The 121,896-nt window shown below is 50.6% G+C and overlaps 10 protein-coding genes, 1 long non-coding RNA gene and 1 pseudogene across 29 annotated transcripts; 5 read left to right on the forward strand and 7 right to left on the reverse strand.

Annotated features, from left to right (window-relative positions):
- Positions 1-8,944: 8,944 nt before the first annotated feature.
- Positions 8,945-41,583, reverse strand: Dctn1 (dynactin subunit 1). Of its 8 annotated transcripts, none has more exons than XM_032906261.1 (32): positions 41,518-41,583; positions 25,733-25,978; positions 25,374-25,452; positions 25,181-25,215; positions 24,594-24,614; positions 22,046-22,063; positions 20,780-20,800; positions 19,320-19,511; positions 18,825-19,022; positions 18,478-18,682; positions 18,326-18,404; positions 18,042-18,201; positions 17,835-17,939; positions 17,530-17,721; positions 17,333-17,449; positions 16,969-17,121; positions 16,054-16,214; positions 15,796-15,964; positions 15,013-15,081; positions 14,789-14,851; positions 14,549-14,698; positions 14,257-14,418; positions 14,033-14,164; positions 13,727-13,852; positions 13,183-13,325; positions 12,792-12,958; positions 11,430-11,444; positions 11,152-11,285; positions 10,846-11,038; positions 10,281-10,360; positions 9,714-9,803; positions 8,945-9,392 (listed from the first exon to the last, which is right to left on the reverse strand). In XM_032906261.1, the coding sequence occupies exons 2-32, from the start codon at positions 25,958-25,960 to the stop codon at positions 9,255-9,257; spliced, it is 3,795 nt and encodes a 1,264-aa protein (XP_032762152.1). In that variant the 5' UTR covers positions 25,961-25,978; positions 41,518-41,583; the 3' UTR covers positions 8,945-9,254. The 8 variants fall into 8 exon arrangements, with proteins under 8 accessions (XP_032762152.1, XP_032762154.1, XP_032762150.1 ...); XM_032906263.1 differs by lacking the exon at positions 41,518-41,583 and adding an exon at positions 41,444-41,508; XM_032906259.1 differs by lacking the exon at positions 41,518-41,583 and adding an exon at positions 28,339-28,628.
- Positions 34,582-54,290, forward strand: Wdr54 (WD repeat domain 54). Of its 4 annotated transcripts, none has more exons than XM_032906272.1 (10): positions 34,582-34,830; positions 51,253-51,475; positions 51,584-51,646; positions 51,971-52,037; positions 52,128-52,181; positions 52,480-52,607; positions 53,414-53,514; positions 53,615-53,777; positions 53,952-54,026; positions 54,104-54,290. In XM_032906272.1, exons 2-10 carry the CDS (start codon positions 51,254-51,256, stop codon positions 54,233-54,235), a joined length of 1,005 nt encoding a protein of 334 aa, XP_032762163.1. In that variant the 5' UTR covers positions 34,582-34,830; position 51,253; the 3' UTR covers positions 54,236-54,290. The 4 variants fall into 4 exon arrangements, with proteins under 4 accessions (XP_032762163.1, XP_032762161.1, XP_032762164.1 ...); XM_032906270.1 differs by lacking the exon at positions 34,582-34,830 and adding an exon at positions 50,672-51,160; XM_032906273.1 differs by lacking the exon at positions 34,582-34,830 and adding an exon at positions 50,790-50,891.
- On the reverse strand, positions 44,453-50,665 carry C6H2orf81 (chromosome 6 C2orf81 homolog). Of its 2 annotated transcripts, XM_032906268.1 has the most exons (4): positions 50,582-50,656; positions 46,269-46,490; positions 45,965-46,186; positions 44,453-45,845 (listed from the first exon to the last, which is right to left on the reverse strand). In XM_032906268.1, the coding sequence occupies exons 1-4, from the start codon at positions 50,597-50,599 to the stop codon at positions 44,514-44,516; spliced, it is 1,794 nt and encodes a 597-aa protein (XP_032762159.1). In that variant the 5' UTR covers positions 50,600-50,656; the 3' UTR covers positions 44,453-44,513. The 2 variants fall into 2 exon arrangements, with proteins under 2 accessions (XP_032762159.1, XP_032762160.1); XM_032906269.1 differs by lacking the exon at positions 45,965-46,186 and having other exon boundaries at positions 44,456-45,845; positions 50,582-50,665.
- A 117-nt stretch (positions 54,291-54,407) lies between the features above and the next one.
- Positions 54,408-71,227, reverse strand: Rtkn (rhotekin). Of its 6 annotated transcripts, XM_032906276.1 has the most exons (13): positions 69,641-70,068; positions 68,854-69,139; positions 61,103-61,302; positions 59,610-59,671; positions 59,441-59,494; positions 59,202-59,319; positions 58,786-58,995; positions 57,145-57,239; positions 56,914-57,020; positions 56,605-56,733; positions 55,850-56,018; positions 55,618-55,722; positions 54,408-55,083 (listed from the first exon to the last, which is right to left on the reverse strand). In XM_032906276.1, the coding sequence occupies exons 2-13, from the start codon at positions 68,923-68,925 to the stop codon at positions 54,758-54,760; spliced, it is 1,647 nt and encodes a 548-aa protein (XP_032762167.1). In that variant the 5' UTR covers positions 68,926-69,139; positions 69,641-70,068; the 3' UTR covers positions 54,408-54,757. The 6 variants fall into 6 exon arrangements, with proteins under 6 accessions (XP_032762167.1, XP_032762165.1, XP_032762166.1 ...); XM_032906274.1 differs by lacking the exons at positions 68,854-69,139; positions 69,641-70,068 and adding an exon at positions 70,976-71,227; XM_032906275.1 differs by lacking the exon at positions 69,641-70,068 and having other exon boundaries at positions 68,854-69,298.
- LOC116903622 lies at positions 69,345-72,422 on the forward strand. The gene is made up of 3 exons (XR_004388288.1): positions 69,345-69,552; positions 71,595-71,731; positions 72,335-72,422. It is a non-coding gene; the product is annotated as an uncharacterized LOC116903622 (long non-coding RNA).
- Positions 72,423-80,341: 7,919 nt separating this feature from the next.
- Ino80b (INO80 complex subunit B) lies at positions 80,342-86,595 on the forward strand. The gene is made up of 8 exons (XM_032906282.1): positions 80,342-80,788; positions 81,012-81,204; positions 81,398-81,516; positions 81,654-81,823; positions 83,253-84,419; positions 84,746-85,442; positions 85,584-85,760; positions 85,924-86,595. Exons 1-5 carry the CDS (start codon positions 80,680-80,682, stop codon positions 83,787-83,789), a joined length of 1,128 nt encoding a protein of 375 aa, XP_032762173.1. The 5' UTR covers positions 80,342-80,679; the 3' UTR covers positions 83,790-84,419; positions 84,746-85,442; positions 85,584-85,760; positions 85,924-86,595.
- Positions 84,205-86,597, forward strand: Wbp1 (WW domain binding protein 1). Of its 3 annotated transcripts, none has more exons than XM_032906283.1 (5): positions 84,245-84,419; positions 84,746-84,850; positions 85,340-85,442; positions 85,584-85,760; positions 85,924-86,597. In XM_032906283.1, exons 1-5 carry the CDS (start codon positions 84,351-84,353, stop codon positions 86,382-86,384), a joined length of 915 nt encoding a protein of 304 aa, XP_032762174.1. In that variant the 5' UTR covers positions 84,245-84,350; the 3' UTR covers positions 86,385-86,597. The 3 variants fall into 3 exon arrangements, with proteins under 3 accessions (XP_032762177.1, XP_032762174.1, XP_032762176.1); XM_032906285.1 differs by having other exon boundaries at positions 84,319-84,419; positions 84,749-84,850; XM_032906286.1 differs by lacking the exon at positions 84,746-84,850 and having other exon boundaries at positions 84,205-84,419.
- A 137-nt stretch (positions 86,598-86,734) lies between these two features.
- Positions 86,735-90,096, reverse strand: Mogs (mannosyl-oligosaccharide glucosidase). The gene is given in 5 exon segments (XM_032906281.1): positions 86,735-88,654; positions 88,801-88,997; positions 89,359-89,588; positions 89,681-89,909; positions 89,912-90,096. Coding segments are annotated over 5 exon segments (2,505 nt in total). The 5' UTR covers positions 90,029-90,096; the 3' UTR covers positions 86,735-86,922.
- A 2,975-nt stretch (positions 90,097-93,071) lies between these two features.
- Positions 93,072-93,677, forward strand: LOC116902752 (annotated as a pseudogene).
- Positions 93,678-95,177: 1,500 nt separating this feature from the next.
- On the reverse strand, positions 95,178-96,705 carry Mrpl53 (mitochondrial ribosomal protein L53). The gene is made up of 3 exons (XM_032906288.1): positions 95,972-96,705; positions 95,680-95,792; positions 95,178-95,589 (listed from the first exon to the last, which is right to left on the reverse strand). The coding sequence occupies exons 1-3, from the start codon at positions 96,061-96,063 to the stop codon at positions 95,435-95,437; spliced, it is 360 nt and encodes a 119-aa protein (XP_032762179.1). The 5' UTR covers positions 96,064-96,705; the 3' UTR covers positions 95,178-95,434.
- A 107-nt stretch (positions 96,706-96,812) lies between these two features.
- Ccdc142 (coiled-coil domain containing 142) lies at positions 96,813-103,008 on the reverse strand. The gene is made up of 9 exons (XM_032906287.1): positions 101,872-103,008; positions 101,416-101,502; positions 101,194-101,340; positions 100,945-101,075; positions 100,759-100,872; positions 98,045-98,159; positions 97,562-97,739; positions 97,238-97,437; positions 96,813-97,101 (listed from the first exon to the last, which is right to left on the reverse strand). The coding sequence occupies exons 1-9, from the start codon at positions 102,824-102,826 to the stop codon at positions 96,824-96,826; spliced, it is 2,205 nt and encodes a 734-aa protein (XP_032762178.1). The 5' UTR covers positions 102,827-103,008; the 3' UTR covers positions 96,813-96,823.
- Positions 103,009-117,209: 14,201 nt separating this feature from the next.
- On the reverse strand, positions 117,210-119,052 carry Lbx2 (ladybird homeobox 2). Its single transcript, XM_032905123.1, has 2 exons — positions 118,803-119,052; positions 117,210-117,768 (listed from the first exon to the last, which is right to left on the reverse strand). The coding sequence occupies exons 1-2, from the start codon at positions 118,996-118,998 to the stop codon at positions 117,374-117,376; spliced, it is 591 nt and encodes a 196-aa protein (XP_032761014.1). The 5' UTR covers positions 118,999-119,052; the 3' UTR covers positions 117,210-117,373.
- Between the last annotated feature and the right edge of the window lie 2,844 nt (positions 119,053-121,896).

Here is a 121,896-nt window from a genome sequence, read left to right on the forward strand (position 1 = left end):
AATTCCAGGGCTGGGGATGTAGTTCAGACCTAGTGTGCTTGTCTAGCAAAACCTTGAGTGCCAGCACCATACACACTCCAGGGTGAATGCAGGCTTGCACATGTACACGCACACGCACATACTGGATGGAAGATACTGGAGACAGAAAGAAAAATAACTATGCCCCTTTTCTTCCACAGCCTCTACTATGGCGTGAGTGTAGACAGTCTCTACGCCAGGGTTTCCCTCCTCCTTCAGGTAAGAAACTTACCTTCTGGTTTAAAGGCCTCGCTTTAGAGTTATCCTCTGACCTCCATATCATGCCACAGCACACATACTCCTATATTCACATACAGATAGACAAACAAACAAGACAGAAAAAGTCCTTATGGAGAGTTTTCTTCTCAATGGAAAAGCCACACCCCTGGGGCCAGTGACAGTTGCAATAACTGTTTGGAAGCAAACATTGGGAGGCCATGGCTGCACACAATCCCAACATCAGGGGTCTCAATACTCTATGGAATCAAAATGGAAATCAACACATCAAGGGTTGTCTAAGACTTTCTTAGGGTGAAGCCCATACCCCAGGAAACCCATTAGTCCTGGACTTATGAAGACAGTCTCAGGACTTAGAGGATTTCTAGCTAGTTGAAGACGGGACAAATTTAAAAGCAGCATCTTGGGAGAGGTGCAGAGAAATCAAAACCACGAGTGTTTACTGCAGTCTTCTAAGGGCCTGGCCCTGATCTATCCTAGGTTATAAAATGGCTTGGAAGATACAGGGGGGAGGGTTGTCATGAGAACAACAGAGCTACCAAGAGCGCCTGAGGCCGAGAGAGGAAACCGTTCAAATAACGGCCTGAGAGACGAGGATGCAGGCAGAGGTGGGAAAACATGACCTGATTCCCTTCAACTAGAGAGCTGTCCTACAACAGAGCAGTTTCGGGGAAGTAAGGATCCTGGCTGCTACAGCCACTCTGGAATAGTAGTTTGCAATGTGTGGGTCGAGAGACCCACACAGGGTCACATATTAGATACTTCACATTACGATTCATAACAGTAGACAGATTAGGTTATGAAGTAGCAGTAAAATAATTGGATGGTTGTGGTCACTACAAGATGAGGAACTGTATTAAAGGGTCTCAGGGTTGGGAAGGTTGAGAACCACTGTGCTAGAACACGGCTGGCTGGCCGTGGCTTAGAAGTCTCAGGTTCAAAGGATTGGGACTTTGTACCCAAACAATAAACTACCCTCGTGGCAGATTATAGCAAAGAGCTGTTAGCCTGTTATCACCCAGAGTAATATCGATATTTATTGACTTCAGATAGTTTCTTTTTCTTTGTTTTCTCTCCTCACCCACTGGATTAGAGGGGACAGGAGGATATGAGGTGACAGCTTTCTTTCTAGGGTGCACAAAAGATCCAGTCTGGGGTCCAAGGCTTGCCAGGGGGCACTGTGGCCAGAGTGGGTGTTGAATCCAGTATTCACTGTGAGTTGGCTCGCACAGTCCCCGTCCCTCACACAAACCTAGGCCACCTCAGTGGTTAACCAAGCCGACCACCCAAGAGCCTTCTACCTTGTTATGCTGTGACAGCCATGAGAGAGTTCCATGTGAGGAGAGAGAAAGAGGCGGGTGACAGGCAGCCAAGACAGGTGAAGCCTCCAGGCCATTACAACCACCACCCTGTCCCACAGCTACAGAATCCTGGCTCTGCAGACTCTGAGCTGAGGCTCCTCACTCTGCCCACTTCCCGGGTAATCCCTTCTTCCTTCTGCAGACCGGCTGTCAGAGAAGCGTTTATCTAACGGGTGGGACCCAATTCGCACACACGCCTGTACACTTTAAATTTTTAAATTGTGTCTACGTTGTTTATATCTAATCTAATGTAAATTCACTGCAAATAGTTCCATTCCAATACCCAGCCTATGAAACAATGATGTGTGGATGTGTGCACGCCATGTTTTCTGAATGTTTTCTCCACAGAGTTCTCTCCGTCCCATTTGAGACTGTTGGCATTGCTCCCAGTTTGTATGTGTGTGTGTGTGTGTGTGTGTGTGTGTGTGTGTGTGTGTGTGTGTGTGTGTGACTTTTCTCCTTGTTTATTTTCAGGACTTCAGGACGACTGGGCATGCTCATCTTTCCTGATACCTTTAGGCACCCTGTTTCCCAGGTGTCCCTGATGTCTGAGCCTAACTAGATCATATTAAGATAAGACTGGGTAGATCTGTAATTCTTGGGTTCTGTAGGCCCTGACATCTGCCCTGACATCAGGGCCCCTCTCCACGCACTTCCTCCTCTCTCCTGTGAGCTGAATCCCACTTGGGGACCCAAGCCACCCCACCATCATCACCATCTTGCCCAGTACAAGCCAACGAAGACCTTTACAGACTCACCTTTCTGAAAACCACCGCTGATTTCTGTGTCTTGTTCCCAGGTGGCCAGTGGCTTCCCAGGGCCGTCAAGCCAAGTCAGGACCACTTGAACTGGCTTCCTCATTCTTCCTGGACTTATCACCCCATCTCCTTGCCCACTCTTGAAAGGGGCAGACTGAAGCCAAGGGTATTGATACTGCTGGAGAGGGTGTAACTGTAGAGCCACTCATCAAAGACAATGTGGCAATATTTAATAAAGGTGCACCAATAAGCAACTAGCTTTGCTCTTTAGAGAAACTTGAACATAAAGTACCAGGGTCTGTGAACAAGGAAGTTCATTTATGCACACAGCATTTTTTGGTAGATTTTTTCCCTTATTTTTATCATGTGTGCTTTTCTTTCTTTTTTTTTTTTTTTCTTTTTTTTTTCAGAGGTGGGGACCGAACCCAGGGCCTTGCGCTTGGTAGGCAAGTGCTCTATCACTGAGCTAAATCCCCAACCCTGTGTGCTTTTCATTTTAAAAGGAGTGTAACTTCCTACTTCCCAAAATAAAGTTAAAAACATTTTCCACTAAAAATCTGATTTCTAATATCACCTAATATGTGGAGAGATGGCTCAGCAGTTAAAAGCACTTGGTGCTCTCCCAGAGGACCTGGGTGCAGTTCCCAGCACCCGAATGGTGGCTCACGGCTATCTGTAATTCCCGTTCTAGGGATCCAAGGCCTGCTTCTGTCCTCCCTGGGCATCAGGCATGTGGTGTAGACATACATTCAGAAAACACTCACTGCTGTCAACATCTCTTCCCAGTGGACAATAGTAACTTTGTCTACATCCTCTAAGGTCCCAACGACAAACCAAGGCAGGATTCTGCCACAGTTCCCTCTGGAAAACTGAGTTTATAGGGTTTCTTTACAGATAGGTGAGGGGTTATTTACAGGGTCATGGGTGTTCCTCCCTGAAACAGGCCATGTCTACAAAGCCTTTGCCCAGCAGGGATAAGGGGTCCCCATAGTTGCAGAGATGAGCCCCCTTCACTAGTCATCCCTGGCCTGTATACTTTAGCTCTATGTAGAATTAAAGCAGAGTTATATGCAACAGGAGGTAGGGAACCATTGGATTCTCAGCTATGGGTCTTGTGAGCTTTTGGGGTGGGGGTGGGGGTGATCAGTGGACCAGCCGAGGTAGGATAATCCTTTTGCAAGGGAGACAGCTGAACTCCCCAAGAGAGCAGTTGCTTGGTCTGGAGGACAATCATTCATGCACATAAAACAAATTAAAATTAAAAATTAAAAACAAATTACATAAGCCGGGTATGGTAGTTGGTGCCTATAATCGTAGCACCCGGGAGACTTGAGGCAGAAAGACTGAAAATCTGAGCCCAGCCACAGCTGCATACCAAGGTCTTTCTTTCCCTCTGCCAAACTGTGTGAGATGAGTCCCATCCACACACACATGGTGAGAGGACTGACTCCTGAAGGCTGTCTCTGGCCTATACATGTGTGCACACACACGATAAATAAATGTGACAACAACAAGACTGGGTCATACATTTAATCCCTGCACTGGGAGGCACAGGTGAGGGCAGATTTGTGATTTTGAGAACAGCCTGGTTTACATAGAGAGTTCTAGGCTAACCAAAGCTACCTAATAAAACCCTACAGAGAGAGAGAGAGGGAGGGAGAGAGAGAGAGAGAGAGAGAGAGAGAGAGAGAGAGAGAGAGAGAGAGGAGAGAGAGGAGAGAGAGAAGAGAAGAGAAGAGAAGAGAAGAGAAGAGAAGAGAAGAGAAGAGAAGAGAAGAGAAGAGAAGGGGAGGGAAGGAGAAGGGAAGGGAGGGGAAAGGAGGCGAGGGGAGGAGACAGAGAACAATTAAGCCTGCGGATCCAGCAGTTCAGTATAGGAGTGCTTGCCTAACACACTTACTGCCCCAGGTTCCATCCACATCACCAAATAAACCCAATGTCCTGGCACATTCAGGCAGGAGGGTCATATCCTTGATTATGTAGTAAGTTTGAGGCTGGCTTGGACTTCAGAAACACATGCTCCTCCTCCTCCTCTTCCTCCTCCCTCTCTTCCTCCTCTTCCTCCTCCTCCTCCTCCTCCTCCTCCTCCTCTTCCTCCTTCTCCTTCTCCTCTCCATCATCATTATCACCATCATCATCGTCGTCATCATCATCAGTTGATGTGCAGAAACCTTACTTTTTGTTTCCACGAATGTGAACAAAGAGTACACATCACTCCCCTGTTTTTGGTGAAGGACTGTGAAGATGAGTGAATTAAAGCAGCTTAGATTTGTGTCTGACTTCACAATGCACAGGGAAGCCTTGCTCACTCCTTGAGTGCATAAAGGCTCTGTTCACACCTTGCTCAGCTGCTTGTGCGTGCCCTGACGAGCTGCCAGAATGCCAGTCCTGGCCTGAGCCCAGGTCAGGAGGGTCTCTTCGGGAGGAGAAACCAGCTGACGTGTGTAGTCTACAGGGCCCTGACAGGCCAGTGCTGCAGCTGAGGGGCCCAGCCAGGAATCCTGGGAAAGACTTAGACTGTAAGAGGGTCTGCTGAGGCTCATGGCAGCCTTGGCGGTGATGGAAATGAACAGTCAGCAGGGATCGTGAAGGGCAGGGAACACAGGATGGTGAATAACAATATGGTTTTCAAGGAGCAGTAAACCAGCTAAGAGTTGACTGTAAGTCCACCACTCCATTAAACATTTTTCATTACATTCTTAAGTAATAAAAGTGAGTCCCTGTGAGTTCAAGGCCAGCCTGCTCGACATAGCAAGCTCCAGGCTAGCCAGTGCTATGTAGTGAGACACTGTCTCAAAAACCATAACAAACAAATACAAACAAATGCATATGTTTAAACTTTAAAAAGATCATCTAAGGTAATAGCACTCAGGGTAAGCGCCTCTGGCCTCCTGTGACAGACAGAAAAACTGACTGTACTGTACTGGTTACACAGCAAACCCCACCTCCCATGCTCCACAAAGCTGCTTTCATGTTGGGCACGTGACATTGGACCCAGGAATCTGCTCAAGAAACCTAAAAAGAGAAGGCTCTTACGGGACAGAGTTAAGAGTCTTCACACGCTGCCTCTGCCCACTGCCAGCCCATCTGTTTGGTTCTAGCACGTGGGAGTCTGGAACATGACTAATTACTATGCTGTCTGCTCCATCCCTGGTGCAAAGAAGCCAGCAGGCTTCTCCATCGTCTCATCTCAGTTCCCACGAATCACCCCCACTGACATCTGTCTGGCCATCCACTCACCCCTAAGACCATCAGCTCCATGACTCTCTCCAGTGAGCCAACGGATAGGGAAACTGGGAAGCCACAGTACAGGTGAGGGCCTCTGTCGCTTCTCTTGCCAGCACAACCCGCTTCTGCTTCCTGTTCCAGGGACCCCGTCCCCCAGGGCATCAGGCAACTACCAGGCTTACCGCCAGAGCTTACTTGTCTCTGAGCTCTTATTTGACAGAGGACAGGAGGGAGCAATAGGGACACTGTCACAGCAGAATCGACACATACATGTTCTTGCTGTCTCCGCCTGAACTTACACCGGTAAGGCTTTTCTGTGTTATTCCTCCTGCCCAAACGTACTCGGTGGGGTACAAGGCCGACACCAGCCGAGCTCACGTATCAGTTGCCTCTGGGAGAGAACAAAGGGTGACAAAGGGACACCCAGACATCCCCGGTCCCAGATATGTGGCTGAGCACCTGAGCAGAGGGGAGCAATGAGATCCAGAATGACTGGCTCTGGTGATGAGCTGGAAGACAGTCTTCAGGGAGATGATGCCCTCTTCTCTGAGTAAAGCTCTACTCTAAGATCGACCAGGCCCTGTTCAGTTGCCCTCAGATCACACTTCTGCCCAGACACTTCCTAAGGGCCCTGGCGGCTGCTTCCCCAGCTGTACTCGGGGGTGGAGGTGGGGTGCTTAGTTCTCGGCCCAGGTCTCTGTCCTCACTGCTCTCTGCACCCTCTGAGAGTCTTGCTGCTGCTGTAGTTTCCAGCTCTGTTCTGTGACTCCTGCGGTCCAGTGCCTCCTGTTTCCCTCATCCTACGGGACACGGATGATACGCCATATTGTGTGAAACCACAGCAAGAGGGAAGAGAGCTAACACCCTCCAGTGAGAGTAGGGGAGCTCCCTCTCCATCCAGGCAGGCGTGGTGCTTGTATGTGGTCTATCCAGGGAGGGCTTGTGAGGGGTGGTGGGGGTAGGGCTGCTAAGACAGTAAACTCACTCCAATTTGAACTTCCCCGCTGAGCTCCGCACCAATGATGGGCCCAAGCAGAACAGGTATGTATCCACCCACACAACATCCTCACTAGTACCTCAAACCCACGTCCAGAACTCGCACTCTCCTTAACATGGGCCCTTCTCCTGTGACTGGGGATGCAGGGGGATGCCTCCAAAGTGGGAGGCAGAAGAATTAAGTGACAGTGACAATAGAAATAGATGTGCCACAGGAGGAACCCATACACACCAAACAGGCCTCAAAGGGCCATACCCAAGCAGCCACTGGAATGGCAATTCTGAGAGAATGTTCTCAGTGAGGGGGGTTGGGGTAGAGGGAAGGAGTGGAGACTAGGAAGGGAGTCAAATGGCTTCTTTCCTCCATAGGGAGAGGGCTCATAGCACAGGTGAGTATGAGAACGCCAGTGATTCACTAAAGCTGGGACACTGGGCACACTTGGAGGGCAGACCCACAAGAGACTGGAGAAATGGGCAGAATCTAATAGTTCATGGCCTTGTGAATCTCAGAAAACTTATCTTTTAAGTTCTAGGCACTTAGAGGGGTCATTTTATTTCAGGATGAAGCTCCACTAGCTTGCCTTTTAGATGCACTCACCCAGCAGTGGTGGGCAGAACTGGGTGAGGAGAGGCAGTGAACAGCAGGTGGAAAGTCAGAGACAGCACTTAAAGATGGACAGCCGGGGCTGGAGAGCTGGCTCAGTTGAAGGGCTTGCTGCTGTTTGAGCATGAAGACCTGAATTGGAGTTCTAGGAAGAGTCGGGTGTGGTGGTCGGAGCCTGTAATGCATCAGGGCTTTCTGGCCAGCCACCTTCATCAACAAGCCCAAAGTTCCCGTGAAGCAGTGAAGCTATGCTTGCCTGCACGCCCACACACACACACACACACACACACACACACACACACACACACACACCTAGGACACTGGACACGTTGAACTTTGAGATCCTGTAGGGCATTCACAGGGAGGGAGCCCGTATGTCACAGAATGGAAGAACCCAGGATTCCAGAGTGTAGTCCTACTTTGAGAACCTGCCACCAAAGTGAAAGCATGGGGGAATCCAAACATGCGTAACTTCAAAGTATCACACAGGTTGTTCAATAATTATTATTCGGTTTTAGGACTTTTTTGAGATAGGGTCTCACTGTGTAGCCCATCCTAGCCCTGAACTCACACACCTGCCTGCCCTGCCTCCTGAGTGCTGGGACTGAAGGTGTGTGCCACCACACCGGGAAGTCACTGAGTCCTGCCCCTGAGTATCCTGACCACCAGTCAGAGGCAGGTCAGTCATTTGGGAGAAAGGACAGGAACGTGACACAATGTTGGGGATAGATGTGTGGCCTGTGGTTTTCTTAGCACCAGAGAAGCCAACGTTGGAGAGATGAAGTAGAGACTCTCATCTACCAAGACAGTGACAGAGCAATTACCTACCATTCCTAAGTACCTGGGTTCAAATCCTAGAACACTCACACACAAAGCAACCTTGTCATTAGTTCTGTGGCAGCCAAGCCCTCCATCCCAGGCTTCCCTGGTACACATAGCATCTAACATGGCATTAGCCATGTACGATCCCTGAGAGTGCTGAGGAATGTTGCCTAAAGTTCTTTCCCAGACCCCAACAAGGCAGGCTGGAGACGGCGTCTCCAAACCCCACACAGCACTGTCCTTCCAGAGGGCGCTGTGACTGCACGAGGCCCCTGGATCTTCCCACAGCTGCTGCTCTCCAGCCAGGCCCACTCCCGGGTCCTAGCCCCGCTGGACCAGATCCTTGCACGTCTTTCCCCACGTGGGTAATGAGGGAGCACCTTGAAGAGCTGGTCAGTGAGCGCCTAGACTAACTCTGAAATTCTACAATGCTGCTCACAGGCCCCCAAGTCTCACTCCTGTAAGGATTTTAACAGCTCTAAATCAAGACCAGAAATCCCAAGAATTCACAATAGCAGCTTCCTATATCAGTGATTTGGAGTGAGTTTTAGTGCAGTTTTTTTTTTTTTTTTTCACTTCTTACTGCTCTGCTGCCTGAGTTTCCCTGCTTTAGTAAATGTTAATCTGAGCCCCAAGTCTGATGGAAAGAGATGGTCAATGCATGAAAACCAGCTCTAGAAACTGAAGCTGCAGGGAGTGGAACAGAGCTGGATGGGCTATGGGTTCCTGCCCTCCAAGCTTCCTACATGGACTCCTGAGTCCCACCAGGCTCCATTCCCCTCAGCTTAGTGCACACAGAGGGTGCAGCACCGCCCCCATCCCCAGAGCAGGCCATCCAGCCTCGCCGGGCACATGGTTTCTACAGCAGCCCTCCTCCACCTGTCCCAAAGCCAGTCCCACTCTCAGAGCCACACGGAAAGCAGTGAAGCAGAAGTTGCTTTAATCCCGGGGTGAAGTCCTCAGTCAGGGAGACCTCACTCAATCTGTGGTGGAGGGGTGTCAGCCCCCTCCAGTGCCCTGAGGCCCCTCAGGAAAGAGGGAGCAGATGAACAGCAAATATGGAAGAGGCCAGGGGTAAACAGGCAAACCCAGGTTACGGAAGTAGCAGAACCCTGACCAGACCAGGCGAAGGTGAACCACTCAAGAGGTTAGCATGTGGTTCAACCCGGGAGTGGCTGAGGTGGCCGTGCACTGGGCAGTGGGACCAAAGGGAAGGCAGGGAAGGAGTGCTTAGGAGATGAGGCGACCGTGAAGCTGGTGCAGCTGCTCCTGGGTCAGCACCAGGCGGTGTCGCTGTCCCAGGCCTGCCGCACACGAGAAGGTCACTTTGCCCATGTACACTGTGTCGTCTTGCTGCTCTTCCTTGGCCTTGTGTTGGGAAGAGAAAGAGGGCCTCAGGTTAATGGTTCTCTTGATTGTAGGCACCGAGGGTTCTTGAGTACTAGACTGTGGCAACCCCTGGGAAGCAGGCTTCTGGGTTCTGACACCACAGTAACGCTTCAAATGAGAGCAAGGGTTGTCTAGCAAGGTAACCTGAGTCTGCTCGCTACAATATTCCAATCTCTACGTGCTGGAAGCACCTATGGTCCTGTGCAAACCAGACTTGGCCCTGCCAGGTAAAGCAGGCTCTGAGGCTGGGCCTCTTCCACCCCACGGGAGCACCGTCTCCCGCCCCATGCTCCCCCTTACCCTCAGGAAGGCAGATGAAGGGAAGGTGGCAAAGTCAGTGGGAACAGTAGCTCCAGGACGCTGAGTTACTGTCTCCTTGAGGACCTCATCCTGGGGAGGAGGAGGGAGGCAGGGTTCATGTAGGGGCTCCAGTCAATAGCTCCAGACCTCCTGCGCTTCACAGCAACGCTAGCTCCAGGGGAAGGTGGCTTCCTATCACTGCTCTTCTGTTCTTGTCTCTAGTCTAGGCCCATCCAGCATCCCTCCTTCCTGTACACGCCTCCATTCTTTAAGGCCTAACTCTGTCTATTGCGTCTAGGAAGTCGCTGCAAACATGCTGCCCCTCCAGTGATTTCAGATGACAAACTGCAGCCACACATCCCAGAGTCACCCGGTCAGCACTGGCGGCTCACCAGCCTAAAGATGGCACTAGTCACCCACTTTGTTGACTGAATTTATCGATCAGCTCCTCCCACCTGCACTGCAGTGTGCCACAGAGCACAGAGCAAGCACAGAGCACCCACGAGAGCCTGGCTACCCCAGGATAATCCGAGGGAGCTCAGTGTGGGAAGGTAGGATGTGACTGACCTTGAGCTTCTCGATGGTGTCGCTCAGAGACTTGAGCTGGGCCACTTGTTCCATAAGCTGAGCGGATGGGCTCTTGGCAGCTGTGAGGAGGGAGAAATGTCAGGACACTAAGTCCATCCAAGCCGCCGGACTGCACGGTCGGACACATGGGGACTGAACCCACATACAACAAGCACTTCAGAGAGAAAGAGTAAACTGGCTCTGGTGGGAAGGCCTAGAAGGCCACTGACAGATTGGGAGAGGAGGGTCTGAAGTTCAAGGTCCGCCTGGGCAACGTACCGAGCAGGTGTGGAGGCGCACCTTTAATTCCAGCACTCAGGGAGGCCGAGGCTGGTGCGGCTCTGATTCTGAGGTGGCCTGGGCCACAGAGCACCAGTGTAGCAGGCTTGAGGCCCTCAGCTGGACCCCAGTATCAGAGAAGAAAGGGGAGAGAGACGGGGGAGATAGAGTAGGGAGAGACTATGCACAAGAATCAGAGAAACAATCCTGAAGCCACTGAAGACTGCTGGGAAGAGCTCGGGGTCAGGGTGGCTGCAGCCATCTTCTAGGAGCAGAGAGTACATACCCGGGCTGCTTCGGGTGATGTCTACTACGTGGGTGTGAGTGCTCAGTTGGTTTAGTTTCTCCAACAGCTGGCTGGTCTTGCGATACAGTGCCCCAGACAGGAGGTTACCACCAGGGCCCTCATGGGGTGGGAGGGAAAACTTTGCAACATGCAGAGGGGGCAGAGCTGCCAAGGACGCCTTCATCTGGGCTCCCTGTCAGGAGGTGAAGGAACAGAGTAAGTGGGTCAGAGGCACCAGTGGCCTCGGCTGACCATCGATGGGCAGGCATGCTCCGAGCTCAGGGCCCACATTCCCGAGTGCCTTACTCTGAGGATGCTGTTCTCATGCTGGAGCTGAGAGATGTGTAACCTCATGGCAGAGATCTGCTGAAGCAGCAGTGGTGAGTCCTTCACCGGCCCCGGGCCTGGCAAGGCGCCTGGAGCCTGCCCAGGAGTGCCCCCTGTGAACAGCATGCAGAATATCATCAGTCCTGGGTGCACAGGATTGAAAACTGGGCTCTTTACCTTCCCCATCCCCACCTCCACTTCTGATGCTGTCTCCAGTCCCAGTGCCTTGGTAAACCCCAGCCCGGGTAGGTCTCTACCTCGCTGTTGTTCCTCTGGAGAGCCCATGGGGGAGCAGAAAAGAGAGAGAGCGATTAGATAATATGGGGACATTGGACAAAGCAGAGGAACTCTGGGCACAACATGCAGAAGACCCTTTTCCTCACCACCAACACTTCTAAGACCCTGCCTCTGCCTTTGGGGTGTAAAGGAGATAAAGGCGGACAAGGCCGTGAGTCAGGGCACCTCTGAGAGAATGGTAAACTGAGTGACTGCAGGAAGCATGTGGTGAGGCTGCTCCCACCTCCCTGACCCCTGCTCCATCCAGGAAAGGCACAGGACACCTCAGAGGCTGCATGCACCTCTGCACCCTGAGTGCTCCAGCTGCAAAGTCTGGGAAGGAGGTGAAGGCCCTGCTCTGCTCCTCAGGCTTCCCCTTGCTCTGAGGTAAGTGCCTCCCTTGTCTGATGGGGTGTTTCATTAATCCAGAAGTGGAATTTGTTTAAGAGCTGTACTGAAACACAAAATGGTGAATCAAAAGGTTCCCTCTCTCTAGGGGTTGGGGATTTAGCTCAGTGGTAGAGCGCTTGCCTAAGAAGCGCAAGGCCCTGGGTTCGGTCCCCAGCTCCGAAAAAAAGAACCAAAAAAAAAAAAAAAAAAAGGTTCCCTCTCAAAGCACCTGGGGCTGCCTATACTGTGGGAGCACGCTGTCACAAAGGCACTTGGTCACCGTCCTGAGTCACATCATATCTATGACTAGGCCTTTGATAAGGGCAAGACCTCAGGTAAGATGAGCAGTGAGGAAAGGCCAGAGATCCTGGTGGTTTAACCATGGGGCTAGATTGTTCTCTTGAGTGAAAATGTTTAAGCACATACTGAAAGCGGGGTAGAAACAAACCAGGGCAATGGGATCGGAGAGGGACAGGGACAGGGAAACAGCCTGGAGGGCACAAACTCCACACAAGGCTCCCCAACCTCATTAAGAACCTAAGAATAGGTCAGGACGGAAGCCATGGAATGAAGTAGGCACACTGCAGGCCATCAGATACTGGCTTCACACAGGGCTGGACACTCCAGCAGTGTGGCCTGGCCTCTCTGGTGTCTTGGCTGAGACAGAAAGGCCAGATGGCAGGTCCAGAGGGACAGCTCCCAGGCCTAACTCAGTCGCCATCCACCTTTACTGACAGTCTTGGTAGCACGCATGCTACTTTATACAGAGGTCTGTGAGCGTATCTTCAAGGAAAATAAAACCCCAATGAAATAGGCAGCGTGAAACTGGGGCAGGCATGTTCTTGGCTGAACACCTAGGGTCTAGGCAAGCACCTGGAGTCAAACTGAGGTCAGAAGGGAGGACAGTCAAGTCAGCCTCCTTTGGGCCCAGGCCACCTAGCCACCATACTTACCACCAGCAATGCCAGAGACCAGGGTAGCAATGCCTGATGGAGGGGGGCCCCGGAGTCCCTCGATGGTGCGCTTGGACTGGCTGTTCAGGCGCTGCTTGAGCTCTGTCTTCTCTGCCTCCAGCTGGTCTATGTCAGCCTGGAGTGCATCCATTGTCTCCTCAAACTCTCTGTGGGAGAGAACATGGGTTCAGACACCTCCCTCCTCACAGCCCACGACTTTCGAGTCCTGAGGGCAGGCCCTCAGAGGCAACCTGAGGCATGGCTGGAGGGAGACAGGAGAGTAGGAAAGGAAAAGTGGGGTAGTCACACTACAAGGCAAAAGGAGTCATTATCGACAGAAAACTGCAGAGCAGGACGGGGAGAGGACTCGGGGCCCCAGGACGGCGCTCACTTCTCCTTCTTCCGTAGCAGGGTCTGCGTCTCCTCCAGCCGAGTCTGAACTTTCTCAATTCGCTCATCGGCATCCTTGGCAGCGCTGTCCAGCTTCTTCTCCAGGAGGCTCAGCCGCACGTTGGCCTCACTCAGCTCCTCTCCCTAGATAAGGCAACACTTCAGTTCCTCAGCATCCTCCCAGAGCCACAGGACCACGTCAGGCTGTGGGACGTGGAGCTCCTTCCCAGATGACCCCTAGTTGCAGGTCCCACCTCTTTCCTCAGCTCCCACCCAGCACCCGACATTGCCAAGTCCCACCACACTTCCCAGCCTTTAGCTTAATTGTTTCAATTAATTAATTTACATTATATGTTCTTTTGTCTGCATGTATGTCTGAGTACCATGTGTGTACCTGGTGCCCTCAAAGGCCAGAAGAGGGCATTGGGTCCCCTAGGACTAGAGTTACAGATAGTCATGAGCCACCATGTGAGTGCTGAGAATCAAACCAGGGTCCTCTGAAGAGCAGCGCTTAACCACTGATCCATCTCTCCAGTCCTCCATACCTTAATCTTGAGTGACTTCTTTAACTCCTTGATGACTGTCTCTCGATCCTCAAGCTTCAAACCCAGACCTTCAGCATCTGTGATCTCTGCACGCAGTGCTGCAGCCCGAAGTTCAACTGGAGGAGGCTAAAAGACAGTGGGCCAGATGGTGGAGGCAGGGGAAGGATAGAGTGGGTCAGATGGTGGAAGCGGGGGAAAGAAACCACTCCAGTCACAGGAAAATCACCTGACTTTTAGGCAGGGCGCCCCTCCCTCCAGTCTCCCCACTCTCCACAAGGTGCTAAGTCCCCAGAAACCTCCACCTACCTTGCTCGGGGGCCGCTCTGCATCATACTCGCCTTCCTGCATGGCTGTGGCCAACTTGTTCATCGTGCTGATGAGGATGGAGCATGACTGGCGCAGACATTCGTAGGGGCTGCTGGAGGGGCTTCCGTAGATCTGCACAGCCAAGAGCAGGTATGAGAAGCTGGCAACAGCTAGAGCCTCCGCAGACCCCACGGCCTCCGCAGACCCCACGGTTCCCGGCCAACCTGCTCGCTTGCTTTGAAAGCCAGCTCCTCCAGTGCAGCCACGGGCAGCCCCTCGTTCTCTGCCAAGGGGGCGATGAGCTGGGCGGCTGCAGCTGCCACCTCCTGCAGAACAGCTACCACCCACGTCAGGTGCTTCCTGCAGTCCAGGAGTGTGTCAGACACCTGTGTGACAGGCCAGAGTCAGGAGCCCATCCTGGTCCACCATCACACTTCCTGGCTTCCCAATTCAACCCCCTGACCAGACCCGGATCTTAACGTGCTCGGCCCCTCCTGTTTCTGCTCAGCCCTAAACCTGTGAGCCGAAGGCCAGCGCTGCTGGGATCCCAGGAGCATCCGTCCCTGGCATTCGCCGTCGGATCTTCTTGCAGAACTGACGGATGTCACTGCAGGATGTTTCCAGGTCTCGCAGAAGAAGAGCAATATCTGTTGCCTCCTGCCCACCCTACTCGGGAGAAGGAAAGCCGCCATCAGCACTGGGGGAGGGGAGGGGAAAGGATAGGGAAGAACTCCTCAGATCCAGGTGAGCCCTCACCTGCAGGAAGGCACGCAGCCGCCCCACCTCCACGCTCATACAGTCCAGGGCACTCTGGGTGAACTGTACAGAAAGAAACATGAGTCTCGGCCCCTCACGGGAGCTCCATCACCATCCTCATCCCTTCTGTCCCGTGTGCACGGGTCCTCTGCTTTCACAGACCTCTCGGTCCCATTTCCCTCCCTCATCTCTACAGAAGCTTAGTCACGATGCAGACACGTCACCTTGATGTGGTCAGCCAGCTGCATGGTGGACTCCTCGGGCTGCTCAGCGAGGTGGATGCTGTACAGATGCTGGGGAGGACAACAGAGGCAGCCTTCAGTCCTGGGAAGGGCAAGAGCTGGGGGATGCCCTACTCCCAAACTGGAGACACTGTGGTCTTCAGAGGTTCAAAGCTTTCTAAAACCTCTAGGCAGTGACATCACAAGACAAGTTCGCATCAGATAAACAAGATGTGGGACTGGTGGCCCATAATCCTGGCACTGGGGAGGCTAAGCCAAGAGCATCAGGAGTTGGAGGCCAGCCTGAGCTACAGGGAGATGCCGTCTTATAAAAGCAGCTAGTAATGGCTAAGTGATAAAGACACTTGCTCCCAAGTTCAAACCTCAAGACCCATATGATGGAAAGAGTCAACTGCTTCATGTTGTCGTATGACCTCTACATGTACACTGTACCACACAGTACACATGTACATACATGCATCTCAACATTTGGGATGGATGCAGGAAGATCAGGAGTTCAAGGTTATCTTCCGCTACACAGCAAGTTAAAGGTCAGCCTGGGTTACATGAGACCCAGTCTCAAAGGAACAAAACAAAAAAATTATACTGTTCCCCTTCAACAGCAACAAACCAACCCCAAACAACAATAAAAAGAAAAGCAGAGCAAACTGGTCCCAAGAAGCCAACCACGGCCATAAAACCTTGTACACCCTGGCAAGAGCTCTCAGTAGGTATGAATCCCTTCCTGCCCTGCCACTTCCCCCGACCTGAACTCCGGCCCCAGACCTGGTAGTACTTGATGGCCTTGGTGAGGGGCTCCACGTTGACAGTCTCGTCCAGCTGATCCTTGTGCAGCAGCTCGATGAGGAAATCTAAGGAGCGCTCGTGGGCACTCATCTCCGGGTACAGGCTGCCTACCTTCTTGTACACGTCCACGCTGCACTGAGAGAGGGCACTGAGGACCAGAAAGGGGCTCCATGAGGGCACGGTCTCCAGGCAGTTACATGGCCCAGGGTACAAGGGAGGGGCCGAGGAGTCTCTTACTGCTCGTAGCGGTGCAGTGTGGCCTGCAGCAGACTCAGTGAGTACACCAGCCCCGCGGCAAAGCTTAGCTGCTCCCCAGCAGCCCCTCGCAGCCCAGGCCGCTCAGAACAGTTCTCACTCAGGTCAAACTTCTCCTGGGCCTGCTTCCGGATGAGCTCTGCCTGTGGGAAGAAGACCAGGGCACTGGAGCTGGGAGTTGAGGACAAAGAACACAGGTCCAAGAGTCATGACACAGCTAAGTGACTATGTGCAGGGGATGAACACGAGAGGAGGAGCAGACACGGCTCTTAACAGGCAGGAGGCTCAGGGCAGAGCAGGGTCGTAATCTGCCTAGAGTCCCTGCCACATATCCTCCAGCACCCAGGGCTACCTCTACTCCAGTTTAAATGTCATTCCTTTAGTAACCTCTACCCTCGGCTAAAGAAATCACCAACTGCCTCACCAGGAGGCTCCTTCTCCTCCTTGGACACTTTCTCCTATCTGGAGGGGACCGGTTTCAGACCCCTCCTGTAAACACTAACACATGATGTTTGACTGCCTCATGTAAAATGCTCAGGATCTGCATGTAACCTATGTGCACACACCTGTACATGTTAAACCACCTCTAGGTTACTGATGGTACCTAACACAAGCTAAGTGATACCAAGGATATACTGGACTGTTCAGAGAACAGTGAGAGAAAAATTGTGCATGCACAAGGCTTTTCTCCAAACACTCTGATGTGCAGCTGGTGGAATGCAGACACAGGGCTCCTGAATGTGGCAGCTGGCTGTGTTCACTGAGCCCCTGCTGAGCAGGAGTACCCGCCCTACCTCAGAGGCTATGTGGACAGCTGGTGCCTGCCCCCTTCCCCTCACACCCTCAGTGCCTTGGCTCACAGCACACTGAATGGTTTTCTTGACTCACTGGCCATACCTTGCAGATGAGTCGGGGCATGAGCAGCAGCACCAGGACACAGTCATGGTCTCCCCCTGGCCGAAGGAAGCTGTCAGGCATAAAGGCTGTCAGCAGGGACATGTGCCGGTTGGCCTGGGCAACTTCCATCTGCCTCAACTCCATCTCGATCGCCTGTAAGGACAGAGAGAAGGGATCTCAGGCTGGAGGCAAAGCTGCAGAAACACCAGGCCCTTTGTTTCTAGGTTAAGTCCAGGCCAGGATTCTTCCACAATTGCCACCCTAAGCACCGAGCCCAGAACCCCACCCCAAGTCAGCCCACAGCTACCCCTCCTCTGCCCGGGCTCTCCAACACCCCTGACTTTAAGGTGCCCACTTTCCTGACCTTGGCATGAGCCTTGGTCTCAGCAAACTTGATTTTGAAATCAAAAGTCTCTGGCGGTGGCTGCTGCTGTCTCTCCACAGACGCTTCCTGCTGGTTTGTCAGCTCCCGATTGACATCCTGAGAGCAGACAGTGACGCACAGTGGGTCCTGGGAACCCTAGGGTTACCTTGATCAGAGACCAGGGGCGAGGCAGGCACCTGTAGGTGGGCAGTCAACTGGCGGTACTTCTTGATGGTCTGCTGGTAGTCGGCGACCGTCTCCTGGGCGGCTTCCACTCGCTTCTGGGCCTCCCTTACTCGGGCACCTGCCATGTCCAGCTGCTCACGCAGCTCCAGTTCTGTCTCGCGTGCGTTCTCCTGCAGCTCGTCGTTCATCTCATTCATCGCTTCCTAGACGGCAGAGCAGGGAAGAGCATACAGGCAGGGTCAAGATGGCAGGGCGGAACGGTCCCTCCAAATATTCTCCATCAGGGTCAGAAGTCAGGGATCTGCTCTCTTCTTACCAAGTCCCCCACAGTCTCCCGTAATTCTCGCACTTTCTCCTCCAGATTCAGGTTCCGGTCAGTCAGCATCTCCACCATCTCCTCAGCTCCCAGAGCAGCGTCCACCTGTGTCAAGGGGAAGGGACAGGGAAAAGTGCCATCTTAAGGGTCCAGCTGCAGGAGGGGCAGTGGGAGCTGCAGGGGTGGGTGAGGGCTGTGTTCTCAGACCTGCTCTTTGAGCTCATCGATGGTGCTCTCTGCCTGGCTCAGTTCCTCCTGAAGACGCTCACGCTGCTGCCTCACAACCTCCAGCTCCTGGTTCTTCTTTTCCATGAGCTTCTGGAGCTTCACATGCTCCTGCTTCTCTGAGGAAGAGAGATCTCGCATCCTGTGCAGAAGTGGAAGCAGCAAAGGAAAGAGTCAAAGGGAAGACAGAGATGGCAGAAAGCATGGTCCGTCACAAGGTGACGAGTGCTGACACCTGAGGCAGGAGGGGACAGAGAAAGGCCTACCTCACCAGGGCGTCCTTCAGGCGGGCATTCTGCTCCTCCAGCTGTTTGAGCTGGTAGCTGGACGCAGCCCCATCAGAGCCTGTAAGAGCGACGGGGTGTTCATGCCAGTCCTGCTGCACCAGCTGGCCCCACTCCTGCTCCTGGTCCCCTACCTTTCTCTTCGATTTCAGCCTTGAGGATCTCCAAGTCTGTGGTGAGTTCGTCTACTCGTTCCTTCAGTGCCTCCACCTCCTGCTGCAGGGACTCGGCCCGCTCCTCGGCCATCTCCTTGTCCAGAGTGGCCATCTCGATGGCGTCGGCTGTGTCTGCCATCTCCTCCATGTAGCGCTCCTTTGCCTCCAGCGCCTCCTTGGCTTCCTGGAGGTTAGAAGTCAGTGGAGCAGCCAGAGCGACTCCCACACTGCCCTTTCTTCCGGGGCACCCTATAGCCCAGCCTAGTTCCCAGTTCCCTTGTTTGGGTCCTTCCACCTGCCCCGCACCAGCTCCATCCGAGGTGCACCTTCCGCGCCTCCTTGAGGCGCCGCTGCAGGTCCGCCTGCTGCTCCTGCATTTTGCTCTTCCATTCCTGCACCTGCTCTAGCTGGATCTTGTGCTTCTCCAGCTCCTTCAGCTTTGCTTTGTCTTCTGAGCGTTTCAGTCGCAAGGTCTCCAGCTTCTCCTCCAGGTCCCGTACCTGGGCCCTCAGCCCTTCCTCTTCCTGCCAAGAGGAAGCCCATGGTTTGTGCACAGCTCCTGCCCCACCCTAACAAAACTGAGCTGAAGCAAAGATAAGAATGTATAAAAGCCTTTCCCTAGACTGAGAACCAGGAGCAGGTGGCCTACGAACAGCTAAGAGGAAACCGCGGCACGAGAGACGCAGAGGGAATATAGAAGGGCAGGAAGGATGGGGACACTTCGGCCAGGAGCACGCTATGTCCCCACTCTTTCTGACTCCGGTCCTAGGTCTTCCCCAACCCTGGTCAGGGTTGCAGAGGTGCCTTGACTCCGTCCTTACCTTAGAGGGAGAAGGAAGTGGGGGTGCTGCTCCAGGAGAGGTGAGGGCCGGTGTGGGGATGATGGGTGCAGCCAGCGGAGTCTGAGCTGGGGTGCTGGGCTCACTGCTGCTCAGTTCACCGGCTGATGCTGATCCAGAGGGGCCCAAGGAGCTACTGGGCCCAGCCACCCCAGTACTGGCTGGGCGAGTAGGCTGTGAGAGGACAAGAGTAGACCACGAAGAAAACAGAGTACAGGAGTGTGGAAGGAAGAGGGGGAACAAGGAAAGGAGGCAGAGGAGAGAAAGAGAGTGTATATGAAAGCACAATGGGACCAAAGGCGGGGCAAGGGAGGACAATGACAGAGTTGAAAGTAGCAGTGACAATGGACAGTGGAGAAAAAGAAGAGAGGACGAGAGACATGAGATTATAAGGTTCCTCCCTTGGCACTGTGTCCACATTCCTCCCCACTCTGCCCTAACCTTCAAAACAGGATCTCACCCCCAGAACTCCCCTTTGACCCACTTGATCATTCTAGCAACTTCTTAATACTCCATTCTAGCTTGCTGGGCTCATGTCCAACTCCCCCAGCAGAAAAAAGTGCCTCAATGTCATTCCCAGAAGCAAAGAACAGATTAGAGACTTCTCAACTGTCCTGTTCACAGAGGGCGGGGCCGAAAGGGTGGAGTGAGGCTTGCTCTCCTGGTAAGCCTCTCTAGTCTTCTCTGCTTTGGTATACATCAACAGATCCTATAGGTTACTGGGCTGAGATGGAAACTGTACAGACTACCCTCCAAGCAAGGTAAGTAGAGCCGACCCTTACCTCCTCACCCAGGACAAAGCTCTAACTAAGTCACAGAATCCAGGCTCCTGCTGAGGCTGGAGGGGGGTGGGGGGGCTGGCCAGCTTTCAGGAAGCCACAAGCCCTGGGGTAGACAGTGCTGCCCCGGTAATGTTGAACACCAGACTACCCACAAATGCTCCACAAATGCTCCCACCCTCACCCAGGCACCCAGAGCACTCCCTTCTTTTCATTGCACCCTTCCAAGCTGATCAAAGCCTGTCTTGATTAGCTATAACCCTTCTTACTGCTCCCACACCCAATCTATTGGCTAAGATGGCCTCTCAAATATTACAAGTTGTAGGGCCTGGAAAGATGCCTCAGGAGAGTAACTGGCCACTCTTCCAAAGAACCCAGGTTTGAGTCCCAGCACTCACATATCCCAAAATATCTGACACCTTCTCTTGGCCTCTGAGGGCACACATATGACATACATACATGCAGGCAACACTCATATACATAAAAACAAAAAAGAACTAGAAATCACTTTCCCAGGGAGTCCAATTACCAGCCTCAAGCTCCTCTTCTCCCTTGGTATACTGCAACCAACATTTACTTGCTAGCATGCATGCCCACATACATGCACATGCCTGAAATATATGTGCACTGAGCAGTGGCTTACAGAGACCTGCTTGTTCTCACCTTGGGCCGTCGGGTTGTGGTCTGGACAGGCGACAGGAGCCAGAAGAGGAGGAGCCAGGAAAGAGAGTCGTGGCAGGAGGACAGAGGTAGCAATGAGAGGAGAAGCAGCAATGGACAAGGCTAGCCCACCAACCCTGCCCCACTACCTCCCATGGGGAATCAGGGTCCCTGCTCCAGGCTCACACCTCCTGCTGCCTGAAGAACCCTCATTTTTACCCAACCCTTGTAGGCCTCACCCCTTCAGACCTCTGTAGGTCCCACAAGTCTGGTCTCTAGGCTGAGCCACAGGAGACCAAAGGCAGCAGCTGGCAAGAAGGCCTCCAGAGACCAGCCTAGGGGCCCCACCCAGCCACCTCTCCCAAGGACTTCCCCAAGTCAGCCTCTTCCTTCAAGTGCTAGACTCTAGAGAGGACACCCTAGGACCCGGCCCCATGGCAGGAGTGCAGACACCCAGAAATGAGAGCTTAGATCACTAAGACAGAAAAGGGCTGATCCCCTCCCAGCCTTGCAGCAGGTCCCTCCCTAGGGCAGAGGGCTCAGGTGTCACTACTGTGAATACTGCATTAGTAAAAGCCCACAGCTCAGCAAAGTAACCCTTCCAGCTGGAGGAAGTGGGGGTGGGCAGCAACCCTCAGAAATCACTCTTCCCAAAGCAACCCAGGAGGCCTCTGGGTTACTCTGAAGTGGCTAAGGGGCAATTAGCGCCAACTCCCAGAGGCTTGCTGCCTGTGCCTGGGGCTCTAGCAAGTCAAGATTCAGCTTGAGCAGACACTGAGTCCAAGATGGCCAACCTCCACCCTCTGCTCAGGGCTAATTCACTTCAGCTGTGGATCAAAAACTATTCTAGGGTCCACAACCTGCCTTGGTAAACTCCCTAGCCCAAGCTCCGGGGAGGCAGGATGCTGGGAGAACAAGCTGTAAGTCATTCCAGCAAAGGTTGGTAAGTAGGCCTGCTTCGTGCACTGACCCCAGGAAACCCTCCCAGCCCCTACTGCAGTGGGGTCTGCCTGAAGCCCAAGCCTGTGAGGCCACTGGGTAAAAGGCCTGGTACAGACTCAGTCCAAAGCAGGTAGATCAAGGAACATATACATGTCCAGGGTGGGGCACAGTAGTGACACACACCTCTCCCTACCTGCACCCCTTCTTCCTTACCCTCCTCCCCCAGCCAGGTAGACTGATGAAGTCAATCAGCCCCCACCCCCACCCCAGCAGCCTGCTTCCATCGCCCTGGCAACCCAGCAGCAGGACCAGAGCAAGCAAGAGTACCTTTCGGGCTGTCGGTGCCTGTCTCATCATTGCAGAAAACCACAGAAAGCAAGGAGAGGAAAGAGACGGAGGGACAGAGGAGGGCAGACAAACACAGGGAGGAAAGACAGACGAAGGGAGGGAGGGAGGGAGGGAGGGAGGGAGGGAAAGGCGGCGGAGACAGAGATTAGTGCATCAAATCCCAACAATGCAGCCTTAGCTTCCAGGCCGGCAAAAGGCGGCTGCGGCGACACAGGCCCTGGCAGGTGCACAGCAGGACGGCAGCCGACTGTGAGCTCCAGCAGGCTCCGGAGCCTTGCCTGGCCCGGGTCGTCAGCTTAAGCTGATGGCAGTCTCAGTGGCCGCAGCAGCAGCAGCAGCAGCTCCACCTGACGTCATGCACCCACCCTCCTCAGCTCCATGGGGGTGGAGCTATCAGTCCTAGGTCACCTAGCAACCACCCAGAACCGGATGGCTCCTCCTCCTCCTGATGGTACTAAGTCCTGCGCAAAGCCGCCCTTCCTCCCAGTCCCTTCACCACGTTCTGGCATGGCGCTCCTCTTCTCCTCTACCTCTAAGACCTTGCTCCAAAAAGCTGTGCCAGGGGCCATTGCAGAAACAGCACCTCATGGAGCCAGGGGATTTGTGGACAGGAACAGAGGGCCTGCCGGCTCCATCGATCTATGTCACAGTTATACTCCCCCTGAAAAGCCCATCCATGTCCACTTCTCTTGCACACACTGGCGAAACCCTTAGGCTTCTTATTCGGAACACAGTCAGAGCACCCCTCCAGCACCCAGCCCCAGCTCTGAAGGGCACACAGTGATTAAGGAATCTTGGGACATGACAGTGGCATAGCAACAGCTCTAACGATAATGTTGGGTTCTTCCCTCACCTCTCCAAGCTGGAGAGATCAAAGCCTATGTCTAAAGGGCTTTCTAGAAAGGGTAGGTATTTTTTGTGACACCTACATTCTTTCCTGACTCCCTCTCAAAACACTGGTTTGGGGGGGGGGCTAATGGCTCAGAGGTTAAGAGCCTTGGCTGCTTTTGTGTAGGACTGTTTCAATTCCAAGCACCAACTTGGTGACTCGCAATCACTTTGTAACTCAGTCCCAGAGTGATCCGTCACCCTCCTGTGGCCTCCATTGGCACAGTTCAGATATATTATATACATGCAAGCAAAACACTCATCCGCATAGACACACACACACACACACACACACACACTGGCTTCTGCTCTGGACCTCGCTGTTCTGTGTGGGATGATAGGGAATCCTGGCTAAATGCTCTGCTTGGACTGAACCATCAGGGTGTAAGCCTGGAGAGAGCAGGGAACATGCTGTAGCATAAGGCCAGGCTGTCACATTTCACCAGGACATGGACATTGCTCAGGCCCCTACCAGGGTCATGTCAGCCTGCAGCCAGGACTTACACTGCAGTTTCATGCTCTTCTCTATTTAGCGACAGGAGGAGAAACTGGAGCAGCAACCACAACACAACACTCCAGGGATGAAGCAAGTCCTCGTGTGTCTGGAACGTGCCCAGCTTCTCTGCAGCATTATCTGCCTTACACTCCCATTCCTACCCGGACCCAGGACCCAGGATCAAAAACAAGCCCTAGTCTGTGGCTTCTACCATGGTAAGACTTCCAAGTGTTTTCCACGCCCACAAGGAGCTTCCTTTCCCCCTCCTATGGTCCCAATCCAAAAGTTTCCCATGCGACATCAGGAAGGCCTGAGACAGGCTGGCAACAAAGGGCTCCCAGTACTGCACACACAGCTCACACAGGTACATGCAGGGCAGGACGAACTAGTGCAGAGCCCCAAGGCAACGGCTGGTGTAAGGAAGTGGTCATGGCAGCAATTTAAGTGTTTAAAAGTCCATGGAGAGGAGGTGGGCATGATGGGCCCACCTGTAATCCCAGCACTAAGGCTGAAGCAGGAGGACTGCCACAGATTCTAGGCTAGCCTGGTCTACATAGTGAATTCTGGACTAGCCTGAGCTACAATGTAAGACCCTCTCAAAAGACCTAAAGAAAAGTCTGTGGAAGAGACGGGGTGGAACAGACAAGATCCTGGGGAAGGAGGAATGAGTCTCCTTGGGCAAATACTAGTCGAGGGGGACAGTGAAAGCCATTGGGCAGGGTAAGCTGGGCGTTTACGGCAGCATTGATTCAACGGCAGGCAGGCAACATCCTGACCCCCTCCTTACACAACCATTGTACCACACTTTCCTCAGCTCCAGTGCTGTAGGATGCCCTCCCTCTACCGCCAAGCCTGGCTAAGTGGGAAGGCCCTGTAAAGCAACTGAGCTGTGACTTGCTATCGAGCACCTGGAGTCTCTAACTGGGGGTCTTGAGCATGGAAGAACTGTCTGTCTCTAAGGAGCGGAGTGCTGATTTGGCCTGGTCCCCCAACCTGATAGAAGACAAACTGCCATTTCCTCTGGCCAGCCCAGCCCCATGGTTACACACACATGCATGCAGCAGTTGGGGTGAGGAGCATGCAAGAGAGTGGGAGGGGCTCACAGCCCACCCACCCAGCCAGACACAACAGTAAACACACCACCTTCTTAGGCTTCAGTCCCCGCTGCGTGAGGAGCAGGAAAGGTCAGAGTTAGAGAACAGACTGGCCTGACAGACATCCTGTGCATAAGTGTTAACATCAACTCAGGTGAACACACGAGAGGGAGGTTAGGTAAGCATCGAGCCCTGGGCATAGAAGGGGTCCCTCAAGGGTCCGTCTGCAGAAGAGGCAAAGGGAGCTGGAAAGGGCCTCTGCATGCATCTTACAACACTTGTGAACAAAAGATCTGCTTCTCCCTCCACACCGCACCTTATCTGCCCTTACACCATCTTGTCTTGGCATCTTTGGATACCAGAAGGTAGAAAGCTGGCTACACTCTTGGGTTTAGGCCTGTCCTTCCAATCCCCCCTCAGCTCAATCCTATTTGACCCAAAATGTCTAGATTCTAACAGTTTCCCTACTACCTTTATTCTAGTCCTAATGTAGCAATTCATACCCAGAATGTGTCCTTCTAGGGGAAGTTAGTCGACTACAAGTCTAACTCAACCAGACCATCTACGGCCTCCACCTACTCAGCCCTGGGCTTCCTCCCTCCCTGTGTTCCTCCCTTACACTGTCAAACCACTCACCAGTTTGCTGGTCTTTGCAGCTGCATCAGCTCCCTCTGTAGAAAGCAAACAACAACAAAATATATTTATACAAAGGGGAAGGGGTAAGAACCGTCTGAATGGGATGGGAAGGATAGAAGGAAAGAGAGCAGACGCCCTGTTATTAGAAGGGTGGGAGACTTGGATGTGAAGACGCAACGTCAGTAACTAGTACCTCTCTTGAGGGTCTTTGAAGCAGAAGAATCAGGAGTCTCTGGGGAAGTAGTATCTGCTCCATCTTCAAATACTTGGATCTGAGACCAAAGAACATACTCAAAGCAGTCAGACTGAGAATGCCTATAACACGGGTCCCTCCTGAGCTCCTGAGCAGGCTGGGATACAGAGTACTTCCCCTAGACTTGATCTTGCCTTTCTCCCATCCACAGCCTCTCATTCCACTTAGGGAAAAGGACACACTAGCAGCACAAGCGACAGATGTTCGTGTGAGTGCGCTCGCACACACACACACACAGGCACTGTGCACACACAAGCACCACATGTGTACAACGTGCACAGGTTCACATGGTGAATTACCTGGGATTGGCGTACAAAGATGCCGTGGCCTTCATCGCATGTGAAATACTTCCTTCCCTGAACGGTACCATCATTCTTGCCTTTTGCTTCATCCAGGATCACGCCCACCCACTTGCCAGTGGCAAAGAGTGTGGCTCCAACATAGGCCACAGTACCACGGTGGCCCTTCCCAATCACCTCCACACGGGAGCCGACCCGCAGGGGCCGGGCGCTTGCCTCTGTACTCATCCTGCTGCCACTGGGCGTCTGCAAATAAGCCATACACCAGCATGGTCAGTCAGAGGCTCTAGATGGGACCCTGGACTGAGAAACTACCACAAGTCATGTCTTTAAACTCCATTCTCAGGGCAAAGTGAGCCCACAAACTCTCCTCTGAAAACATCAGTGACATGTCCAAAACTTTGCCAAAGCCAGGCAGAATGGCATACACCTAGGATTTCAACACCTGGGTGGCAGAATCAGGAGGCTAGCCATGAGTTTGAGGCCAATCCGGGCTATATATAAGCTAAAAGCCAGCCTAGGCAATATAATGAGACCTTGTTTCAAGAAATCTTTAAAAAGCTTGTTTTGATAGAGCACATATGGGATTCCAGCACTTGGGCATCTTAGACTTACCAAGATTACCAAGGAGGATTACCAAGAGCTTGAGGCCAGCCTGGGCTACATGATGAGCTCCAGGTCAGCCTACAGTAAGACAAACCTCTAGGGAAAAATAGTAACAAAAATGAACAATAAAAACAATCCTTTTATTGTTGTTGTTTGTTTTTTAGAGACAGGATTTCACTGTGTAGTCCTGGCTGTCTTGGAATTCACTCTGTAGACTAGGCTGACCTCAAATTTGGAGATCTGCCTGTCTCTGTCTCCTAAGTGCTGGGATAAAAGTGTGTGCCACCAGCAATAACAACAATCTTAAAAATCAAAACTCTAAAATTCTCTAGAATCTACTGGAATTTTTAAAAGAATTTATATTTAAATTGTATAACAAATTTTTGAACATCTTTGAACATCACCATCTGGCTGCTTCTAGGGTGTACTGTCCCCAAGGAAAGGACAAGAACAAGCAAACAACTCAATTCCGACCAGGATCCCCACAACCCTGCCCCAGGAACCAGACCTAAGAAAGCTAGCAGCTCAGGGGTGGCCCTCTCCACTGGCCACCCCACTCCACCCTTCTTCCTCCTCTTCCTCCTCCTCTTCCTCCTCTTCGCATGTGTGCCTTTTACAATTTGTGTTACTGTTCATTGTAGACAGACTGTCAGTACTATCTAGGCTGGTCTGGAACTTGCAGTCCTCCTGCCTCAGCCCCCTGAATGCTGGGCTCACAGGCATGCATCAATCGGCACATCTGCTTAGACTTCTCAGAAGAATAGAACTGCACCTCTTTCCAGGCCCACAACCGCCACTGTGCCGTGATGATGTCAGTCCATCTACATATCCACCTGGCATTGCTGGGCTATTGACTACAGCCCATTCACCAGCTCCTTCCTCCTGGCCCATGTCCTACTCTGTCTGCTCTCCCCCAAGCTCTGGAGGCCATGGTGTCACAAAAAAAAAAAAAAAAAAGAGTACAAACAAACAAAGTACCTCAAATTAGCCCCTCACTGTCCTCAAGCCCTGACCAGTAGTTCATCTGGGCAAGCAAAGGTACAAAGACACTGTCCTTGGGTTGTACCCAGCTTCTTACATATCCGTGATGACAGAACACATAAAATTAGGTCCCAAATCAGACCATGATTTGGAAGAAAATCACACCTAAGCCATTTTTAGCAATAGCTGCTCCATGAACCAGAGAGATTACAGCAAATAAATAAGGCAAGAAAATGTGACCCCCCCCCCAATGGGCCTAAAGACTCCAGGGGCTCCTTCCCATTACTCCCCCAAACACAACACACACACACACACACACACACACACACACACACACACACACACACACACACACACACACACACGGCACAGTTAGCTTCAGAAAGGAGTCCTGCCCAAGCCTGGGAAGTCAAACCCTTGCGAGCTGTCACCCTCTAGCCCCTTTCCTCATCGAGCCCCACCAGTAAGGTAAGGCAGAGCTCCTAGGGATATGGGGACCTCAAACCATACCAGGGACAATGAAAATCTCATGGGCCTGACAATAAAGGAAGCTGCCAGTGATAGGAAGGCTGGACACAAACTCAGAAAGACCCTCCCACACCTCCCAACACGCCTCTCAGAATCAGGTGGCTCTAACTGTAGACGCAAATCTAATCTTACATAGGAGAGAGCAGAGGCAGACCAGGGCATCTGAAAAGGGCCTCACAGCAAGGCCTTCAGACCCACAGGCCAGTCAAAGACAGACTGGACCCCTCAGCAATCCCAAGCCTCAGAGCCAGTTGTAGTCAGAGGTCAAGTCTGGTTGGGTCCCAGTTAGGACCCAACTGGGTGGGTGGGTGGGGTAGCCTGTCCAGCCTGCCACTGTCAGGGCCCTGAAGGCTCCTCAGAAGCCCAGTGTGTGAGTACCTCAGCTGAGAGCCAGCCTGCCTCCCCAGCCCCCACACAAGTGATGTCCACAGGCACCAGGCCTGTTCCAGCAGCCCTCCCAGGGCCATCCCATATTGACTGGGGCCACTTACCCGATTGTACATGTGCCTCTTGCTCTGGGCCATGTTGCTCACCCGGACTCTACCCCCTCCCCCAGCCAGCCAAAGACAGAGAAAGGCAGAAACCTAGGCAGGAGGGGTCAGGGTGATGGGCCTGCATGGACCGGCTCAGAAGCCGTCAACCACGGACCTCCCTCCATCCATGGGCCTCCCTCGGGAGGGGCAGGGGCAGTGATGGGGCTGAAGAGTAAGTCCCTTCTACTGCCCAAGGATTCCTGAACCCAGAGACACTGAGCCCCGCTTGCCAGCTGATGAGTCTCACTCTGCGCTAGTGCTGCTCTAGACTGTCAGGAAGCGTGCTGGCCTCTGGGTCCTAGTGCTCCCCTCCTTCACCCGAACCCAAGGATGGGTCGTCAAAAAATCCTCAGCACTGGAGCGCAGGGCTCTGGAGCCCTGACACTTCTTTCCCACCTGTACCCTTCACTATCACTGTCCCCAGCCCCAGAAAGTGAGGCTTCAGCAGGTCCCCAAGCATCAAGGGCCACTTCAAAATGATCAGCTGCTTACAGCCTTCACAAGGACTCCCAGCCCCTTCTGTTGTTCTGTGTCACCCTACCAAAGAGAGATCTGGACCCAGGTTCCAATCCTCCATGACTAGGGTCTGAACTTCTACAGTACAGAAGGGCAGAAATGGAAGCATGCTCACACAGAGAAAGCCAGGAAGTGTCCCAGCTCCTCACCCCTGCAACATCAGAGGTCCCCATAGTCACTCTGTCTCTCCTCTGCTTGTTGTGTCAGGCCAGGCTCGGATCCCAAGATGTCCCAAGATGTCACATTCAACGGATTATTGAAGACAGTTTTCTAAAGCTAAGGCCTCACTGTTCCCTTGGACCAAGTCCTCATCTCTTATATCCTTGACCTTGTCTTCTAACATCGGACCCAACAAGCTAACTTATTTTTTATAGTTCTATACCTCACAAAATTCCTTAGCTATGTTATAGTGCCTTCATAATTTAAAAACAAATGGTGTTAATTTAATGAAACTACTTATTCTAGTGAGAGATTTTCACATGCTACCTCATTTATTATTCACAGATCAAAGACTAGGGTCTGATTCCTTAGCAAAGTTGGCCTGGGGACTAACCACTGGGCCCCCTGGCTGTGATGTGGACCTAGATCCCTGAACATACTTGTCTTCCTTCACTGACAAGACTGCAGTTCTGCAGGAAGATGGTAACCACCTGTAAAAACGCCATAATGAAGCCAGTCACTTTATATGCTAGGTTAACTCTTAACCAAAACATTCTCTGTATCTTCACATCTGCCCAGAACCATCAGGACCTACCTCTCTGCTTCCCTGCAGTCTCCAGGTTGCTCTCCCTTCCTTATCCACCCCTGCCCAGACAACCATACTAAACCCACTCAGAGCATCTACAATCTACAGAACACATTTCAAAGCATCACTCAGGGCTCAGCGGATTGCTCAGTGGGGAGAACGGAAGTTGGAGCTAGAGAGATGGCTCAGCAATTAAGAGCACTGGCTGCTTTTGCAGAAAACATAGGTTCATTCCAGCACCCACACAGAGGTCCACAACTGTCCTTAAATTCCAGCCCTAGGGGATCTAATACCCTTTTCTGACCTCCAAGGGCTTGGTACATACATGATACAAATATATGTAAGATAAAACTTTAAAAATTAAAATATTTAGGACAGGGGTTGAAGAGATGGCTCAGTGGCTAAAGGATCTTGTTCTTCTTGCTGAGGACCTGAGTTTACCCTGGTACCATGGTTACCATGGTTACCATCAGCCATGCTGTGCTACTCACAACCACATGTAACTCCAGCTCAAGATGTGATGCCTCTGGCTGCTGTAAGAACCTCTATTTATGTACACACACACCACACACTTTAAAATAAAATAAATCCTTTTTAAAAATAAAAATAAGGACTAGAGAGATGGCTACGCTGTTAAGAGTATGTCCTGTTAAGAGTAGGTCCTGAGGACCTATCTGGGTTTGGTTCCTAGCACCCACATCAGGTGGCTCTGGGGAATCTGACTCCTCTGACTTCCCCATGCACACTGTGTATGGTCCACACTCAGTTAGTCACACAGCCATACACATAATGAAAAACAAATCCTTAAATTTGCCAATAAATGAATACACAAACGCACACGTCTGCTTAAATAAAAACATTTAGGACAGTTATCTGTATTGTAAATATAAGTGCTCAAATAAAAACTAGCAATGAACACCACATCACCATACTGGGTTACATCGAAATAACCCAGAGGCAGGCCAGGGATGATCCCGACAAGGAAACTGAGGCTTAGAGACCCATTTTCCCTGAAGCTACACAGAAAAGCACAAACCTGCTCCTGGACTCTCGGTACGTCCCATTGCCCCTCACTGCCCCTCACTGTCCCTCGCTGTCCCTCGCTTATCTCCAGGCTTCCAAGGTCAGGCTCCGAACTGCACTACTGCAAAACACCCAAAGAGCATCAACCTGCAGTCCCAGCACTCAGGAGGCAGGAGGACTGGGAGTCCTAGGCCTGCCAGGGTAACACAATGAGAACCCGGCTGTAAGAGCAGCCTCACTGCTCTGGGCACATGGCGCGTGAATGTGCGTTCCTCCTTGAGAGCTGTTTATTCTACCAAATGGGAGTATCTGACACATCTACTTAGTGTTAGAAGACTCAAGGAGAGAAAGCACATTCAGGAGCAGGAAAACTATAGAATTCCAAAGAAGTGCTACCTGGCATGATACTAGACATACATAAACTGTATAGACAATAAATATTACACAGGAGAAAGGTGAAGTGGGGTGGGGGGTGCACCTGACTGTGCCTTGAGTTCTGGAGCGTTCTGTTTGGGTTGGGGCTACACAGAAGCCCTGTAAGTTATGACACATGATGGACAGGGGTATAAGGTATCTGCTTGGGTTCTTGGGTCAAATTCTAAAGTCTTCTGCCGGAAAGTCCACAACCTCTCAGTGCAGGGAGTCAGGTACTCAATAAACAGACATGCTGGGGTGCACAAGGAAGTGAGAAGGGTAGGCAGGGAGTTTAACATCAGGCAGGGACAGATGGACTGAGCTGTGGGATGGCATAGTGAGACTGCTTTAGGAAGAGCAGACATGCAGGGTAGAGAGGACACAGGAGTGACATGCAAGGACAGGCAGCATCACAGCAAAGAGCGTGCTGCAGGGTGAGCATGGGTGAGAAGGGAGCCAGAGCGAGAGCCAGAGCAAAGGAGTCTGAGGAGGCCCTGTGCGGGATGCAACACTAGGGGACAGCAGGCTGGCATGGGCTTCACATACGGCCCTGGACACAGCTCTGTTCTCATATTTCCTCACCTGCAGGACTCTGGGCAAGATGTTTAACTTACTGAGCCACGGTAACACAATCCACACAAAAAGGCATTCTCTATCTCGCATGGATGTTACAAAGAATAAGGAAAACCAGCCAGGAGCTGGAGAGCAAGCCATACTAGACACTGGAGTACACAGAGAGACTAGCTCATAGCATCAACGCCCCAACCCCTAAAAGGTGTTACGATTTAAGCAAAGGCTCTGTAGCAATGCCTGGCACAAACTGTGCCCAGTCAGGTGTAGGAGCCTCAGTGGCAGTGTACCCACACATCAGTGATGACCGGCTCACAGCAGAAACTCCAAAGCTGCAATAAATGAATGTAAGGTTAGCATATGAGGGGCCAGGCAGGATGTTTGCTGCTATCAATGAGGACCTGAGTTGGTTCCAGAATCTACACTGGAAGGCTCATAACCACCTATAACTCCAGCTCCAGATCTGACTCTTCTGGCCTCCTCAGACACCCCCCCCATGTACACACACACACACACACACACACACACACACACACACACACACACACACACACACACACTGTGTATACATAAAAGCATTTTTTAAAACACAGAAAAAAGAATGAGGACCTAAACATTAAAGGGAAACTAGGGGTGTTCTTTGGGCCTTTCTAGAGCAAATTTAACCACGCACACTAAAATGTGTTTGTCATCTGTTCCCACGTGGACCTGCGTGAGGTGAGTACTTGCCAGCAGTTAAGGATGAGGGGAAAGGAGGCAGGACTATAAAGACAACACGAGGGATCTGTGATGGAACCACTCAGTCACTGCAACAGTGCCCGTGTCCTTCTGAGACACGGCCACAGCTTTACAGTCATTAACAAGGGGTTTGGGAAGGGATGTGTCATCTCTATTATTCTGGGCATGAGTGTGAATATGTGTGTGTGTGCCTGTGTGCATGTGTCTGCGTGCATGAGTGTGTGTGTGTGTGTGTGTGTGTGTGTGTGTGTGTGTGTGCGTGCGCATGCGCGTGCGTGTGTTTTGCTGCAAACTGAACTGTCAATCTCATGTGCACATTAGGTAAGCACTGTACATATTTAGCGCTTTTTAAAACTTTTTATTTCTTTATTTGTGGGTATTTTTGGAGGAATATGGAGGCAAGAAGTCAATATCAGGCTTCTTCCTCAGTTACCCTCCAAACTCTCACTGAACCTGGAGGCTGCCAATTCTAGGTAGAAGAACTAGCCAGTAAGCTCCGGAATCCTCCTGTCTCCCTCTCCATCACTGGATTACATGGGTCCTGGGGAATCACACCCAGGTTGCTATTCTTGCATGACGAGCATTTTGCCAACAGATCCATCTTCCAGGTCTTGTGCTATTCATTTGGAGACCAGGCAGGCCTTGAAGTTCTAATCTGCCTACCTCAATCTCTCAAGTGGCTAGGACTACAGAGCTGAGCCTCGGGCCAGCTTTTCATTGTTTTCCTTACACTTATATTTAAATATACTCGTTACTCCAAAATAAAGTATCTTAAGCAGTATAGGGTCACTGGAACACTTGCTTAGCATGTGATAGCCCCAAGTCCCATGCCCAATCCTGTCAAGAAAAGTTTAAAATATTGCCAACAAAAACCAGAAAGGGGGGCTGGGAGATGGCTCAGTAATTAGTGCTTGCTGTGCAAGCATGATGGGCTGAGCTCAGATCCCCAGAACCCACACAAGACCTGGGCATGGCTGTGCACATCTGTAAAGTAGTGTTGGAGGTGAAGGCAGACAGACTGGAGCTTGCTGGGCACCCAGCCTAACTGAGGGTGGAGGGCATTCTGATTAAGGAGACATTCTGATGTTGGCCTCTGGAGTATGCACACACCCACCCACGCACGCATGCATGCACACTATGATTAGTGTATTACTTCCACCCATAAGTGATGCTGAGCCCGAGTCTGACACAAGCCTAGCTATAGAGCTATACAGAAGCATGCTCTTGCCACAGGATTACTGGGCTCCTGACAGCATCCCATTGGACTCTTCACGTTCCCTAAGCAGAAAGACAGTCCCTGATTTCTAATCCATTTTCCTCCTCAGCAATATTGAATACTGCTAAGCTATCTACAATAGCGGACGGAGTACTCAGTATCTGGTAACTAAGGAAGTCTTGGAGAATTTTCTGAACAGGGACATACACAGACTGGAGGTAAGGTAAGGAGAGCAGGTGAGGATGAGAAGCACTTTGCTGGATCCTTCTGTCATTTCTACACTGTCTCTACCAGCACCTCAGTATCCTTCAATATTCAAATACTTTCCAGTCTCATGTTTCCAAACTTTGATCCTGGGCTAACCCTCTCTTCTACTCTCCCTGATCCTACCCAAGCAGGGGCTGGTTTGAAACTTAGGCAGTCTGGCGACAGAGCCAAAGTGACTCTGAAAGCACCAGCCATGAAGAACAAATGTGCACACGGCCTCCCAGAGTCCAACAGGGAAAGGTCTGCTCCCTCGTGGGGGATGCTGACTAGAAGCTCAAATGAACACAGCAATATGTCATGCACGGAGCTTTTGGTCCTGGTCCTACTCCAATACGTGCCTTACAGAGATGGGAGAGCATCCTAAATAGGCTTTCTTCACCTGTCCAGCTCCTTATCCCCAGAAATGTCTGCGGTATACTCCCAATCTGACTGGAGCTCTCTCCACTCCCAAAGTCGCCCTCACTCCAGCAAGTACCCAGGGATTTCCAGGTCCACCTCTAAGATCCAGAAAAGGAGGCTGCAGTTACACCGTCTCCCTCTTATCCAGTCGTGAAGAGCAGCAACCCTCTCACTGACAGAGTACCACTTGTTTAGTTTCCAAGCAGCTTCCAGCTTAGCTCTGTCCCATAAATCAACCAGCAAGATCCTGGCACTAGGACCCAGCGGGCCGGGAGCACTGAGACTGCGCTCTACTGAGGTAGATGCACCATTTCACAACTTCAGCAAAAGCCAAGGCAGCCAACAAAGGCTCAGCCACCTCGGCTGAGCCTCTGCCTCTTGCCGCTCGGGCAGCTCACCAGCCACTCCTCTGAAACAGATCCTGCCATCCTTTCTTTTTAAAACCCACGTCATCACTGGATCATAATGGAAATCAATCTCCTCAAACACCATGCAAAGGCGTATCCATAGCAACCCCAAAAGGAAGGACACAGAGATGCTCCAGTGGCTGCAGCAAAAAAAGGTGAGTTTATTTCCCTATCCATGCATCTCCCTCTGCTCACCACGGGCAGGCTCTGCCTGCAGAGCTCACCCACAACACCAAGTGGGAAAACTCAGGTGAGCTAAGAACCATCCTGTAACACAGGGTACAGGATGGAGATGAGAACAAGGTGTCGCCTCTTGGTCACAGTCTCAGGTGACTGTCTTACCCTGTGATATCTGACAAGCAGCCACCAGTCATCTTTCTAGTCACGATGCTGGGAATCACTCTAGCATTTCAGAGTTCCTCTGTGGCAGCAACAGACCCCACCTCCCTGCCCATTAATCTCCCTTCTCTGATGCCTTGGGAGAACGACTCCCATTTCTGCAATAGATACTCATCAAACATGAATGCTAAGCCTAACAACCCTGTATGCTTCAACTTTCCTTCCAATAAAGCAGCAATGTGCTGACAGGATTCTTGTGGAAACCACAGGAGGGTTTAGCAGTTCAAAGCTGGAGTGGACATCTAGTGAGTTCCATGCTGCAGTGACACCTGTCCTCCTCTCTCTCTCTCTCTCTCTCTCTCTCTCTCTCTCTCTCTCTCTCTCTCTCTCTGTGTGTGTGTGTGTGACACACACACACACGTCCTCCACCAGCTGCCACCCCAGCATATCTACCTACCCTTCCGTTGTCTGCCAACACACACGCATGCACGCACAGTCTGAAAGCACTTAGAACTGAGTGAAGCACTCATTAAGAGCCAGCCACTATCATTACTGTGAGGTGAGGAGGCCTGCAAACATAGGACTCCAGCTCAGACAGGTTCCTCCACACTCCCCAGGATTATCTAAGGCTCTTTCTCTTTACTCTGATCAACTGCTTCTAGCTTCTCTTACCATACCCAAGCATCTTTCCTGATGGAGCTCGCACTGGCCACCCACCCTCAGTAAACAGCCTTGCAGAGAAAGGAAACTGGGCCTGTCAGCTAAGAATTCCCTCGCATCCACTGTTGCCTCTTTCTTCCTAAATTCATTCCCCCTCCCTTCTTCTGACCTCTGTCTCCTCCTCTGAAGACCTTCATTTCAGCTGCACCCCCTGCTGGTTCTTACAAATCACCACAAGAACCTGCCCTGGCGTCTTCAATTCTAGGAACAACTACTTCTAGTCCTTACCATGTCCTCCCCAGGCTGCCACCCCAGCATATCTACCTACCCTTCCATTGTCTGCCATACTGAGTTTGCAGCCCTCAGTGCCATCGAGCCCACACTACTCCTCTGGAGCTGTTCACATTCTCAAAGTGAAAGTGCCCTGGTAACCATGATATCTTGACCCCCAACCTCCAGATGCACTTGTCAAGCTCATGCGGTGTGGCTATCCTGAAGCAAATGAAGACGGAGGCTCCTTCCCTGGAAATGCTCTCCCTCCTGACTTCCCAAGCGGCCTTGCTCACATGCACACCAATCCCTGACTCCTCTGTCTGCCCCTGCCTTCTGTAAGTGTGGCTGGAAGAACCCACTCTCCCCTCCCAACCACCTTCTTCCGCCAACCCTCAGCAGGGACGCTGAAACTCAGACCCACATTTGTACCCTGCTGGTAGGCATCACAAACCACTCAAGTTCACCAGCCCCAACACATCTGCAGCTGCCCCCTCAGAGACTTCCACATTTCCTCTATGGTACTGACACCAGAGTCTACCCACGTTAAATACCTTCTTACTTGAAGCAATTAGTCATTACTTGCGTTAATTCTGTTGCCAGAGTCTCTCTCCGATTCATCTGTCCTCTCCATCCATGTTGCCTAATTTCAGTTCAGCCTTAGAACATTTCTGCTATGGTAAGTCTCCCCATTACATCCATTTTTAGCCTCCCAGTATCCTGAACTCAGATTCTACCCCTTCAGTTTCCTTCTGTGGTCAGCTTCCCAAAATACAGTCACGCCATCCTCATTTAAAGACTTGTGGTGGGGGCAGTGAAGTGCTTCAGTAGGTAAGTCTGCCACCAGATCTAACAACTTGAGTTTGATTCCCAGGACCAACATGGTAGAAAGAACCAGCTCGAACAAGTTGTCACACACACACACACACACACACACACACACACACACACACACACACACACACACACAAAAACATATAATAATTTTTTTTTATTAACTTCACTGTGAACAACAATAACCTCTCCTCTGATGCCAAAGTTCCCCCATTCTGGCTGCTTGGATCTACTTCAAGCCCTTTGCCCTGCAAATATAAAAGAGAATCACCAGGAACTCACATCATCCATTATTACTGAGCTCAACAGTCGCCTCTTTCCTGAATTCCCCAACTTCTCCCTGAAGAGCCTGCTGCTTCCTTTCTGCCCTTGTACAGACACCTTGGACAAAGTTTTGTTACAGTACCACACTTTATTGAAAATACTGCCTGCCATCTCCTGTCCAACCTTCCCCTAGGACAGAGGGCTTTACCCCAAAGTGTCTAAGCACTGAGCACAGTGCCTTGCCCACAGTTATTGTGCCAGCCAGGCTCTAGGCACAAGGCCAGGGACAGATCAGAGGAATGACTCCACCCTTAATAGCCCATGAGAGTGACTGAGTGATTAAGACAGCGCTTGCTGTGCAGCCACAAAGGCCTGTGTTCAGGTCTAGCGTCCACAGTGAAGACAGCATTACAGGCGTCTGCTGGGTGCCTCAAAAGGCCTATAGTGAGACTCTGTCTCAAAGAAAGAAAGAAACAAGCAAACAAAAAAAACCCAAACAAAACAAAACAAAAAAAGGAGTAAATCAGAGCATTAGAGAATAATACCTTCTTTGACCTCCAGGACATGCACAGAGACACACGCCAGACACAGATGTGCAGACATCACACCAAGTTCAAACATACCAAAAAACAAAAACACAAACAGGGGCTGAAGAGATAGATAGCTTGGTGGTTAAGAGCACTGACTGGGGGTTGGGGATTTAGCTCAGCGGTAGAGCGCTTGCCTAGGGAGCACAAGGCCCTGGGTTCTGTCCCCAGCTCCAGGAAAAAAAAAGAAAAGAAAAGAAAAAAAAAAAGAGCACTGATTGCTCTTCCAGAAATTATGAGTTCAATTCCCAGCAACCACATGGTGGCTCACAACCATCTGTGATAGGATCTGATGCCCTCTCTGGTGTGTCTGAAGACAGCTACAGTATACTCACATAATGAAATAAATAAACAAATCTTTTTTTTTTTTTCTTTTTTTTCAGAGCTGGGGACTGAACCCAGGGCCTTGCGCTTGCTAGGCAAGCACTCTACCACTGAGCTAAATCCCCAACCCCAACAAATCTTTAAAAAACAAAAAAAACACAAGGTGGGGGAAGTAGATACATACCACACACACGCGCACACAAACACACACACACACACCACACACACACACACCACACACACCACACACACACATACACACTCATACACCACATACACACATGTACACACAAACATACACACACACGCACACACCACACACATGCGCACACACACAGAGCCAGTGCATGATCCTTCAGACAGGCACCTCAGCTCATGTGCTTCCATGGTAAAGAAACCACAGGCACAGAAGGCTCTAAATAAAATGCAGACCTCAGAGAAGGAATGTTCTCCAAAAGGTTCTGAGGGCACCAAGGCCCCACTCTCTCCTGCAGTAAAGCCCCTGTGAGATAAGAAAGGGCAGGAAAAGGGTAGGATGCAAACCTCAACTAATACTACTGAACACCAAGAAAAATATCAATAATCCAAAGCCAGAATCCCAAGATGGCAAAGTTCCTAAGGCGCGTTTGCATCAGACAGTCTCTTACCTGGTTCTGGTCCATGGACACACACTCCGATTAGCAAAGATATAGATCACTGGATTGATACACCGGCTTCCAGAACTAGCTGCTGCCCTGGGTGGTGGGGGACACTGAGAACCCAGTTTTCCTCTCCCTTCACACACAGACATCTGACAGCCCCCCATTACTACCTAGCCTCTAAGCAGGCCACAGCAACTCTGATCTTTTCTGGTGGGCTGCACAGAGCCAAAGGGCGGCTGATGCTCTTGCCCGTCTCCCAGTTCCTTGGACTCCTTTGGGTCAGTGTCTTCTCCTCTGTACCCCCATATCCAGCCAGGCTTCCCACAGCACCCACACCCTTCCTGTCTCCACTCTTCCCGTGTCCATCCACCATTGTCTAATGGTTCCAGGTTTGGTGCGCGCATCTCGTCTGTCCTACTGCGGCTGCTCCCAGTGCTTTCGGTAGTCTTGCACACCATGCCCACCCTTCAAAGTTCATCTATGTACAGACAGAGGCAGATTTAAGAATGGATTTTCTTAAATGAGATGAAAGAATTAAGCACCGATTTAGTCTGAAGAAAATGCTGGGAGTATCTGTCACCTGATGCTATAAGAGTCAATGGTTTACCTCAGCTTCCTTTAGTTTTTGTTGTTGTTGGTTTTTTTTTTTTTGTTTTTTTTGTTTTTTTTTTTTTTGAGGCAGGACCTCTGTAGCTGGGGCTGGCTTGAAACTCACTATGTAGCCCAGACTGTCCCCAAACTCAGGAAATATTCCTGTATTTGCCTCTGGGGCTGGGATTATAAACAGGTATCACAAGCATGACTTAGAAGCCAACTTTCTTTTTTATCTTTTAAGTAGCCATGGCTGTCCTGGAGTTCAATATGTAGAGTAAGCTAACCTCAAACTCATGGGGATCTGCCTGCTCCTGCCTCCTGAGTGCTGGGATTAAAGAGTTAACTTTGTTTGTTTGTGTTTTTGAGACAGTCTCTCTATATAGCCCTAGCTGTCCTGGAACTCACTCTGTAGATCAAGATGTACTCGAACTCACAGAGATTCACTTACCTCTGCCTCCCAAGTGTTGGGGTTAAAGTTGAATACTAAAAAACCAGGCTTAGTCCTGGTAGCTCCCACCTTTAATACTTGGGAGGCAGAGGCAGTCAGATCTCTGAATTCAAGGCCTGGTCTACAGAGTGGGTTCCAGGACAGCCAGGGATACACGGAAAAATCTTGTCTCAAAAAACAAAGACAACAACCAAGTTGAGTGTCACCACACCTGGAAAGAGGTTGCTTTTCTTTGGTTTAAGAGACAGCCTAGACAAGGACGGACACTGCAGGGTGATTTATGCCAAGAATCCTAGCAACTGGGATGCTCGGGGAGAAGCGGGCACTGGAGGCCAGCTGTGGTTACACAGGGAGTCTGAAGCCAGCCTGTATCGCATGAGACTCTATTTCAAAGGAGGGGGTGCAGGTAGGGAGAGAGAGAGACATATCTAGTTATTTCCCCATCATTAGAAATGTTCAAGCCAAACTGTCAAATCTGCCAAGCGGAGTATCATGCATGGAAGTCAACTACAACAAAGGCGACTGGGATTAGAAGCCCAGCATTGAGACAGAGGAGGCTGAGAGGTCTCCAAATCCTGACTCCTGTTTTTAGAGCTGGATAAAGTGACTGACCCAGGACAATAGTTTGTTCTACATAGTACGTAGCAAAAATGTGTCTGTCAACTAAGATCTTGTCCCTGAACCAGCATCACCTGGGAATCTGATGCAAAAGATTGTTACAAATGCAGACTAGATGAGAGCTGTATTTCACCAGATTCTATTAAACACATACCTTCATTAAAGTAAAAACCATTGGCGTACACTGCCCCTTTACAAATGGTGGGTTTCTACTTCTGGAACTGCATTTCCAAAACTGCACCAGATGTTAAGCAGACACAACCAAAACCAAAGCAAACAAGCAAGCGAACAAACAAAAATCCAGTATCTCCCTGTCTACTTGGAGAAATTATGCATATATAACCTAGTTGGAGACTCTTGAGAAATAAATACCTTGAATGGAAAGTTCTGTAATAGTCTGCTGAGAAAAACCTGAACCACAAACTTTCAAACATATATGTATACAAAGCACCTTTTACATAATAAAATTACGGCGCTGAATAGCTAGTTCAGTGGTTAAGAGCACCTACTATTCTTACAGAGGACCTGAGTTCAACCGGCCATAGCTCCAGCTGCAGGGGCCTGACATCTCTGGCCTCTGTAGGGACCTACACTCATACATACTTTTCATACATAGTTTCTTTTTTTTTTTTAGGTTATCTTTATCTGTTTAAACACAGTGCAAGTCAGGCTTTGGTAGCACAGTAGGCTAAGAACGCCAATTTCTGGCACAGTTCTTCCATTCTCAGTACCTTAAACATACCAGGGTACCAAAGGGCCAACAGTCGCTTGCAGCTCTCTGCGCTGCTGTAAATGAGTTTCGGTCCAAAGATCTGCCTCTTTGAAAACAGCAGTTTCGCATCTGTGTGCTTTAGCCGTTGTCCAGCCCACAGTGACCAGGGATGTGTGTACAAGACGACTACACAAGGATCATTTTGCAAGCCTAGTCGGACCCCAGGACAGGGCGTACTCACATCAAACGCATTTCCAGACCCCCATGTCTTAATCCTTTAGGATTAATTTTTGTCTTCGTTTAACACAAATTCCTAACCACGTGTCCACAGAAAGCCTATGCTCACTTCGATGTCACGGCTAGCAGGGGTCCCTCGCAAATCTGGAGTGGACAAGCCTGGGAGAAACGCTCAGTGGGGCCCCAGGCCCGCCCGCCAACCGGGGTGCCGCCCACCCTCCGAGCCCACCAAACCCGAACCCCGGATCCCCGCCAGCTCCGCGCGAGCTCCGGGGCTGCTCAGCAGACAGTTGGCGGGGTCGCCGCCCGCGTACCTGCTGTCAGGGCTCCGCGCCCGGCTCGGCCCCGCCGCCGCCCGCTGCCCCAGACTTGCCGCCCCGCCCCGCTCCGCCCCGCCCCGCCCCACGGACTGCCCTGCGCGCCGCCCGCTCCCGCATCGATCCCCAAAGCTCTCAGGTCCCAGTAATCTCTAGAGTTCTGTGAGCAGTCTCCTCATTCTTGCAGCCCCGCCCTAGCTGACAATGTCTCGCCAAGCATGGCAGAGAAGACATCGATAAGGCACTGAGCTAGACACCTGCGGCGGGGTGCGTGACGTAACATGCGCATGCGCACTACGCCTGGGAAGTCGATTAGGACCACGGTCGTGAGGCGGGGCAGGGTGAACGCCCTCTGCTGGCGGAGGATCTTGGGGACGGATTGAGAATTTTTGTTTTGATCTCAAAACGTGACAATTATTGACAGGAAGTAGGGAGAGATAAATTAAAATGCCCCTTTCTTTTCTCTTTCCTCTTCAGCATTCCTCAGCCCCCACCCCAGGAACTGAACTGGCTAGAACCGAGAGGTCAGCAGCATTGAAGTGGTGTAGAAAGTTTCAAGAGTTCTTTTGTTTTGAGTGTCTCATCGCTAGCCCTTGAGATAAAACTAGCGACAACCCAGTGCTAGTCAGCATGAGGCAGAAGATCGCCCCATGTTCTAGAGAAGCCTGAGGGTAGTAGGTACCAAGTGTTACAATGAGTTAGGAAAAGCAAATGTGCAACTCTGCAGGAGAGGGAGTTAGGATTTCACAGACCGGTTCCATTCCACCTTCAGTTTACGAGCTGTGTGACATCTTGTGCTGGTAACGACCTCTCAGTACCATCCCTTATTTGTAAAATAACTATCAGTGACAAGATCTGGAAAGAATGGACACCTCCGCTATTTCATCTCCTAAATATTTCTAATTATTCTGAACATACAATGCATTCCTACCATTCGAAAATCAAACTCGAGCCTGCTGGAAACGGGTCAGCAGCTAAAGGTATCCACCATACAAGCCTGACAACTTGAGTTTGATTCCTGGAATCCACATGAAGATAGGAGAGAACTGACCAAACGCACACACACACACCACATATCGTACACACACCTCACCATATACACATAGTGTACACCACACACACAAGCTACTAAATGAAATATAAAATTAATACTTTAAAGTATTTACTGAGCCAAACATGAAGGCACATGCCTTTAATTCCAGTATTCTAAAGGCAGGGACAGGTGGTTCTAAGTTGAAGACCAACCTGTTGTATGCAGCAAGTTCCAGGCCAGCAGGATTGTATAGTAAAAGCCTGTCTCAATTTAAAAAGAAGGGGGAAGGGGGAGTTCCAGCATGGTGGCACACATCTCTCACCCCAGAACAGACAGATAGATCTTGGGGTTCAAGACCAGCCTGATCTGCAGAGCTAGTTCCAGGACAGCCAGGTGTATACAGAGAAAGCTGACAGAAAATACATCTCAAACCCCCTGAAAACATATGCCCTGAGAAGGCTCCCTTTAGCCCTTGTTCCACCCTACTCTACCCTCCTTGCCTGCTACAGGTGATTAGTTTCTTGGTCATCTGGTGAAAGTTTTACTTAAACACAAACTCTAATGAACGGAGTTCCACTCCTTTCATCTCTTATGCAATGGCAGTATAGTATATAGACTTACATTCTGCCTTTTATTTTTCTCTATAGAATCTCTAAGATTTATCCATTTTATGTGTATGAGTGTTTTGCCTACATGTATGTTATGTCTGTGCACGAGGCACATGGGGAAGACAGAAAAGGGCTTAGTTCCCCTGGAGCCGGAGTTGGTGGAGATGGTTATGAGCTGAGCCATGCGGGTGCTGGGAATTGAGCTCAGGTCTTTTGGAAGAGCAGACAGTAACTACTCTTAACTAACACTGAGCCATCACATTCAAACGAAGTGGGTAAATCTTTTCTGGTTGAACAAGCCTGTATCTGAAATCCCAGCACCTGGAAGGTTTAGGGATCAGAAGTTCAAGACCATGATCCATGGCCTGCTAGCAGTCCTGGGCTCCAAGATAACATAGCTTGAAAAACAGAGGTCCTCGTTTGTGGCTGTACATACTTATTGACTGGACTCCTCTAGTTCCTTTGTTTTAGTTGTGTGCATGTGTGTTGGTGTCTTGGGTGCACATACCCATGTGTGTACATTTGGAAGCTGGAAGTTGACCTGAAGTCTCTTCCTCCATCACTCTCCACATTATTTTTTGGAGACAGGGTCTCTCACCAATTCTGGCTAGACTGGCTGGCCAGCAAACCCTAGGGCTTGTCCCTTCTCAACTTCCCCAGAATAGGGAGTGTAGGCTGGGGGCTTGTACGCAGGTCCTCAATGCTTTGCTTTACATAGCAAGTGCTCTACTGGCTGAGCCATCTTCTGGACCCTGTTTCTAGTTTTTTACTGTTCACTGTTGTGCAACCACGGGGGTACATAGGACGTTTCACATGTGAGCATATTTATGTGTGTGTCTTAATTGCTTAAGATTTATTGGCTATGTATATGTGTTTTACCTGTAAGTCTGTATGATACAATGCTTTTTCTGTCATATGCAAAATTCTAGGTTCATTTTCCTGAACACAGGAGTAAAACTCAAACAGAAAAAAAATTAGGTTTTTCCATTCAAGATGAACTAAGTAAGCTCCGGGAGCTGGAAAAGGAGAGCGAATCCATGTGTGGAATCACTCTATACTTATAATCACCGTTGTGCACTTCCTCCCATAATGAAAGGACAAAGTTCTCCCTGGGAGCCAGATCTGCCTTACAGTCCTCAGATCTTCTCTTTTAACGAGTGTTTTGGGGGCGGGGGCAGAGAACTCTAGGGAGCCGCCTTATCCCTTGGCCTTATCTCCTAAACCGTGACAACGGCGCCCCCAGAGTCCTGTTAAGGGAATAGACAGCTTTGGAAGAAATGGCACCATCTCGTCAGTCAGTTCCTGCCGCAACGCGTTTATTTTGAGCAAGGTTCTGTTCCCAGTGTGGAGGCTCAGGACCCAGAGTGGGGCACAGGCTTGGTGGGGAGCAGCCAGGCTTTGGGGGTCTCGTTCCTTAGCTGTTTCATAATCACCTGAGGCTTGGACACACCTGTCTGGATGGGTTGCTGCTCAGGCGCCTGAGGGGTGCCTTCTTCAGCCTCCTCCTGGATGGCAGCAGGGTTGAGCAGCTCCTGGGTGCCCCGGTTCCACATACTCACACCAGGAACCAGCTTCATGTTTTCTGAAATAACCATGGGCTTCCACAGCACCTGGGACGTAGCCTCGAGGACCTGGGGCACCGCTAGGGGCCATCCAGAGTCCTCTGAGACAGAGTCTTCCACAGGTTCCTGGCCCTGTGGAGGCACTCGAGTCCGTCCCGCCCACAGCTCTCCCAGCTGCTCCGCCTCCCGCTCCCAACCGCTTGGCCACTTAGCTCGGGGCCATAGTTTGGGGCTCGGAGCACTGGCGACGTCGGGAGGGACTAGGTTTCTAGCGAGGAAGCGGAACCCGGGGCTGAGGAATGGCAGGTTTGACCCGAAGGATGGTGAGGATTGGGCCAAGTTTAAAGTGGGATCCGGGCCGGAAGAACGGAATGTAGCGCAACGCTTGAGAGGGAAACTTGGGAAAGAGACCTGGAGTTTGGAGTGCGTACGTGAGCCGAGGGCTTGGGACTCGCTTGCTGAGGCCCCAAGTTGGCTCTTCCGCGGACGCACGCGATATATTTCCAAAGGGCGCGCTTCTTGGTCTGGGATCAGGACCTCGGCCACGGGGCGCACCCAGTGGCGGGGCAGCCGTGAGGGATCCAGGCGCATCGTGGGCGTCTTGTGGCTTGGCCGCCGTTCCATTCCTCCAGGCTGCAGAAACGGGGAGGGCCCATCCGGCGTGGGCACATCGAGAAGGGACCTATCTGCCGACCCTATCGAGGAGCGGCCGAGCTGGCCCTTGTTCTTCAAGTTCAGCCGGTCCCCCGCGGCGTCTGGCTGGGGCACGCAGTGGTAAAGATCCTGCAGCGACAGGTGTGAACCGAAGGATGAGCCCGTCCTCTCACAGGTCTGCAGACTGACTACTTGGGACAGCTTCGGAGAAAGCTGGGGGCTGTGGACGGTCTGGACTTCCAGAGTAGGTCGTAAAGACTCCTTCGAGGGCACAGTCAAGATACTCTCCCGGCTGTGGGGTACTTCCAACGCATCCCGAGGCTCAGCTTCCTCAAACACCTCCATGGCGGGCGTGGGTGTCGGGGTGACTCTAGGCTCGGCAGAAGGTTCTGAAGATTGTGTCGGCTCCTGGGTCTCTCCGCCCAACCACGATGAACCTATAAGGAACTGGTCCGGGTTCCCAGGTTCCTGGGGAAACACACAAGGGTAATGAGATGTTGGAAATGGAGGGAAAGGGCCTCACTTCATGATCCTGAGCGGCTCCAGAGGAGACTTCTGTCGGAAAGAGGCTCAGGGCTTGGGCTTACTTCGTTGTGGAAGTGCTCCTCTACACCAACGGGCGCCGGTGCGTGCAGTACAGGCACGGAGCCCTGGGCCCAGGCATCCGTGGTGCATGCCAGGGGCTCCTCATCCTCGCCCCACGTGGGGTCCTCAGCCACTGCAGATTCTCCCTCATCTCGGGCCAGGAAGCGCCACTCAGTGATCTGCAGCATGGCCTCTCGAGCCTGGCTAATGGTGAATGGAACGCACTGTGGAAGTGAGGGAGGGTCTCAGCCTTGCCAGGAGAGGCAGGGTAGAAGATAGGTCTGGAAGACCCAGATCTAGGCCCACCTGCTGGGTCAGATAGACTTTGAAGGCACACTCCATAACTCGAGTCACAAGGTCGGCCAAGATGTCACCCACTATGTCCTCGCCCTCCTCCAGTGACATAAACGCAATCCATTCTGCCTCATTGAGCCGCCCAGGCACGATGTCCACCTGCGGCACCGGCTGGGTGGGTGGCCGGGCTTTTTCTGCCTTGGATCGGGTCACCCCACGGTCTCGCGCCTGCCTCTGTAGGAACGAAATGGGTACTCAGGACAGGAAACCAAGGGGGTGGGACTGATGGGCTAAGGGCTGGAAAGACCCTTTTGCAAGATGTTTTCTAAGAAAGGAAAGGGCCTGGGACAAGGAACCTTCAAGTCCGTGATGCGGCGGATAGACACTCTGTAGGTATAGCACTCAATTTAATACTCGTAACAGCCACCAAGCCTGCTTTAATGACAAGGAAACTGACAGTTGACACTAATCATGCTCAACTCACAGCTCTGTTATTTGCCTTGCAGCAGTGTCAAGTTCTTGAGAGTTCAAAGAAGTCTCCTCTGCTCGTGTTTCATTTTGCTTTGAACAATCTTGTTATGTAGTTCTGGCTGGCCCAGAATTTGCTATGTCGACTAGGCTTACCTCAGGTTTGCAGTAATTCTCCTGCCTCTGACTCTTAGGTTCTAGGATTACAGGAATGGGGCAGCACATTAAGTTCTCTCTTTGTTGCCTTTTGTGCCTGTGGATATTGTGGTCCTGGAGAGGGAACCCAGGACACTGCATACTCTATCACTGAGTTAAATCCCTCACCCTCTCCCCGCCCCCACTCCTTCCAGACAGGGTTTCTATTTGTAGACTTGGCTGTCCTGAAACTCACTGTGTAGACCAGGCTAGCCTTGAACTTGATTCCACCTGCCCCTACTTCCCAAGTGCTGAGATTTAAAGGCCTGTATTCCTACCACTCAGCCTTTCTACTTTTTGTTTGTTTGAAACAGAGTCTCTCTGTGTAGTCTTGGTTGTCTTGGAACTCACTCTGTAAACCAGGCTGGCCTTGAACTCAGAGATCTGCCTGCCTCTGCCTCCCAAGTGCTGGGATTAAAGGTGTGCGCTGCTATCCCTGGCTCCCCTTTTACCTCTTATTTTGAAATCTTACAGAGTTGCCAAGGCTGGTCTTGAAATTAACTTGATCTCTCTCTCTCTCTCTCTCTCTCTCTCTCTCTCTCTCTCTCTCTCTCTCTCTCTCTCTCTCTCTCTCTAATTTATTATGTATACAGTGTTTTGCCTGCATGTATGCTCACAGGCCAGAAGAGGGCACCAGATTCCATTACAGATGGTTGTGAGCCACCATGTGGTTGCTGGGAATTAAACTTAGGACCTCTGGAAGAGCAGTCAGTGCTCTTAACCTCTGAGCCATCTCTTCAGCCCTTCCACCAACCCCCCTTTTTAATTGAAAATTTATAGAATATATTCTGATCACAGTTTCCCTTTCCCCATCCCTCAGATCCTCTCCACCTCCCCACTTGTCCAACTCCAGGCCTTCTATCTCTCTTCCTCTTTAGAAAACAAACGGGCAAATTAAAAAAAGGCAAACAAACCAGATTTTAACAAACAAAAAACAGTGAAAAGCACAAGAAACACACACAAAACAAACAAAAACCCCCATAAAACACAAAATAAGAAACTATAATATGCAAGCAAAAGATAGAGAAAAATTTTTAAATGCACAAATGAAATAATATGAGTTAGAAGAGAAAAAGTCTATGAAAGCGCCACTGAGTTCATTTTGTGGTGGCCATCTACTTCTGGCTCAGGGGCCTACCCTTAAGTGCAGTCTCCCGGGGTTGGGGATTTAGCTCAGTGGCAGAGCGCTTGCCTAGCAAGCGCAAGACCCTGGGTTTGGTCCCCAGCTCCAGAAAAAAGAGGAAAAAAAAGTGTAGTCTCCCTAGTAGAATCCACTGGGAAAACTGATGTTTCCTTTGCCAAGTGGTTGTCAATTGGAAATAGCTTTTTGGTTAGGGATGGGAGCCCATGTCCACTTCTCACTCACAGCACAGGACCCAATCTGGCTTGGCCCTGTGAGTTTCTATGTAGGTCCTGCTGAGTTGGAAAAACAGCTGTCTTGATGCCATCCGTCTGTCCCTCTGCCTTTTGCCTCAGCCTCCCGAGTAGAGTAAGCCTTCACTACTGCACCATCTTTACCCACTTTTTCTATTCACATCTTATGGAATTCACCTAAGGTCACATCTGAGATAAGTAACTAAGTATAGTCAGATTTCATATCTACATTTGTCTAACTCCAAAACTTAATTCTTGCTTCCCAAACAAAGGTATTTCTAAAATATATAAAAGAAAAACATGTCAGGATATTTTTAAAAACTCATCCAAAAAGAAAGGTAAATAAGAAAATAAATGAGGGTTGGTGAGGTGACTCACTGAATAAAGGTGCTCACAGCTCAGCCTAATGACCAAAGTTTGGTTTTCAGCACAACAAAGTAGGAGGAGAGACCCATCTCCCACAAGTCACCCTCTAACCTCCATTTGTGCACTATGGCATACACCACACACACACACACACACACACACACACACACACACACACACACACACACACACACAAATAAATGTAACAAGAGATTGAATTCATTAAGAGACTCCTGTGATGGCTTGAAAAAGAATGGCCACATAAGTTCAATTTGAACTGTTTGGGAAGGATTAGGAGGTGTGGCCTTGTTGGAAGTGAATCTCGAGGGACCAGTTTTGAGGCTTCAAAAGTCCATCGTTTGCAGTTAGCTCTCTCTGCCTCGTGGGCTCTCAGCTACTCCTCCAGCTGTGCCTGTCTGCCTGCTGCCTTGCTCCCCATCATGGGGCTCATGGACTCCTAACCATTTGGAACTGTGAATCCCAAATTAAACACTTTCTTCTATAAGTTGCTTTGGTCATGATGTTTTACCACAGCAAGAGATAAGTAACTAAGAAAAGCCCAAGAGTAACTTAAAGACACAATGTTTCACAAAAGAGGTGTAGTAAGTAAAAAAAACAAACAAAAAAAAAAAAAAAAAAACATTGTAGAGAGAGCCAGAACTAGGCGTGATGGCTCACAGCAATAAACTCAGTGCCCAGGAGCCTGAAGCAGTTGCTGTGGGTTCAAGGCCAGACTGGACTGTGAAATGAGACCATGAAGGAAGATGGTTCCTTCCAAAATTTACCTCCAAATATAAGCTTTTATCTATCTACATTATTGCTTCATATTCTATATTCTCCAATATTCATTCTCTCAGGAAATCTGTTGTCTTCTGTTCTCTACACTCCCAATTTCTGGCCTTGAATTCCCAGAGACTAAGCAGCCTTAGTTCTGGGACTAAAGCTGTGCTTCCTTAAGCCCAGGCTAAATCTTTAAAGCCAAAACAAAATCAAAGAACTGATCCCTTAGGTCTCTCCCCCCAGCTGGGACAGACATGTGGAGTGCACCTAACACAAGAGAACTGAGATATTTTTACTCCTTCATTTTTCCCAAGGGTCTACCAATCTTTTTTATCTTTTTAAATGTCTTGACTTTGGGAGTAAGAAAGTTGACTCAGCAGTTAAAGAGCATTAGCCACTCTTCCAGAGGACCTGGCTTTGATTCCTAGCACCCACATGATGGCTCCAAACTGTAATTCCAGTTCCAGATCTGATTTCCTCTCCTGGCCTCTGCAGGCATCAGACATGGACATGGTGCACAACACACATGCAGACAAAACACCCATATATATAATTTTTTTCTTGACTTAACCTATTTGGCTTTTGACAGCAGCATGGGAGGGTGTCGGTATGGAAGAGGCTATGAGTTCAAGGGCAACCCGGTCTATATAGTGAGTTCTAGACCATCCAGGGCTACATACACAGTGAGACCTCACCTCAAAATAAAAGGCAAGCCATGGTAGCACATGTCTTTAATCACAGCACTCTGGAGGCAGAGTCGGAGGCCAACCTGGTCTACATAATCAAACTTTCTGGGGTTAAAAACAGTAATAATGATAATAAAGTCAGTTTTAAGGTCACCCTTTGAGTTGTTTGATCCATTTCATAGTCCTGAAATTGTCAAGGTAGTGATTTATCCACCAGGTCCTCTTCCTAGTGCCTGATTCTGGTTTACCCACCAAAATGGTATCCTAGGCATAAAGGAATTACTACTTGCACTCGCAGTTCAGCTGTTCAGAATTTGATTGTTCTTGGCCTGGTGCAGCGGTCAACCCTTGGGGACAGAGGTGCACCATCTCCATCTCGAACCTAGAGCTAGTTCATTGCCCCTATACCAGCCAACCCCAGTTCTTGAGCACTCCTCAAGTCGAGCTGAAACTCACCGAGCCTTCGTGTGACATTGTCACGACAGTCACTCCAAGACGGTGTTTCAGCTGCCCTCAGGACCCTCCATCGCTGTAGCTGCAGCGGCGGCGACCCAACGGTCGCCTCGGCAACCAGACCGGCTGAGGGTCCGTGGCGCGGTCCACGGTTGCTTAGCAACCGCGTAGCCGCGCGTAGCCAGTTCCAGTCACAGGCCACGCCTAGAGGCCGTGCGTCCGTGCGTCGTCTCTATGGTGGCGGCGGATTCGGAGGGACTTGAGGATCGCGGCGCCAGGCAAGGCGCACTTGAGGGTTGGGGGTGGGTTGCAGGTGTGACCCCTGACCTTGGCGTGGGCCTTCAGGTAGCCAAGCTGTGGGAGGAAGGGTTGGAGACCACATTCTGCCTTTTTAGCTGAGACGTTCGGTGCTACCAGGTCTTTACATCATCATTCTTCCTGTGGGATTCCCTGGTGGCCTCAACACTCAACCCTGAGGCTCTCCTGCTCCGTGGGATCCTGTCCTCCACTTGTGACTATTATCCATCCTTGTGACTTTCCTCGGGGACTCTATCTGTCAAGGCTCTCTCTCAGTGTCTCCCGGTTGCATCTCATCGTCCTTCTCCCCTGTCCAAGTGTCCTCTGTGGCCTTCTTCCCGTTTGTCGTGCGGTAACTCTAGTAATTTCTCTCCCAGGATGTTCCGCCGCGAGCGCTCCATCCCACTTCGTGGCTCTGCCGCCGCCCTGTCTAACAACCTCAGTGTACTGCAGCTTCCAGCCCGTGATCTCACGCATTTTGGGGTGGTTCATGGACCGAGCGCCCAGCTTCTCAGCGCTGCCCTTGAGGGTGTGCCCTTGGCCCAGCGCCAGCTCCACGTTAAAGAGGGCGCTGGAGTGAGTCCCCCACTTATCACTCAGGTGAGGCAAGGAGTGAAAGAGGAGTTGCTTAAATCAGTGTGATCCTTGTTCTTTAACCCCATCCTCTTGATGCCTTAATGTCCCGTACTGTGATGCGCGTCTCTCCAGGTCCACTGGTGTGTCCTCCCCTTCAGAGTACTGCTGGTCCTCACCTCACACCGAGGAATACAGGTGAGGAGAGAACCCCCCAGCCCTTTCTCCAGCGCCCCACCCCCACCCCCATAACACTTTCAAACTTCTCCCGTGAGCAGCCCACTCTCGCTCTGTTTTTCATCTTCATGCCTTCCATTTTCTTCACTCTTCAATTCCGTTTCCTGTGACCCTTGGGCACATGTAGCCTCAGTGTTCTCCTCTGAAAACTGGGGATAAGAATAGTACCTGCCTCCTAAAACAGAGTTTGAGGATTACATGGACTCCTGCTAACCTGGCTGGGTTAGTACCCGGCCAAGGAGGGTCAGCTGAATCATGCTCTCATTTTTGCCCCCTGTCTTCCAGATGTACGAGTCTGACGGCTCCGTCATGGTTTACTGGCATGCCTTGGACTCAGGAGATGCTTCTTCAGGTACCTTCAGGGCCGAGTGGAGCAGGGGTGGAGGCTGGATTCGCTGGGGCTGGAGGAAGTGCTGTTTCTGAGAGCTGCTTTTGTCTTCAGTACAGGCTATGTTTGCCCGAGGAATTGCTGCCAGCGTCCACTTCATCTGTGTGGGTGAGAGGACTAGAGGCAGGGCTAGGGCCTGTATATGAGGTACACATCCTTGTGGGGGTCTCAGCCAGGAGGTTGCTGAGGGGTTGACGAGCTTAGGAAGAGTTAGAGGGAAGCTGGGAAGGAGGGGTATCAGGGACTCTGAAAAACATTTAGAGAGGGACAGTGAATGGAAAGTCAGGCCTATGAGCGCAATGAGTTCATTACTAAGACTTCTGGGATAAAGGGGGGTGCTGGCTGTTGTGACTGGAGACACAGAGGGCTCAGGAAGCCATCAGTGGGACACTGGTTGTGGCTGCAGGAACGTGGTCTGGTCGGATACTGGTCTTTGATATCCCCGCTAAGGGTCCCAATATTGTACTCAACGAGGAACTAGCTGGGCACCAGACACCAATCACAGATATCGCCACTGAGCGTGCCCAGGGACAGGTGAGTCCACTCCTTCTACCAGTTCTAGTAGCCTGGGAGGCCCATGTGTGGGTATTAGCTATGCCACTAAGAGGTGTGGCTTTGGAACCATCTGTACTTTCTTAGATGCAATGGGACATACTTTCCACCAAGTAGTGTTTTATAAAAAAAATCACTAGCACTCTCCATCGCTGGTGTGAATCCAGAAGTTGGAGCCTACCATCTCCCAGATGCTGCCAACACTGTAACTTCCATCCCTGGACTTAAGCTAGTGCCCCTATTCTGACCCAGGGCCAGCCTTTCCATAAAGCTGTCTCCCAATTTCAACCCCCTGTGACCCCTCCCCCTTTAGCTTCACTCTGAATAGGCTCTACCCTCACCAAAAACTTTTCTCCCCACTTGGATTGAAAACCTCTTGGGAACAGGATTTTATCATTCGTATTTTTCACAGCAGCTAGTGTGTCTGCCTGACACCAGGTCAGGAGGTCTAGGGACTAGTTATGACTGTGGCCCATTGCAAAACCTCCAAAAAGTTGGGACATGATGGTTTTAGTTTTTCCACCTGTCCGGAAGGGACATTTATACATCCTCTTCTATTCCATGATGGGGGTGGGGAGGTGGTGGTTGTGAGTGCATATAAGGAGCTACAAGGAGCCTATGCTTTAGAGACTCCTGGAGAAGTGTCCATGGTGTGAGCTGTTGTCAGAGCCACTCTCACCCTTTCCCTGTAGAAGTAAAGAGGCAAGCATGGCTTCACCCCGCTCCTGCTCTGTACTCTGGATCACACAGACTGTAAAGGGAAGAGCTGACCCTGATTTCCTCCTCAGGATGGTGTTGCTGACATGGTGACAGCAGATGACTCAGGTGTCCTGTGTGTCTGGAGGTCAGGACCTGAGTTCACCTTACTGACCCGAATAGCAGGATTCGGGTAGGAGAGGCAGACAAGGGTTACGGCCTTTGTGAGGTGACTTCAGGGTAGGGAGTATGTTGGGGTCTGGAGAAACCAAAACTGAACATTGCCCTTGCAGGGTCCCGTGCCCCTCTGTGCAGCTGTGGCAGGGGATCGTAGCAGCAGGCTATGGAAATGGGCAAGTGCGTCTGTATGACGCTGGCACAGGAGCCCTCCACATCCAGATCAGTGCCCACGCCCGGACCATCTCTGCCCTGGACCTAGCTCCAGAGGTGGGCAAGGTCAGTCTCCTGCATCCCTACGTACCTTTCCTGGTGCTTGGATACACAGCATAGGCTTGTCCCTGTACTCAGTGTAACTCCATCCCCAGGGGCCTGGACTGGCACTCCGGCTCATGCCCATCCTGTCAGGGCATCTGACCCCCTGCCCATCCCTCACGGGGTTCTCTCTTTTAGCTGCTGTCTGCAGCTGAGGATACCTTTGTACACATCTGGAAGCTGAACAGAAACCCAGAGAGTGGCTCCATTGAGGTACGTTTGCAGAAAGGTGGGCATAGGGACCCAAGGGCACGTGAGCAGCAGGACTGACCAGCCCTCTTTCCCCACAGGTGGAACACTGCCACGGCGAATGCATTTCTGACACGCAGGTGTGCGGTGCTCGGTTCTGTGACCCAGGGGGCAGCTCCTTTGCTGTGACAGGCTATGACCTTGCTGAGATCCTGAGATTTGGCAGTGTCTGAGAGTGGAGCAGCGGTCCCTTCTCCCTTGGTATTTATAAAGTATTCCCTCCACCAAGCCCTTGTCTGATCACTCAGCATCACAGCCACACCTCTAAACATCAAGGGGACAGGTTCAGAGCACGCAGAAGCCACTGGTCCTCAGAGACCATGTCCTCAAAGACCAAGTGAAGGCTTCGAGCTGTTAAATAACTTTTAATGGTTGATGTAGGGGTCACAAGGGAGGTGCTTTCCTCTCCGCTCTCCAGTGCAGCCCTGGAGGCTGGTTAGTGTAGGGAGGTAGGGCAGAGTTGTTCCAGTTTTCTCCCAGGAAGCGCTTGGGGTGGGGGTGGGGGTCCTAGCCAGCTCCGGAAATGGTCCCCTCAGTACCATCGTAACCACAACTTAAGAAGGGTTTGTGTCACCCCTCCCCAGCCTTCCGTCCTTGTCCAGTGGAGGAAGAGGAGCCCAAGCTGGCCAGCTGGCCCTAGAGCCCAGTTGTCCTTGGGTCATTTTCTCTCTTGGCCATGCTCTTGCTGGTGCCTCTCACACTGGGGACTGGAGCCATGTGCTGAGCTGACTTTTGCTGTAGAAACCTCTGGATTGTGGGGATCGCTGTGGGGGAAGGGGTGCAACCGAGCGAGAAGGCCCAAGGGAGTGGTCTGCAGGGGCAGCATCCAGGGAAAAGGTGCGGGGTCTTCCCCAGGGCAGGGGTTGCGTCCAGGTTGGGACTGAGGCAGGCGAGCAGGAGCTACGCAAGGCAGGCTGGTCGGTAAACATTGCTAGCCAGGGTGGGGGCGGCTCCAGCCTTGTGCCCTCCCGCTGGGCCAGGATGTCTGTCACTGCTGCGATGTCGTCTAGTGGCTCAATGGCTGTGGCAGCAGGGAGGGGGGGAAGGGGGGCTAGTCAGAGCTCAAGCCCTGCCTGCTCAGCCCTGCCTGTCACCTGTCACTGTAATAGGAAGAAAGCAAGGCCCGGATCTCAGCCGAGATGGCATTATTCTGCAGGAGCAGCCCCTCACAGGGACCTCCTGAGGCCACGGGCTCTGATAAGACTGCGACGATATGGGGGGGGAGGTAGCAGAAGTGGGTAAAGAAACCAAGAAGAAAGGAGAGAAAGCAGTGCCGGGCAAGTGAGGTCAGAAGAGGAGACAGGAGTCCACATGCATGGAGGGAAACAGAAAGGAAGGATTAGGATAGATGGCAGAAAATGACTCCGGCTCTTTGGGGTTTGTTCTGAACTTGGGTGGAAATGGTTTTAAGAATTGGAGAGGAAGGGGGAATACAGTAGGGCTGAGTGGGCCCTGGCCCCCATGGTGTGCTTTCTCTCTGGTTCTATTACCCAGGATCCCGTGAGGTCCCCACCCTACTTTCCATCAGCCTCCCTCCGACCCTCCTCTCACTCACCCATCTCGTGGTATAAGGACCCCTGCTTGGCCAGTGCTTGGGGTGGTTTCCGGGGAGCAGGAGTTTCGATCTTCATAACTTCATCACAACAGTGTTTCCACTGGCCTGCGAGGAGGGGAGAGTAGGAGGAGAAGAGAGGAGAGGACCAGACCCATGCAGGAGCTGCCTGCTTCCCGTTGCATTGCCTGCCCTCCCACAGCACTCCCAGAAGTCCTGCCCGGCTCTTTCTTACTCATGTCAAGGAACAGCTGCCACAGCGCCTCCATCCAGCTCTGCAGGGCGTCCCTGCTCTGCACCTGGAGCGTGTTTGTCACCTCATCATCTCCGTACCGGTTGCTGATACTGAGAGTGAAAGGCCACTCCGGGGCCTGCTCCAACTCCCCTGCCCGGACCCTAGTCTCCTGCAGGGGGAAAGCAAGGGGCTGCCTTCACCTCTACCCATCAGCCCTGCCTAGAAGTACCTGTGGGACTTCTGTAGGCCCTTCATTTTCCTCCTGCTATCTCTAGTATGGCGGTGGGGCAGACAGAGTGGTGGGGATAAAGGGCCTGTGCTGAGACAAGTAAGGAGGAGCAGGCAGAGACAGGAAGGGGGAAAGGGGAGGTCCAGAGGTGGGCAAGAAACCCAGGTCCAGGTTCAAGCTGCCTGCTCAGTACATCCAAAACACAGGCAGGGGTCTGAGGTGCGGTGCTGTGGTAGGGCACTTGCCCAAAGCACTGGAGGAGAAACTGCCTGACCCAACACAAAGGCCTCTGGGGTTCGGAAGGGGCTGGGGATGCTGAGTGAACAGGATGACTTTCTTAGTGTTATTTGGGGTAGGAAGATGTGGGGAGGAGGTCCCCAGGCCCTGTCCTGTGCTGGAGCTTAGTGATCTGAGGAACAGAGTCCACCTTTCTTGTCTCTGAGGACTGGGCCCAACCCTCCAGAGCCTTGAGAAAGAGGTGACTGGGCCAGGCACCAGGTAGCCTCACTTCCAAGGGTGTGGTCACCTTGTTGATGAGGATAGTGAACAGCGGCTCCTGCCCAGAATCTGCATCCTCAGATCTCCAGTAGCAGAAGAGGTTTGTGCCTTTCAGGACTCCGTGCACAAGTGTCCCACTCTGGAGCTCCCCGGCTTGCTGCATAAACAACTTGGTGTTTTCTGGGGAGTCGCGCCTCGCCACCCGGGCACCTTCCTCCCAGTCCCCACTGACCCCACACCCCCAATACTCACCCTGCTGTCTTCCCATCCCACTTTGTCCCCCCAGGTCCAGATTTTTAGATTGTCCATCTATTTCCATGCCATTAGGACCCCTCACCTGCACCCTGAGGGTACCACTTGCAGTAGGCTGAGTCATGCAGAGAGGCTGAGCCACCAGGCGGCAACACACGCTACCATAAAGGGGCAGCCAGGCAGGGTTCTCCTCTGGGGAGGAGAAAGTACCGGGTGAGGATTGGACATGAGAAGGGGACTACCCTACGACCCCTCCTATCGGTGCCAGTGTCCTGGACAGACAGACAGACACGAACACACACACACGTGTTCATACCATGACTGGTGAGAGTGAGGTCATGTGTACGGAATCCATCTTGCACTGCCGCTAGAGTGAGAGTGGTGTGGGCCAAGAGGTGGTATCGAGGACCTCTGGAGGGAGAAGGGACATCAGTGGGGTGGCGTGTGTGGCAGGAAGGCACTGCAAGGCTGGCTCAGGCTGTGCCATTGCTGGGCTACCATGGAAACTAGCTTGCCTCCTGTTTCCTGACTTCCTGTCAGGCATCTAGACCTTATACATTACCGTCTACAATATCCCGATGAAATTCTGCCGGCTCCATGGGGGTAGGCGTTCTTCAGTCAATAGATGAGGCAGCTTCCTCTAGGCTCTAGGTGACTGACTGTAGGCTCTGCCACAGAGCATGTCCCAACTCAGAGCACAGCTGTCTATACATCCATGTCTGGTTTTGGCATGACTATACATGGGTGGCACACGTGCATATATATGTGGAGGCCAGAATAACATTGTTGTCCTCTTTAATTGCTCTCTACATTACTGATGAAGGCAGGGGCTCACTAACTCAGAGCTTGATGACTCAACTAGTCTAGCTAGCCAGCTTACCCAGAGCTTGATGACTCAACTAGTCTAGCTAGCCAGCTTACCCAGAGCTTGGTGACTCAACTAGTCTAGCTAGCCAGCTTTCTCAGAGCTTGGTGACTCAACTAGTCTAGCTAGCCAGCTTTCTCAGAGCTTGGTGACTCAACTAGTCTAGCTAGCCAGCTTACCCAGAGCTTGGTGACTCAACTAGTCTAGCTAGCCAGCTTACTCAGAGCTTGGTGACAACTAGTCTAGCTAGCCAGCTTACCCAGAGCTTGGTGACTCAACTAGTCTAGCTAGCCAGCTTACCCAGAGCTTGATGACTCAACTAGTCTAGCTAGCCAGCTTACCCAGAGCTTGATGACTCAACTAGTCTAGCTAGCCAGCTTTCTCAGAGCTTGATGACTCAACTAGTCTAGCTAGCCAGCTTACCCAGAGCTTGATGACTCAACTAGTCTAGCTAGCCAGCTTACCCAGAGCTTGATGACTCAACTAGTCTAGCTAGCCAGCTTACCCAGAGCTTGATGATTCAACTAGTCTAGCTAGCCAGCTTACCCAGAGCTTGATGACTCAACTAGTCTAGCTAGCCAGCTTACCCTAGAGGTCACCTGTCTCTTCTCCCGAGTGAGCCCTGGGATTGGGGTCTGTGGGATCAGAATTCCAGTCCCCATGTTTGCACAGTACTTTATCCATTGAGCCCTTTTCCCCACCCCTGTTTTTGGTGGTCTGAGACAGTGTTTTATGTACACCAGGCTGGCCATAACCTCACCATGCAGCCGTGGATGTCTTTGATCATATGATCCTCCTGCCTCCACCTCCCAAGGGATGGAATAACAGGTGTGCACCACCCCACCCAAGGCTTCATGTATGCTAGACAAGCACTTTACCAACTGAGCTACATCCCCTATAAACGTCCTATAGGATGTTTTTCTGGCTGCTAAACAGGTAAGACCCCAAAACCTGGCTCTCCCTGCCTCCCCACTGTCAGGCTTGTAGACTAACTTAGGCCTAACTCTAGGGTTAGCCAGAATGCCTGCTCATAGTGTGAAGTGGTCACCAGTGGGGAGTTGAAGGAAGGCAGCGGGTGGTAGAGGGTCTTACCCCACAGCTGGGGTAGGGAGCAGGATGGGACTGTTCCCGGAGCCTCCAGCACTGTCCAGTGATGCTCTGACACGCTTCCCTGAGGACCGGCCCAGGGAGCTACTGAGTTTGGTGGCAAGCCTCTTGGGGGCACCAGCTAGGGCTCCCTCCTCTTCCACACAGGCCCCATACAGCTCCAGCCGCAGTTCAAAGTCAGGCCCTGCCTCAGCACTGCAGTGTGGGATGGGATGGGGGGACAGTAGTCAGTAGAAAGCTCAGGAAAACGTGGGGTGAAGAAGGGCATAAGTACTGGACAACTCCACAGGGAAGCCCATGGGCCATCGGCCTCTCCCTCTCCACCTTCACCCCTGCCCCAGAACAAACCCCTCCCCTGGTGGGGGGGGCTGGAAAAGAAGGGAGCCAGGGGAGGCACTCACAAAATCGCGTTGTTCTGAAAGGAGATGTCTGTGAGGGTCCTGTCCACCAGGACCATCTCAGTGTCCTGAATCTGTTCCCCAAGCTGCAGCAGCAGAAACACAGCCCAGCGGTGCAGATCTGAGAGTAAAGAGAGAGAGAGAAGAAAAAAAGAAGGAAAAGAAAAAGATCTTAAGATTTCCCACACGGGCCTCCACCTCGGGGAACACTTCTTAGATTTGTCCCAGTTTGTGCCGCTCACCGCCTTTGTTCTTGAAATACTCCGTGTCCTTCCACATGAGTGGGATCCGGAGGTCTAAAGAGCAGAGGGGAAGGAAGAGGGGTTAGAAGCAGGCAGGAGGGGTGGGGTGTGGTGGGGTAGGGTGTGGTGGGATGAGTGATGCCAGCAGCTAGGGCAGCTGTGTGCTTACCAGAGATGCAGACCCGGCCTCGGCAAGGAGAGCGCTCGGGGGGCTGCGCACTGTCGGAAGGTCTGTGGGTAGATCACAGAGTCCTGGCCTGGTCTCCACGTACTCCTCCCCTTGTTCTGACTCCCAAGGCTCTAAGAGCCCCCTGATCCCTAGCATGGCTGGCACGTCAGGGCCAACGACCAGAGGAGAGCTATTGACAAAGCTCAGGAGTTCCTAGTCTTAGAAGCTTGTGAACAATGTTAACACACAGGCATATCACACAAGCTTGGGCTCCTCCCCCTCCCAACATTGTTCCTGACCATCCAGACCCCTGCCAAGGACATGTGGGCTTTGAGGGTCAGGCATCACCAGAGATTCCAAGTCCTCACTGCCACCATTAAACTGTGGGCTTGGAGATGTTGGCAGGTCACTTGTTCCCACCCAGGGACTCACTGTGCATCTCAGACTGGCCTCAAACACAGCAATCCTCTCGCCTCAGCCTCCCACATGCTGGGATTACAGGCATAGGCCACCACGCCCAGCTTTCATCCTCTCTTTGATAGACTACACAACCTAGCATGCATAGCGTTGGGTTTTGTTGCCGCGGACGTAGATGGGCTTCACATCACCACTGAGAGGGCTGTGTGGCCTGTGTGCCCATGTCTCCCTGAGAGAGCTGCCTCCCGTCTGCTTGGCCTCTTGCTAAATGGAGCAGCAGTGGAATGAGTTTTCGCCTGTGAATGAGTTTTCAGGCTTCCTGGTGAGGCCCTGGCAACCTCTCCCTCTGCTCTGCCATGCCACTGAGGGTCTGGGACCCTCTTTTTTCCTACAGCCTCGAAGAGGCAAGCAGCAGGTAAATGATGACTCATTCACCACGACTGGCCAGTCTTCAGAGTGGTCAGCTTCCCAAGTATTTTCTCTCTAACATTTTTACTTGGCTCCAGTGGTCTCACTGGTGACCTGTCAGACTGGCAGGGTGCAGGGCAGCATGGGTCACACACCGACGCTGAGCTCTTTTGGAATGCACCATCTAATCTCTATAAATGGGAAGCCTTTAAGTGATTTTTTTTAATTATGCACTTTCCCAACTCCTGCCTATAATGGTGAACCCCAGGTACAATAAACTTATCAATTTGTGGTAAATTGGCCATTCAACAAATTGGCCATTTGGTGAACTAGCCCTGAGAAAATTAGTTTTCCAGAAATCAACCAGCCAGACATAGGAGATCAAGGGCCGGCCTAGCAAAATTAGCAGTTCTGCATTACTTGTGGTTCAGACTGCCATCTTCCATTACATATACTGGCTTTCCCAAGTCCAGTCCCAATCACTCTAGATGACCCACCACCACAGTAAAACACCAAGGTGTCTTTCATGGCCAGGACAGGAGTTTGTGAGGAGGTCCCCTTCAGCTTGGTCTGAGCTGCAAACTCTCCACACAGACACACATGCTTTTTATCATTTTTTACCACAAATAAAGCCTCCCTCACTCAGACACCTCGCCACCCATGCTCACCGCCGGCCTGTCTTTCCCAGCACCTGGGCCTCCTTGCGCCGCTGCAGCTCGCCCATGTAGCTGAGAATCCTGCTATTGCACACCAGCAGGCTCTTGGTGGCTTCCAGAGCCTGCTCTCGCTGGGAGCAGGCCGCCAACAGCTTGCAGGCCCCTTCCCTCATCCGGATCTCATGATCTAGTTTCCTCTGCAACTCTGTGTCCTAACCAGAATCATGGGAGAGAACAGAGGAAATGGCAGTCAGGGGACATGCTCAGGCATCTCCCCCCACCCCCAACCCGGTCCCAAGCTGGGGGGGGGGTGGCGTGACGGGGCACAACACAGAACACTAATGTTTCAGCAAAATGAAAAGCAAGCCTGTTGTCTCAGCCACAGTTGCCCAAGACAGCCAGAAAAGCTTTGCAAAATAAGATATTCCGTGTATTTGATGGTGAAGAGTATAAATTCTGTTTGTCTCTCCCATCACAACTTGGAGAAATCTAAAAGAGATACGAATTCATATATCCTTTGACCTAACTATCCAATACTCAAGTGTTTAGCCTACAGATACAATCACACACACAACTGCCGAGCCATATGCACAAACACCTTCACTTAGCACTGTGTGGTATGTGTGTCACATGTGAGAGCAGTGCCCACAGAGGCTAGACGAAGGGATCAGATGCCCTGGGGTTGGAGCTACAAACCATCTCGCCTCAGTGCCGGGAACCGAACACGGATTCCCTGGAAGAGCAGTAATTGTTTCTTTTCACTGAGTCATCTCTCCAGCCCCAGGCATTGTTTAAACACCCAAACTAGAAGCCTGTCAATAAGACAGCAGTTAAATGAGTCTATCTGTGCTGAAATAGTGCAGAAGACTGAGATAGACGTGTATAGATATGACTCTCCAGAAAATATAGCACAAGAATAGAAAACAAAACATACATCAAGTTAGGCACGGTGCTGCACATCTGTAATCCAGCACTTGGGAGGTAGAGGCAGGAGGATCAGGAGTTTAAGGCCATCCTCAGCTACATGGAAATTAGAGGCCAGCCTAAGATACATGGGACTCTCTCAAAAACAAACAATATACACACCAGTTGATATATATATATATATATGTATGTATATATATATGCACGTGTATGTATATTATATATACCATATATTTGCATGTGCGTATGTATATCTACACATTTGTGTGATTGTGGTCACAGAGGTCAGGAATGTGGGCTCAGTCAAGGTGTATACCACCCACGAAGCACAGAACCCTCCACACACCTCAAACAGCACACCCACCACCTCTAGCTCCCTGAGCATGGGAGAGGAGGTCAGAGGTAAGAGAAAGTAGTTGGTCCAGGTTTGAGGGGCTGGACAGACACGGAAGGGCAGGGGAGCAGCTCTGAGAGAGGATACAGGGGAGTCACTTGGAAAGACTCATCCTGGGGCTTAATTAGCATTGATTGGGCTGAGGGCTGGTAGTGCATGAGGCTCTGGGTGTGATTCTCCAGCAATGCATAAACCAGACGTAGTGGAGGCAGGAGAATCAGGATGTTCAAGGTCACTCCCAGCAACATAGTGAGTTCGAGGCTATATGAAACCTTGTCTCAAAACAGTAAAAAAAAAAAAAAAAAAAAAAAAAGCATAAAAAGCTCTAGGAAGCCAAGCCAAGTATGGTGATGCATGCCCATAATCCCAGTACTCAAAAAGCAGAGGCAGGGGAATTGCCACGAGTTCCAAGCTAGCCTGGGCTACATATCCAACTTGCTTACAGTTCCTTCTTCCAAGGACTGTTTCCGAGGTCATACTAGATCAGACTTTCACCCCAGCACCACCCACAAGAGTCTCTTCCAAACAGGCCAGCCTAAGTCTCCAAACTCCTCCAGGAAGCACCTCTCCCCACCCCCATGGCAGCTCCTAAGTGCAGGGGGGCATTTCACTCCACTTCCACGAGCCTCGGTTTCCCAACTTGTAAAATGGGGATGAAGAGTATGAGATGACTCAGTCAGTAGGTAAAGTGCCAACTGTGCAAGCCAGAGGCGCGCGCGCGCACGCGCGCACACACACACACACACACACACACACACACACAAATATATATTAAAGGACAATCTGGGTATGGTGACACATGTCTATAATCCTAACTCTGAGAGACAGAAACACCTCCTCCCCCACTCTCAATAAACAAAAAAGTGGAGACTGCTAGAGGAAAGCAGTCTCTCCATACATGAAGTGAACCTCTGGGCTACACACAGTCATAGCACACACACGCACCACAGACACACAAAATAGGGTGAAAATAGTGGTATCCTAGTGTGGAAGGACTTCCCCTGAGATTCAAGCGCCATGCTTGGTGCAGAGTATTCAGCCTGTGGCAGGGCCACAGGCTTTATTAGGAGGCTGATTTGACAGGCCAGTTCACCATTGAGCTCTGGACGGGGCTGACTGAGCGAGGCTCCATATTGAAGCCCCAGCTGGGAGATGAACACGCATAGATGAATGGCTGCTCCATAAGCGCCTCGTCATGGCATAAAAACAGGAAACGGGCTCTGCTGGCTTCGGCTGAGGTGACAGGGAGGAGGCTCCAAAGCAGAGGTGCAAAACATTGGTGCAGGAAGCCAGGCAAGTGGGGGCACGCAGTTGGAAGAGAAGAGCGCCAGTGACTGCACAAACCTGTCCTCTGTCACACTGGCTCTCTTCTGCTCTGTCTCTGGTGTCCACCAACTGTACAAACAGCTTGAATTACTTCTCACCAAAACCTGGTCCAACCTGCATGCTAACTCTTCCTATCCTATCTTTTTTGTGTTGTGCTAGGCCAGATTTTATCACAAATCACTCCAGGCCCTTTCCCCCAATACCCTCCTAAACTACTTTCTACTCCCGCCACTCTTTGTACCCACCAGGGTCCTGTCATTGCTAGGCCAGGTGCTTACCTACTCCGCCCCAACTCCTATCACTAGTCCCAAATGAATGAGATCAAGGATGGGAGCCCATGCTTGCTCCTGGTTAGCTAGCCCCGTTGGGGGCCAAGCACTCACCGCTTCTTCCCTAGCCCTGTCCATTGCGCTTGCAGCTAGCCCGGGGTCCCAGGTCGCAGAAACCCGGGGAGCCAGCGTGACCCGAGGACCATGTGGGAATTGAAGGATTCCGAGCGTCGGCGCTACCTCACTGCCTGGGTCCGCGGCGCCCGGGGGCGCCGGTGACATCAGCTCCCAATTGCCGCGAGAGGCGCTGAGGGCTCCAGGCGCGGGCGGTCCCTGCAGGCGCTGCGATGCCTGCGTCTTTACCACCGGGACCCAGCGGGCCAGGGACGCGGCTGCAGGGAGCGCCTGGGCCGCCACAGAGGCCTCTCCCGAGCGGCCTTCTCTCTCCAAGGTGACCCTTATCAGGAGCAGGATGTGGTAAGAAGTGAGGTTGCTGGATCCAGCATGGACCAGCAGAACTGGACTTGGGAGGAACTAGCCGCCTTCCCTATGTGCTTCCTAATCCTCTCTAGGCCGGCCAGTCCCCAAGAATGTGCTGGAGAAAGGGCTCCCACCTTACTAGGTTCTTGGGCTTTGCATCCCTCTCCACACCCATTAGCACAGGAATAGGCCCTGTCTTCCTCTCCACCCGCACAACCTCCCCAAATGCCATTCCCACAGGATGGGAAAGATCCCAATGTGAGCATCCTCAGACCTGGGTCAGATCTCCAGGGATGACAGAGAATGAATCACAGTCGCCCATAATGACCCAGTCCTCCCCCACACTGCCCCTGACTTCCTGCTCTGCTTCCCATCACCTTCTGTTCCCTTCAGAATTCCCACAGCTAAGTTCAAATCCTGGTCTAGGGACTTGACAAGTGAGAGGCAGCATTTTGTCTCTGGAGCTTCGGCCGCAGCCTGGGAGTAGTTTGCTTTCTTCACAACATTATGTGAGGATTTGGTAAGACACAGCCAGGGCACATTTGAAGCTTTGCTCTAGGGACGTAGGTCAGTCAGCTCCATCCTGAGCACCCCATTGAGCACCCCGTTCACCTGACATAACACTAGCACCTGAGACAGGAGGATGAGAAGTTCAATGTCATCCTCAGTTACACAGCCTGAGCTACGTGAGAAGCTATTACAACATAACAAGATGTCTCCGTGGGTAAAACTGCTGCCAAGCTGGAGAGCCTGAGTTCAATCCTGAATCCCACCGTGGGAATCAATTCCCCCAAACTGTCTTCTGACCTCCACACTTGCTTTGTGCCATACATCATCACCACAGCCACTGCCACCAACCCCACCACTGCCACCACTGTCATCATCACCCTCATGACCATCATTCCCACAATCAGCACCACAACCATCACCACTGCATTCATATTTTTAATAAAAATAAGCTTTCACCCTCATCCTCCTGTGTGTGCAGTTAGGATGCCTCCTCCAAAAAGCCTTTCTGGATTTACCTCCAGAGCTAACTCTCCTGTCACCTCCTGAACTATCAACGGGTCTGTCTTTTTGAGGACAAGATGAACCAGGGAGGAGGAGGTTGTGCAGAATTCTCAGCCTGTGGTGCAAGGAGAGTTAATCAAAGTAAAAAAACAACTCATTCTTCTGTTCCAGATGTCAGGCAGGCCTCCCGTGGAGAAAAATGACAGTGTGTGCTGGGGGAGGGGTGCGCAGGATGCAGAATTTAAACATTGACATACCCTAGCCAACTCTGTTGATGGAAGCAGCATGTGCCTTCAGATGTGGCTAGAGAAACTGAAAAACTGGATCCCCACTGCCTTAATTAACTAAAAGTAATTATAATACAAATTATACAGGGAGTAGCAGGAGAAATGAAGGCCAGATGGACAGGAAGGAGGTGTTGAGTATTTTTAGGTTTTTTTGTTTTGTTTTGTTTTGTTTTGTTTGTTTTGTTTTTTTGCATTTGGTATAGTCTCCGAGAACCCTTAAGCTCACAATGCTCCGTCTTCAGCCTCCTGGGTGCTGGGAATATAGACATGTGCCTCACCCAGTAAAGGTCCTCTTCTGTGCACCAGCACAGGAGAATCAAGCAATGTCAGGAACCCTAAGGAGTCCGCTTGGCTCCTTTCTACAAAACAGACAAGCAAACTGAAGTGTATCTTCCTGGTGCCTCTGAAGCCAGACTCGGATGGCCTCCTTCTTCCTGCTGACACCGTGTGAAAGGTACACTTGAAAGGCTCACCAAGGGGCTGGGGATTTAGCTCAGTGGTAGAGCGCTTACCTAGGAAGCGCAAGGCCCTGGGTTTGGTCCCCAGCTCCGAGAAAAAAAAAAAAAAAAAAGAAAGGCTCACCAAGGCTGTGCTAGGAAGGATCCTACAGCTATAACTGGGTTAGGCTGTAACTGGCTAACACTCTCCATTGATCCGGAGATGGGGCAGGAGCTGGGCAGGCGGCACGTGTGCAGTAAGTTACCCTTCCTGATACACTCTGCACCCCTGCCTCTGCGGCCTCCTGCCCCATTAAAGTCCATGCAGTCACTTCCTCCATTCAGCGAAGGGCCACACACCCCACTCCATCAGCCAGCCCTGTCACATCTCTCACCATTACTCGGAATCTCTCCTGCTTTCCATGAACTCTGTAATCTACACTCTGGATTCATCCCCCTATGGTAATACGTGACCATCCACCCATCCACCGGGAAAACTTCCTGACTCTTCCTCTCTCTTCCCCAGCCCTAACCACCACCAAGCTGACCCTTCACAACAATCCCCATCTTAAAACTGAAGATGGAAGGCGGTCTGGTGACATGCACCTTTAATTCCAGTGCTAAGGAGACAGAGGCAGATGGGTCACTGTGAGTTAAAAGCTAGCTCAGGGTTGGGGATTTAGCTCAGTGGTAGAGCGCTTGCCTAGCAAGCGCAAGGCCCTGGGTTTGGTCCCCAGCTCTGAAAAAAAAAAAAAAAAAAGCTAGCCTGGGCCACAGAGCCGTTTCCAGGTCAACCATGGCTACATAGTGGACACCATCTTAAAGACTGCAAGCTTGAGATAGCACTGGGGATGCCATGTGGTTGCCTGGTATGAAAGAAGTTCAAGGATCGGATCGGGTCCTCAGCACCAGCTTGGTAGGTGACACCCTCCTGGAGTCCCAGCACTCAGGAGTTAGAGACAGGAAGATCAGAAGTTCAAAGTCATCCTTGGCTACATAGAGTCTGAGGCCAGCCTGGGATAGCAAAACCTTTCTGTGCAGCGAAATCCCACCCAGGGTACAATCTAAGTCATACAGCCTTTCCTCCCCAGCATGATCTACCTCTGTCCACCATCTCCATTCCAACAACAAATTCTAGCCCCACCGGCCTCTCCCCAGCCCGACACAAATATACCCCCTCCCCCTTAGCAAAGACTCTTTACCCTGGCTAGGCCATCTTTCTGGAAAGCCTTCTTGAAAGTTTCAGAACCTCAGCCCTTTCCAGACCATCTAACATTGCCATCTGCCTGATTGCTATTGCACCCCATCTCTATAATATTTTCCTTGAGTGGTCCCACTCACACAGTTACCATCTGTTCCCTCATAAGAAAGGATGTTTCCTGCCCTCTCCAGATGGATTCCCATGTCCTAGTAAAGAGCTCAGCACACAGAATGACACAGGTATGGCCGCCATGACACGGTATGGCGGTTGTTTAGTCTAAAATGTGTGCTTGCAATTCCCTGCTCTCGGGAGGTGGTGGGAGGGAGATCAGAAGTTCAAGGTCATCCTCTACTATACAGTGAATTCAGAGAGCCTGTCTTAGGAGAAAAAACATATGAAAAAGCAATGGGCCAGCGAGATGGATCAGCAGGTAAAGGGGGATTGACATCAATCCCAAGGACCTGGGTTCAATCCCAGAGCCCACATGGTGGAAGGAAGAAACAAATCCTGAAAATGCCAAAAGTTACCCTCTGATACACACACACACACACACACACACACACACACACACACACACACACACTATGGAATCCATACACATGCACACACATATAATTAAAGCAACAGGAAAACCAAAAAAGAATAAATGAACAGGTGAGGCATTACAGCCCTGATGTGTAATCCCAGCACTCAGAAGGCTAAGGCAGGAGGATTGCCATGAGGGCCACAGCAGCCTAGATCACATAGTGACTTCAGTAGCCAGGTGGACTACAAACTGAGATCCTATCTAAGGACAATTAGAAAAAGGGAGAGAAAGGAGGGAAGGGAAATTAAAGAGAATAAATACAAGTAGTGTCCCAGCCTCTCTTGGAAGTTGACCTCTGACCTCACATTTGCATGGTGGCACACCATCCCCTTTCACTTCTCTTCAGAATGAACCTTCTACAAACCTCCTTCCTACTGAAATCTCCTCATTCTGTCTCAAAAGTGAACCATATCCCCAGAACAAATACCCACACCTATTCATAACAGCAAAGACCCTACTGTCAACATGTGGTTTTGTTGTTGTTTAGCCCAGACTGGCCTGGAACTCACTCTTGCTTCTACTTTCCAAGTGCTAGAATTACATGCATGTGCCCCTGTACCCAGTTCATGCAGTGTCCGTGCTGCTGATAGTCAAACCCAGAACTTTGTTCATGCCAAACAGGCACTCTACCAACGGAGCCACATTGTAGCCCTTCATACTGTTCATTCTGGTCAGCAGAAGTGGGCCTGGGTCCCCAAACGTACTCAACATATTATATACAGAACCACCTGCACTCCCGCCTATCACGGCTATGGGCGGGCCCTAACCGGCCCTGCTCCCCTCCCCCATTAGCCCTATTAAGGCTGAGACAGCACAGGAAGAATGTGGTCCAGGGGTCGGGGCATTACCTCCAGGCTGAGTGCCATCTGCCGGATGTAGAGCATATTGAGGTCCTCCAGGATTCGCAATCTGTCCTGCATCTCTGTGTCCCCTAGAGCCCCTTCCCTTGCTGCCCAGAGAGAGGCCAGGTAGGCACCACGCTGTCCCACAGTTTCTCCTCCCACTGCTCCCTGGGCTTGAGAGAGGTGTCCAGCTCTGGGACAGAATGCAGAATCTGTCCCTGTCCCTCTGCAGTCCTGTTAGACCACTCTGGCTTCTTTGACAAAATTTTCTCTCCTAGTGCTGTTCCAAGACCTTGGTAGGAGCCAGGCAGAGGAGGAAAGAAAGTGAGGTAAGAATGAACAGGGGTTCCTGGGAGGAGAGGCCAGCTGCAGAGGGGGCTCTGGGCACAGAGTGTCCAGCCTTGCGTTGGTGGCAGCTGTTCTCCCAGCTGTGGAAGAAAAAGGCCCTTTCATTCCTATTTTGGCCCCTCCCCCGCTCCCGCCCACATCCCTGGCCTGGCAGACAGAATGTGCGTGCTCCGAAGGCTGTGAGGGGCAGGCACAGCTGGAAGGGGGAAGGGAAGGGACGCCTCCTGCTGATTCTACGGAATCCTGAGGCTTGTCGGGAGATCAGAACCGATCGAGGGAGTTCTGGCTTAGTTTGACAAAGTTAGCGACAGAAGTGAGGACTTGAGGAGACTTGAGCCCAGGGAGTGGGACAAAGGGGTGAGTCTGTAATGCAGCCCAGCCCTCAGGGTCACCCCTTCCAATGCCGGCCCCTATTCAGCACGCCCCACCCTGGGTTCACAATTACCTCGCTTTTCCAGCAGAAGGGAGGAGAAAGAGAGGGAGAAAGTCAGGGGTGTGCCTGGCTGCTGCTGGCCCTGATCCCCTCTGCGGGCCCCTTCCCTTCCAGACAGGAAACCAGCCCCGGGTCCCAGCCAGCTGCAGGGTTGTCCCCCACCCCACCCCCTACCCCGGGACCGTGGAGTCACACTCAACCGGGCGGCAGGCTTGGCCCTGCGGCTCCGCCCCGACTCCTCAGCTATGGCCCCCAAGGCCTGGCATATCCTAGCAAGGCTTAGGAGCACAGGCCCTCCTCCAGGTCCCCAACCTCGCCCCCCGTTTCTCCGACGCTGGCTACGCGCGGGTTCCTTGGGTCTAAGTTGCTGGGGCGGGAGGAGGACAAAAGCTCTCCACTCGCTTCTGACTCAGAGAAAGCCTGGGACAGCGGGACACGGGTGTGAAAAGAGCCTTTGTTCTGGGCAGCCTAGAGGGAAAGGGCAAAAGCCAGGCCTGGAATCCCAGGCGGGAGGTGGTGGGGGCAGCGCGCTGCTGGAAGAACCACCACGCTTAACCCTTCCCAGGCTAGTAAGGGATAAAGACTTCACACTGGGACCTCCTTGAGCGTGTGGGAGGCTGACCTTGGGGACATAAGTCTCTTTGGGGTGGCTAAGCCCCTCTCACTGCTGGTTCAGCCATGTGCCTCCAGTGTCTCCAGTTTAGGGACTGAAGCATAGGGCTTTGAAAGTGCTGACAGGGATACCCTGGGTGGTGGTGGTGGTGGTGGTGGTGGGGGTGGTGGTGGGGGGGGGGGTGGTGGTGACTCTCAGGCTAGAGGCTGAAAGTTGGGTGTGGGAAAACACTCCAGAGTTGTTGAGAGAGAGAGAGAGAGAGAGAGAGAGAGAGAGAGAGAGAGAGAGAGAGAGAAGGAGGAAGAGACTTGTTGCCCTTCAGGAGTAACAGGGCAATGGGAGGGCTTCAGACAAGTTACAGAACTGTGGAGACAACGGGAGGCTGGCCTAGGGGGTCCGCTCAGTGTGGGATGCTACTGGCGGCGAGAAATCAAAACAAAATTTCAAGTATTGGAGGATGCCTGACTGCCCAATGTCCTTGGCCCAGGATACTGGAGGGACTTGGATTCAGGCACAGTTCGGGAACCTAGAGCCCCTCACGTTGAGGCCAATTACCTCAACCAGGCAGTGCATGGCTTGCACAGGTCAGATGGACCCGCACCCTGTCCACACCTGGATCTCCGAGTGAACAGCTTGGGCTAGAATAAACCCAGATCACGGCGCGCCCAGGAGGCAGGGTGGCCAGGGCTACCTGCCAAGGGCTGGGAGGGGAAGGCAGGGACGCGGCCTCTCACCTCCGGCAGGTCGCTGAGGACACTAAGTCGAAAGCGGCCGCGTTTGAACTCCATCTCCAGGGCGGAGCCCCTGGCCACTGTGACCCGGCTCCGATGGTTTCGCGAGAACATGCTTGCAGCCCCCTTGCTCAGTGCGCTCCCTGCGCTCCTGGGATCAGTCTCTCGCGGGCTTGGGCTCCGGTCCCTCGACGGCCGCCCTCCTACCAGTGCAGCCGGGAATCTCCCCAGCTGCCTGGTTCCCAAACCCCGCCCCCGGAGACGACACCTGGGCTGGGCAGGGCGCGGCACCCTCCTCTTCCACCCCCGCTAAAGTCCGGGCCCGTACTCGGGCGCCAAGCCAATTTGGGTCGACAGTTTCATTGCCAGCGGCACCCTAAAGTACTCCAGCAGGGCCCGAGAGCTCCCGCCCTTTCGGCTGGATTAGCTCACCTGCATTTGAGGGCGGGTCCCCAAATCCCCTCCACTGCAGCAACCCCCAACCTGTCAAACCGGAGTCCTGGAGCTCGGAAAACACCGATAGTCACACTGCACTTTCTGGTTCTCGCTTGAGTTGGGACCGCCCAAGTCTCACCTCTTAAACTACAACTTCTACAGTTGAAGGTTTCTCTCTCCCATTTAGACTCCCTTGCGTGGCTACCTGTCCATTCACAATGGCCTCCATTCATAAAGAGGGCTTTGGAGGATCTTGAAATTCCACTTAGTGCCCTATGGGACCACAGAACTCTGGTCTAACCACTGAATTTTCTAGTCTATTCGGTAAGGATATTACAGTCTTGGTTGCTATGAAAATAGTGTATGGGAACGAACAAGAGGCCAGCAGAGGGAAAGTGCCCTATAAGCAGAGCTACGAAGACTGAGGAACATTTGGGCCCACTGGACCCTGAGCTTAAGTGTCTTCGGCATGTTATGTAAGGACTGGCTGCTGCTGGGTAGCAGAATCCGGGTTCCTCACTCACATGGCTGCCTCCTCTCTCCAACAGAGCTCACTGAGACTGGCTCACTGGCTGACTACCCACACTGACTCTCCTGGAGGCTTCAGCACTGGCTAGGGAGAGTTTGAAGCAGGGTGGGGCTACTACAGAGCAGATGTGCAGGAGCCAGCTCAGGGTGGCCAACTCAGAACTCAGAAGCGCTGTGCTACAGCAAATGACTCAATAAACAGTCTTTTAGAGAGTGGACTTAAAATCCCTTCTGCAAAGTGACTTTGGGAGGGAGGGCATTGGCTTATACACCTGATAAATCATTTGGGGATCACTTTACCAGGTATCCAGTCTCTCTCTCTCTCTCTCTCTCTCTCTCTCTCTCTCTCTCTCTCTCTCTCTCCCTCTCCTCTCTCTCTCTCTCTCTACTTCCCTTCAGTCTGCTCTTACCTTCAACAATGTAAGATTGCTGCTAAAAATCATGGGACTGCATCTTCCCAGACTTAAATTTAACTAGAAGGAGGAGGAGGAGGAAGAGGAGGGGGGGAGGAGGAGGAGGAGGAGGAGGAGGAGGAGGAGAAGAAAAGAAGAAGAAGAAGAAGAAGAAGAAGAAGAAGAAGAAGAAGAAGAAGAAGAAGAAGAAGAAGAAGAAGAAGAAGAAGAAGAAGAAGAAGAAGAAGAACTGAGTGAGGCTTCTGAACATGTCTGGGATTTGAGATCATTCAATTCAAGTGCCCCCCCCCAAAAAAAGGGGAAAAAATCGATGAGGCCAGCCAGAGGATTGACTAGACCTGAACCAACCACTTTGGCCAAGAGAATCATGTGTGCTGGTCACACCTGAGTGCCTTGTGCCCTCCTAGAGAGCAACTAGAACCCAGTGAGCTGGAAGGGGGAACAGAGGGAGAAGTTCCTCAAGGGATGTTTCAGGCACTAACGCCATGTGAAGAAATGGCAAGTGGCAGGGGTAGAGAGGCTGTACATTCTTGTACATACACACACACACGCACACACACACACAATCTTTTACAAAAATGATCAAGATAAAATTCAATTGGGTTATGGATGGAATCAGTGGCAGGTGCAAAACCCTAAATGTAATCACCAGTACCACAAACAACTACAGGGGCTCGCCTCCAGCTGGACGTAGTGGTCCACGCCTTTGATCCCAGGAAGACAGAGGCAGGAGAATCTCTGTGAGTTACATAGTAAATTCCAGATCCACATAGTGAGACCCTGACTCAAAAAAAGCAAATGAACAAAACAGCTCATGTTCAGTGTGTTTGTTTTTAAGCACAGAACTCATTTTTCCAGATGAAATTTGACCTGGAATGTGTAACACGCTCTGAATCTGAGCGCCTGCTCTCAGCATCTGTATAAGGCAGGACACAAGGGCTTCGAGTAGGGTTCGAGAACACCTCTAAGACCCAGGCAAGACCTAAAGAAACAGACTCTGAGAGAGAAAGTTGAGCTCAGATTCTGAGATCGTGTATGCCTTACTGTGAAGGCCTATGGAAAGGAATGACACAGGCAAATAGTAAAGTCTTAGAAGTTGCAGCTCGGTGGCTTTTTTGTGCAAAACTGATGGAGGAGCTGCTCCTGGGGCTGGAGTTGTTCCTTGGACCAGTGAAGCCAGCCCATGTGACTCAACAAGGGGGGAAAATATAAGGTCAGGATATTGGTGCATTGGTTTTTAAATTAAAATTTTATTTGACACAGTATTTAAGCCAGTAAGATGTCTCAGCTGGAAAAGTGCTTGAGGACCTGAGTTTGATCCCAAGGGGGATCACGTGATGGAACAATGGAATGAGAGATCAACCCTACAAGTTGTTCTCTGACTTCCACAAACACTCTATGGTCTGTTCTCTCTCTCTCTCTCTCTCTCTCTCTCTCTCTCTCTCTCTCTCTCTCTCTCCCCTTGACACACACACGCGCACACACACACACGCACACACACACACACACACACACACACACAGAGGAAAAAATGTAAAAGTAACTTTTGTGTCCCCTGAGAGACAAGGTTTCTCTGTGAAGCCCTGGCTACAAAGGAAACAAAGGGGTCCAGGAACTCCTCCCTCTGCAGACCAGCCTGGCCTCGAACTCAGAGATCCACTTGCCTCTGCCTCCAGAGTGCTGAGGTTAAAGGCGTGTGCCACCTAAAAGAAAGGCCAGCTAAGAGGAAAAATGCTGCGAGGAGGGCTGGACAAATGGCGCCTAAGTTAGGAGCACTTGCTGTTCTTCCACAGGACCTGAGTTCAGTTCTCAGTGCCTTCAGCAGCAGCATCACCACCACCTACAACGCCAGCTCCAGAGGATCCTGTGCTTCTGACTTCCCGGCACTGGCCTGCAGGTGCACATACCCACATACCACACGTAAACAATTGAAGATAAAAGAAATATGTGTGTTTTAAATTTTATTTTCAAAATTAAAGCAGAGATGATAAATGCCGAACGCTCAGTACTTTCTGGTCATTTTCACTAAGATTAGTTCTCTGGCATCTGTAGAAATGTTACATTCTGGGGTTGGGGATTTAGCTCAGTGGTAGAGGCTTGCCTAGCAAGTGCAAGGCCCTGGGTTCAGTCCTCAGATCTGGAAAAAAAAAAAAGAAAGAAAGAAATGTTGCATTCTGGTATGAGATTTGCTTCTCTGATCCCAGTTGTGTGTTTAGTGACCTTCCGGTTTGGAGGGGCCTCCGTGAGAGTATTTACATAACAGAATAGGTGGACCTTCCAGATTAGAGCTGATCCCCCTACCCACCCCCACCCGCACCCCACACGCTGGGTAGCTTTTATTAAACATTTACCAGCATACCACTGGTTTAGTGCACACCTCTCTTTTCAAGTGTTTCCCATTATTTGGAGAAGGGGCTGTGAGTCACACAGGACTCCGATCGCCTTCCTATTTTTGCAAGTGCGTGCTGGTAGCAGGAGCTGCAGCTCCTTTAAGGCAGCTGAAAACATTTGTCTGCTCTGTCCACCCCATGTAAGTCTTCCTAGACCAGGAGAAACTGGAGTGCTCCTAACTGGACTTTGAATCTTGGAGTACAGACAAGCCCCAGTCAGAGTTCAAGATAAATCCACTGCAAGTGCAGCCCCTGAGGAGGGAGGGTGGTGCCGGTGGCAGCAAAGCCTCATCAGGCAGTTCCTTGGCATGGCTTCCATGTGGCCTTGGCAGGTGTCAGCCATGTGTTCCTGCTTACTCTGCCACATTGCTGTTTATCACTGAAGGAAGTCAGGACTGGAACTCACACAGGCCAGAACCTGCAGCTGGAGCTGATGCAGAAGCCGAGGAGAGAGGATGATGTTTACTTGCTTGTTCCTCATGGCTTGCTCAGCCCGCTTTCTTACAGAACCCAGGGCCGCCAGCCCAGGGCTGGCACCGCCCAAAATGAGCTGGCCCTCCCGCATCCATCACTGATTAAGGAAATGCCTTACGGCCGGGTCTTATGGTGACATATTCTCAACCGAGGCTCCCTCTTTTCTAGCTTATGTAGATTTGACAAAAAAACTATCCATCCCATGCACCATGGCACATCTCCACCCCAAAATAAAAAATAAATAATTTTTTGTTGTTTTCGTTTTGAGACAGGGTCCCTAGATGTAGTCCTGTAACTTACTATGTAGACCAGGACCCTAGTGCCTCTACTTCAAGAGTCTCGGACTTAAGGACCTGTGCCAGCACACCTGTCTTGTAATAAAAAGATATTATTTATTATAATTTCTTTATTTTTAATTTTATGTACACTGGTGTTCTGCCTGCATGTATGTCTGTGTGAGGGTGGTGGACTCCCTAGACCTGGAGTTACAGACAGTTGTGAGGTATGTGCCATGTAAGTGCTGGGAATTGAACCCACGTCCTCTGGAAGTACTCTTGACCACTGAGCCATCCTTCCAGCCCTTATAATAAAATTGAAAACCCATTGCTCGAACCGAGAATCTAAACTGATGTAAGTAAATATATGTGGAAATAAATACAAACCATACATGTTGACATACACTAGCAATTCCAGCACTTTGGAAGTAGAGACTGTGGATCAGGAGTTCAAAGTCATCCTCTACTCTGGGTTCTTCTTTACAGCAGTACGCTAACTAATGCATGACGTAAATGCAGTAATAAATACATATCATCTTCATCTATACCAGCTCCTCCTCACGGCTCGAGGACCATCACAGAACAGGTGCAAAAGGACGTAAGAGACAAATGTCATGGAGGACTGGCGTGAACGTATCCACCGCTGTCTGCATTCACGAACTCATGAGAGTTGTAGTTGCCTGGACGAGATCAAGCCAATGCACACTCTGGTGTGGCGTGGGAGGGGCTCGAGAACCTCCAACCGTAACTGAGGGGTTGATGGCTTCTGAGGGAGAGAATCCATTTTCTTTAAGGCTCTAGTAGGTTTGCCACTCTTCTGGTGGATAGCCCTGCTTCTAGAAGTTGATAAAAAGTGAAAATTGAAGTGGATGGGTTATATGCATTTAAAAAAAAAAAAAAAAAAAAAAAAAAGGAAAAGAAGGGCTGAAGGGAAGGCTCAGAGGTTGAGGGCACTGCTGACTGCTCCAGAGGTCCTAAGTTCAATTCCCAGCAACCACCTGGTGGCTCACAACCATCTGTAATGAGGTCTGGCGCCCTCTTCTGGCCCGCAGGTATATATGCAGGCAGAACACTACATAATATACAATACATCTTTTTAAAAAAAGAGGGCACACAATGTTGAGGGGGATATAAGGAAGTAGGAAAAATTAAGGGGAGAATTTAGAATTTAAGGGTGATCATGATCAAAATACATTGTGTAAAATTCCCCCAAAGCTAATAAAATGTTTTTAAAAATAGATCATCATTTGAAAATGTCCAAATAGAGTATCAGATCCCCTAGAACTACAGATGACTGTGAGCCTCCATGTGGGTGCTGGGATTCCAACTCTGATTCTCTGAAAGAGCAATTCATTGCTTTTAAACCATTGAGCCAACTATCCAAATCCCTAGCCTGTTTTTTTTTTTAAGACAGTGTCTCAATAAATCCCAGGCTGGATTCGGTGATCTTCTTGTCATGCCTTCCAAGTGCTGGAGCTACAATCACTGTTCCACTGCTCCTGGCTAGACTAGATAAGATAGTTCTTTTTACTGTTCTTGAACTATTTTCTATGTCTTAGTCACTGTTCTATCGTTATGAAGAGAAATCATGTCCAAGGCAACTTTTTTTTAAAGATTATATATATATATATATATATATATACACACACACACACATATATATATACATACATACATACATATATATAAATATACTATAGCTGTCTTCAGACACACCAGAAGAGGGCATCAAATCCCATTACAGATGGTTGTGAGCCACCATGTGGTTGCTGGGAATTGAACTCAGGACCTCTGGAAGAACAGCCAGTGCTCTTAACCTCTGAGCCACCTCTCATGCCCCCGAGGCAAACCTTATTAAAGAAAGTATTTAGCTTGGGCTCGCTTACAGTCTCAGAGGTTCAGTCCACTTAGTTTGTCATCATGGCTGGAAGCGACTTGGCAAGCAGGCAGGCACGCTGCTGGAGAAGTAACTGAGATTTCTACATTCTCATCTGCAGTCAGAGGAAGAGCCTGGTCTTAGCGCGGGTGTTTGAAACTTCGAAAGCCACTCACCGTGACACACTTCCTCCAGCAAGGCTACACTTCATAGTTCTTCTTCAAAAAGTTCCACTCCAGTAACTGAGTATTCAAATATATGAGTCTTTTGGGGCCATTCCTATCCAAACATTATAACTTAATTTTTTTTCATGAAATTTTAAAACAAGGTTTGAGAATTCCTTCAGAAGGTAAAATTCCTCTTGTATAGTCCTCGTCTGTATATTTCCACCACACTAAACAAGGCAAAGTTACAAACCAAAAAAAAAAAAAAAAAAAAAAAGCTAATTTTCATTTTCCTTCCTCCCTGCTGGACATCAGGATACAGAGGAAACAGCCCAGGCTACAGTCAGGAAGCCTCTGTCTGACACCTACACTGCTAATCCCTGCCTGTGTGTTTCTGACCAAAGCACTTTGTCTCTCAAAGTCTCAGTTTCCTTAACAAAACTTTCCCTGCAGAATAGTCATGCAGCTAAACACCCCAATTCTAGAAAGGGCTCCCTAAGTTAGTTTTCCAAAATTCAGGCATTACTCTTGCTACACCCAGCCCACTGTCCCTGGTGTACTCAATAAACTTCAAGAAAAACAAAATTACAAATGGGCTATGACTGCTTGTCTAGCACGCGTGAAGCCCTGGGCTCGCTCCTCAGCACAGCATGGGAAGGGGTATGATGGTGCATATCTGTAGTTGCTGCGCTGAGGAGAGTCAGGAATTCAAGGTCATTTTCAGCTATACTGCAAGGTCAAGGGCAGCCTAGCATGAATAAGATGCTGTCTAAACAATATAAATAAAAAAGGCCAGGTGTGGTGGTGCAAACCTTTAATCCCAGCACTTGGGAAGCAGAGACCAGTGGATCTCTGAGTTTGAGGCCAGACCGGTCTACAAAGTGAGTTCAAATCTATATAGTAAAATATGCTTCACTCTAAATTCTAAAGACAATCATTAGGAAGTAGCATATTGTACATTCCTCAATCTTTTCTAAGCAGATACTAGTACATACTTTTAAAAATAGAATCAAGTGGGCTGGAGAGAGTTAATAGCACTGTCTACTCTTCCAGAGGTCCTGAGTTCAAATCCCAGCAACCACATGGTGGTTCATAACTACCTGTGAGATCTAGTGCCTTCTTCTGGCCTGCTGGCTTACATGCAGGTCAAATGCTGTATACATTTTAAATAAATAAATCTTAAATGAAAGGAATCCGAGAAGCTGGGTGTGGTGGCACATACCTTTAATCTCAGTTCTTGAGAGGCAGAGGCAAGCGAATCTGAGTTTGAGGCCAGCCTGGTTTAAAAAGTGAGCTCCAGGGTTGGGGATTTAGCTCAGTGGGAGAGCGCTTGCCTAGCAAGCGCAAGGCCCTGGGTTCGGTCCCCAGCTCCGAAAAAAAGAAAAGGAAAAAAAAAAAAAAAAAAAAAAAAAAAAAAAAGTGAGCTCCAAAGCCAGACTAGGTTACATGGAGAAACCCTGCCAAACAAACAAACAAGCAAATAAACAGCCAGGGCTACACAGAGAAGCCCTGTTTCAAAAATGAGTGACTGACTGAATGAGTGATAAACAAACAATAGAATTGAGGGAATCAGGGGGCTGGAGGGGTGGCTCAGCTGTTAAGATTTGCTGCCCTTGCAGAGGACCTGGGGAGGTAGAAGCATTCAGATCTGAAACTGGAGGCACCGATGATTGGGAGAAGCTATGTGGATACCGACACCCAAACTAGGGTCCTCTGAAAGGGCAGCAAGTGCTCTTTCCTGATGAGCCATCTCTCTAGCCCCATTCAGAGAATTTAAAAAAATTGTATGCAGGTGTGTGTCTGTGCCTGCCTATGTACACTTGAGTGCAGGTGCCGGCATAGACCAGAGCTATCAGATTTCTTTAGAGATGGAGTTACAAGCAGCAGTGAGCTGCCCGATGTGGGTGGTGGAAAGTGAACTTGGGTCCTGGGCAAGAGTTGTATGCATTCTTAACTACGAAGCCATCTCTCCATCCCTGAATCACATTTTTTTTCTTTTTCTTTTTTTTTTTTTTTGAGCTGGGGACCCGGAACCCAGGGGCCTTGCTCGCTAGGCAAGGGCTCTACCACTGAGCTAAATCCCCAACTCCCTGAATCACATTTTTTAGAGGTTTTTCCCTTATTTATTGGCACACTCAACTCTGTGTGGTTTTTTTTTAAAGTATGTATACATTAGTTAGAAGATAAAGAAAAACATTTACAAATTTTATTAAAAATTCAGGGGTTGGGGATTTAGCTCAGTGGTAGAGCACTTGCCTAGCAAGCGCAAGGCCCTGGGTTCGGTCCCCAGCTCCGAAAAAAAAGAAAAAAAAAAAATTCAAAGAGGGAAAGGATTTGTGAAAAATGCCAGCAAAGCTTGGTTATTAATGTTTGTAGTCGAAGCACTAGGAAGGCTGAAGTAGAAAGTTCATGAATTTGTCACCAGTCTGGCTTACATAAGGAGGATCAAGTCAACCTGGGGTACATAGTGAGGCCCCTTCTCAAACAACAAAAACCAAATAAAGGTCCCCACCTACCTGTTTCCCAACCACGCATTAGCAATTTCTCTCACCGGTTTCCTACCTTCCTAGGTCAGGTTTTGTTAAAGTTAACCAGTTTCCTAACTTCACAGTACAGGGGTGTAGCAAATTTATTTAGATGTTGCATTAGAGGGATGCTTGTATTCTTTAAATGTTACTGTTCTCTGGAACCCAAACTCTGTATCAATCTTATTATTTCACAACTTTTCTTGGTTGAGAAGCTTAGTGTTTACAATAATGTTTACCAATTGCCTACCAATGAGAATGGGGACGTGAGGAGGGGGAGGAGAGACACAGACCAACAAAGAGAAGAGACAGAGAGACAGAGACAGTCGGCGACACAGAGAGAGGCAGACTGAACAGGTCTGGAATCTTAGTAGAGGGAGCCCAAGTTAGGGAAAGCCTTACTATTTTTTGTGGCCTCCTAGAAGATTTGAACTTTCATTTTGAGAGCAAGATGGCATTAAGGATAGCCTAGAACTGGAAGGTGCCGGAACTTTTATTTCGAACGGACCTTGTTTCTTACCGGAGTATTTTTGGCTGTAAAGCGTACCACGCACAAACATGGTTGCCAGGCACCGGAAGTAGCCGGTTATTTTGCTGGATTCCGTTCTTCCGCGGGGCGGAAAAGGCATGTCGGCTTGTGTCCCGACCGTTTCCAGTCCTCTCCCTTTGCAGGACCCCATGAGCAAGCTGTGGCGGCGCGGGAGCACGTCTGGGGCTATGGAGCCCCCTGAGCCAGGTAAGCGCGGGTGGCTCTAACTTAGGTGATCTTTAAAAAGGAGTCACTCTCACTCCGTGGAGCCAGGTCAACCCGCCACAGGTGGGAAGGAGCGAGGCGGTGCTGTTGTTATGGTAACAGCTAATAACGTGGGAAGAGTTGGACTCAGTTGAATTGTTAGTTTAGTCAGATCTTCCCCTGCCACTATTTGATGGAACACCTCTGACAGGCTCTCCTTCTGCAGGGGAAACGCTGGAGTTGAGCCTGGCAGGTGCCCACGGCCACGGAGTACACAAGAAAAAACACAAGAAACATAAAAAGAAACACAAGAAAAAGCATCATCAGGAAGAGGAGGCCGGACCGACGCTGCAGGCTCCTGCAAAGCCCCAACTTAAACTTAAAATCAAGCTGGGTGGACAGGTCCTGGGCACCAAGAGGTGAGATCAAGAATTTAACTCGGGAAAATTCAGCAGCGGGTAGGCTAGGCTTTTTGGAAAATAGAAAATGAACTTTGGCTTCAGGGTTCACGTTAAGGCAGCAAGAATCCAAGCAGGTTGGAAAACCTGTACGTAAGCTCCCGAGTAGGAGAGAGCCGCTTGTTCACTGTAGAGTAGCGTTTCTTCTCTGCAGTGTCCCTACTTTCACTGTGATCCCGGAGGGGCCTCGATCACCTTCTCCCCTGATGGTAGTGGATAATGAAGAGGAACCTATGGAAGGCGTGCCTCTGGAGCAGTACCGAGCCTGGCTGGGTGAGAAGACCCTGGAGGTGGGAGAGCTGGGTTGCTCATTTATAACCAGGAAAAGGAAAGGGGTGGGGTCTGAGAATTTTCAGTGTCCTGGGACCAACTTTGCTAAATTAATGTTCTATTTCAACCTTTCTACCCAGATGAAGACAGTAATCTGTCCCCCTCCCCACTTCGGGACCTGCCAGGGGATCTGGAGGGCCAGGAGGAAGAGGAGGAACAGAGATGGTTAGATGCCTTGGAGAAGGGAGAGCTAGATGACAACGGAGACCTCAAGAAGGAGATCAATGAGCGGCTGCTTACTGCAAGACAAGTAAGTTAGTTCCGTCTGTATTCATTTAACAAACACATACGGACAACTTGCTGTTTCTTAGGCAATGAGAGGAACAGGAACGATAAGAGGCGGATATCTATGGTAAATGAATTTTTCTTTCCTTTTTTAATTGTGATCTTAGTATGTAGCCCTGACTGGCCAGAAACACACAGGGATCTGCCTGCCTCTACCTGAAAGTGCTGGAATTAAAGGTGTGAGCCACCACACACAGCCCCTAAGTAACTTTTTAAAACCATTCCTAGACAATAGGAATGCTGAAGTAGAAACTGGCAAGACAGAAACATCAGGGCAGTTGTAGGGAATGGCTCATTATTCTCTTTTGTTTTAAAGATAAATTTTATTTATTTTGATTTTATGTGTATGAGTGTGTGTTTGTTGCTCATAGAAGCCAGAGGTCATCAGAACTCCTGGAGCTAGATTTACAGACAGTTGTGAGCTGCCATGTAGGTGCAGGGAACTGAACTAGAGTCCTCTGCAACAGCAGCCAGTGTTCTGCTGAGATGGCATTTCCGATACCAGAAGAGCTTCTCAAAGAGGACAGTTGATATAGAGCCTGTAGGCACAGAGACCCAGGAGAATGTGGCTAAGTCACCAGTGTTGTCATATGCTGACAAGTGACATAGCTGACATAATCACTTTGGCAATTGAGTGGAGTAAAGCTTAGTAGAGGGTAAGGGATTTCTGTAGGAAGCTGCTGAAGTGTAGGCTGTCCTGTTGTCCCAGAACTTCAAAGACAGGATGGTTACAAGTTCTGAGCCAGCCAAAACATACATATAGATATCCTGTCTCAATAAATTGGTAGAGGGGCATGGAGTGTGGAGGATAGGAGAGCTGGTGCTAGCTCTCCTGAAGAGAGAAGAAAGAAGTCAAGAAGAAAGCAGTAACAGAACCAAGAAACCCCCATTGAATCCTGGATGTCTCTTGGAAGTAGCTACTTGGAGGGAGAAAAAAAGAAATCCAGGGTAATTCTTTTTGGTTTGAGCCAAATCCAAGTTGATGTTCTCTACTGAGATATTTAAAAGAACAACAAAGCCTACACAAGGATGCTACAGTTTGGGTACATGGGGCAGGCAAGATACAATTGTTTTCTTCTTTGAAGCTGAGAGTCAGAAGCCCTGGGACGAGCAAGTGTGCCATTAAGGGTCCCCAAAGATGGGGATAGTGGCACCTGGGAGACAAAGGCAAGCGTGTGAGTTCGAGGCTGTCCTGGTCTACATAGTGAGTCTACAGGGCAGCCAGAGTTACATAGTGAAACCTTCTCGAAACAAAAACAAACGAAAATGGGTGGGGGGAGTGACCCCAAAACGATGATTGTCAATACTCCACCTTCCATTTCCCATCTTTCTCATCCCTCAACTTGGGGATCTCTGCCATTTGGTTCTCAGACATCCTCTCTATCTTTCCCCAGCGAGCCCTGCTCCAGAAGGCTCGGAGTCAGCCGTCACCGACTCTGCCTCTGCCGGTGGCTGGGGGCTGCCCAGCCCCTGCCCTCACGGAAGAGATGCTGCTGAAGCGTGAGGAGCGTGCGCGGAAGCGGCGGCTGCAGGCCGCGAGGCGGGCTGAGGAGCATAAGAATCAGACAATTGAGCGCCTCACAAAGACAGCTGCTCCTAGCGGGCGAGGAGGGCGCGGGGCAGCACGGGGTGAGCGGCGCGGAGGCCGGGCCGCTGCCCCGGCTCCTGCACCCATGGTGCGCTACAGCAGCGGGGCACAGGGCTCCACCTTGTCTTTTCCTCCCGGCGTTCCCACACCCGCGGCGGTGGCACAGCGGCCTGCCCCGTCGGGCCCCGCTCCACGCTGCTCTGTCCCCGGCTGCCCCCACCCGCGCCGTTACGCCTGCTCCCGCACCGGCCAGGCCCTTTGCAGCCTACAGTGCTACCGCATCAACCTGCAACTACGGCTGGGAGGACCCGAGGGTCCGGGGTCCCCACTCCTGGCCACCTAAGGCCTCTCCCACGCCGCATTCCCACTGTCTACCCCCACCCTATTAAATTTCCTGCGGTGCCTCGGCTCGTGTAGAATTGCTCGAGTGGGAAGTCGGCCGACTATGAACCTGCGCGTGTGAAGTCACTCAGCCAATCAGCGAAAAAAATTTGTGCTCCTGGACGGCCGTTTATTGGCTGATAAGTCAAAGCGTATTCTGTTGTTCGTACTGGCTATTGTTGCTGTCAATCAGGCATTCGGTCGAGCCTTTCCCCTGTCTTTGTCTGTGTGAGTGCTTGTTGTCTGGGAGAGCGGCACAGGCGCCGCAGCGGATTGGGCAGAGGAAGAAACCTGTGACCGGCTCCTATTGGCTGAACTGTTAGTTAACGATTCTGATTGGCTGGACCGAGCAACTGTGTCCTCTGGAGGAGCTCTCCCGGGCCGGGAGCTCCGGCCGGAGAGTGATGGTGGCAGCGATTGCAATGGGCCGGGCAGGGACCATGGAAGTGGTGGCAGAGGTGGCAGGAGTGGGGCAGCTGGCGGTGGAGAAGGCTGTGGTCTTCAGGGGTCTGTAGGTGGAGGCATGGCTCGGGCCAGCAGCAGGAACAGCAGCGAAGAGGCCTGGGGGGCACTTCAGGCTCCGCAACAGCAGGTATCCCAGCAGCTCTAAAAGCTTATCTCACGACAGCCATTTATTTCTCTTTCCCCTTTCCTGTCACTTCCTATCCGGGGTGGGGGAGGAGTTCATGGAGCCAAAGGTACTATGAAGTTCCCCAACATGACCATTCTACTCTTTGTCTAAACTTCTTACGTAGACGCAGTTGACTTTACCTGCAGCCTCTTAGACCCCATCTCGTGGTTGCAGTGCAAGCCCGCAGTGGCTCTCCAGTTACCAGAGGCGTAGTGAAAACCCCAGGGAGGCTCCCTGTGTCTTGCCGCAGTTATTTGTGATGTTTTTCTATGTGCCTATTGTCACAGCAGAGTCCGGCAGCATCTTCTCTTGAGGGAGCAATTTGGAGACGAGCTGGAACCCAGACTCGCGCCCTGGATGCCATCCTTTATCATCCACAGCAATCCCATCTGGTTGGGAGCACTGCTCTGGGTCTCACAGTGCTCCTCCTCTACCCTAGGGAGCTTGAGACCCAGGGGTGGAAAAAAAAAATCTGTCTCGGGGGTGTGGGAGGCAGACCTTCTGGGTGGGAGATGTTGAAAGCTTTTTAGCTTTGGAAATGGTCTTAAATTCCTACGCATCGTCAGGACTATGTTTTGTTTCTCCTAAAACATTACCTTACCAAAAACCACCCTTGGGGCCAGGCTTATGTGAGAAAAGTCTTGGGTTAAAAGAACTGAAGTCACCTTTGTGTATTTATACTCTACTTTCTACACTAGTTTCTGGCTATTCTAAATCTTCCATACTGACAACCCTACATACAGACACTCATTTTAGCATCCCATGCCATCCTTCTAAGCTAGGTTGGCTCGTGGGTGGGATTGTGTATGTGCGTGCAGGAGGTGGGGGTGGACAGGGCCTTGGATAGAATCCCCTAGTTCTTAGTGCCTCCTTGCCTCCAGCTTCGAGAGCTGTGCCCAGGAGTGAATACCCAGCCCTACCTCTGTGAGAGTGGCCATTGCTGTGGGGAGACTGGCTGCTGCACCTACTACTATGAACTCTGGTGTGAGTCTTCTAAGGGATCCATCTCAGGTTCCCTGCCCATCCTCCCTTCGATTTCTGAATTCAGCTACCAAAGACCCTTCTCTGCATGGGGGCTGGGGGCCGGGGTGGTAATCTGAGTTGAGCCCTCTTTGCCTCCTGCAGGGTTCTGGCTGCTTTGGACTGTCCTCATCCTCTTTAGCTGTTGTTGTGCCTTTCGCCACCGAAGAGCTAAACTCAGGCTGCAACAGCAACAGCGGCAGCGTGAAATCAACTTGTTGGCTTACCATGGGGCGTGCCACGGGGCTGGCCCTGTTCCAACTGGTTCACTGCTTGACCTTCGTGAGTGACTTGGCTCTTGGGTGCAGAACCAGTAACCCCTCCCAAGCCGGGACCCTCAACCGCACTTCCACTGGCAGACATTTCAGAGCACTTTCCCCTAAAAGGAGAGATGGCTGTTCTAGCTCAGGTCCTTCAGTCATCCATGCTGTTCTCTCTCCCGCAGGCCTCCTCAGCGCCTTCAAACCCCCAGCCTATGAGGATGTGGTTCACCACCCAGGCACACCACCACCTCCTTACACTATGGCCCCTGGTCACCCTTTGACTACTTCCAATGAATGCACCCGCTGTTCTTCCGAATCCAGCTGCTCTGCCCACTCGGAGGGGACAAGTGTAGAAGGTGTTTCCTCCAATCAGAGTGCTCTCCCTCCTCAGGAGGGTGAGCCCAGGGCAGGAGTGAGCCCAGTCCACACACCCCCTTCCTGCCGCTATCGACACCTGACTGGTGACTCAGGGATTGAGCTCTGCCCTTGTCCTAACTCCAGCGAAGGTGAGCTAGTCAAGGAGCTGAGGGCTAGTGCCACCCAACCAGACCTGGAGGACCATTCCCCTTGTGCACTGCCCCCAGAGCCTATGTCCCAGGTCCCTCCCGTGGGGCTGGCTTCTAGTTATGGGGACATCCCATAAGTAGTTTCAAGAGGAAAACTGGGTATTACTTGGCACCAGGATTCAGCCCTGGTTCAACTGCAGTTCTCCATGTGGGACCCTCTCCACCCTCCTAGAACATGCCTGAAAGGGCTGAAGCCCTGAAGAGGGGCAGTACCGAGGACTGTGCTATCTTTACTCACTCCCAAAACATACACAGGAGCCTTTAATCTCATTAAAGAGACATGAACCAGCTGCTTGTGATTCTGGGTAGAGTAGACCTCAACTCATTGCATGTCCCCTAACCGCACTTGCTGTGAAGCAGTGGCCATTTATCACCTCACCCTATTGAGGATAGCCCCAAGGCAAAACTACCAAAAGCAAGAGGTCAGTTATGTTGTTTTCCAGTTTATTTAGAAAAATAGACTCTTTGAGTTCACGTTCACCCCAGAGCTGTATGGGATGACAATAAGGAGACACCTGAGATGAGCTTACAAGATCTGAAACACTGAGACCAGAAACCCAAGCCCTTGTCTGCATATTCCAAGTGACACAAAGGCCTAGCTCTCCTTCTGTCCCACTAGTACTCTTCAGCCATGATCAGTAAAACAAGACTGGTCCATCCTTGGAAGGGGCGGCAGCCCATGCCCCGCCCATCCTGGTCACTGTACTGTTCCCACAGAAACCCTGTAGCCTGGTATTGCTGCCGTACGTTGCTTACTACATTGGCCCGCAGTTCACGGTAGAGTTTGGCAGCCTGAACCTTGTGAGGACCCTCCACACGCCCATAGTGGTGTAGTGCCCCCAAAGCCAGGTAGTTGATATTCAGCCATACAGCACCTCGCCAGTAAGGTGGGTCGTGTTCCGTATTTCGCTGTTTATAAAAGAGACTGGAGGCTGAAAGGGAGCGCAACCCAAAGGGGCTCCAGAGATGGCGGCTATCAGCTAGAACGTCCAGCAGGGGTCCCAAGCGGGGTGAGCTGGGCTCCAGCAGTTGTAGCAGCAAAGGAAAAAGAGAGACATAGCCCAGGGCATCCACATACTGCAGTCGAGGTGGAGGCCTGCCTACCACCCTAACCAGCCCCTGTGGGGGCCTAGACTTGAGCTGTACTGCTTTTGTGTGGTTCCCAAAGTCGGCAAAGACCCCCAGCTCAGGAGCCCAGTGCAGCTCATCGAGACTTCCAGGTGCTTCTAGAGAGGCAGCCAATGGGCCCAACTCTGCAGCAGCTTCAGTCTCCCCAAGCTCTTCTGCAAGCTGTGACAGCACCCGGGCACCCAATGTTACCCAGCACCGCAGGTCCAGGTGCCGCTCTGCTGCAGAAGGATGTGAGGCCCTGGGGTAGTCATCCAGGCCCGAGGGCAGTGTCTTGGGGTTAAGTAGGGTAGGCAAAGCTAGATCCCTGCCCCGCCAGCGGTAGGAAAGTGGCACTGGCCCTGCCTGACTTTGATGGAGCCAAGAGAACCAGGCATGCAAGCGGGGGAAAGCCCTGCGCAGGAAGGCCAAGTCCTCAGGGTCCCGGCCTTCTAGCATGTGTATGACTGGCAGGAGCAGGGTTGGAGGGTTGGCATGGGCTGCACGTTGCACTAGGAATTCTGGGGGCACTCGGGCTCTGGCCTCATCCCCCAGAATCTGCTCTCGCCCAATCCAACCGTCAGCATTGAGCAGCCCCAGCCAGTGTCCTAGGGCCTCCCGGGTGAGGTTGGGATCCCATCGCTGGACCACTAGCTGGTGAAAGCCTTCATCCCAGAGGAAGCCTCGTGGGAAGAATGACCGGGAAGGGACCCCAGAGAAAAGGGGGACAGGTGGAAATAGGGAAGGGTCCATTTTCTGTTCAGACCCTTCCATGCCAGTGTCTGGCAACACCAAACCCTGTCCATAGAAGTAACCAATCCCACCAAGTAGGCCACTGAGGGCAACCTGACCCAGAGCCTGCTCCTCAGGGCTCAGGCCCTTCTCCTTTAGCTGGAAGGTCCTCTCAAAACGCTCCTTGAATGCTGCAGCGTGGCTCTCCAGGGCCCGGGTCAGTTGGCCACCTACCAGCTGCTCAGAGGCTTGGTCTCTTCCTGTCCTGGCACTGCCAGATTCAAACACAAACTCCACAGAGAAAGGGGCTTTCAGTGTCACCTGCTGGACCAAGAACTGCCCTTGCCCACTAGGGCCTCTCTCTTCCCACTTAAGAGATCCAGGCAAGCCGAGGTAGCGTTCCGGAGAGGCTCCTGGGGGCCGGTGATGAAACCAGCTGTTTAGGTGGCTCTTTACCATGTCTGTGAGCAGAGGCAGCCCTGGGTTGGAGGACCAGAAGACATTGTAGCTTGAAGGCAAGAAGACAAATAAGGAATGTTATTTATGAAAGGGATGTCTTACCAGTCCCAGTGGTTGGAAAGGTGCGGAGGGAGGGGTCCTAGAGACCAGGCTAAGTCAATATCCCAAGCACCCCTGCACCAATCCTCCAGTTACCTGCCATGCTTAGGGACAGTGTCTCCTGGACTGGTTGGTGGCAGAAGTGTAAGGCGGAAGTCACCAAGTTCACTGGTGTGCCCACTGATGAACTTCAACTGTCCTTTGGCTCCAACCTCTGGTAGTAGGACCTCTTGCCCATCTGTTACCACGTAGAAGAACAGGGACACCAAAGGGAAGGAAGGTGTACCTGAGGCCTAGGTGACCAAGGAACACAATAAAGCATCAGAAAAACATCCTTTTGAGAATCAGTTTTAGCAGGAATTACAAGAACTGTGGCAAACATACATCTGTCAATACTGAGGATAAGCAGACCCACCCAGTGGACTGCGTCTGAACAGGGTTCCTCTGGAAAATGACGGATGTTTTAGAATTATACATGGATTGTTTCATTTAATCTTTTGAGTTAGGTGTCACTGTTTTACAAACAAGGAAATGGCAGAGATTGTCAGCCAGCCTAGTGTCACTGCTGTCAACCTCCATTTCATACTGCATTTGCTGCTGGGAGGGGAGGATGGGGACATCTGGGCTGAGCAAAGAAGATCCTAGTGTCCTGACCTGAGGCTCTACAGTCACTCTCCAGCTCCAATCCCCTCCGTGATGACCCCCAGGTCTCTTGACGAACTCAGTGGTGAGCCTTAAGGCCCCATCATAGATATGTTGCCGACCAAAGGAGAGTCCATCATGGAACTCCCAGCCATAGGGACCCACGCCGTCTCCTTGTTCGCATGTGTGCCTGAGCTTAGGAGGGGTCCCCGGAGTGGCGCCTTGCTGCGCCCACATCAGTCCTGGGAAGTAGAATGGCCACGTAAGTCAATAGATACTGTATTAACTCTGCGAAGACTGTTGAGTCCTCCCCACTCACCCGCCCCAGGGTTACCCGTGAGCAGTGGTTTGGGGCTGCGAGTCTTCATGCCGAAATAGACGTGTGGGCGATAGGTACCCCAGAAGAGTTCCGGGGCCACGGCAGGACTGGAGGAGTCCGGCGGCAGCGCTGACGGAGCGGGGTGCAGTGTGAGCGCGCGGCGCATACGGAGCCACGCCAGCACCCAGCGCCCCGACAGGCCGAAGGCCAGCGCCAAAACCACCACGGCCAGGGCCGCGCCGCCCCCGCCGAGCCGCGCGCCCCGCCAGCTCTGCCATCCCGCCGGCCCGCACCCCGCGCCCTCTCCAGCGGCCGCGCCCCCTCTGCGGCCGCAGCGCGCCGTCGCCTCTCGCCCCGGGCCATGCGGGCAGCCAGCACGCGCCCCGGCTGCCACCGTGCGGTCAGCGAACTGAGCCTTCGCCCCGCGCCTCCCTGAGCGCCCCGCCCCTGCCGGAAATCCCGCCCTACACGTCAGGTCCGGCCCCGAAACCCGGAAGCGCTGTGGCTGGTTGTACTCAGTATTGAGTACAGGACACAATCGGTGAAATGCGTCAGTGGGTGTGAGTTCAAGGGGAAGAAGAGAGAAGCAATTGCATTCTGAGCCCTTTCTGTTTGTTTTGTTTTGTTTTGTTTTGTTTTGTTAACTACTGATCGTGGCCTGGAGAGATGGCTCAGCGGTAATGGCGCTCGCTCGTAAGGCTGACGACTTAAGTTTGATCCCCGTACCCACGTCGTGGAAGAAAGAGAACAGACTTCCACAAGTTGTCTTCTGACCTTCACGTCTGGCCTACATATAAGCATACACCATCTGACTTTCACGCGTATGCTGTAGATTGTGCGCACCTCACCTTACTTTCTCTCCCTCCCACCCTCTCCCTCCTACCCTCTCCCTCCCTCCCTCCTGTTAAAAAAATAACATCCAGGCGTGGTGGCTCTCAGCTTTAATCCTAGTACTCAGGAGGCAGAGGCAGGAGGATCTCCGTGAATTTGAGGCCGCCCTGGGTTACACAGTGAGACCATGCTTTAAAAAAAAAAGTACGAATAAGGAATGAAGCAGGAGACATGACTTGACGGTTAACATATTTGCTGCTCTTGCCGAGGATATGAGTTCAGTTCCTAGCACCAACATGGCATCTTACAGATACGTCCGGATGATCTAAAGGCCTTTTATGACCCTGCACTTTCGTCCATACACTTAAAAGTATTTTTCTAAAAAATGATCATTCTAAGGCCAGTTTTCCCCTCTTTGGGGGGATGTGTTTGTTTAGATTTTCCTCCAACTTGCTATATAAAGCCGCGTTGGTTGAGACCGCCTTGTGTTGTATTTATATGCCCAGACTGTCCCCAAGCTTGATGATAGCCTCAACCTCCAGGGTGTCAGAAGCTACTTGTACACATCACTGCCCAGATCTAATCTGGTAGCAGAAAATCGTGGCCTAGGAAATGTAAGTAACTGGATCCAAGCCACAGAGCTTCCCAGGGCTAGCTTATAAAACCCAACTGTATATGAATTAAGCTATATCACTATTCACACCCCAACTTCCATTCTTCTTGGAGTGGACTCTCAAGGAAGCCTAAGTAGGGTCTGTTTCTTTAAGCAGTCCTATGTCTTCAGACAAGTCTGTCTGTAACTCAGCCTGTAATTTTATTTATTGATTTTTTACATTTAAGACAGTCTATATCCCTGACTGGCCTGGAAATTGCTGTGTAGCCAAAAAATGACTTTGAACTTCTGACCCTCCAGCCTCTGCCTTCCCAGTGCTGGGTTACAAGCACACATGCCACTATTAGTGTATTCAGTGCTAGCCAAGCACTCTGCCAACAGCTACAGCCCATGCCTGTTCATTCACCCACTCACTCAACTTGTTCACTTAGAGTGCCAGAAGGAACCTGGGAACTTTTGCATGCTAGGCAGATACTGGTAGTAACACTTTTGAGAACTTTGGACTTTTGGTTTCTTTTTTAAAAAAAAATACATAGAAATGTTATAAGAATGTGCTTCCCTGGGGTTGGGGGTTTAGCTCAGCGGTAGAGCGCTTGCCTAGCAAGCACAAGGCCCTGGGTTCGGTCCCCAGTTCCGGAAAAAAAAAAAAAATGTGCTTTCCTTTTAATGCCAGGTATAGGGATATGGGCTGCTTTAGACTGACCATAGCAGCTATGATTTGCCTCATGCTCTAGCTGAAATGTGGTTTTGCCAGCTGCAGATAATTTCTGTGATTGTGTGACATACAGAATTCTGGGAACTTTTCAGAGGATACATAAAGGTGGGTCCCCGAGAGGCAAGGTTGGTGGTGGTTGGCATTTGCGGGGTGTTAGTCACTGTTTGTTAGTCACTGTTAGTAGCTGTGGTCAAAGAAGAAACAAAAGGAAAGGAATTAGATTCGGGAGTATTCCTAATATCTCTATCCTTGTTTCTCTATCTATTGTTATTTACCACTGTGGTTTACTTTACCACTGAACTGTACCTCATCCTTCCCGCCATTCTTTTCTGGAACTCCAACTCTACCCTTTCCTCATACCTCACCACACCTCCATAGAACATATTCCCCCTCTCTTCATCTTTATATAAACACACCAGTCTTACTCTCTATCTTCCCGACAATACTTGAGCCAGTGGTTGCTTGTTCTGCCTCTTGTCCTACGGTAGACTTTAATCTTGTTTACAGTATTCAAGCAGAAAGCTCTTGGATTAAAGGTGTGTGCTAAGGCTGAGCCACACCACAACTAAAAACCTTTTTTTCCCAGTAAATAACACAATCTCAGGGTTCACAGAATGATCAAATATCCTGCAACACACACCCCAGGCAGATATATTCTACAGCCTTCAGGGAGTTGTCTTTCTTAAAGGACGGTGGAGAGAGAGCCTCTAATACTCATTTAAGCAGGGAAGAGTTACAGATTACTTGGTGAACTGCACAGCCATTCTTAGCTGGGCATTCATTAAGCTCTCTGGCAGTGGCTGAGGGCTATTTTTTTTTTTTTCTCCTCTTGTAATTCACAATGAGGAACAAAGGTGCTGGTGGGAAGGTGGCCCAGTGATTTGAGCACTTGCTGGGAAAGCACCAGCTCACTTGGGACCCAGTCTGCCCACATAAAAGGCCAGGTGGGGTAGTATATGCCTGTAACCTCAGCACTTGGGGGATGGAGACAGGGATCCTGGGTGCTTGCTGGCTAGGTTAGCTGAGAAGGGTAAGGTCCAGGTTCAGTGAGAGATTTTATCTGGAAACCAGACAATGACAACAGAAACCCAAAACAGATGGAGCATGTTAGAGGAAAGTATCCAACCTTTGGTCATTTATTTAAAACTAAAATTTCTTAAAAGAATACTCATGTGGCTGTAGTAAGAGTTTTGGTTGTTTTTTTTTTAATCCAGTTAAATTTTTCTGATTCTCTCTGGATGCTCAAGATGTCAAAATGAGAATGTGGTGGGTCCTCCGGAGCAAAATTCCAGATTTGCCTGGATCTTCCAGTAGGAGCTGTGATCAACTATGCTGACAACACAGGAGCCAAAAACTTGTATATTATCTCTGTGAAAGGGAATCAAGGGGCAGCTGAAAAGACTTCCTGCTGCTGGTATGGGCAACATGATGACGGCCACAGTTCAGAAAGGCAAACCAGAACTAAGAGAAAAGGTAGTGGTAGAGCTGGAGGGATGGCTCAGCGGTTAAGAGCACTGACTGCTCTTCCAGAGGTCCTGAGTTCAAGTCCCAGCAACCACATGGTGGCTCACAAACATTTGTAATGGCATCCAATGCCCTTTTCTGGTGTGTCTGAAGACAATGTATTCATATATGCTCATATACATAAAATCTTTAAAAAAAAAAAAGGTAGTGGTAATTCGGCAACAAAAGTCATGTGGAAGAAAAGGTGGGGTGTTTATTTTGAAGATAATGCAGGGGCCATAGCAAACAATAAAGTTGAGGTGAAAGGTTTTGCTGTCACAGATCCCATTGCAAAGGAGTGTGCAGACTTGTGGCCCAGGATTGCATCCAATGCAGGAAGCATTGCCTGACTCTCCAGTGTGTTTGTAACATATATTCATTAAAAAGTAAAAAAATAAAATAAATAAAATTATGTTTTAGTCCTAGGTATGGGGCAAGAGGCTGCTTCACGGCAGGTGATTATGAATTGCCTTGTGCACTAGCAGGGGTATGATTTTGCCCACTGCATAGTTTAATTCTGGGGACTCTGGAAAGGGCCTGTTGCAGCTGCTGTTCCCTCCTCCTGCTGCTGCTGCTGCATTCGCTATTGCTGGTTTGTTGGGTACTCTGATGCCGAACACTGGACTTGCCCCAAGAAACCCAAGAACCCTAATAAGCAGGAAGTAGCCTATAGAGGTCTATATCTCCTTTTCTGTCCAATCTTCTCTCTCTCCTACATAATGTTGGGGGATTGGAAGGGATTAGGGTAAAAGAAATGTCAGGGATGTAGAAGTGTAAAAATAACCTAATAAAATAGAAAAAAAAAAAAAAGCCAGGTGGCATGCATGAATAACTTTTTTGTACGTTTTTTCCTGATTTATTTTTATGTGCTTTGATGTCTTGCCTACATGTATGTCTGTGAGAGGGTATCAGATGCCCTACAACAGTTGTGAACTGCTATGTGGGTGCTAGGAATTGAACCTGAGTCATCTGAAAGAGTAGCTTGTGCTCTTAAACACGAAGCACTCCTCTGGGCCTGAAAAGATAACTTTTAATGCCATTTAACCCTCTAAAATGATTTCATGGTCACATTAATGGATGTTAACCAAAAACTTATTTCAGGGCTGTGGAAGTAAGCCACTACCTACCTGAAGAATGAGATGAGACGGCAGCAAAATAATTAGGGAAAACCACACTAGGCAGAATCAAAGTGGTACAGGGCAAGGAGTGAGAATGGAAGGTCTTACTACACAGACCAGGCTGGCCTCCAGGAGGATGAGTAAGAATGGAAAGGTCTTGCTAAGTAGACCAGGCTGGCCTCCAGGAGGATAAGAATGGAAAGGTCTTGCTACACAGACCAGGCTGGCCTCCTGAGTAGCTGGAATAGTGCGTGCCAATAGATGGGGCTGGCTCCTCTTTCCTCTCAGTGCAGACAGACTGGTTGGCTATACCAGGAAAGGGAGGTAGAAGAGAAAACACTGAACTTCTAGCCTAGAAGGCTGAGCAGGGAAGTCAGATGAGCCAAGAGACTGTTCTACTTGAATGTTGGTGGCAATATGGAGGAAGTTGGCAGAAGGTAATCATAATCAGAAGATGGGATTAAACCAAATAAAAATGTAGGGTTTAAATCCTGAGTTTAAAATGACGGCAGAATGGGTGGCTCCATGAGAGTGAATGGAGAGGGGACACTACTAAGAAAGGTGAGTACTGAAGGCCAAAGGTGGGGCATGGCTGGAATCCCAACACTCAGGAGCCTGAGGCAGGAAAATTCTTTCACATTTTAGGCCACCGTGGTCTTCATACCAAGTTTTAGGTTAGCTCATGTAAGACCCTCTCTAAAAATCCAAGTGAACAACCTAAGAAAAACAGCATTCATTTGACAATAAATATTTAATTAAAATGTACGTGACAGACAGATTCAAATATGGTTAAGCAGTGAGAAAGAAAAATTCAAATTGGTACGGACCCTTCACCACCCAATCTTATCTCGCCCTAGCAGCACTGTTGTTAGGGTTCTTGCTCAGTATCGTGACCTCCATGCAGCATTTAGAGTGATTAAGCCCAGCTCTTCTTAAACCACTGTCTTTAGTTTCAAGCCAACGTCGGTTGTTGGGATTCTTCTACAATGTCATCGGCGGGTACCCGTACCTGGGGCGACCTTGTCTGCGCTGGGTGCAGATGCTGCTGCGGCAGCGTTCCTAGCCCGAATGTGAGAGGCCAAGGCACTTAACATTTCCTGAGTGGTGAGGTGGGCTCCTCGCATAATCAGCCGATACCCATCTCCTGGGGAAGATGCAAAACGATGAGTAAGGGACCCGGAATATGTAGAGCTAGGGTCGCGCTCCGTCCTCGCCCACCAGTGTCCCTGTTTACCGAATAACACGTCCACGCAGGGCTCAGAGCCGTCATGCCTCACGTCGGCGATCACAGAGCAGTTGAGGTTGGTGGCGCGGACTTTCTCGCTGCTCACCGCCTGGAGAAAGGTCCTGCGGTGGGAGGGCAGGGTAAGCGCGTCCGGGGACCAGGGAACCTGGAGCAGGGACCAAGGTGTGCGCGCGAGGCAGGGAGGGCGGGACTGAGATGCCCAGGAACTCCGGGAGGGGGTCGAGGGTGCGCGCGCACGTGTGGGGAGCGCGGACGCCTCCCACCTCCCCAGAACCTGTACCTTGTTGACTCCACGTTCTTCTCAAACGGGCAGAACTGAACTCGAACCAGCTTGACCGGCCGTAGTCCGAGCCGAGCCAAAGCCGCCGCCATGGTTACCTCCGCCCCGGAAGGAGTAGCACTGGGGATCCTTTTATTGAAACAGACTTCCGGTGGCCTCCGGGGTACTTCTCCCGGCTGCCCTCCGGGGCCGCCAAGGGGCCCAGAGTTGGTGGTCCGTAAATACTTTGGCCATTAGCAGTGTTCTGTGCCACACACAGCATAGGCAGTGAATGTGTAAGACCCCCCTACGTACGAAAACGCCCTTCAGCCTTTTCAGTGTCCTACCTACTAGATCTAGGTCAGCACCATCCTAAATCCTGGCTCCTTCCGTTGAGAGGACGATCACAGCAGGGATTGTCCACCCACCAGAAGGCAAGCTTTGCCCAGGTAGCAACAGCCAAAGCTTAAATGTCAAGGTCCTGCAGCCTAATGACTAAAAGTAGAAATGAAGAAGGGGTAAGACAGGTCCCTCCACATGTAGAAATGTTTGCTTCCTCTGTGTTTCCTCATGAATTAACTTTAGCCTTGCTCCTGGGATTCAAGAGAAAGCAAGTAGCTTGCTTCCGTCTCCTGAGAGCTAACCCTGTAGACCCCCTTCTATTTCTAGCTCTAAGATGTCTCCATTGTTTCCGACTTTCAGATTTCAGGCTGTAGTTTGCCTATTACTCTGGATTGCAGATCCTAGGATGATCTGGGGTTCAATTCCAGACTCTAGTTTATGAACGTGTTTTATCAAGCACCCAGTTTTAAGCCTCTCTAACATACAGTTCATTGCCTGGGGCAGGGTTTGGAACTCCTGGCTCTGGTCAACTTAGGGTTCAGGACTTGTCCCTAGGCAAGAGAAAAAAGGCAGGTGCCAACGAGGGTGTTGGTGCAGCCTCAGGGCAAGCCAGGCTTGCTGGTTTCCAGCCAGGTAAGCCTCAGGACTAGGTCCTCCTCCCCCTCCCCCTCGCCCTCCTCCCCCCAGGGTGCTTAGCAGGTGAGTATTCTGGGCTGGGGAGACTCCAGGCCTTAGAGGGGGTGCCAAACTTTCCAGGCTGTTGAGGCTGCTGGTGGGCAGTTCAATGGTCTGGACCTCATTACAAAAACCTGAAAAGCAGGAGCGGAAGGCAGGTTGGTGGGTAATGCTGATGCCAAATCAATGGTGAGACTGGGTGTGGGTCTTTTAAAGCAGTGATGGAAGGGGTTTAGAGACACCTAGGGTTGAGGAGGGGCGATAACTCACAGCAACGGGGAGGTCTTCTCTGGACTGGATTCTTGGGCAGGGGTTGCTGCAGAAGACACAGCAGGGCCCCATCAAGCCGCTGGAAGATGCTGAGTGAGAGCAGAGTCTGGCGAAGCTCCGGGGGCAGGCCCCACTGCTCCTGTTCCAGAACCTCCCTGACCACTCCGAAGTCTTGTTTGAGCTGCAGCGCCCCCTGCAGGCTAGATGTTCAGATACAATATGGCCACCAGACACTTCTGCCTCCCCAGACTGCTCTGCCCAAATGTTCTCCATTTTCCCTATTGGCATTCTCCCTCTGCCACTACCATTTTTCCTTCTTCCCACCTGAACCGGATCCCATGGGTGAGGATGTGGTCAAGCCAGGCGCCCAGTGTGGCTGTCAGTGCCTGGCTGAGGGCAGGGGCTTGGGCTTCAGGTGGCAATCCTCGCAGTCCTTGCAACACGGGCTCCAACACAGTGTAGACCACCACCCTAGCGTACTCACTAGGGTCACTGGGATGTTCTGGAGTGAGAGAAGAGAAAGGACAGATGGAGAGACTAAGGAAGTCCAGTGGGCTCCAGAGGGAGGGGCACAAAAAGGTAAGGACAAAGATGTTGACAGCGGCGTAGAGCCACAACTGGGGAGAGCTTGGACCATTTACACACCCGGAACCGCCCAAAGGAGAAGGCGGAAATGAGAAGTTACTAAGACAGTGGGCTGGGGGGGGGGGTGGAGCTCACTCAGTAAGGCTTGCTTGACTGTAGAGTGTGTGAGGTAGTGAGAGGTATTGGGTCTCATCCCCGGCGCCACAAAGAAAGGAAAATTACCCGGACACAGTCGAAGCCTCCAGTATCCACCCCTTGGCATGTGGAGCTTGAAGCCTTGTGTGGCTTGCTTATGACATTCTTGGAAAAAAAGACTCAGCGACTCTTTGGGCAGGAGCTGTATGGGGAGGAAAGAAAGTAAGGAGGAGCTAGTCTGTTAGACTGATGGGATGGTGTTTCTTCCACTGAGGCCTCAGTGTGGGGGTCTGTGAAACCTGGATACATCATTATGGGAATGTGGGCATTTTCTAAGGAGGTCTGGACCTAAACCATGCACAATAGCTAGGATTACAAGTTGTCTTCGTAATCAAAGGCACATGACAAGTCAGGCGTGTTGGGCATGTGGCTGGACTCCCAGCATTTGGAAAGTAGAATTAGGAGTATTAGAAATGCATGACCAGGGCTGGAGAGATGGCTCACTGGTTAGGAGCACTGACTGCTCTTCCAGAGGTCCTGAGTTCAATTCCCAGCAACCAAAATGGGATCTGAATAATAAAGATTAAATAATCTTTAAAAAGGGGGTGGAGGTGGTAGTGATAACAAGGGTCTTTGTGTTGTTGCCTGTCTCGAGAGGAGAAGCATCTAAATCATGGAGCATTTGGCAGAAATTCTGTAACAATGTGGGCTGAGCACAGTGGCATATGCCTGTGACCCCAGGGCCGGGGATGCTGAAGCAGGAGGATTGCAAGCTCCATGAGGTTTGAGCTGACTCTGACATAAGAAAGGAAAAGAGGGGGAAAGAAAAAAACAAGAGAAAATGAAAAAAAAAAGATATAGATATACAGATCCCATGAACCTAAGAAAGGGAAGTTCTGAGAACTGGGGGAGAAGAAACCACTGGGTCCCTGGCACATCAGACCTGTTTATGCCTCAATTCCTCCCTTCTCCAGCACAGATTCCTCCCCCTCCCATCTAGATAGAGTCTTACTGTCTAGCCCAAACTGGCCTTGAAATTTCCTTGTAGCTTAGGCTGGCCTCAAACTCACAATCCTGCTTCAGCCTCCTCAGTACTGGGATTAAAGGTGTGCACAGCACCCCTCACCCTGCCTCCAACAATGTAATGCTAACTGGCTTACTCTGCCAGTTCCCACACCCTTTCCCGATGCAGACAGACAGACAGACAGACACACACACACACACAGAGGCCTGACCTCAAACAGGAGGGAGGAGAGAGAGAGAGAGAGAGAGAGAGAGAGAGAGAGAGAGAATGTGGACTAGCAGAAGGAGCATATTAGCTAGCTTAGGTTCCCCAGGAAGACTCTCGTGGGAGCCTGCTCCTGTTACTCAGGCTGTCCAGCCGGCAGTTAAGCCCCAGGAACTTTATGGAACCCTCTACAAAGCTCGCACCTAGCATGGCCATCCTCTGGGCTTCCATCACAGTCAGGCTCTCCTCATTAAGAGGCTACCCTGGGACATGATTTTAAGGAGACAAGGGTAAGAATGAGAAATCCTGGAAGTATGGGATTCAGGGGAAATAAAGTGGGAGTTCACAGCAGTAAGATGCTTGGGGAGCAGGGAAGCAGAGCAAAGGAGCTGAGAGTCGACACGAGCTCTACAACCACAGCAGGAGGACACAACATATAACACTGACAGCTGAGAGTGGACACGAGCTCTACAACCACAGCAGGAGGACACAACACATAAGCTCACAGCTATGCATTCCACACCAGGAAGCAGTGGTGTGCACAACAGGACAGAGAAAGACAGAAGTGAGAGCTTTGTCAGTAAACCTAGAAGGAAATCATGGGAGACACAGCTGGGTGGCGGGGCTTACCTAGCACACGAGAGGCCCCAAGTGAGCCAGAGAGAGGGTGAGAAGAACCAGCCAACCCCAGATGAAAAGGGGAGTTGTTCTGCTCATTAGAGGGCTTAAAACTACTTTTTAATTTTTAACCTCATCCTCTGTCTGTCTGTCTGTCTGCCTGTCTATCTCTCTCTCTCTTTCTGGGGTATATATGTATGTGTATGTGCTGGTGTGCTCACATTTGCAGAAATGGTTCTATGTTTTCAGGTTGTCAGACCTGGCACTAAGCACCTTTAACTAGAGAGCCATCTTGCTGCCTTCTTCTGCTTCCCTTCCCAGTCATGACTGGGATCAAAGAAAAGCTTGATGGTGCATGATCAGCAAATGCTTCACTGCCTAGCCCCAGCCCCAGCTTGCATTTCACTCTTTAAACAAAGACACGTGCTACTTTATTAAAACTGTAAAGTAAGGGCTGGGGATTTAGCTCAGTGGTAGAGCTTGGTTCCCAGCTCCAAAAAAAAAAAAAAAAAAAAAAAACCCAAAAACTATAAAGTAAGCCAGGAGGTGGTACATGCCACTAATCTCAGATTCAAGAAGTAGAGGCAAGCAAATGTATGTACACACACACACACACACACACACACACACACACACACGAAACCTTTAAAGAGAGAACAATGAATTAAACACTAGTAGGTAAAGTGAAGGGCGTAATTATGCAGTCACTAATGAAATGAATCTAATCAATGATATCAGTGACTACCACTATTATTAGGTAGTAGCAAGGAGGTATGAATCATAACTGACTATGAATTGATTACTGTTATAACCATATTTGAATTTTTTTCCATAGTGAAGAACAAGAAACCAACAAGGAAAAATTTAGCAGGAGCTCTAAGGAGACTGCAAGGTCCCCAGCCTGTTCCCCAGTGTCGCACACTCACACTGCCACTCTCAGGGGCTCTGCACTCACCTGCATCCTAGCAGTCAGCTTCTGGATCTCCAGACCCAGCTGCTGCTCCACCTCCAGACTGAAGGCTGCCTCGGAGGCCAGGCTGGACAGCGCTTCCACTGCATGCAGAAGAGGCTTTCGGTGGAAACAGAGAGTGAGGGTTCAGCTCAGGCCAGGCTGTTCCCTCCCCTACTCCTGGCCACTCACAGGCAAGTCCTTCTGGATCAGGAGTAGGAAGGGACCAGGCGCCCATGCTGCCAGGTGCTGCTGAGCTTTGCCCAAGAACCAGAGCAAGGTGGTCTGCAGGGTACAGAGTCCCAGAGCGACAGGCGTAGGACCTGGGAGGGGAAGAACAGAGTATCCTGCGGTTCATGGGCCAGCTTCAGAACAGAGGGCAGGAAAAAGATCAACTGCTCCGCTGCACCCCTCTCCCCCATTCCACACCTCCTGTCTCACCTGCAGGCTGGCACAGGCTAAGTTCTGGCCTAGGCTGGCGAAGGATATCCAAGAGGGGAGGGAAAAGCCGCTGCAACAGCTCAGCAGTGGATGGTGAAGTGGGGCTGCTCTGACCACCCACGGCTGATCCCAAGGCCTGGCAGAACCCTAGGATGACAGAACACAGTCTGAAGGGGTGGGCAACCTGATCTTTGGGTCACCCCAGTGTCCCTTACTCCTTACCTTGGTCCCAGCTGCAGACTAGAGACCGATGAAATAGGCTGTGACACAGAGACAACAGCTCCTTCTCACACTCCTGAGGCAGGGATGCTAATGGGAGAAAGGAAGGGAACTTGAAAACAATACTTCCCTGGTTACAGCCCGGTGCCAACTCATGATACATCCTCCTCCACTGAAGTCAGGGCGGAAAGTCAGGCACATTGACTCTCTGGAGGTGGGAGGCTGAGGCAGGAGTTGCAGGCCATATGGACTATGTAGTAAAAACCTACCTCAGAACAAAATTTTACCGCTGTGGAAAGCAGCGTGGCCTCGAAAAACCTAAATGCTATACTTTAAACTCAGGGAAGTGCATTAATTCAAGGACCCACTCTTGCTGGCAGGCTAGATTTGAGGGAGGGTAAAGGTAGAAAGACACCCACACCACAACCTCCAAATGCCAGCTCAGGTCCCTCACTTTACCTTGACACAGTGCCTGACTCAGCTGTTGTGCCACTGCTTTGGGGTCGCCCCAGGGTCCCACGCGTAGGTCCAAACTCTGAGCACAGGCTGCCCACAGCATGGTCCAATACTGGCTCCACAGGGCTCCAGGCCCTCCAAGCCTCAGTCCACTGCTGTCTCTACTAGCCACGCCCCCTACTAGGCCCAGCAGCCCGGGCAGCAGCTCTCGCTCTTGGTCGCACTGCCGACGGAGTTGGTCCTGCAAGTCCGATTTGCCAAGGGCTTCAGCTAGTCTATCCGCCACCTGACAACCCCGCTCTGCAGCCAGGAGGTGGAGCACACGGGCCGCGGGGAATGGGCGCGCGGCCCCGGGGACGAAGCTCAGGGATTGTCCCTGTAGAGTGTGGTAGAAGGGAAGGGCCAGCAACAGTTCGGCTAGTTGGGACGTCAGGCCCAGGCTAGCGGGTGCCCGGCCTAGGGTGCGAAGCTGCATCTCGATGTTAGCATCCAGGTGCTGCGCAGCTAGCCCAATAGGGCGAGCCAGAAGAAGCGTCTCCCTGGAGCCCGGGAAACCAAGGCGCTGAGCCGCCCTACGCGAAGGGCACATCTGTAAGTCGCCGTGCAGCTGCTGCAGGGAGAAGGAACCGGCCGAGGAGCCGGAGCGGAGTAGCCGCACGACCGCCTGCAGGTGGCGGGCGCAGTCCCGGGCCCTCAGGAGCTGCTCTCGCTCGCGGTGCAGACGCAGCAACTCGGCCCGGAGCCGCTGCAGAGCGAAGGGCATCGGGCCGCTTGCAGACTCTGGAGCCCAGGGCTGTCTGCCGGAGTCCGGGCACGGGGCGTTCATTGCAGCCAGTAGCTCCAGCCCTCCGCGCTTCCCTTTGCCCCGCTCCTCCCCATCGCCCAGGGGCTGCGCCCACGACGGGGGTACGTTAGTGATTGGCGGTAGAAGGCCACTAGAGCGGGACGCCCGGGCCATTTGTACGGCGAGCCCCAAACGAATCTAACGTTCGCCGCTCTCACGCTTCCCGTGGGGCACCAGGACTCACCAGCTAGCCGCCGGAAGTTTCGTGGACTCACTGAGGCTCCGTAGCCGTGGCCTCTGCCCCTAACAAAGATGGCCACCCACTTACTTTTTACGCCCGGCCTTTCGCAGGCATCCAATTATAGCTAGACTTTCTAGTCACCATTGACGGGAGGTGGCGCTGATGCTAAACTCTGTAGCGAAAGTCAACCTAGGTGAGTAGTGTGACCTGAGGGCAAGAGACCCATAGCCCCTCCATCTCAGACTCCCTAATGTACCACCTTCCTGTGGTCTGCCCTCTGGGGCCCTGCGGAGATCTACTACAGAAAAGAGGAAAGCAAGACCTCAGCTTCCTTTTGCTTTGATCATTGTCTTCATGTTCGTTTGTGGGCATGCTGTTTTGTTCTCTTTGAGTCTCAGTATGCATGTTCCTAGCTATCCTAAAACTCTCATGTAGACCAGGCTGGTCTAAAGCTCACAGTTGTCTGCCTGCCTCGGCTTCCTCTGCTGAAGTTATTAGTATGTGTATGTATGTCACCACAGCCAGCCTCAACCTCCTTCATGTTTTCTTTCAGTCATCTCTGAGAGCTTTGGGAACCAGCAGGTTCGGGCCCTACTCTTAAAGATCCTAGGCAAAGGAACAAACAGCAAGGGGTCCTCAGGCTGCTGTTGCTGTAACGCTCTAAGCTGGGCAAAATTGACATTTAAAGATCTCCAGTTTGAGGTCTAGGCAGTGGTTACAAGCACCTTTGGAAAAATATTGTGAACAGAGGACAAGACCCTGAAGCAAGGAAAAAAGAATATTATTACTGACCAGCACTCAAGAGGCTGAGACAGAAGGTTGATCGATGCTTGGTTAGCCTAGGCTGCAGTGTGAGACCCAGTCTCTGAGAGTGGCTTGAAAGGTCGGGGGTGGGGGTTGGATGCCTGAAGTAGTTGGTACAGTTACTGAGAGAGAAGCAGAAGGATCAGATACAAAATCACTGACAGGCTAAATATACAGCTGCTTTCCTTGTCATTCATTTCTAGAATCTCAGAGTCAACAAGTCCTCAGGCTAAAGATACAGGTTATGAAGGGACTATGGCGAACTTGAATGTGGGCGTGGTTCTGGCAGAACCATTCCCTCCTCTTCCATTCTCTCTGCCTTGCTAAACAAAACAAAACAAAACAAAACAAAACAAAACAAAATGGGGAAAACAAAACAAGACAAAAACCCCCATGTTGTTATATTCCTAATGCTAGCTACCAAGGTCTATTCCCTTAGTTGGCCACTTCTTTTTCCCGAGGCTGACTACAAAGGTTCAGCTATCAAAGTACTGAAGTCCAGTAATCAAAACCTCCTTTAGTTCATCCAATTAACACGCCCAATCAAAATTAAACACCTCATCCTAACACAGGGTTCCCCCTTTACTGTTATAAACCTCTGTTTGTCTATGGGCCACTTCTGTCTCCTCTATCCAGAGCAGTCCTTTGTCCTCCAGGATAAATACCTTGGCCCTTTTATCTCCTCTCCTTTGTTCCCTTCCTCTTTTCCTTTGGTCCTCTATCTCCTGTTTTTTATCCCTTATTACCTGCCCTTTGTCCCTCTAGGGCAAATAAATCTCTTTTGTGTTGAGAACTTGGTCTAGAGCAGGGGGCTGGTCGTCCTGAGGTAATACCAGTCTCTTTCAGGTCACACAAAAATTGGCTCTAGCTGCGGATTCATGAACCCTGCTTCCAAAGTTAGGAAGACTCAAAATTAACTGAAGCTGACGAGATGCTTCGGCGCAACTGCTCGTGTAGAGGACCCTGGTTCAGTTGGCTTGAAACGGCCTGTAACTTCCTGGGGCTCCGTTGTCTCTGGAGGCACCTTCTCGTGCTCACAGAGATACAGATAATTTAAAAATAGAAGAAAATATTTGAAAGTTATCTTTTATTTGGTAGGGCTTTTGGCTCATCACACAAACTTCTGTTTGCTTAATAAAAAAAAAAATCTTGAGAATCCTTTCACAGCCCTTCTTTTATTTCAAACATGTAGTCATCCGCTAGAATCTTTGATTTCGTTTTGAGAGTCCTGGTGAGATGACAGCTTAAGTTTGATCTCTGGACCTCACATGGTGGAAAGAGAACCATACATCTGCGCGCGCGTGTGCACACACGCACACTCACCAATAATAATGAATAAAATAAAAATCCTTCTGTTCAATAATTAGCAGTATCTAGTGGAGGCACCAGCCACACATAGCAGTTTGTTACATGTGAGATGTATAAACAAGGAGTACAATGAAATTAAAAGGTTTCTCTTTCTTTTTTAAAGGAGTGATTAGAGCTAACCTAATGAGGAGGTGACATTTAAGCTAAGATCTAAAAGAGACAAGAGAGTCAACCCATTTGCCTGGGGAAGAACACCCCAGGTAGAGGACAAAAGACATGCAAAGTCCAGATGAAGCTCAACTGTCTCAAGGAGAGCTCTGGACCATGTGTGAAATAGGTTGGCCGTCATTCAGAGGGGGCTACCACCGCCAAGGGGACATTAAGCAAAAGAAGCCTTAATGTACAGCAGGAAAAGAAGGTGGGCTCTCAGTGTTTCTAGAAAGGTTTAAAGCAAGATGAAAAAATATTTGAGATTAAACATAAAGGTGCCTTTGGAACAAGGGATGGTAAATTTACACTTTGTAACTAAACACTAAGCAGGCAGACTGGAAAAAAAAGAGAAAAGATGGAGGACCAGAGAGGCAGGAATGCAGTTCTTCAGAGGCTGCAAAAGGCCTGTGTAAGAAGGGTCAAGGAGAAACTCAAGCAGAAAGCTTAGATGCTGTTGACAACCATAAATCAGATTAATGAGGGTAGGTAAGGCTCCAGGAAGCCAAGGCCCAAATCACCAAACAGAAACCTCAAAGGAAATAAGACAGAAGAGAGACTCCAGGGAGAAAGAAGAAACCCAGTGTTACAAGTGGAGGGGAGAGGGGCCATTCCACGAGGCCATGTCCTGGCTTAGACAAAAAGAAATAATCACTCCTTCCAATGAGGATTAAAAGAGATTAATAAATGTCTCATCTAGAATTGCAGTTACAGAGTTAACATGCAGAGAATTTTGGCTCCGTATTACTTTGTTTTCTGCCATTTCTGCCATCTCGTGCTTGCAAGGTTGTATTCCCTAACACCTGGGTCATTTTGACACTATGTCAGGGCTCTTGCTAAATTATAAACTTTTTTTTTTCTATTCAGAGGAAGAAAAAAAAAGTTGTCCAAATCTGAGCAAAGAAAAGGCTAAGTCAAGACTTGCAGTGAAAAAGGTTGGTGGCCAAAAGCAGGTGACAGGTCATCTTATTTTGTTACAGGGTGTCATGTCTGTTATTTAGATTCAGCTCTTATTTGGAGGAATTAATAAGAAAGAAAATGAGTATGAGAGAACTGTAGGCAGAATTTAAGCATGAGGTCATATTTTTGTAAAAATGGCAAAAAAAAAAAAAAAGAAGAAAAGGGAACATTGTGGATGAGAATGGGTTTTGTATGATTTTTTTTGGTAAGAATGAAAAGCATCCTAGCCAATGAAAGGTTAAAGCCACAGGGAGTCTGAATAAATCTGCACACGATAGAACTTAAAGATGATAGATATGTTTGATGATTAAAGTTTATGAAACTTTATAAGGTTAGACGGGAGAGATGGCTCAGCCATTGAAAACAATCGCTACCCTTATAGAGGACCTGGGTTTGATTCTCAGCTCCCACGTGGTGGCTCACAACCATCCACAACTCTGCTTCCAGGGGATCAGAGGCCCTCGTCTGATCTCCACAGATCCACAGACACGAAGCGTGCACATGCCGCATCCACATACAAGCAAGGAAACACTCAAACACATAAAACAATCAAATCTTTAAAATTCCCCAAGGTTGAAGCGCAAGGCCCTGGGTTCGGTCCCCAGCTCCGAAAAAAAAAAGAACCAAAAAAAAAAAAAAATTCCCCAAGGTTGTACTGATCAACTTGGGATACTTACAGACCCTAGCTTAAAAGAACAAAAATGTGTGTCTAATCGAGATAGTTATTTACATGGTCTGCTGTGTTAGCTTTCACCAATTGGAGAAAACGGAGTCACAGCAATACAACTATTTATGTAAAACTGTTTGGGTTGTTTAAAACTGTCTGTTTCACTTGGGGGGCAGTGGTGACGCATACCTTTAAAGGCAGGTGTGAGTTTGAGGTTAGCCTGGTCTACAGAGCTTGCTGTAGGACAGCTAAGGCTGCAAACACACACACACACACACACACACACACACACACACACACACAGAGAGAGAGAGAGAGAGAGAGAGAGAGAGAGAGAGGAGAGAGGATGAATTTGTTAAACCACCTTAAGCTGTACCCAACCGTGACATGGAGGTAAAATGATGAGACTAGTAAAACTGTCCTTGTCCTTCTGGGGGTTCAAGCTTGGGCACCTACAGCAGTGAGGGTAAGACAGTCGAAGAAGACGTTTTTGTAAAATTTGATCCTTGACCACCAAGGTCAGCTAGGACCCTGGGGACAATGGGAACCCACTTGTTCTTTTGATTAGAGAGGCCATGGAGTCTTCAGAGAACAAGATTGTAACCAGAGTACGTCCTATAAGAGGAAGAGTCACCGAGGACCTCAGGCTATGTCTGATCCAATGCAAAGCTTATGACTGTATGAGGGCTCTATACCATCGCTAAACAGGGGTGTGTGGGATGTGTAGCTTACCAGGGGAGTCCCTGAGGCCCACCAGATTGATGAGGCTCTTCCCTTCCCTGGCACGTTTACGTGGTAGGTACCGTTGAGAGCCACCCTCAGCCAAGGTGAGCTGCAGGGAAGAGTAGGAACTATGAGCTCCCTGTGAAGAGGCTCTGACAAACTGAGCCACCTGGAAAAAGCGCCCTGCAACCCATTGAGCGGTCTGCAGGCTGTGCAGTGAGCTGTCACCCATGCTGGGGTGGGCTTTGCCGACACAGCTGTCTGAGTCACCTCTGCTCCTGTAAATAATCCCAATAAAACTCACTGGTTCACCAAGTTCTACTTTGGTAGTACCTTTACTTGGGTCTATTGTGGTCTCTCTTGGGTAGCGTTTGTCTCTATCTTCCTGGGACTAGGTTCATACAACAAAGCCCATATTTCTACCCCGGGGTCCCCACCCAGTACCATCTGAGAGAGACTACCTTTTAGGGTTTGTCTTTCCCTGTCCTCTCTTTCGTTTTTGTTTTTTGATACAGGGTCACTATGTGGCCTTAGCTGGCCTGGGACTCACTATGTAGACCAGGCTGGCCCCCTACGCATAGCCGTCAGCCTGTGTGATGGTATTAAAGTCGTGACCTCCACACCCAGCTTGCCGTCCTCTCTTCTTTTATATTCTCCATTCCCCTTTTCTGCTTGCTTGTCCCCTGCCCTGTGTTCTCCAGGAAGCCAGCTTCCAGTTTGGTGGCAAAGGAGGAGTGCATGCAACAGGAAGTTGAGAAGAAACAACCCCAGAAGGAGGCCGTAGTAGAGTGTATGTGCTGGGGGAGGGGTGTCTGGAAGGACTTGTGCGAAAAGCTTTGCTAGGTGGGGCTCAGTGTGGCCTGTAGGAGGGCCTCTTGCCAAGTGGGCTCAAATGGCTTGGGGACTAGAGAGTCCTCTGGAGGTCTTAGAAGGAATGGCAGGAATCCCTGTGTGCTTGGTTATGACCCTTACTGTGGGGCCTCTGGCTGGCTGCACTCCTGTCTGGTTTTTCATCTATCAGGTGAGGATAGTGGGGCTGGAGAGATGGCCCAGCAGGTGGGGCGCTTGATGCTCAGCTCCAGAGTTCAGACCCCAGCATTTGCATAAGAAACTGGGTGTAAATAGTTATTGTAGGTGGCAAAACACCTGTAATGTCAGCTCTGAGGGATCTGACCACTGTGCTCTAAAATATGTGGATGCACTCACATATGTACACATGCGCACAGGTAAAATAAATCTGTTAAAATTTTGTATTACATTTATTTGTCCGTTTGCTTACTTATCTGTGTGTGCATGCACGCTATAGCATAGCGTTGTGGGCAGGTAAAGAAGTTTTCGGGAATCAGTTTCCCCCTCTACCATGCGGGTCCTGAGAAGGTGGGCAAGCTTGACAATAAGTCCCTTACCCACTGAACCATGAGCATGTATGTGTGCCTGTGTCTCTGGATGCAGGGAGGGGAGTGACATGTTGTAGAGGTCATAATTCAGCCATGTGGGTTCCAGGGAACCACTAACCCTCAATAAATTTTTTAAATGGTGATGTGGAGCTCAGTAGTTAAGAACAATTACTGCTCTTGCAGAGGACTCTGGTTCAATTCCAGCACCCACAGGGCAGCTCACAACTGTTTGTAACTCCAATTACAAAGGATACAGCAGTACCTTCTGGTCTCGGTAGACACTGCACTCTTGTGCACATACACATAGACATGTATATATAATTAAAAGAAAAATAAGCCAGGCACACACCTTTGATCCCAGCACTCTGGAGGCAGAAGCAGGCAGATCTCTGAGTTCAAGGCCAACCTGGTTTACAGAGAGTTCCACCAGGGCTACACAGAGAACCCTGTCTCAAAAAAACCTGAATGAATGAATAAATGAATGATCTCTGTGATTTTAAGGCTAACTTGGTCTACATAGTAAGTTCCAGAACAGTCAGGACTATGTAGAAAGACTTCATCTCAAAAAAAAAAATCTTTTAAAAAAATCAAATAAGGATACAGACAAAAACCATCATAGTCACAGGGAGTGGATGAGGCAGTGGATGCCGAATGTGGCTGTCACACTCTGTGGTTAAGTACAAACAACCTCAGCCTCATTGCCACTTCAGTGCCACAAGAATGAAGTCAGGCAGGGGAGATGGTTCAGTGGGTCATACATGCGTCATCAAGCCTGACAACCTGAGTTTGATCCTGGAACCTGTGTGGCTGAACTCTGACCTCTACACATGCTGCCCAACCCCCATCCCATATGCAGACACAGACAAACAGGTGCTCGTTATTTCACCCGGGCTGGCCTTGAAATCACTTTGTAGATCAGACCAGAATCCAACTTTGCCGTCTAAGTGCTGAGATTAAAGACATGTAACTACTGTGCCCAGAACAATGCAAATACTTTTTATTTTGTTTCGCTTTTTTAAAAGATTTATTTATTTATTTATTATATATAAGCACACTGTCGCTGTCTTCAGACACACCAGAAGAGGGCATCGGATCCCATTACAGATGGTTGTGAGCCACCATGTGGTTGCTGGGATTTGAACTCAGGACCTCAGGAAGAGCAGTCAGTGCTCTTAACCGCTGAGCCATCTCTGCAGCCCTCGTTTTGTTTTTGAGAAAGTATCTCACTATGTAGCTCTGGCTGTCTTAGAACTCACTGTGTAGACCAGGCTAACCTTAAACTCACGAAGATCTGCCTGCCTCTGCCTCCTAAGTGCTGGGACTAAAGTTATGTATGGTTACACCGAGCCAAAATGTTTTAGTTTTTTTTAAGGTTCACTTTCCTCTTACTCTCATTTTATGCATATATATATATCTGTATACCAGGCGTATACGTGGTGCTTGAGGAGTCCAGAACAGACTCCATGTCCATAACAGGGCATGGGATCCTCTGGAACTGGAATTTACAGATGGTTGTGAGCCACCATGTGGGTGCTGGGAATCAAACACGGTTTCTCTGCAATGGCAGCCAGTGCTCTTAATCACTGAGCCATCTCTGCAGAGAGAGAGAGAGAGAGAGAGAGAGAGAGAGAGAGAGAGAGAGAGAGAGAGAGAGAGACGACAGACAGACAGACAGACAGACAGACAGAGAGCGGTGGGGAGGGAGGGAGAACCACATCTCCTGAGGACATCCAAGGAGAGTGAAGTTGTGGAGTGCTCCATGGCTCAGCAGACTTTGAGACTACACCAGATCCAGAGAGGAGACAGTGGAGTTTGTCCTGATTTTAGCCCTAGGGAACTCATTGGTCAGCAGGGTCCCACTGATGGATAAGGCTTGAGTCTCTCCCTTTAGCTTGATGGGCATTCACCCTCCCTCATCCAAGTCCCTGCGCTGTCTGTTGTAGACACAGCCTTCAGTTCTGTAACCCCCAGCCCTGGTTACATTTCCTCTCTCTGTTGCTATGCACTCTCTGACCTCTCATGTTCATTGATCAAATCTCCATCCCCTCCCACTGCCTGAAGAGTCTTCAAGGGTTTGCATTTGAGAAGTCCCTTCTTAGATCTTGCTTGGAGCCAGCGGGACTAACACAGATTGATGCAGGCCCTGGCACTGCTGATATGGCCACATCTCTGCCCAGAGATGGACATTATAACTCGCTCCTCTCCTCCCTCCTGTGGTTCCCCTCCATTGCTGGGAGGAGAGCCATCTCTCTGTCACTGAGCTAAGTCTCCCAAAGCTGCCTTCCTTCTGTGGTTGTTGACACCTTATTTTAATTGTTTATGATTCAGGGCCTTTAAAGTACTGAGCCGGAGACAGTCAGCTGTGATGAGCTGCCGGCCCTAAAGCAGGTCTCTGAGCGTCTGAGCTCAGTCCCTTCATTTGCACAACAGAGGCAATCCTTGCCTCGCTGAGTTGTTAGAGGACTAAAGAAGGAAGACATCTCCCCATTGAGGTTGCTAAATAAACTGATTTTTGCCTACACCTCTCCTGTGTATTTGTGACTCTTAGATGGAAAGAAAGGTGGGACCACATTGCTTTTTAAATTGATAAAGTCCAGAAATTCCTGGGACTGTGGATCTCAAAGTGTGGAGGCCAGTATCACCAACATCACCCAGGAAACTGGCAGATGCGAACACTTGGGCACCAGGCTGGAAATTCTAATCAGCTGAAGAGCATTGAGTTCCCAGCAATCTGTGTTCAGTCAGCCTTCAGTGAATCCCTGTTCATTCTTCATGTATGTGTGTGTTTATGTGTGTGTTGTACGCACATGAGAAGGATGTGTGTTTGCACCCATGTACACACTTAAGGAAGCCAGAAGAGCACATACCTCTTTCTCTATTGCTTCACAGCTTTTGAAGATCATATGGGACTTAATGTGTAAACCGTGTTACCCTCAAACAGAGATCCGATTTTCTCTGGCCCCCAAGAGCGGGGCTCAAAGTCCTGCCCAGTGTACTGGCTTTTTCTTTCCTTTCCCTTCTTTCTTTCCTTCCTTCCTTCCTCCTTTCCTTCCTTCCTCCTTCCTCCTCCCCTTCCCCCTTCTCCCTGCCCCCTATTCCTCCTCCTCCACTTCCTATTCCTCCTTCTCCTCCTCTTCCTCCTCCTCCCCCTCCCCCTTCTCCCTGCCCCCTATTCCTCCTCCTCCACTTCCTCTTCCTCCTTCTCCTCCTCCCCCTCCCCTTCTCCCTGCCCTCTATTGCTCCTCCTCCACTTCCTCTTCCTCCTTCTCCTCCTCCTCTTCCTCCTTCTCCTCCTCTTCCTCCTCCTCCTCCTAAGATCTTACTATGTATCCCGGCTGGCCTGGAACTCTCTATGTAGATCAGGTTGGCCTCAAACTCAAAAAGATCCACGTGTCTCTGCCTCCGAAGAGCTGGGATTAAAGGCGGGTGCCACCATGCCCAGTTCATCCTGTTATTTTGTGAGACAGCGTCTCCCATTGAACCTAAGTCTTGCCATCTTGGCTAGGCTGGCTCAGCAGTGACCTTCCGGGATCTGCTTGTGTTTGCCCATGGAGTTGGGGTTACAGACATGTGGAGCCATGTACAACTTAACGTGAGTGGTGGGGATTTGAACTCAGATTCTGCTGCTTTCACACTGGCTGCTCTTACCCACAGAACTGTCTTCCGGATCTACACTGCCCACTTTTCTAGGGCCGTCAGAGTGGCCATGTGTCCAGAGTCTACCTTAATGCGGTCATTTGTTCTGAGACAAGGTCTCCTTTAACTTGGAGTGGTTCAAACTCACTCTGTAGCCAAAGAAGACCTAGAAACTGTGATTCTCCGGCTTCTGCATGGCAAGTCCTGAGCTTCAAGCCTCCGCCACCACATCTGACTTGATTCTCCACCAACCGAGATACATGCCAAGGCTGACTTATTTGACTTTTCGTTTGTATGTTGAGACAGGCTCACACTCCTACTGCTGATACTCTGGTCACCATCTCTCTCAGAGAGGAACATTACAATTAACCTCTCTCTCCCCCCTCCCCTCCTCTCCCCTCCATTGCTGGGAATAGAGCAACTGAGGGTTGTTGTACTCAGGACAGGGAAGGGACTAGGATGAGGGAGGGTGAGTACTCATCAGGCTAAAGGGTACGACTTGAGCCTTACGCAGCATGCGCTATGTAGCCCAGCCTGGCCTTGAACTCATAATTTTCCTGTCTTAGATTCCAGATTAATCAGGTTATAGGCTCACACCATCACGCCTTGCTCATGGTTGCAGTTTTGTTATCCAAGGCTGCAGTGTAAGGGGGTGGTACTGGCTGGACAAGAACTTAGGGAACATTCGGGAAAAAAAGGAGTTTATGGCTCAGTACCAGCTCGCTAGATTCTGCTGTCTCAGCTCAAATGATTTGTCCTGGAACTGTTCAGGGGTGGGCTGGGGAGAGAGAGTAGGTTTAGTTTAAGGGCATGTATTTGTTTATTGTGTTTGGGTTTTTTTTTTTTTTTTTTTTGGGACAAGGCTTTTTTTTATAATGGAACCCTAGCTGTTCTAGACTCTCTGTAGACCCAGGCTGGCCACAAATTCACAAGATCAATCAGCCCACCTCTGCCTCCTGAGTTCTGGGATTAAAGGCATGGTGACCACACCCAGCAGCTAAGGGATAATTCCTATATAGTGACTCCTAAAATGTTCATCCAGCGGGGTTGGGGTTGCCTCAGTGGTAGAGCGCTTGCCTAGGAGGCATAAGGCCCTGTTCGGTCCCCAGCTCCGAAAAAAAAAAAAACAAAAGAAAAAAAAAAAAAAAAAAAGAAAAAAGAAATGTTCATCCAGCATTCTTGGTTGGTGGTGGTTGGCAGGTCAAGCTGGAGTGCTTCAGGGACCCTACTAGAACTCCTCCTAGTCTCTCAAAGAACGTCTCCTTTTACTATGGGGGCATTTTAGCCTTCAGTTATGTCCAACTGGTTTTCTTGCCCCCTGCTGGGGACTAAATCCTGTCCATTTAGCTAACTCTCTAGTTCCCAGTGCTACCTTTTTTTCTTTCTTTCTTTCTTTCTTTCTTTTTTTCGGAGCTGGGGATCGAACCCAGGGCCTTGCGCTTGCTAGGCAAGCGCTCTACCACTGCGCTAAATCCCCAACCCCAGTGCTACCTTTTAACATTGTGAAATGACACTGCTGTTTACAAAGTCTGTGAAATCAAAATCAAAATATCAGCTAAGGAGATAGGCAGAGGCTAGTCAGTGTCCGAGGATCTGCATATGACGCCTGGCTCAAAGTACTGTAATCCAAACGCTGGGGAGGCAGAAATTTGGAATCCCTGGGACTCACTGGTCAGCTAGCCCAGTTGAAGCAGTGACCTCTAAGTTCAGTAAAAGATGCTGTCTCAAAAAATAAGAATAAAAAAAATGAGAGATGGCTCAGCATAGACTGCTTCTGGTGAGGACTCGTGTTCAGCTCTCAGCATCCATGGCATGGCAGACAAGCTACAACAGCCTGTGACTCCAGCTTCAGAGCTTTCCAACATTCTTGGGCCAGCCTCCTTTGCACTCACGAGAACATACCCTACACACACACACACACACACACACACACACACACACACACGGGCACACACATACACAAACATATACTTAGAGCCACATATACATGAAAAACAGCACCCACCCCTTTCCAAAAAAGCCCTTACAATGTTTTAATTAAATTTACCATTTTACGCTGGGACACATTCATAGCTATTCTTACACTGGCTTCTGGACATACCTTTAAATAATGTTCCCTTTCTAAGACTTCTTAGCCTCTTCTGAAGTTGAATAAAAGATTTATTTAGTTATTACTTACACAGTGTTCTGCCTGCATGTATGCCTGCACACCAGAGGGGAGCACCAGATCCCATTATAGATGGTTACGAATCATTGTGGTTGCTAGAAATTGAACTCAGGACCTTTGGAAGAACAGTGTTCTTAACCTCTGTACCATCTCTCCAGCCCCATGAAAGGACTAAATACTCTGCCCCCTGCTTGCCGTACACCGACTACTTCTAGTGGACAGGGCTGTTTCAAAAACTCCAGTTTATAGTCATCCCAATAGGAATAATGACAAAGGAGGTGGCTGAGTTTATAAGGCTGTCAATCCTATCACCCCAGTCAGTAGGAGAATGCTATGGATTCTCCCAGTCTAGCTCTGAATTCTCTCCCTCTGCCAGGCTTTCTCATGGCACCCCGTCAGCTGCCCTAAGCAGTGTTCTGCTTGGCCTCCAAAAGCCTTGATAGCCATGCCTGGTTTACAGTACAGCACCCACCCCAGTTTCCTCCTTGGTCCTCTCGCCTCTCTCCCTGTGGATCTTGCTTTTTAGCACCTCTTATAGGGCTAGCACCTGAAGGAGCTGAAAGCCAGAAAAAAGAACAAAAGCAAGCAAGCAAGCTAACATGTCAGGGGCTAGAGATGTGACCCAACACTTAAGAGTTATTTCTCTCTCTCTCTCTCTCTCTCTCTCTCTCTCTCTCTCTCTCTTTCTTTCCTTCTTTCTTTTCCACAATGAACAGGTCTCATTTATTAGGTAGAAAACACTTAACTGCATAAAACTTACAGGGAAAAATGGCCATATTTGAAAACAGCTAAAAGGATCAGAGTAGAACACAGAACCGTAGTGAGCAGCGTCACGGAGCACACTAAGGAGGTGTGTATAGTCAGTCCCACTGGCACCTGGACTGTCAAATTCTTAAGTATTGATTTGTACTGCATGTTTTTCCACTGGCAGATCTCCTCACTCTTCAAAGAACAAGGAGCTGCTACTTCTGACTGAGCCCAGCATTTCAAAATTGGGAACTCTTGGTCACAGTGCATCAGTCAGTCAGGGTTGTTGACCACAATGAGGGTGTCTCCATCCTTCTTATGTGGACGGTGATATCGATAGTGCACAGGTAGGAAGGCCTGGAAGCAGTCGATGCACTGTGCGTCCTGCCGGGCATAAATGAGGACGGCAGACTCTGTGGACAAATAGCTGGGGGCCTCTAGATTAAAACTTTAAGAGCACTTTCTATCCTTGCAGAGGATCTGGGTTCAGCTTCCAGCTGATGTGGGCACATGGGGTGGCTCACAACTGATCGTAACTCCAGTTCCAAGTGATCCAACACCCTCATCTGGAAGTGTGGGTACCAAACACACACATTACACTCATATACATAAAATGAAAATAAATCAATCTAAAAAAGTGTGCTGGCACATACTTTAGTCCTATCAGGAGGTAGAGGTAGGAAGATCTCGGAGTCCACAAAGTGAATTACATGATAGCCAAGGTTCCACAGAGAAACCCTGTCTCAACAAAACAAACAAACAAACAAACAGCTTGTGTGAGAAAGCATGAAGGTGAACCTGTGTCTTCCCACCTACAAGGACAGTGTCCTAACATCAGATTAAAAGTCCACTCAATTGGCCTGTTCTTCTGATTAATTTGCACGAGGCACTCAGGTCTTGTGTGAAGACACCAGATTCACCCCTGCCTTCCGGCCTTATTTATTTCCCCTGGAGTTTCCTCTCCTTGGCCCTTCACTTGCTGCCTGAGGTCCTAGGTGCATGGTGGGCTCTTAAAGACTGAAACGGTGGGCCTCTGGCTCCTCAGTGCTCCTGGTCCCTCCCCAGTCAATGCCTCGCAGGAGGAGAGTGATTAATGGCCAGCAAGAAGGAAGGTCAAAGATGAAGGTCAGAGATGTCAGCTGTGGGTCCAGGTTTTTGGTTTATTGGTGTGTGCGTGTGCGTGTGCACGCGTGATACAGCCCAGGCTGACTTAGAACTCTTGTTTCTCCTGCCCCTACCTTCCAAGTGCTGGGATCACAGGTGTGCACCCACACTAAGCTTACCGTGGCTCGCTTAATGCAGGGGACCTAGTAAAGCTTAATTAAGAGTAGAGAAAGAATCACATTATTATATAGGGACCAACCTAAACGTTAGTGCTGAGGTCTCCAAAGCTACAGGCAGTCCTGGGAACAAAGGTAGCCAGTAGTGGGTAGTGGCCGGAAGGCACCGCTGGAATCCTGCCCACTTCCTCTGCATCCAGTGTCTGCAGAGGAGAAAGACAAGCCGGGTCTTTGAAGAGTAGCTGATGCCTGTGTCCAAATCCTGACCTCAAGTCTCTTTTGAAAAATAAGCATAGCCAGACACCTACCTTTTAGGTTTGCTATTTGGCCTAAAAGAAGCACCACGTTTTAAACAGAAGTTCCCAGTGAGTAGCAGCTTGCCTTGGTTTGGGCGGCGGACATTCCGGACTGAGGTTTCTTGTAGCAGAGCGGCGGCTTTATTCTTAACGAGTAAGAAAAGTAGGAGTGTGGAGTTAGGAACAGAACAGAGCTAAATGGGTCTCTACCCTCCACCCGGGAACCGAGACAAAGCCCCTAGCAGGAGTCCAGGGCCCAAGAATCCAGGGCAGGCAGCAGCTTTTCTTTCAATCGTCCACCTGTATCTCTTCATCTGATAAGCCGGGCTCCGAATCGGGCCCTGAAGGGGTTGGCTGGAGGTCAGGGCTTGAAGCGCTGTCTGGCAGTGCTGGGGGGCACAGGACTCCCGGAGACAACCCGCATAGGGAGGCCACGTCCGCGCGCATCTCCTCCACATCCCGCTTGAGCTTGGCGCGACGGTTCTGGAACCAAGTGACCACTTGCGCATTAGCCAGACCCAGTCGTGCAGCCAGTCCGTCGCGCTCTGACGGTGCCAAGTACTTCTGGAAGACGAATCGCCGCTCCAGCTCCAGCACCTGCTGTGCAGTGAAGGCGGTGCGCGACTTGCGGCGTCTCCGGACACCAGTGCCAGGACCCGGCGGCGCCTCCGGGACGGCTCTGCCTGCCAGAATGAGACGGAAATGTCAGTCTCTGGCTTTGGAGGAGCTGAGGTCTGGGTGGAAAAACTAGGGTTGCGGGGCTCAAGCAGGTTGGAGGTAGGGGGCGGACCAGCACCACGATCCCTGTACACCAGGTCAGGATCCGGATTCGAAGTGCAGCAGGCCCTTGGTCGTGCTGGCGACAGGGAGATAAGGTTGTTAGAGTCGGTGGAGGCTAGATGGGACTGACGAGAGATCTGGTGCAGAGTCAGGGACGTTTGGAGACGGTCCTCTGACTCCTTTTGGAACTCCAGGTTGTGCGTAGTAGTAGGGTAGAGGCCAAATTGAGGTCGGGTGACCCATCCGGCCTGGTGGCAGTATAAAGCCCTCTGCTTATGCGTCCTTAGTAACACCAGCTCCCTTTTTGGGAGCCCAAAAGGGAAGGGAGGCAGAAAGGCGGTTCTTGTGCCAAACGGTGCTGCAAGGACCTACAGGGTTCAAGAAGTGAACCTGAGGCTGGGGCCCAGGGCTGGGACTGGGGCTGGGGCTGGGGCTGGGGCAGGGCTAGGGCTGGGTAGTTGGGAGGTCTCAGAAACTTTCTGCCTTGTCCTTGTCTCACTCTTTCTTGCCTGCAGCTCAAGCGTTTTGTCTCCACGGCCTCTCTTGGTCGTGACCGCCCCGCATACAGCGAACGCATCAGCCCAGCAGGTCCCTGGATTCTCTCCAGCCTAGTGGTATCCCACAGCTCCTGAGACCCCCTGGAGCAACTGCAGAGTCTCAGAACTAACTCAGGAGACCTGCGGGGCCCATGACGCAACTCCTGACACTTGGCCACTCCTGACACTTGGCCAGAGGGCAGGGAGTGGGCAAAAATAACCGGCCAGGGTCAGACAAAACTTTGTGACCAAGGACAAGAGAGCGAAGGGGGGTGGAGGGAGAGAGACAGACAGAGACAGAGATATAGACAGGAATGGACGGACGGACGGACAGACAGACACATAGACACACAGTTCAAATCCCCGACATTGGGAAGGGAGTTTGCTGGCGTGGCGTGTACCTTCAGAAGGCTGTGGAGCGCGCGGAGAATGGCCCTGGAAAGTTTTACTAGCAAGCTCCTCCAGCGCACACAGTGGCGATGCGGGATCAGGGCCGGCCTCAGGAAGCCGTGGCTCAGAAGGTGCTCCGGGGACCATGCTCGGGCCGAGGATGTCTGCGATGCTAAAGGGTGTCCGGCGCTGACGTCCAGAATTCATGGCAAGCGGGGTTGTAGGGATCCCGCCTCCCGCTGCGCTTGGCTTCCACAACCTCCTAGGCCCCCAGCACTCAGCTTCCGACCTGGGCCCCCTGCCTCGGACCCGCCCCCTAGAGCTGGGTTGAAGCCCCATGTCCCCTCCTTCTGCATCCCCACCTCCTTCCAAGGGCCGCAGTGAAATGTGGAGCCCATAGGCGTACCGGCAACCTTATTTCTTCTACAGAGAGAAGCCGATGGCTTCTGACTTTGAGGTTTATATAGCTCTGTGCACATTCAAACTGGGTGCACTTCCCCAGATTGCATACTGCTTTGGTCCCTACACATGCTCTGGGTCATAAACTCCTGGGCAATAAAATTGCTTTCTCTGGCCTCAAGGGCTGGGGATTTGCAGAGTTCTGAGAAGAAACAGGATCAGGGCAGATTGTGTCAGGGACTAAATATCCTATCTTTGCCTTATCTTCCCCACCCCACCCTGGGGAAAGGTCTTAAAGGGAAGATGGTGACTGGAAATGGTTGGTGTAGTGTGGGGATCCAGGATTAGAATACCTGTCATAAAACGATACCGTAAGGAATGGGGCAGGCGAGCGAGGACAGGTCTCCACAGAGCACCTGCCCTTCTTACTGGCTCACCGCAGGTCTGACTTTATCATTTTATTAAGCCCTCGTAGTTCAGGTATGATTTCCCTGTAGGATCACTCTCCAAGAAGACTAATTGAAGGCTTGGCCTTTCATTGCTTTTTGTATTCTCTGTCCTCTTCTTCTCCACATTTATCCACATCTGGGTTAGCGCTCCATGATCATCTTGAGATGAAATAAGGCAGCTCTGGCTTAACAAAGTGAGAGCTAGGCTCTCACTCAGTAGCCCAGGCTCTGCTCAAACTCAAAGTAATCTTCTTGGCTCAGCTGTCTGCGGAGTGAGCCATTGTGCAGGCTGTACTCAATCTATGCTTGTTTTGTTGATAGTACAGTGAAAGGCCAAAGCAGTCTCTCCTGGCTTATTCCCAATGTCACCTTTCCTGTGGCCTCTGCATCTCCCACTAGTATGCAGGGTCCACTTGTCTACTCTTTGGGGCAAGTGTAACTTAGAGTTTGGGTGCTCCAAAAAGGTCTTAGGAGACCCTGGGAACCTGGGCCAAAGGCCCCTTGACAAGAGGACACGCCCCTTAATAGTAGGAGTGTTTTCCCATAAAGGGTTCCCTCTGGTGATTCTCCTGGAGCCTGGGGGATGCTCTTGAAGCTCCGTGAGCCACTGCAGGGTCAGAGAGCAGAGCCAGGCCTGGATGAAAAGCTGAGCTGCCTCAGGACCTTGTTGATTAGTTATTAATGGAGGGGTAAGGGAGGGCACTAGAGAGCTTCTCCTTCAAGACTCAGCCCTCAGACCAGCCCTTGTGGTTTCACTTAATATGCAATTAAAGCAGATCCCAGGAGGCACAAAGAACTGCTCTACTGCATCCCAGTACTGTCACCCAACAGATACTGCAACCTCTCCCCATGTATCCATTACATGGCTGTGGCTTTTATGTCCTTTTTACCTCTGCTCTCAATTACTCCTGTGTGAGAGGAGTGTGGGGCTCTCCTGAGGGGCTTTGCCTTCCTTCCCTTCCACCTCTCCTGCCTACCTCTTCCCTTCAGCACATGGGCTCCGGTAAGTGCTGGGATGGTCTTCGGACACAAGTTTGGGGGGAGACAGATGTAGAGAAGGTAAAGGGAAGATGCCCTAACACCAGAGACTGACCAAGGACATACCAATGCCCAGGGATTAGTCCAGACTATCTCGGGGCCACTGAGGGGGCCTTCTCCTGGCTAAGCATTTGGAACATGAGCTGGGGAGAAACCGGATCCACAGAGGGGGACCAGAGGAGTGTGAGTGATTAATGAGGGATGTTAAGAGATTAAATGTGGGTTCTGGGCTTGAGGGGGAGCACTCAGCTGTCTCATAGCTTTCCCTGCAGCAATTGGGGAGTGCAGAAGCTTCCTGGTGACCAGTTGTTTTGCACCCAAAAATTCAGCATTCTACAGGTCTGTAGCTCTGCTCACGTTCTAGTAAAGTCCTTTGTCACGGGTGGCACGGGAGAGACAGAGTGAAGGACAAGCCCTCTGTTTCCAACAGGGGCAGAGCTGTAGAGCAGAGCTGGGAAGCCTCAGCCTCAGGATAGGGAGGTAGGGAGGGAACAAAGCAAGGGCTGGTCCGCATTCCTTTCCTCCAGCGCTGAGGCCTGGGGCCTTGGCAGTCTGCATAGTGGGCAGCCCTGAGCAACATGTCTTAGAATCCTAAAGGCACCAAGTTCCACTGGATTGTGCACCCCTTCCCCAAAGGCATTGGCTTGATTTCCCAATCTGAGATGTGAGTGACCTTGGGATCAGGGTGGAAAAGGGAAGGGGGTTTGCAGCTGTGCAGCATCAGCAACCACTGGAGATGTTCTGCAGCTGCTGCTGTCACTGTGCAGGACTAAGGCTCCGACTACCCACCCACTAGATTCAGCCAGATCCAAGCAGACCTCACCACCTTCCGCCGTCGGCTGCCCACGCCTCAAAGCAAGGCCCGCATCTCCAGGAGTGGGTGCTGGGGCTCCTGAGCTAGGACCTCCTAGTCTTCAGGCATGGCTTAATTAGAACCACCACCGTTTTATTTATTTAGCTTGGGGTGGGAGGGGCGCTGATGCAAGCTGCCGTCTGATATTTAAATTTTATAAAATTGTTTTTGAAAATTTCATACTTCGTATTTTGATCTTTTGATCGTATTCAACCCCAAGTCCTCTGATCTCTCCCTCCCTCACTCTCTCCCTCTCTGTGGCTGAGCTGCAGCCACATCCAAAAGCAAGCTCCTTCGCAGAATGGCAGGGATAGACTCCGGACAGTGCTGCGCTTAGCAGAGCTCCTCCCTGTTTATGAAACTCAG

Source organism: Rattus rattus, chromosome 6 (genome assembly GCF_011064425.1).
Source record: "Rattus rattus isolate New Zealand chromosome 6, Rrattus_CSIRO_v1, whole genome shotgun sequence".
NCBI lineage: Eukaryota > Metazoa > Chordata > Mammalia > Rodentia > Muridae > Rattus > Rattus rattus.

What these genes read in the sequence shown, in the direction of transcription:
- Dctn1 (XM_032906259.1), bottom strand. Translation starts at nt 28,371, where the DNA reads ATGGCCCAGAGCAAGAGGCACATGTACAATCGG. An exon ending in CGCTGGCCTTCGGCTCACAG is followed by an intron (nt 14,419 to 14,548) that starts GTTTAGGGCTGA and finishes CCTGTCACACAG; the next exon opens with GTGTCTGACACACTCCTGGA. An exon ending in CATCACCCGAAGCAGCCCGG is followed by an intron (nt 10,361 to 10,845) that starts GTATGTACTCTC and finishes CCCTCCTCACAG; the next exon opens with CTGCCAAGAGCCCATCCGCT.
- C6H2orf81 (XM_032906268.1), bottom strand. An exon ending in AAGTCTATCTGACCCAGCAG is followed by an intron (nt 46,187 to 46,268) that starts GTGGGCCTAGAT and finishes TCACTTCCACAG; the next exon opens with TGCGTTCCATTCACCATTAG. An exon ending in AGGAGCACTTCCACAACGAA is followed by an intron (nt 45,846 to 45,964) that starts GTAAGCCCAAGC and finishes GTGTTTCCCCAG; the next exon opens with GAACCTGGGAACCCGGACCA.
- Wdr54 (XM_032906272.1), top strand. Translation starts at nt 51,254, where the DNA reads ATGTTCCGCCGCGAGCGCTCCATCCCACTTCGTGGCTCTGCCGCCGCC. An exon ending in CTGAGCGTGCCCAGGGACAG is followed by an intron (nt 52,608 to 53,413) that starts GTGAGTCCACTC and finishes TTTCCTCCTCAG; the next exon opens with GATGGTGTTGCTGACATGGT. An exon ending in CAGAGAGTGGCTCCATTGAG is followed by an intron (nt 54,027 to 54,103) that starts GTACGTTTGCAG and finishes CTTTCCCCACAG; the next exon opens with GTGGAACACTGCCACGGCGA.
- Rtkn (XM_032906279.1), bottom strand. Translation starts at nt 64,285, where the DNA reads ATGTCACCGGCGCCCCCGGGCGCCGCGGACCCAGGCAGTGAGGTAGCG. An exon ending in TTTCAGAACAACGCGATTTT is followed by an intron (nt 58,996 to 59,201) that starts GTGAGTGCCTCC and finishes CCCACACTGCAG; the next exon opens with TGCTGAGGCAGGGCCTGACT. An exon ending in CTCCCTACCCCAGCTGTGGG is followed by an intron (nt 57,240 to 58,785) that starts GTAAGACCCTCT and finishes TTCTCCCTCCAG; the next exon opens with AGGTCCTCGATACCACCTCT.
- Ino80b (XM_032906282.1), top strand. Translation starts at nt 80,680, where the DNA reads ATGTCGGCTTGTGTCCCGACCGTTTCCAGTCCTCTCCCTTTGCAGGAC. An exon ending in TATGGAGCCCCCTGAGCCAG is followed by an intron (nt 80,789 to 81,011) that starts GTAAGCGCGGGT and finishes CTCCTTCTGCAG; the next exon opens with GGGAAACGCTGGAGTTGAGC. An exon ending in GCAGTACCGAGCCTGGCTGG is followed by an intron (nt 81,517 to 81,653) that starts GTGAGAAGACCC and finishes CTTTCTACCCAG; the next exon opens with ATGAAGACAGTAATCTGTCC.
- Wbp1 (XM_032906283.1), top strand. Translation starts at nt 84,351, where the DNA reads ATGGCTCGGGCCAGCAGCAGGAACAGCAGCGAAGAGGCCTGGGGGGCA. An exon ending in ATCCACAGCAATCCCATCTG is followed by an intron (nt 84,851 to 85,339) that starts GTTGGGAGCACT and finishes CCTTGCCTCCAG; the next exon opens with CTTCGAGAGCTGTGCCCAGG. An exon ending in TGGTTCACTGCTTGACCTTC is followed by an intron (nt 85,761 to 85,923) that starts GTGAGTGACTTG and finishes TCTCTCCCGCAG; the next exon opens with GCCTCCTCAGCGCCTTCAAA.
- Mrpl53 (XM_032906288.1), bottom strand. Translation starts at nt 96,063, where the DNA reads ATGGCGGCGGCTTTGGCTCGGCTCGGACTACGGCCGGTCAAGCTGGTT. An exon ending in AAGAACGTGGAGTCAACAAG is followed by an intron (nt 95,793 to 95,971) that starts GTACAGGTTCTG and finishes CTCCCACCGCAG; the next exon opens with GACCTTTCTCCAGGCGGTGA. An exon ending in CTGCGTGGACGTGTTATTCG is followed by an intron (nt 95,590 to 95,679) that starts GTAAACAGGGAC and finishes CATCTTCCCCAG; the next exon opens with GAGATGGGTATCGGCTGATT.
- Ccdc142 (XM_032906287.1), bottom strand. Translation starts at nt 102,826, where the DNA reads ATGGCCCGGGCGTCCCGCTCTAGTGGCCTTCTACCGCCAATCACTAAC. An exon ending in GAGGCTTCGACTGTGTCCGG is followed by an intron (nt 97,740 to 98,044) that starts GTAATTTTCCTT and finishes CTCTCACTCCAG; the next exon opens with AACATCCCAGTGACCCTAGT. An exon ending in ACCCATGGGATCCGGTTCAG is followed by an intron (nt 97,438 to 97,561) that starts GTGGGAAGAAGG and finishes CTGAACATCTAG; the next exon opens with CCTGCAGGGGGCGCTGCAGC.
- Lbx2 (XM_032905123.1), bottom strand. Translation starts at nt 118,998, where the DNA reads ATGAATTCTGGACGTCAGCGCCGGACACCCTTTAGCATCGCAGACATC. An exon ending in CGCTCCACAGCCTTCTGAAG is followed by an intron (nt 117,769 to 118,802) that starts GTACACGCCACG and finishes TCATTCTGGCAG; the next exon opens with GCAGAGCCGTCCCGGAGGCG.